Genomic DNA, 144,179 nt, shown 5'->3' with positions numbered 1-144,179 from the left:
GTCAAACATGTACACTATTTTTTGCCAAATGGCTTTTTGATTAATCTTGTGGTACATGAATGTCTGCTGTGTTCTTCATCAATAATGTATATGCATGTGTGTGTCAATATTATGGCAATATATCATGTATTTTAGTAAGTTTGGGACTTTGGGAAGAACAACATTTCAAACTAGTGTCTTGAGAAAACAATATTTTTGGTGAGCCTGTTATACCCACCTCAATATTACCTGACCCAATACAAAAGCCTGTATTTATAAAAGACATGATGATAAAATACATGATGATTAGCACAATCTGATTGGACAATTAGCAGATGACATTCTCTTCTAGTGCAATTTGTTTCAAAATGGTGATGCCAAACAAGCAAAATAATATTCATATTTTTTTCGGAACTGTATTTATATTGAACTCACCCAACCTTAACACAGCGAGGCACAAAAGTGAACAGGTTTTGTGGAGTTCAGGTTTTATGCAACCTACAGAGTTCATGCTGATGGCACTGAGAAAGTCCGGTAAACAGTCCTGCCAATGACCCGTCCCCCCCTTGTGATGCAAATATACTACTGTACACTGAAGTAAAGTAGTAAATGACATGGAGAATGTGTACTCTGGGTACATGTTGTTGCAAATAATCAATAATCGTCAATACAGAGACACAAATCATCCTGAGCTTACAGATTACTTTGCTGGCTGTAAAACCAGACCAATCGGCATATGGGTGTCATGCTCTCACCTGGGGAGGTGGTTGAGAGGCAGGAGGTCACACGTGTATAATTTGTGTCGTTCTGCATAGGCAGTTGCATTGTGTGACTGAGGTTCGACAACCGTTGGTGGATGCAATCGAGAAGGTTCCACCTTGTAAAAATTGCTCAGCTTTGTGCGTTACATCCAGACGCTGGTTCAGTTGGCCAGTGGGTCATGTCAGCTGATTTACTCTGTAACAATCCTGCTGGTGTGATTAAAGGGGATGCGACAAAGGCGATGAAGGGGGCTTGGTTGTTGGTGGTGGTGGGGGCTCAGTGGCCAGCTGTCACACAGAGGGACCATAATGACCACAGCAAATCCCACCGCCGTCTGAGCCCGAGTTCTTCTTTGACTCAGGCCTCCTGCTAACAGACCAGTCATCCCTTTTGTTAAGCTGTCAAGGAGCTGCTTGACAAGATGAGTTAGACAGCACATTGTTGTCACAATCAAAGGTTTAGTCTGGATTGATGCGTTGTTTGGGTAGGTCACTGAATACATGCTCGCTTTAAGTTGCATCCACTGATGAGTTTTGCCCATACTTGTTAGGGGTGATGGACTTACATTCTAGGGATACTAGAATATTCTGCTGCGATGGCTCCAAATTGAAAAATGTATAGGCAGATAGTAGACTATACAAAGCTTGCACTGAGATATGCGGTGTCTAAATTTATGTCTCCATATGTTGCACAAGTAGCAATGCTTCTCATTGTTGCTATGTATTTACACCACTGCCCTACTGTTTACTGTGTGCACCTGCCAATGACTACATGGGTGGCTTCTGGATAGAACTAATTCTGTGCGTGCTTACGCTTTCAATTGAGGCCGAGGCCTGTTTGCTAATAATTAATGATTTCTTGTTGACAGTTTTGCCTTCCAGGTCGACTTAAAGCGTTGCACATCCAAACAATTTAGTGGGCCATTGCTTTACTGTGAAACATTATAATTGCTCTTGACACAAAACTTTTGAAAATGTGTGAATTTTTAAGGACGTATTTAGGGGTGATGGACTAAGATGTGGCCATTTGTACTTTGATATTGTTCGGTTTAACATTGTACTTTAATGACTCTGGAAGTTATGATGAAAGGCTGCAAAGCCTCTAAATCTAAACATTTATTGTGACTGTACAAAACTTGCATTGATATACAGTATTATACAAATAATTATTGTGCTGCATCTATCCATACGAATGCATTTGAATTGATGTCTCCATTTGATGTGCACAGTTCACAGATTTGCCCTGACTACTATTTCCTGCATGCACCTGCCAATGACTACATGGGTGGCTGCGCTACAGATTTATCCTATAGAATTGCGGACATCCAACTCCCTCACACCAGCAGTAGCTGATGCTCTCTGTGCTCCTCCAGAGCAGGAGCAGTAGGTAATGACTCCTGCCTGCTGCTCGCCTGCCACGGTGGAACTTAATTTGTTATTGTAGCGGAGCAGCTGTGCAGCATGCTGCCGAGAGCAGGTGGCGGCCTGGCAGGAGGAGGGGAGGCAGGGAGGGAGTGACGGATAGGAGAGCATGGGGGAGGACGAGAGCGTGTGGCATATGTGGGTGGCTGTAGGAAAAGGGGGAGGATGATGATGATGATGGTGAGGGTGTGTGTCCTTGAGATGGGGGGTGTATAACTCACAGCTCTGTCAGCCAGCATCCAAATATTTTGCCTGTGAAGAGGGCTAATGCGAGAGATTCTGGATGGAGTCCAGAGAGACACTTTATGTGTCGGGAGAGTTGTGGCTCTGTGTCAACGTGGTTCAACAGTTGATGCATTGAATATTCAACGTTCTGCTGTGATTTCATGTGTTTATAATGCTCTTTTGTTAAATTTACCACACAAATCATTCAATTATTCTCAAGCGCAATCTGGTTGTTTAGTTTGATAATCTCCTTTCAGTTCAGTTGCAGTAGTGCCAACTTCAGACTTTAGCAGTAAGGAACACAACTTTATAGGAAGCTTAAGCGGCTCCCACTCTACTAATCTACTGTCCCTTTTACGATGCCTGTAAAAGCCGCCATTTTTCCATCTTTGTGCATGTCACTATGCTGTATTAACAGCACAGACACTTTTCAATTTACAGTGTTATGCCTTTGGAGGTGGTACAGTGGAACCTCGGTTAGCACTACTAATCCGTTCCAGAAGTTCCAACTCAGACCGAAATGTACGCTGACCAAATGCATTTTTGCCATAAGAAATCATGCAAATCCAATGAATCCATTCCAGACTTTTATAGTTTTACCATTATAGTTTTACATTCAGAAAACAAAGGGATACATGAACATTTAATGTCACCTTTTACCTTGATTGAAGACGTGATTGGTTGAAAAAGACAACTATGAGGCAGTGGCGAGGGACGAGCAGGGTTGGACACCCCCTGCGAGTTATTTCTTGAATTCTGCAGTGTTTCTCACCTTTATCAAAATGCTGGCACTTGCTACTTTTTTTGGCTCCTTTGTTTTGGCTTCTTTGTGCGTTATTTTGCAGCCGTGATCAATAAGAAAAGCAGAGACTTGTGTAACTGTGTTAGCACAGAACTGCTGGGTCAACTACTGATGATGTCATAGATGGGAGACGGAGATGAGGGACATTGAATTCCGGTTCCAGTTTTCCGTTCAGAGCATGTTAACAGGCTGCTAACAGGGACGTTGTGTGATAAAAAATATGTTATACATATACCACGACACGACGCGTGGCATGTTGTACGCTAAACGGGAAATGTACGTGAACCGAGGCATAATTTTTGCATACATTTGTGATGTAAACCAAAAAAATACGCTAACCGTGAAAGGTATTCCGCAATGCTGTGCACGGGTTGTGAAGTCTACAATTCCCGAGATTCTCCCCGCCCTGTAGTGTTGAAAGCAATTCTTCCTCATGTCCGACAAGAATTTTATACATCTCTCCAGCCGTCACACATTATGCAATTGTGTGATGTCTTGTCGCTGTGTGAAAGCACACACAGTTGCGGTAATATGTCCACTTCTGTGTAAACAGCAAAAACAGATATATACTGTATGGGGTTACTGTAATGGCTTTAATGCGACTTTGTTGTGTGAAAGAGACTTTCGTATGAAGAAATGACTGGTTCTGATAAACTGCCGCTATGTTTGCCTCCATGCTAACCCCTCCAAGGGGAGCCTCTTGTAGTGATCTTGCAAAATAGCCACAACAGCATACAGAACCCATCAAGCGGGATATTTTTATACTTTTTCACGACACAGAATCCTAAATCCCGGTTCCAATATTGCAGACTAACCAATGATGACACAGGCTGCGTCTTATACTACCTCCAAATATGGTGTATTGCTGGGTCAACTTCGCCTCACCATTTCATTTTGCTGCCGTTATACAGAATAGCAGCACAGAAAACAAGCCTTAAAAATGCCTTCATTTTTGTAGTGTTGGCCTCACAAGCACTTTATACAGCGTTTCTCTTTGATTTGATGCCCTTGTACTTTATTTAACTCACAACAATCATGTTTCTACAGGTGTGAAGACGACAGCGGTACACTCTGACCCATAACAAATGGCTTGCATGTCCTTGGTCCCCTTTTATGTTTTTACATAGATACCAAGCATTAAAAAGGGCAATGAAAACCCTTTAATGTGTTGCAAACAAAAATCAATAACCAGAGTATTCTTGTTATATGCTTGAATGCGTCATAAACAGGAAAAAACCCATCATCATTTATGTCTTTTGAGAATTATGCCCATTAAGCTCCATTAAAGAGTGAGAAGCTATGCATAACATATACTCAGTTGAGTGCATTATCCCATATGTAGCCCCCCTCCTCAAGACAACTATTAGGCTCCCATTTGTTTGAGTAACAGCTTTCAGTCTATGTGTCTATTCAGACCAGGATTTGGAAACCTTAATCCACCAAGCAAAGTTTTTTTTTTTTTTTTCACCATCTGGAGTTTAAAGCTTTTCAACACCATGCAGGCAGTGAGAAACCAAGCTGGAGCTTCTGCTTGATGCAAGGACGATTCTCCGGGGGGTTTGTTTATGCATGCTTTCATATCAGGCTTCAGTAGTACGGTCCTGCAAAAGCAACTGGGTCACTTTAGCCCAAGGGCATGACTCCAAGGCTCCCCTTGTGTCACTGTGACCCCCACCGAGGACATCAGTCAGTCTTTGTTGAGTAGAAGACATGATGAATATAGTGGTGCTGTTGGCGATGTGAATACAGTGACCACCAGGGTGCAGCAAAGAGTGCAATGCAGTCAAATTCTAAGTGATCAAGTGGTTCCAGTTGTATGACTTCTTTCTTTGGTGATAAATGCATTCATGGTGAAAGCAGGGCTACAAAAAGGTGCTGAAGAATTCAATGGAATGTTTTGCTTAACTATATTCATGGTTGTGCGTGTGATAATGAGAATTAGCTAGAAACAGAAGGTGCAAACTTTTTCCATATACAAACAATAAACATTTAGAGTTGTCACACACACATGCAACCTAAGGTAGATTAAAAAAAAAAATATTTTCAAATGAATGTAATATACAGTGGAGCCTTGGTTAGCATCTGCCCCGGTGAACATGTTTTTGGTTAACATAGAAAATGTATGCCACAATTTTGCCTCAGTTTGCGTACATTCTCCGGTTAGCGTACAATATGGCACGCATCTTCTTGTGTTGTTAATATACTGCGTGAGTCTGCTAGCTAAACAAAATGGCAACTGGAACCGGAAGTTAGCTACGTTACGTCGTCTGTCTATGATGTTATCAGAAGATGACTCTCAAGTTTTAATAGGTTTACAATTATAGTTTTACATGCATAAAACACTTCTAAATGCATATAAATGATGGATAAAAGAGGTAAAGTGATTTTTTTAGGTTACTTTTTCCTTCATTGAAGACATGGCTGTTCCCAAGGAAATGATGTGGCACGAGATTTTTAGTCCTGTAAATAATCAAGTCTTCAATGAAGGTAGAGGTAACCTTAAATATTCATTCATCCCCTTCATTCATCATTTCTATGTATTTATTTGCATTTCAAATTGTTTTCTGCATGTAAAACTATAATTGTAAAACTATAAAAACGAGTTTTGTGTTAACAATTTTGGCTTTCTGGAGCAGATTAATTGGATTTACATGGTTTCTTATGGGAAAAATTGAGTCGATTAATGATCGTTTTGGTTAGAGTCGGACCTTCTGGAACACATTAATGACGCTAACCAAGGTTCCACGCTATACACATTTAAAACCCAAAGAAAAAAATACAATGCCTTTTAAACGGCTCCAAATGATATAATTTTATTATTTTATAATTATTTTAATGACTAATCACTTATTTTAATCACACTACACATCTTTTTAAATGTATTGGTTTCTATTATTATACATTTTAGAAATGGCTTTTTTTTAAATAAATGTATTTTAATGTTATTTTCATTAGCCCTTTGGGCCCTATATATAAAACATAATATAAACATATTCTCAGTTTTTTTATATGTTCCCTGTTAAAGCATAACCTGCACTTATGCTCTTTTCCAGATTATTGGCATTCATTTCTTTAAATTTCCTGTTAATTCCCATGGAGTTTAAAATTCTCTGAATTTGGCAACAATATGTCCTGCACACGCATGTATCAACCGCACATAACGCCAATATGTGTTGACTTGACACAACCCCCCCAATTTGACGCTATAGTGGGCCCGTGGGAAAAGTCTATTGGGCAAAATATGAAGGCACGTCATCTTTCACACTCGTCAATCATTTCCATATATACCCGCTTGATTCAATTAGACCCTCTTGAAAACATGTGGATCATTTGGAAGACCACCGAACCCCCATCATTTTTCCCTTTTGCCTTCTATTCTTTGGGCTGAGTCGGATTCCAATCCTCTGACATTTAAAAAGGGAAATAAACGAAAAGAGGCCCTGCAGGTTTCCATTAAATTTCTAATTGGTTTTGGCTTAGCTGGGCGGTCAGCTCCTGCTGCCAGAAGTCGGCCTTTTGTGTTTTGCCATGTGGAAGAATGTGCTGGAGGTAGACAGCAATACCTGAAGTCATCCCTCCAAGCTCTGTCAGTTGTTTTTCTTTGAGAATGTGTTGCTTGTTGCCAGTATTTGCTTGACTGTGCGTCATGCATGTGGTTGCTTGTGTTTTGGTCGAAATGCATGTGCCTGGATGTGTGTTTGTGAGCACTCTCACTCCCTCTGGTCGCTGCGTGGGTCCTCTGGGACCGCCACCTGTTAATGTTTTACTCCAGGCCCCGAGGCTAGACCAGCTCCAGAACCTTCCACATTTGCTCATCGGGACCATCAGATTGGCTCTCTTACCTCAAATCTGGCTCACATTTACTATCACAGGACCAATCTGGGTTGAATTTTGAACATCGACTGAGTCAAGATGGGGAACCGAGAAAACGCAAGGTTTGATTAATGACTCGCCGGCAACAATTTTGTTTTGGGCAAGCTTGTCCTGCTGGATCCTGGGTTCTTGTGAAAATAGAGAGAATTTATGGGGTCACAGTTTGTAGCCCAGGCCTCCACATGAGATCACCACAACAAAGAATCTGGCAAGTTCTGTTTGAACAATAAAGCGGCTGAACAGCAAATTAGCCAGAACTTGAATTTGACACAAATACAGTGCTACTTGGAAGGCTGACCGCAATCTGTTTTGTGTTGCTGGTTGACCTCCAATTTGGTTACTTTCAAAACTAAATTTCCCACTGAGATCAATTATTTTTGGAATACAGTATTCCCTCGTTTATCGCAGGGGATAGGTTCCCAAAATAGCCCACAATAAGTGAAATCTGTGAAGTAGCCAACTGATACATGTTTTAAGGCAGTAAAACCCCGCCATACACTTTTCTCAGACAGGCATTAACATTTTCTCACATTTATCTCTTGTTTAAACACTCGCAAAGTTCAGATTTCGCTTGAATTTTACTGATCACCTACTAGGTTGGACACAAGAAATTATTAAGTGACTCATGTGTATTTCACTCCTATGACCGTGCTTCCTCGTCCTGGCACCTTTCGGCTCTAGCGTTTTTGTATCCTTCTTCTTCTTAGCGTCTTCTGTTTGTTCGACTTTTTACAGTATTGGCTGTTAGCAAGCAGCTCACGCGGTTAGCTAGTTTGGTAGCCATGACCACAACAAGAGAAGGCCCGAAGGACAAAGGTCCACAGCCAATCAGGACGCAGAAGACAATCGGCGGTGCAGACAGAAGAGAAGAATAGCAAGAGACACCGCTGCCTGTGCTAAAGCACAGAACTACAACACTCAACTTCCCACAGTGCAATTCTTCCAGGCCTGGCTCGGCCTGAAAAAAAGAACCACTAAAATTGCACAAAAAAATCAAATCAAAAATCGCCAAAATTAGCGAGTCCATGAAAGATGAATCGAGATGAAGCGAGGGAACACTAATTTATTCCAGAGTCAATTTAAAATTAACTGTGCAGTCAATGTTTTAGGTAACGTTTTAACATATTTAACTGTCATACAAGTATAGTATATAGTATATCATCTACGTATTCACTCTTCTTGTCAAACAGCACAAGTTAAACTCAAAAGCACAACACCTCAGGATCAGAAGATCCAAATCATAGCTCTTTGCTGACAAAAAAAAACACTTTAGAGTCCTTTCAGACCAAAGGGAATGGGAACTAAAACAGAAGTAGAGACCTTCCTAAATGAAGGCATTAGCAGCTCTAAACATCGTTTCACTCACTGTTAGAAGGACGGGACCCACAGAAGATCCAAGTCAAAGTCCTTTCCTCACAAAAAGCTGCTTCAGAGTCCTATCAAGCCAACGGCAATGGGAAACACTGGACAAAAGTACTTGGACACTGTCTGGACGGTTTGATGTCCAAATTTGTACATGTATGATATTAAAATATCATCATATGTTTCCCCGAAATGTTGGTTTAATTTCAAATGAACTTAAAGGTGTTTGACTTTCTGGGGAGCACTGTGTCTTGTATGGGGGTTTTTCATGCACTTTGGTAAAAGCACAAAAACAAAGAAAATATGATGTTTATCTCTGCAGACTATCGTGGAACTCCCTGGTGTTCGCAAAACATTGTTGGCCTTGTCAACCCGATAGGAAATGTCGAGTTCTGTGTTTCGTGAGACCTTCTGCACTCTCCCCACCAATGTCTGTTTCTAATTGAGCGCCCTGTCTTCCCCTGTCGATTACTACAGACTCGAAGCAGCGTTTAAAAGCGAGGAAGAGAGGAGTGACCGAGCAGTTAAAAGTGGTGGGGGGGAAGAGGAAGAAAAAAAATCGGTGAGAGAAACGAGTCGAAAGGGATTAGCTGTCAGGGAGAATGTGAGGCTAATTGAAGCCAGTTTTTGCACAGCTGCTTCTTGTTGCCGCGCGGCACTGCAATGGAGCGGCGGCGAGGATGGGATCCAGATGTGGTCCTGCGCTGAGGATGGCCCGCCAACAACAATCCTCAGAAATACCAGCCTTACAGGAGTCGAGGGCTCGCCTTTAGCTATAACTCCTTCCCCCACTTGTGGATGAGAACCCCCCATACTTGATTGTGGGTCCTGGTTCTGCTTGGAGTGCTGTTAACACTGTCATTTTGTTATAGAGCTAGCCACTGCCATGACCCCCGGCATTCAACTGTCACAAAGTGGTGTAAACATCGCCTTGACACATTTGTCCATTCCAAAAAGGTGGCTTGCAGCACTGGAGGGCCGTTTAGCATATTTTCACATGGCTTTTGAAACATTAAGCCTTAAAGGGGATTAAGCGTTCCTTTTGTGTGTTCATCTGTTTTAAAGTGTTTCTTTCAAATCGTCATGGACAAAAAGAAACTTGTACCCTCAATCGGACGTCTTGGTACAGGGAGCATGGTAGTATGCGGCATGTAGGGTCTCCTCCAGCGAAGTGGAGGGACAAAAGGGTCCCAGGCACTTCAGAGTGAATCTGAGCGGTCAAGTGAAAGGAACTTATCACCGCATTATGCTTTTATTCCTTCCCTCTCGTCCCCCGTGTTCCCTGTCCTCATGGTTTTCACTCCCGTCCATCATTTCAAAGTAGGCCCAGACAAAGAACGGCCTTGTGCCCGTCATCAATCCCAAATTGTTCTTGCTACTTCCTTCCCTTTACGTATTTTTGGTTCGATTCCTACTTCCCCCAAACTTCCCAGAGGAAAATCTTAACCTCTTCTTCCTTTAGATGCTGTTGTTAATGTAAATGTTCCCGATTGTGGGACAATATGGTAAAATACGCAGCAATACTATATATATATATTCTTTGCGCACTTTCATCCAGCACTTAAAAAAATGTCAACATTACGGTGCAAAGTGGGGAGAAGTCAAGTATTGATTTGTAAATAAGAGCATGTATAAGTTCAGATGATATGGCAAACAAAATGGTTTTAGTGTAAATGTAAAAGAATAAATATTGTGTTGAAACTACTGCTTTTGTACAGAGCCACCAAGGGGGCATGGAGAAAAAAAAATTGATGGGTAAAAAAACTTATTTTTGCAAGCTCTTGCAAAACTTTTGTGAGATAACGCAATACTTTTGCTAGATCTCAGGATTTTGAGCAAAACTGTTTACATTAAGAGCATTGTACTTCCACTACTTGTGTTCTGTGTACTGTGTACTGTGTTCAGAGCAGATGTTTGCGTTGAAACTTCAAATTAACAGCAGCACATCCGTTGAGTTTTTGATATGACTGTTATACAGGACAAGCAGCTTATAGCACAAAAGGGAAATTATCTGATGTATGGCTAATCAATGTTACTTTTGAGTACCGGCACGCAAAGAGATGTGTTTCCAGCAGCACCAGCTCGGACCGGATGTTAGCATTTTATTTTCAAAAGACGAGCCAAATAACCATCACGGAATTGAAAACTTGTACCTATAGTTAGAGTATCACTTTATACCTCTACATTTGTGCACAAAAGATGCATTTCCACCATATTTTTGCTATGTGGAAGCAAGCTATAATCGGAAGTGTGTCCTGTAGCTTCACATATTTTGCGAGGTCTCGCTAAACAGTTTAGTGAGATCTCGCAAAAGTTTTACGTTATCTCGCAATAGTCTTTTTTTTTAAACCCTTTTTTTTCCTCCATGTCCCCTCGTGGGCACTGTACTCTTGAGATTTTCATCTTCCATATTACTGTAATTGTAATGATTCAGGAATAGGGAGAATATTCTGCCAACTGATTTGCTGTATTCTACTTCATATTTACAGGTACAGTACAATTATCACAGGCTTGGCAAATGGCAGCAAGTGCCACATTTTAGACATAAAATACAGTGACTATTATTAAACATGTATTTCTGCATGGTGTTGTATGTGTTCTATCAACAAAGATAGAATGGCGGCATCGGGGCATCATATAGACTCGTGCATGTTTCCACTGTCCTCAACATCATCCATCAAGTGGGTCTGCAAGGATGATCTACACTGCCATATCACTAATACTTTTCAGAGAAAATACTCTTTCTCAATTACCCATTCATTTTCTATGCCGCTTATCCTCATTAGTGTCATGGGGGTATGGTGGAGCCTATCCAGAGGTGGGGTACACTCTGCCAATAGCAGGGCACATATAGACAATCATTCACACTCACATTCATTCCTATGGACAATTTAGAGGAGCCAATTAACTTAACTTGCATGTTGGAGTACCCGGAGACAACCCACGCACGCACAGGGAGAACATGCAAACTTCACACAGAGATGCCCAAGCTGAGATTCAAATCCAGTTCTTCCTGATCCCCTGTGTGGCAACCATGCTAATCCTGTGTGGTTTTGATTGGAGTGCTTTTTTGTCTGAACAGACAGGGTCTACTTTATTTTCTTTTTGGTTAAGATTTTTATTTAAGTGTAATTTTTGCTAAACAAAGTTTATTTTTTTGGGTTTTTTTTGTCTTGTTTTGTTTAATTTATTATGTAGTTTATTTTATTTAAAAAGGTCTTGACATTCCAATTACAATGTTAAATACTCTTGAGAAATTAAAGTTTATTGCTTTTGATATGGTGTACTTGCATTATTATGCCATATATATTACATTCATGAAAAAATGGTCTCAAAATAATGTTGACAATATTGTTCATCGGCAATTTGTGCGCCAAATAACGTCCAATAAAATGTTTTATCTTGTCAGGCTCAGTCAAAGTACATGTTTTGGATGCAGAAAAAAGTATTTGGTATTTTATATTATTTATTTCATCATCTTTGTGACATACTTTCGCATGTCCCAAAATGGCGACGGACAAACAGGCTGAAATTTACATCAGGTTGTGTTTTATACACAATAGACACAAAGAGTGTATTCAACACAGTTTCCCCTGTTTATTCAATGTGTTTGCAGTATATTTTTATTTGTTTAGGGATCCAAATCACTGTAGTCTGTGCCTCATGCCCCTCGAAATGACGTCACCCTCCCCAGTACCCCTTTCAGGAGAATAACCCATATAATTTAGTTATTATTCACTTTTTCATTTAGAAATGTTTCATTATTATCATTACTTTTCTGCACTATATACATTTTTAAATCTTGATATATCTGTGCTTTAATTAGATGGTTGTGCAAAACGAAACACACCAAAGCTATAATTTGCATATCGCATATCAGCTACATTGGAAAGGCAAAATACTAACAGCTTCTGGCGTGATGCAGCGCAGTTGTACATTGTTAAATTGGCTGTATCATCTTGGAAAGGAAGATTATCTCATAGAGCTCTTATATTGGATCTCATTGTGTTGTGCAGTGGTACCCGATAAAGTGTCTCGTGTCTTATCACTTATCTGTCCTCATCCATTCTCTTCCTTGGCCATCATGGAGAATACTAGCAGGGACTTTGCTGTCTGATTGAAAGGTCCAGCATGATAACTTGACAGAGTCTTTCACCTCTGAGGCTCGGAAACATGCTGCTCGCTTTCAGCCAGTGTTTTATGGCTTCACTGCTTGTCAAAGCGGCTATTTATCAGCAGAAACACGTGTTCAACTTGTAGCTATCTTCCACTGGGAAGCACATGCATATAAGCATCTCTAAGAAAATCTTGATGAGATAATAACCAAGATGACACGTAAGCTCATCAAACATGTTCAACCATGAACCTCAGAGACGCTCTATCAACGTTATACTACTTCCCAGCTTGCCCCCCACTCCCTTCTCTAGTGAGCCTGCTAGGAGATTTATGACTTTAGTCAAGTTCACCTCATCTGTCGTGCCTCTGACTTCACTCCTGCTGGGATTGTGGGCCTGTCACAAAGTTGCTCTGTGGCTCAGACCCGCATGATCCTTCCTCCCACAGTGGAATGCATTCTGGCCGCTATTGTTTATGACTCTTGTCAGCTTGTGCCTCTGTTTTTTGTCCTTGCTTTGGGGGTCCTTGTCGAATTCTGCAGCAAGATGTCATCAACAGCCCAGCGGGGGCTGCCACAGTACGCTGGAGACATCTGTGCAGTTTTGCTGTGCAAAACCCAAGTCATGTTATGGGTTCTCAGGGGGAAAACAGAGCAAGTCAAACAGTAAATATAGCCTGTGATTCTCCACTTGCATACACAAGAGGATTGGATTGCAACTCTGACAAGTCCAAACATCCCCGAGGCTCAACCTTGGGAAATACCAACACCTTGTGTGTGCGTGTGTGTGTGTGTGTGTGTGTGTGTGAGCACAAAGCTAAGCCAGACGTTATCTTCCCCAAGCTTTAATTGAGCCCTTCAGAAAATCCCCCCCACCACTACCACCACCCGAAACTATTGCGAGCGCATGCAAACACCCTGGCAGAGCAAAAGCCTGAAGGCTCTATCTCTTGCCGGGCCAGGTGTTCCCTGCTTGGCTGCCAGATGAGCCACCTGCACATCACAGGTGTGACGGCCGCCAGGGAAGTGAACACAGCTGCTGCTTCAGTGGCCTCAGGGACAAAACCAGAGATGGAAACTTTATCTAGAAAGGTAGCAGGAAGTGTCAGGATAGAACACATTTTGAAGGTGGTGTTTCCTGCCTCTCAGCACAACTTTCCCTCTTCGCTGCATGGCAAAACCACAGAAAGTGTGTGTGTGTTGTGGTTTTGACGAGGGCGTTACGACTCTTGATGCTGCATGTAAGTACATTCGTGACTGTTATTAGATGGATACTTGTGAAGAGTGTGATACCGATGATTTGGATTTACTCTGCCTTCTTCTCTTTTTTGTAGAAGGTTATCTGATGGAAACTGTTCCTTATCTCCTCAAGGGATGCTGATTGGTGCGATCACTTATTTGACCTGCCATAATCATACTGCTTAAACCTTGGCGAGATGCATTTTACAAAGCCTGCATTTTCCCAGCTTTTTCCAGTGTCGGTTTTCTGTGCGAATGGTAATTTTCCACCTTTGGGGCTGGTAACAGTGGCAAGACGCCACCTGTATGCAAGGGTATTCTACATAGCTGCGTGTGATTTGACAGTTAAGTTTCCCGCCCTATTGTATTGAAAGTAACTGTTGCTGTCCAACATTGTCACGCATCAAATGATCTCATAGCAGGATGCAGTGTTGCTGTGTGAAAGTGCACACAGTTACTGCAACATCCAGCTAAGACACACAAATGGCAGATGAGAATGCACTTTTGACTGTAGTCCTTTCTGCAGCCAAAAATTATGAAAATTTGTGTTTTTTTTGCTTTCAGAACATGTTTTGTTATGGCAAAGTAAATGACGTAGTGCGATAACAGACATGCTCATCTGACTACTTCTTATACTCGTCTTGCAGCTGCATTCTCAGCACGCCGTCCCTTCAAACGCCGCCATAAACCTTTGTAAGGTCTTTAACGGGGCTGAGCGCTAGCAAGTGCAGTGCAATTTTCCGCCAAAATGCTAGGGGCGGTATTATTATCCACAACACTAGTTAGCTTCTTAGTGTTCTGTGTAGCTAGTGAAGATGAGCAACAAAAGAGACGTAAAGTGTTATTGGAGCTGGAACTAATCGATGAGTCACGTTTATTGCAAATGATCCAAAATGGGAAGAGAATGCATTCACGTAGGTGGGCTGTAGACCTTTTGAGCAAGCCGTATAGACACCGGAAATCATGTATTAAAAGCTAAACAATCACACACCTTATTGTCTGCATCGCCGCAACGCAAGGTTGGATTTTGTTTAGATGCAGGATCATAAACCAACCTTCAGATGTCAATGCTAACCACTATAAATACAATAATTACATTTTGAGTACAACCACCATTGAAATTTGTATGGTTTGCCGATAAACCCTACATCGCTTCATCCCTGGTTGTGGGAGGCTTTAGGACGTGATGTTGACGAAGGACTCTCCCTGTTAACCCCATAATGGAAAATATCCCGACACAAGCTTACATAAAAGTCTAAATTACAGTTTCACAAAACAGCTGTCACATAAAGAGAACAACCTCAGAGGCAGAGGTGAGTTGATTGGATTTACTCACTGTATGTGTTATATCTGTGTGTGGGCTCGTCCCCGCGTTTGAGAGCCCACGCTCGTTTAGCACCCACACCGCTCCCAAACATGGACTTGTTTATAGGAGCGTCCATGTTTACGTCCCGATGCAGGCCATGACGCCAGCAGCATGTTCTGGTATCATTTCCCAATTAGCAAGTGCCTCGCATGGACGTCCACAACAGCGCATGAGTTTCGGACAAGAAAGCAAGAGTTGTATATCGTTTAAGGGAGTTATTGAAAGATGGAGGGGTTTGGCGTCACACTTGGCCTCCCTGTTTGGAAACTTTCGGGAAGATACGGCCAAGAGAGCGTGTGACCCCGACGCTCATAAAACTGAAGAACACATGCAGCCACTCTCTCGCTCCATCTGTCCCACAAACACTTTCACACTCACTTTCCCCCCCACCCCCTCATAAACATACACACTCCCAAAAAATACCTGCACCTCCATATATTAACCCATCTCTGCGCCTGACCTGGCTGTTCACGCACGGGCACGTTGCAGCCGCCATGCATGCTGCGTGTCGCCCCCCTCCCCCCAACCCCCTCCTCTGACTGTAATAGGAGATCTGAGGGTTTTCCGTGGGTGAGTAGGTGGGTCAGGCCTTACTTAAACTAATGGCTCCCAGCAGTGTTGAATAGCCAGACACACTGGAGCCGAGGCCTGAGGTTTTGGAATGCCACTGCAGGCTCAATGCCTGCCTTTCATCGGCAAAGCAAAGCCAGCGCAAGACAGAGAGAGAGAGAGAGAGAGAGAGAGAAAGTGGGGGATACGGGACCCATTTGTTATGGGTGATATGGGAGTGCCTGAAAAGCAGGACACAATGAGGAGGGGGGGTTTGTGCAGAGATACAGGAGGGGAGAGGCATGATAGGGCTAGTAGCATGTCAGGAGGGCGTAAAGTACCAGTGGTTGTTTTGTGACAGAGCCCCCAATGACCAGCCACTCATTTGTTTTTAATGTCTTTTGGATGGGTGGCGAATGAGTCTCAAGGGATTTTCACCTTAAATGGAGGCCATCTTGGAATTAATGTGCAACATTTATTTTCCATCCAAATCCTCTTTTTAACAATGATCTCTAAAATGAGAAAAGGAGAGACGGCTATTGTTTGTGATTCTGTCACTTAGTTGACAGTGATCCTTCGTAAAGGAACATAACACTAATTGCCGCTAACTGCTTTTCCTTCAGCTTCTAACCCGGAATGATCTTTTAAATCCCTGCCACTTGCGTATGTATGGGTTTAGAATATAATAATGTAACTACGAGTGGCTTTATGAGCAAAAACTGTGCTGTAGTCCGCCATTGTTGTTTTGGTTGGGACATATATTCCCAAACTAAAGTCTTCACAAGCATGCTAGGTTCTCCATTTTTACAAAAGATAAATATAAATACAGTGGAACCAAGGTTGGCGTTCGCCCCTTTTTGTCAATGTCGAAAACTTATGCCACAACTTTGCATCAGTTTGCGTGCATTCTCCGATTAGCGTACAATATGGCACGCAACTTGTCATGTTATACACTGCATGAGTCCAACTGTGTTTTTAATGTATTTGTTTTAATCACAACACATCCTTCCTTGTTGGCATCCTATCAGCTAGCTAAACAAAATGGGAACCAAAACTGAACGTTAGCTACGTTACATCACCCGCCTATGATGTCATCAATGGTTGACTCTCAAAAATAACACAAAACACAGTTTTACAATTTTATAATTATAGTTTTACATGGATAAAACAATTCTAAATGTGACAAATTATGAATGAAGGGGCTAAATGAATATTTAAGGTTACTTTTACCTTCACTGAAGACATGACAGTTCCCAAAGACACAGTGTGGCACCGAGACACAACACAGACACTATCATCCTGTTTTGTCGAGTTATTTGTTGAATTCAATGGTGTTTCTCACCTTCTTTATCAAAATGCTGGCACTTGCAACTTCCTTTGGCACCATTTTTGCAGTGAGACATACTATTGAATTTCAGAAACAACTCATGTCAAAACAGGAAGGTGGCGGTAGTTGAGCTCACTGCCACATCGTGTCTTTGGGGACAGTCGTCAAGAATCACGTCTTCAATGATGGTAAAAGTAACCTTAAATGTTGATGTATCCTTTTCATTCATCATTTCTATGTATTTATATACATTTCTAATTGTTTTCTGCATGTAAAACTATAATTGTAAAAGTCTAAAAACATTGTTTTGTATTAATATTTTTGGCTTTCTGGAACAGATTAATTGGATTTACATTATTTCTTACGGGAAAAATTGATTCGGTTAGTGTGGTTTTCGGTTACAGTCAGGCCATTTGGAAGAAATTAATGACATTGGCAATGGTAATGATTTAATTTTATTTGAACATGCATACAAGTTACAAAGGAATACATCACGCAGTTCAATTTGCAGTTCCACTTGTCCAAAAGGAGTAGGAAGAAGCAAAGAATATTTAATCCTACCCCTCGTCCAATTTAAAACAAAGCAATACATCTATTCACTTCCTGTACTCCGATGTAGTCTTTACCAGTTGATACAGTACATGGGAAAATGATACAATAGAAAATGATAGGTAATCTAACAGTGTAGTAATGTAATTGTCAGGGTTTTTTCTTCAATCATAATAAATAACAATCACCTAATTAGTATTATAGTAAATAAATAATCAGTTTAAAGACAACTGAACTTAGCAGTAATAGGTGAGTACTGACAATGAACTCACAAGGATGAAGAGTAATGAGTGTTGTAGCATTTTGTACAAAAGTCTTGTTCCTTGTATTCTGCAAACATCAACTGTTTGTATTGTTTCTTGAAATCGCTCATCTTGTTGCTTGTTTCAGTTCCTTACTCAATCCGTTCCATAATTTCATGCTGCGGGTTTTTAGCGTTGCTCTCGCATGTAAGTGTTTTAAGTTTAGTTTTTTTTCCCTGAGAAACGTGAACCAAGGTTCCACTCTGTGTTCACTTTGAGTTTACCATTGTCGTGAAAAAGAACGACAACAACAAGACAAATTTCATCTATTGATTTTAATAACAGTGGTGGGCCAGCCCGATTGTTTCTCCGGACGAAATTGTGCTATTGTGAGTTCCGTGCAATGCTCATATCAACATTTTTGCGCACCAAAATGATCAGACACTGGTTATTTTAAGACATATTGCTACACAAAGTAGTTCTGTTAACGTTTAGCATTTGCATTTATTGGCTTGTTCTGCATGTCCACAAATACAAGTCTAGTGCCCTTGAATCTAAATACACTTCTCAACCGTTAGGAGTCTTTCAGCAAAAAAAAAGACAATTATTCAATTAAAAAATAGTTTGCATTTCTGACAGCAGTAAGGAAAACTCAGCCTGAATTTGTGTTAAAGACATTAAATGTGCATGACCTCTGAAGGCAGCATCATGTGGTCATGACTGGTAATGTGTTCCACGGAAGCAATGCTGCCGATGGCAACTTAATTTAGGATCCGTTTCCCAGCACAACGTCACACAATTGGCAGAAATGATAATGATCGAATTAGGCGCAAGGCGAACCAGACTCAACTGCTTTGACACATCATTAAACACTGAGATGGGAATTATACTTCAAAAAGCGGCGCTGGCGGATAGTCCATTCAAATACAACAGTAAACATGACGGCCTCATTACATTTCCTAAACAACATCGGCCTGTTTTCAGTGTTGGATCAAAACTTTCTCTTGGGATGTCTGAGTATACAGCAAAAAGCATCCATCCTGACTTTTTTCAAGCCATTGTTTCTTTTTTTGCCACAAAGTGTTGTCATGCCAGTATAATGATCATAGAAAGTTCAATGGGTTGTGGTCACTTCACATATTTCACTGAGGTTACGCTTTTTCATACCATTAACTTTTACTTGAATATCCACGCCTGGGTGGTACATTATCTCATCTCCAACCTCCCTCCATTGTATTACTAACTTCAGACGCAGCTGTACTATTACATCATATGTGCACAAAATAGTCATCATAGGTTTCTTGTTTTATGTTCTACAATTCACAGATCTGGGGTCGTTTATGTTCAAAAAGCAAAGTGCTTGCTGATTTCAAATATTATGTACTGCATTCTATACATTTTCACTGTAACCTAAAGGTCAATTCAGCACTTTTACAGATCAGTAACAACTTTCAACCAGAGTTCTGGACACAGCTAAGGTCTTTGTGTTTTTGTCCTGTAGTCCTTAGTCACACAATTCGTATATACAATACAAGAATGCAAATAGACTGGAATTGGAAATACTCAGTTTGTAATCAGGCCTTTTTCCAAACGTCGTTGAAAATCACATATGAATCGATGCAAGTCTGATACCTATGATTGAGACACTCATGGTGAATAAAAAAAAACTCAGGTAAATCAAAACTCCAACATATAGCATTAAATGTGGTCTAAATATGGTACATTAGAGGTGCATAAACTGTTAAAATGCTACAATGATGCTGTATAATTCTTTTTCTGTGGACCCATACAACAACATCACATTTGTTTGTCGCATTACACAACTGTTGGTGCATTCACGTACGCACATAATGTAAACATGTGACTGAGGTGGTAGAGTAATGATATCTAGATCTTTGGACCTCACAATTGGCTATGACCATGGTTTTCAACCAATCATCTCTAAATATTTAAAGAATATCCATTTTTACACTAAAATGGGCATGATTTTTAATAGTACCTAACACAATGTAGCTTTAAGAATAGACGAAAAGGAGAATTACGACACTTTTGCTCGCCAAGCTAAGAAAAGTCGTCTACATCATCAGGCATGTTTGTGAATCCGTTCTTACCAGAACCAATTTGTGGCTTCTCAACTGCTGTTTAACTAAAAGTGCAGGAGGAAGAATAGATTTAAATGAGCGTGTTTATTTCTGGGAAGCGCATTCCTTCCAGTGCCAGCACCGACATGTACAATAAAGTCTGTTTTCAGCCATTCAGCCATCACTTTATCCGTAATGATTACCCCACCCCCCACCCCACCCCCCCAAAAAATCCTCGTATTTGATCTCCTACTGAGTTTTCAGTCTTACAGTAAATGGACCTCCCTCTGAGGACAATTATGGGTTGAAAGTGACGTGTCCCTATGAGATAAAGACACTGTGAAGGATGTAATGGATAAATATGTGCAAGATCAGGCAGGGAAATCTATGGCTACATCAGATTAGACAAGATTGGGAGCGTGAATCGGGATGATATGGGGCGTAAAGGGAAAGGGCCCGGCTGGTAAGATGGTTAGAGAGTCAAAGGAGGGAAATAATGAAAAGGTTTGATGGGAAAATGGCAACAATGTGATGAATCAAAGAAAATATAGCCTGAAAGAACCGGAAAAATAGACTACCAGAAACATTTTATGATCCTACGCATTTACTGACAACCACTGTTGGATGCCGGCTTTCTTCGTCTTTGAACCCTAAAAAAGTAGGCTCTAATTTGACAGGTTTGTTGCCTTAAGCTGCTCTGTATTAAGCATGAATTCCGGTTATTTTTTTGTCAAGTTCTTGAGGACTAATGCCAGCCTGCACTTGAAAAGGCAGAGAAGAGAAGAAGCAGAGGACGCTTTATCAATTCAATTCCAGTAGATGTATTATTAGTTTATTAGTTTTATTTCACATTTCAGCTATTTACAGAAGCTCGGGTTAGGTTGATAACCTCTGAAACAAAGAGGAAAGAGCATCAAATTACTCCTCAAAACTAAACAAAGTCGTAACTTAGGAACAACAATATTGTTACATATCGGTGGTCTCTTTGGCCTTCTCTCATTACAATAATTTGAATAGTTGTGACATTTGAATAGTCTTTAGAGTGATTTTCAAGCAGCACCTTCTGTTGTCTACTAAAATTACCAATTATTTACTTTGTACAACCACCTAGTATCATATAATGCATGTCATAGTTATGTCACAGATGTAACAAGTCAATTTGCTGTCATAACTTGTATCAGGGATTTGAAAGACATGCACTTGTAGCATCATACCCTTCATAAGAATTGTCATACCCTTTTGATGAATACACAAACGGTCATGTACAATCATGTGATGCTTATTTTTAACAATATATTCTCAAATAAGACAAATTTGACCAAACACCTGCCACTTGACCTCCTGGTTCTTGAACCCAAGGAGGTCAAACCAGTTTTTTACGGGTTTTCCAACCTTCAAATTGCCTGGCTTTCTTCTGGCTTGCCCTAGTAGAATGTGCGAAGTTGTCACCATAAGGAGAAATTTGATTTCTTTCCAAATCAAAAGTCCATTTCCTTCAATATTGGTGAGGGTTTGTTTTCCTTTTTGGACTCTGGTCACCTCGGTTGCTCCAATCCAGAGGAGTGAGAATGTACGGTTGATGCTCCAAGATCCTGCTGATTTCTGTTTGAATGAATCGGTTCCATTCCTGGTATCTTCTTCTTCTTCAACGTTGGATGTGCTGAGCGCTTTTTTAAACTTTAAAGTAAAGTTTTTCAAGGGCATGTTTGGCTTCTCTAATATTCGTTCCTGTGCTTGACCACAGTTTAGATGAATTGGACGGTGATTTAAATCTTTTGTTGGCTGAATGATTAATTTGTGCTGCATTTGGGCCTTTGTCAAATGAATGGGCTTTGACCCCAGACATCTTCATCTTGGTAGACAACTAACCCATTGAAGGTTGCTTTCGGAATACCTGTTTTGTCTTGGGAAGAACAGAAGGGGTCTCCCAGAGCATTTTCTCATTCTTGCACTGGTGGTTTGACACTTTTTGGCCATTTCTTTTAGAGAAATTGATGCTTTGGTCAAATGCATATTTGTTTGTCGTTTGTTTTGGGCCACTCTTTCACTGCAAATCCATTTCGCTATCCAGTTTGGTCAGTGCATACTCTTGTGAATATGTTAGCAATGTGTAAATATCCTTAAAAAGCTTCCTGAACAGTCTGAATAACTCCCTTCTGATCTGGTGGTGTTAAGTTGGCTCTTGATTTAAGGTGCAGGACAGTTCCACGGGTTTTGTCACTGCCGTTGGAGAATGTGATTACATTCGGTCTTCCTTGCTAGTCTGGTACTGTGAAACTTGTGTGGAGTTTGATTTGTGCAAGCTGCACATATTTATCAGTTTCTTTCCTGAAAGCTTTGTCATCTTGGTTTGGAAGAACAAAGATTTCCTTAGCTTTCGGAGCTTTGGTGTACCTGTTCCTTCATACTTTTGAAAAGCAGAGATTAATTGTGAGCTGTAATTAATTGATCTAAGTAATCTATTTTTAATCTTGCTTAAAAATTGCTGAGAATAGCCCTCACCTTTAGATATTTTCATTTAAATTCATTTACTTTAATTTCATAAATTAATTTCATCACATTATTGTGTATCAGATCAAAATATTGATATTGATGTGGTAGGCTAAACTTCGGTGACAAGCAAACTCCTTACGAAGACGGCATATCACTCTACCTTTATAAACTCCGTTGGGGAGTTTTGAAATCTAAATTTTCCATTCATTGGCCCAACAGCTCTCACATGCACCTCCATTTTCACAGCTTCTCACTGCTACTCACCTTGCCATCCCTACCACAATGGCAGCCTATCAGCCTAAACACAATGACAGCCAATCATTGTCCACTTCAGGGTGTGACTGACCTTTGTTTTCCACTCCAACAAATCAAGCACAAGAAGCCCAACGGCAACTTGCATACAGAAACAATGAAGTTAAAGATACAAAATTTGATTAACACGATTAAAAAAAATACAAAATTTGACTGTAAATATGACTGTAATTAATTAATCACAATTAATGCTTTAATTTGACACCCCTAGCTATTTTATCAGTGTATTTACTATATTACTTTGTATGCAGCTTTGTTTCTCGTAATATCCACTTTTTAAAATATTTTTGTTTAAATGAAATGAAAAATCCAGCTAATTCCCAATAATTCTCATTAAATCCCATAATAAGTGTATTAAATATTACTGTATTTACAAAATTTCTCAGCTAAACATGCCATGAAATATTTTCAGGAATTTACCAAAAATGTTTAATCTATGTACAACCCTTGTGCTGTGTCTTGTTAGGTTAGCTCTTGCAAGCTAACAAGCTAATGCTATCTCGCTGCATGTTTGTGGCAAGCAACTAGCTAAGCTGATTCAGGAGCTGACTGAGAGATTAATTATTTTGTCACATGTACGATGCACAGTGACATTTGTCTCTGTATTTAATCCATCCTATTGAGGAGTAGCGGGAAGCCATCGTGCGACGCCTGGGGACCGGATTCGGGTTGTAGATCTTGGTCAGTGAAGCATCCATGTCTGGGCGGCCCTGGGGGCAAGGTGGGTGTAGAGTATCTTTGCCCAAGGACACAACAGAAGTGACTGGAATGGAGGAAGCGGGACTTCAGCCGGTAACGCCGCCCTGTGTTTAGTTAGTATATCGTTGACATAATACGAAACGCTGAGTTAGAAAAACTAAAAATTGATCCAGACAGTGTGGGAAGCTTGGGAAAACTACAGGAAACAGTGGTTGGAAGAAGGATCAAAAATGGCACCGTAGCAGCTTTTCTTTAGCTTGTAAAGATCTCTGTCATCATTTTGAAGTGATTTGGCTGCGACTTTAACTGTTAAATCCTATTTCTCAGACTGCTCTCGAAGGAAAATCCACTCCTCATATTTTTGTATTGGAAGCAAAGACAGACACTTTCCACTACAGTATTGTACTTTCATTTATTCACTAATATCTGTGTCAACAGTTTTCTTCTCAAATCAGTAAGAAATGTGGCCAGCTGTACAAGTGACAATTAGGGACGGATGTAACCTTTGACCTTAGCTGCTATGATCATGATGTGGCAGACGTTCAAAATCAGCAGGAGTCTTGCTTTGACACGGCCTAAAGTTTGAAGAAGATAGGTTGAATTTTGGCCTGGCAGGGGTCTGACAAGGAACATGGGGCCTTTGACCTCGGGTTCCTCAAGTACTGGCAATCACTTGGGGAGGGGGTATCTGCAATCGCTGATGAATAGATACAATACACGGATATTGCCTCTTTTTACATTTCAAACTAGTGTTAGAACTTTACTGCGACATATTGACATCATCTGTGTTTATGTGTGCTTGTGTGTGCATTTTAAACCTAAAATCGGCCTGATTTCACCGCAATCCATGATGAGTCACTGAGTGAAAACATCAGGTTTGCATTTAGTGCGGCAGCAAGGATGGTTTACTAATATGTTTACTGGCTCAAATTCGGCAACTTAATCATCAGCACTTTTACTCTTTGTGTGTGTGTGTGTGTGTGTGTGTCAGATTGCGATCCTCGAACAGAAAGTTCCGCCAAAATGACACGTGTTTTCTCTCTCAGCATCCAGCCGAGCTGACAAAGCCCGCAAGAGACTTTTTATGAGACGTTATGTTGCATTCCTCAGCTTCTCAGCCCCACTGTTGATTAAATTAGTAACCGCTAATGGAGATGTCAATGCGTGGGAATAAAAATGGGAATAACATTTAAAAAAAAAGAGGGAGCGGGAGTCTTTCAAAAGAGTTCAGTAGTGAGTAGACATCTGCTACTAGAGTGGTGCCTCGGCAGTGCCTTTTGTCAACACTGTAAACAGTATCCCCTTTCACACTGCACATAAAAGACTTCTTTTTCACTATTGTTTTCTTGTTGCTGTTCTGTGTGATAAGTAGGAATTTTCCAGCATCTGGTTTGGTTTCAAAACCGTAACAGAGGCAGGACAACACCTGTGTGAAAGCGTACACAGTAATGCTGGGCCTTACTGTGAGGTTTAACACCCTTGAAACTTAAGCTTGCTGCTGTGGTGAAGCAATTGCTGCTGTTCGATTTATACATCACACACTAATTATCTGGGTGTGGGATTGCGTGTCACTGTTTGAAGACGTACACAATTATGGCAATGTCTGATTTCACTGCGTTCTGTGTGAAATGCACAGAGGAATAAATGCAGGATCTATTGTGACATTTCTGATTTTGGGGGGGATTTATGTGTGAAAGGGGCAACACAGAAGTGCTGCATTGGAGCCATCCATGATCTGGCATTTGTCCTCCTGTGCCTTTCATACAAAACCCCGAAAAATGTGATATTTACGGAACTGCGTTTACTTTTACTAGTTAAAAGTCACACCTCACTCTCCTCCAGCACTCCCTTTTGCACAGGCACTGTCCTACCTTTGTTAATACCGGCTGTAACACTACTACAGTATACCTTCAGTTGCCATACGTTATTGACATCCGTATGTTGGTGTCTTTTATACAGAACAGCAACACCATAAAATGGTGGAACATACATGTTAGGTTGATCTTGCAAGGAAAATTGCATTGTGACATTCCCTTTGACACAGGCATCTTCCCACCTTTGTTATGGCTCTGATACTACCACCAAAACAAAAAATTGTCCGGAAATGTTGATGGTGTTTATGCAGAACAGAGACCTGTAAAAAGGCGTAAAAATACCAGCTTTTAGGTTCACCTTGCAAGGAAAATTGCATGTAATTTGATTTTTTTTCATTCTATTAGCTCATTAAACATTAATATGAACAACTGTTGTGTCCATGTGTAAACATAACAAAACACATCACTGTCTCAGGAATTTGGTTACATTCTCACCACTCTTCTCTGCCATTCCATTTTCATGATAATGACTTGAGAGACTCAAGGCACAATCTAATGACTCATGAGCGTAAAGAATGAGTTAAAGGAGAATGGATGAGGCTGCTTGTTAGTATGCGCACGACTCCTACAGTATGTTTGGAGGGGATGTCATTGAAAAAAATCAAAAGCACAATGTGAAATGCCTTAAAAGGTGCAAGTGGGACACACATTTACAGTACAAAGAACCACATTTGTAAGAAGGAAGGTATAGAAATACAAAATGTACACAATAAAATTAATGTCTATAGAAGGATATTTGTTTTTTCAGGTTGTTTTAGAAGACGTTTTGCCTCTCAACTGAGCAGGCTTCAGCAGTTCATGCTCAAAGACTGGAGAGGAAAGCCAGTCTCGCCTGACTAGATAGGACAGCAACCTTAACAGTCCTGTTGCGATTGATTGAACGCCCTGAGAATACAATGACTTGAATGAGAATATTCACAGGCAGAAGCACTCCAAATGGGTCAAAATGCGAGGGCATTTATTGTGCATGGCTTCCTTTCGTTGAAATGTACAGGTTTACAATTTAATCGTTTTCCCCATTTAACAGAAAAACTATGTTTACTGTCTGTATCCACTGTATTTCTATCGTGACAATTTTATTAGATCCCAAACTGCCTCTTTTTTCTGCCTGTGCTCACTCTGCCTTTTTGTGGCAAAAAAATGCTGTTTACGTTTTCTAAAAGTGGAAAATTGGAGAGGGAGCGTGTGAACTGAAACAGATGCTGCACACTCTTGTTCTGTCTTCATCTCTCTCACACATGTACACACAATGGCAAACAGCTGCGCAAAGCTGTGCGGCACCAGCAAGGCAGAGCGGCGGGACTTGCATGATGGCTCCGGTTTTCTTGCTATTTTTGCTACCCCTGTACATTTTACCTGCTGTGCTAAAATGTATACATGCAAGTTTAGCTGTTTATGCTAAAACAGACGCTTAGACAAAAAGAAATTATGTCGTTTTTCCTTCATCCATCAACAGCTAACAGTAGCTTTATGTTCTATACTAGCCTCACATAGAAGACCTGCATCGTTTCTGTATCTTTGCCACCTCCCCACTCCTCCTCCTCCTCTTGTAGCCACCTGGCACTGCCTCTGAGCCTGCTGGCTGACCAGATGCACCCTGAATAGAGGCGGCCAGCAAGGAGACAGGAGGGGAGAGAGAGCTTCTTATTATGGCTAATTTATTCACCCATATCTGTAGTGTCTGTGTAATACAGTACATACAGTCGTGAAAAAAATCAGTACACCGGTTTGTGATGCCCCCCTGCCCCATGGGCTTTGCTTAAAATGCTTTGGAAGGATATTTATAATACAGATATCCTCAAGGTTTTATAATCATTAGAGAAATGTCCAGTGTCTTACGGACTATTACTTGCTCAATCCCACCCATGCCTCTGCAAAGATGTTTTGCTCGGCCATGTTTTTCCAATCTTGCTCAAATGTTATAAATGTGTGCCTGTCAGTGCCATGAAGAAGTGTGCCGAATTTTGCGCCCATTTGCCTAAATACCCTACAGTTACAGTGGGTGTTTTGTACAGCAATTTTAAGGTGTGTGAGAAATTTCAAATCAACCAGATTTATGGGGGTCAAACTTTGGGGTTTAATAATAGCACCACAGTGTGGTGCATTTGTCAGAACCACACAGTAATTACACAGGCAACAGAATAGGGGTTTGTGTGAAGACACATTTTTGCCTTTTTGTGTGCAGCAGTTCAGTACTGAGCTTCCACAAACAAATACACTCACAAAAAAGTGTATATACCACAGACTACAAGGTACTTCAGAGGTACTTTACTTTTACTTTACACAGGTACTGTACTTTCTTTCTAGTTAGCCGGGGTTTGGGAATACACGACTAATTCAACTCATTTGAAGAACTGGAATTTGAATTGAATGGGCTCCACCCCACAGGATGTTGAATTGAAATTACAGGAAGTGGAATTAAATGAATTGCAATTCACAAAAATTCCTTATAGCCAAGTAACAGGAAGAATTTGTCACGTTTAACAAAGGTTTTCTTAAATCAAATTCAATGATCTATGAACAAAAAATTAAAAGAACCTAGGTTGGGAAATTAAACATACTTTAGGAAATAAAAAAAGATAAATACAAGTAATCATATACAAGGAAAAACTATGCATATTTAAATAGGCATACAAATGTAGTGCAAACATGCATATGAAGTTAGTATCTGTATAAATATATAGGGTGTGTAGTTGTGTGTCCTTATGGCCCTGCTAGGGGAAGAAACTGTTTGTTCGCCTGCTTGTGTGGGACTTGATTGACTTGAAGCGCCTTCCATGAACATGACGTTCATAGTAATAATATTTGTATGACATATGGAAAACACCCATACATCACATCCATCTTCTTCCGTAGATCCAAGGTCGGGTCGCAGGGGCAACAGCCTAAGCAGGGAAGCCCAGACTTCCCTCTCCCCAGCTACTTCGTCCATCTCCTCCCGGTGGATCCCGAGGCGTTCCCAGGCCAGTTGACAGACATCATCTCGCCTACGTGTCCCCGGGGTCTTCCCCGAGGCCTCCTACCGGTCAAATGTGCCCTGAACACCTCCCCAGGGAGGCATCCGGGAGGCATCCTAACCAGATGCCCAAGCCACCTCATCTGACTCCTCTCAGGTCTTGTCCACACGGAAACGTTCATGGGATTTTTTTTTTGGAGGATTGAAAAAAAAATTGCATCCACACTGTGCTGGATTAGTAAATAGTTGCATTCAGATGGGAACGGGTCACTTGGTGAGAAAGATGTAATACACAAGGCACACATAAGCGTGGCGCTGCGAACACATATGCAGACGCAACCACGTGACATACCAGCAACTATAGAAGAAGAAAGAACGCATGCGCATAAGGCTCGTCTACACTTACAACAAAGTGTAATTACTTCTGCTTGATTTTCAGACAACAAAATATCAGGAGAATGTCGACTGGGGTGAGTCATGCCGTAATATTCAGATAATATGTTGGCTCATCGTCAAAGCTTACTTCTGATCACGTTATGACGACGGATCGGTGACGTTATCGTTTTCAGAAAGAAGGGGGTTGCCCGTCTACACAGAAACGACAAGCCGGCATTTTCAGATTTTCATGGCTTTAGTATTACGGCTTAAGTATTAAAAAATAGAAGCACTGTAGAATTAAACAATCGAAGCACTATTGCTTTAACTTTGTAGAGACAGATTGCTTGACAAGCTTATCTGCTTGCTGCAGCTTGCTTCACGTAGAAGACACACACACACACATACCCTACTGACACAAGCTGGAACCAGTTAGGGGCAGACACACAACCACACAACTGATACACATAGGGGAGCAGTCCCACCCCTGTGAGGGGGGAACCTGAGAATTGAATATAGAGTAGTTACTTTCTAGTTTGAGGCTTCTTCCTCCGACTCTTACAGTGGATGGACTGAGGCCCCAGCACTGAGTTTTGTGATATATGTTATGCTTCCAATTGTTGTAATTGAGCAGACGTGTGACTGTCTGTGTGGCTGGCTGCTATATGTATACTTTTTGTTGATATTGTTGTTGTTTTTAAATGCGTATTTTGTTTGTGGCTGAATTTTTTTGGGGGAAAAAAGGGGCAGAGATAATAAGACTTGTTTTCTTTCTGCTCCCTTTCATACTGTTTTGAGTGTTTGTGTTTATTATATGTTTTTTTCTTGAATGAAATAAATCTTTTTAAATAAATTAAATAACATCTTCCAGACAATTGCTTAACTAAAGATTGAACAAATAAAAAAGTGTGTCCGACTGATCTCTTCTTTGGATAAACGAACTTGAACGTTTCGAAACTCTGGAAGCCGTTTTCAAAAAACAACATTTCACCCAGAACGCTGTTTCCGTGTACATGAAAGGCTGAAACGATAAAATACTTTGCTGTTTTGACCTGAAAACGTTTCCGTGTGGATCGCCCCTTAATGTGGAGTAGCGGCAGTTTTACTCCGAGTTTGTCCTGGATTACAGTGCTACTCAACTTAACTCTAAAGGAGAGCCCGGGCTCTCTATAGATAAAACCCATTTCGGCCGTTTATACCGATCTTGTCCTTTCGGTCACTACTCAAAGCTCATGACCATAGGTGAGGGTAGGAATGTAGATCGACCGGTAATTTCCATATGGAAAACAGTCATATATGACTGGAATTCATAGAACTGAATTGGAATTTGGGAGACATTCTCAATTCATTTCGGTATTTTACACAAACCTGGTTAACATGTCAGCCGATGCGTTCAATGCAGCTCGGTTTTTGCAGCAGGTTCCTGTAAATCAATCACCACATACTTGGTAGTGGAAATGTTTTCCCGGGTTTTTAACCATCATTACCAAACTTTAGCAAACGTTCCATTTCCCCGTTCTATGGTTATCGTATGTCCTCTTTGCCATTACTAGTATAAACACACAAAACTACAAAGAAAACACAAAACTGAGTCAATTTCCAAAGCTTAGGGCATTCGAACTGAGCTAGCATATTGCTCTGTGGAAAATCCTTGATTGATTAATCATTTGATGAAGCAGCCTACAAGAGTGTATCTGATGACTGCAAAATTGAGTAGTTAAGACTCCCTCCAGTTGTGCAATCAAAACACGGCCATGCCCTATCAGCTGCAGACACTCAATGGCATTGACTAAAAATAAAGCGGGCTCCTCAATGGCTGCCATTTATCGTCACCTGCATTGTCTTGCTTGTCTGCACGAGGCGGGCACATAAATTATGTGGTGATTTAAGTTTAACTTGAGATAAGAGGCTCCTCAAGTGTCCCCCCCCCTTTATCACTGCATTAAGGAGCTGAGACAATAGAGTATCAATGAAAAACACAAAGGTGGAGGGGGGATGGGGGTGCAACATTCGGGGGACTCTCCTTCCCCCTGCCTTACATTCATGCAGATGCACACACTTTTGTCACCCTCTGGCATGGCCTCTTGTTTAGCCTTTACGTGCCAAAGCAATTAGTTATGTTAATTGCAGGCTCCCATCTCATTGAATGCACAGTGAATGGAAGGCAGGGCAGCGCCACTGGATGCTTGGCCGGGAGCCATACTGTGAACCACGGTGACGTCACTCAAACAGGGGGTCCAATCATAAAGCACAGAAGGGCTTGTGGGAAAATATGGGCGGGGCTTAAGGCGAGAGTCAAGTTCTGAGACAGTGTACGGCTGCAGAGTCTGCGAGTGCGCACACGGAGGAGGACGCACACTGAGAGACTGGAGACACATTGAGGACATAATACCAACCACAGAGGACACGAGGGGAAGAAGAAAAGGGGAGACAACGTGTGTGCACCGCAGTTTTAGATGCGTGCGTGTGTCGATCTAAAGTCGTCGTTATCTCCATCTGGCTGCCATCTGGCCTCCCGTTTGTGGGAATGCGGACACATGCGTGACATATGAGGGAGAGACAAAACGCAGAGGATAAGGACCGCTAAAGAACTGCAGCTTGACTTTCTCACAAGACTTTGACGTGTGGACTCTACTAGAGTGGAGGTAGGACATAAACAGCTTTGCAAACATGTTAGTGTGTGCGTGTGTGTGTATGCTTTAATTCCCTGTGCCCCTGCACTGTGCAGATGGTGCCTCATCCTGTCCTCTTTATCCCTCCATCCTTGTCGTCTGAGCTAATGAGGAATTAATGTACAGTGCAAGACAAACTGCTCAAGGACGCTCGGATTTGTGTGTATTTGGAAACAAGGGAAGTAAGGGAAATAGAAATATCAGTATCAGTTCCGGGGGCACGGAACTGATACCATCATTAAACCGTCATTCACTTTTTAAGGTATCATTTTAGCATCATTAACTGTCATGCAAGTGTAAAAATAAGCTGTGCAATAGAGCTAAATCAAATAAAATGAAGTGTGTTGGACACGTTGACTATACTGTAGGGGAATGAAGCGGAGCAGTGTGTGTTATGTTTTCTTTACATTCTTTTTTTTTACACTTGTATGACTGTTAATCGTACAATAGAGGTAAATACGACTCATAAAACTGAAGCTTCTCTGACGATGGACATTGAATATCAAGAATATGTTGCGCGATATGTCTTTATTTTAACATCATCAACTTATTTTTACACTTGTATGATTAACAGCTCTACAATAGAATTAAATAAAACTAAAATAAAACTACTCACCCCTTGATGACGAGATGTCATGTTGAGTTACAGGGAAGTAAAGAGAGGTAGTGTTGCATGTATTTATAAAAATATTCATCACTTAGTTTTGCACTTGTTTGGCTCTTAACAACTGTAGAACTAAGTAAAACTAAAATAGAATAAAACTACTCACCCTTTGATGACATGTTCAGTTATCGGGAAGTAAAAAAAGGGAGTTTGTGTGTTGTGTTGTTTTTTTTTTTTTAACCATTTTTAACCTGTATGGTTTTTAACAGCTGTGCAATACAACAAAATAAAACAAAAGTTAAAAAAAAAACTGCTTACTCCTATGACACGCATAATGAATATAGATAAGTTAAAATGGACTTTGCGTGTTATCTTTTTTTTTAAACAGAAAGAAACAATATGCTGCAACTTCCATTCTTCTTTTTTTTAATATTGATGCCACTTTTGTGTTGTCCTACATTGCAATCCATCCATTTTCTATGCCATCCATCCATCCATTTTCTATGCCGCTTCTCCTAATTAGGGTCGCGGGGGCATGGTGGAGCCGATCCCAGCTGACTTTGGGCGACAGGCGGGGTACACCCTGGACTGGTGGCCAGCCAGTCGCAGGGCACATATAGACAAACAAGCATTCACACTCACATTCATACCTATGGACAATTTAGAGTCTCCAATTAACCTAACATGCATGTTTTTGGAATGTTGGAGGAAACCGGAGTACCCGGAGAAAACCCACACACGCACGGGGAGAACATGCAAACTCCACACAGAAATGACCAAGGGAGAGTCGAACCCAGGTCTTCCCGATCTTCCAGACTGTGACTGTGTGGCCAACACCTACATTGCAATGGAATGCAAAATTCACATTTTTGGTTCATTTTCTGCTCCTTGCCAACACTGGGAACCTTCTGCAGTGACATCATACAACACATACAAGTCCAAGAATATAAGCAGCGCTTTAATTAATCCTTGCTCACTGTGCTGAAGTCCTGCATGCATGCATGAAGGTGATGCATCCTCTTAGTTCAGTACGACTTTCGAGGCAATTTTACAGAAAATCTTCATCCAATTTCCTAATGTATGATGTTAAGGCCAAAGGAATTTAGAGAGCCTGTTTTTTCCCTTTCAGACTTTAACGCTTACAACCCTGGCGTGATTTGAAAAAATCCAATTGCAGCTTTGTTTTGCATCTCTCCCCACTCTGCGCACTTTCCCCTTCTTCCCAAAGTGACCATCAAACACCCAAGAAAAGCACTTCAGCTGTCACTTCCTCCAATAGCACATCGCTTTTATTTTCCCACATGGCAAGGAGAGCAGAAGAAACTAGCGAAGGAAAAAAAAAAGACATGTGCATCTGTTGTACAGACATATGGACACGAGGCGGGCACGGAATCTGCTTTTGTGTGTCTCTCATGGTGTTACACAACAACACTTGAATTCAAGAAGAGCGTGCAAATGTTTTCTTCTTTTGCATGATGTATGATTTGTGCATTTGAGATTGTTTTTCTGCACATGGATTGGAGGTGGTGTGTGTAAGGAGAGGGGTTAGAGAGAGAAAACACAACCGAGACCTGGCTAGTGTCACACCCGGTCTGTTCATCAGGGAGATAGGAGCGACGAACTGTCGGCTGAACCAGAGACCCCCGTCTGGTCTGCTGGCCAACATCACGCACCTGACAGCACCAGTCTGTGATGCCGCATGGAACGGGGGCTCTGGGAGGGAGGGAGGGCTACATCACACTATATACAGCATGACATGTTAAAATATTAAGTCAACTGTCAGTCAACTGTACACCCTCCTATTCTATTATAGTCTCTGAATGTTCGGAATTCCTGTTTCATGGTTTTATTGTACAAAATTTGATAAACCCTGATCAGAATGGTGCAGAATTTATCCTTGTAAATACATTTTTGAAATGCATCTTTCTATTGGAGTATGAAGGTGTTTTGTCTGTTGCACTTTGCTTGCCATCAGCTTTTTTCTTTCATTCCCTGCTGCAAGGTCCCCCACCAAAAAAACAGCAGACCACAATGAACTTCTCCCCGCTATTATCTAAAGAGTTGATGTAGTAGGCATTAAACCCTCCCATCCTTGTTTTGTTGCTAACATAGGCGCATGCACGCAGCATGTAGCAGCAGCAGCAGCTGCTTTAAAAGCTGGATGCAGGAAGTTCTCTATTAGTTCCAGTGGCAAGGGCTGTGATATCTGACCCCAGGGGGTAGGAGCTGGAATGGGGGTCTTTGGTGTACGCTCGCTTGTTTTGTGCGTGACATGAAAACACATTTATCATCTATGTCCGAAAAATGGCTTCATCACATTTCCTGAGTGAGCATGCAATAAGGCTGCACAAAAAATCACAACAAATCTTACTAATATACAGTACAAATGGCTGATTAAAAAAAAAAATACTTACAACCTTCATCAAAAACAAATGCTGCCATTTTACTGAAGGACTTATGCTACACTGTTATTAGCATGATGACCGACACGGCCGATGGGTCGTTTTGGGTGGCGAGGAGCGCTGGCTGTCATTCAGTAGCTTGCAGGAGAATCTATCGTATTACTTGACTTTTTAAAGTTGACTTTATCATATGCATCCATTCACCTTGGAGTGAGTGAGCAAGCATGCTGTTCTTTTTGACTTGATGGATTCTTTGTCTCAAAGAAAGTAGTACGTCAGATGTCCTCACGGGACGTCCCATGAAGAACAACAGAAAGTTTCATTAAAGTATCACAAAATAAAGACTATAATAATAATTTAAATTTTAAATTTTCTTTGAAAAACATAAACTAGTGGCCCTGAACATGGTGTGTGTGCGTGTGACATTTTCATGCAGTCCCAGCATCCAACCACCTTGCCTTTGCAAACTCCCTGACTGCATGCACGAGACCCTCTCCTTGTGTGAGTCAGAGGTCTCTCCCTCACAGGGGTGACCAGTGACCCTTAGCTGGCCTATGACCACCACTTGATGACCCAGGAAGTTGCTCTTCACTGCACTGTTGTTTGGAGCTTTTTTCTTGTTCAGTCATGACATCCACACATAAACTTCCCCCTCTGGCTTACGGCCTTATTTTCATATTAGATCATGTCTGCTGATTGCTTTTTATATTAGTCGTTTATCAAGAGTAGTTCCAGACCCTCCAAAAGACTACTAGCCATCAACCATAATAAAGACGCTTCTAATTAGCTCTGCTCTGGTCCAAACCTCTTAAAAAAAAAAAGGATTTTTTCATCAGCCTTATTTTGTTAAACTCTTAACCCCTTTCTGTTGCAAATACACCCAACTTTCAACTGAGGCAATTGATGCATTTGGGGTTGTACGATCTTAAAAAAGTGGTTGATTAACCTGCCAGAAAGTGTCTGGAAAAGGGCCGGCATTTTCTAATACAGTATACTGTATCTTGGAAGGTGACTAGATGAATGTAGTAGTCCAGGTTCTTTTACACAGAGATCCCAGAGCCTGAACAGAAGTATCCCCCTTATCCCTTTGACCCAGCGAAGACAGGATATTGCCTCAGCTATAGCGGCTTTCAGACAGAGATGCTGCAAACAGTATACCCCGAGATTTATTCACACTGAACCCAGCAAAGACATTCCAGTCTATGGACTGTTTACAAAGCATTGCGGCTGTCCCGCCTCTGTTACACCTCTGATGCTAATTTAGAAGCCAGGAAATTCGGGGTCGACTTAAACTGTACATTCTGTTTCTGTGCTTTTCTCTTTGACCACTGGCACGGAAAAAAGTAATAAAATCCCATCTTGTGTGAAAAGGGCTTATGTACACTTTCACACAGCCACATGGCATTCTGTGATAAGACATAAGCATCTTGTGTGACATTTAAAGTACTTGTCAGACAGCAATAAGTGCTTTCACGAAGGTAGGCAGTAATAAGTGTCCGGTGTCAAATTTCGTACCCCTGTCCCGGCGTTATGGCATGAACGCACAGGCACTGTCCTGTCTCTTGTTACTGTTCATGCTACCTCCAGAGGTGGAATATTGCCGGGATGACCTTGTCACCTGCGTTCTGTATCTGTGTCTTTTTATACAGAACAGTGACACAGCGACAAGGAGGAAAAATGTTGTCTTTTAGTGGCTGTGTAAAAGGGACCATTGTCCATTCGGGCTTTTGGTGGAAGTCGGTCACTTCACACATGATTTACAGTACTGATAAAACCGCTGCTCTGTTAGCAACCGTGCCAATCTCCTGTGAGGGCGTCATTGTTGTTACAACCGCCTCTCACTTTTACAATATCAAAAGCACGCCCCCTTAGCCTCAAAGGATTCCAGCCATAATCACCTTGAGTGGATTAGTGCGATTTACACACCTGTACTCTCACTAATCCATCTGTCTTGCAAGGATAGAACTTGTTAGGCAATGTGTGTGTGAGTTGCAGGACCACTCTGAAGTCTGTCAAAGTCATTATGTCTCAAAATCACCTTGTTTTCCTTTCCAGAAAGAGTGGACTCAAAAGCCGTCTTATTGGCGGCCTGGAAGTCAAACAAATACAGCGTATTGTCAAACAGAATGTGCAGCAAAATGCATAGATAACACACTCCCACGCTCATCCTCCGGAGCACAGCTGGCCTCTTTGTTTTACTTATCTGTCTTTCCCAGTGGCGTACAGCTGGGCTCAGCGCGCCCACCCGTCTACTTGCCGGAGTCCACGGACTACGTTACCTAAAGCTCAGCTTTTAATTCCCAGCGTCCTCCAAGCAGGAAGTCCAGAGTTGTTGGAGGTCATGTGATTGTGTGAACTTGGAAGCTGTTCCTCCCCACTTGGGTCAGAAAAGTTTGGCTAAACATTTCCAGAATGACCCGTGGTGATAGCCACATCTGCTTGGACCTGATACTAGAACTGTGTAGTCCCCCTGACACTTGGTTTGAACTAGGTCAGTCCTAATCTTTGCAAAATTTTCTCCTGTAGAGTACCTATATGTGTGTGCTTGGACTTGGACTTCAAAAGGTATGGCTCCATTCATTTTTCCATCTTGGGGATCTCCATAGGGGCTTAGAAATGGCAATTTTCAGGCAGGATAACCAATTAGTTTTGGAGAGGTGAGAAGGGTTGTAACCAGATAGGCAGTTAATCCATTAACCTCAGAGTCTGTAATGATTGACAGCTTAGAATTGTCCCTGTTATGTTACATTTGTTATTTGTGTGGGTGTGCAGGCCACTTCACAGGTGTGTGTGTGTGTATGTGTGGGGGGGGGGCAGATGGGGACTCGCGGTAGAATGGGGAAACACACAGAACAGAACTCGAAAGAACAGAAGCAGAACTCAACTTAAAACTGGAAATCTAGTTATTATTCAGTTTTCAACGACAGTATGTCCATTGACAAAACATTGTGATAGATCTCTAAAATAGTTTCACCCAAAGCCATTGATGATGTGCTGACTTGACCACTATCCCAAAGGTCCCAAAACGAAGAGTAAAGAATGTGAAAATGTTAAGAAATGGCAATGGTGATCAGAAAACAAATATGCTCCAGAAAACCAGTTTGTCAGGGAGTAGAGGAGGACCCAGCTGCATTAGGATCCCTGGGATGAGGCTCATTGTTCCACCTTTTTAAAACCCTTGCTGTAGTTGATTTGACTCAATTAATTTTGAACTGGTGAATTTCTTTCATCGTCTAATCACCTGGTAGACACGAGTCTCTGGAGCTTCAGAAGCTGTAAATAACTTTAAGACTGTTTGGTCTTCATTAACTGTAACTTGACTCTGGATGATCGAGTTGTCTTACTTCGGCGTGTTTTCAGTATAAGTTTGCTGCACAATGTCTGTTTTAAATTGTACAAAGTAATAAAAGAACCAATGTTATACCAATGGTTCTGAACTGCTTTGACTGCAGGACCCACCATGACCCGTTAGTGACAAGTTGTGACCCAAATTGTGTAAAATTTTTTCAAAACAAACTTTTAAAATATCTTATTTAATGGGAGCGAGCTGCAGCAGTGACAAAGTCACCCATAAACATCGCATGCAAAACAGCAGGCAAAACCCCGCGATCTACTGTAAACGGCTCTGTGACCCACTCTTGGGTCAAGACCCACCAGTTGAGAATCACTGATCTATACCATACCCATGTTGTCATAATCCATTAGGGTGCCCACATAAACGGTCATATTAGCACCAGAACTGTATCACTTGGTGAAAACGTGCCTAACCCGGCCTCCACCAGCTCTGATCTCGTCAACACTGTGCGAACTGCTTCCAGAACGACATCACTGTGCCTCTTTTACTCAGTTTTTTTTATGGAGAGCGTCTGTCTCCCTCACCCTTTGCTGCCACTAAGTACAATTCCATCCCCTCGGTTCCCTCTTTTCTTTCCACAATACGCAGCACGCTGCATTACAGCTGTGTTTTTCTAATCATCCCACTGAGTGAGGAGGTTACGCGAGGGCTTCTCGCTCCAGGAACACATCTGTGCTTTGTCACATGGAAGTCGCATCAGCTTTTCCTCATTGTCCTTCTTCAGCTCAGTTCGTCTCTATCGTCCCACCACTCCTGATTCTTTATCCTGCGGTAAACATTCCTCACCTTTAACTATCTCTTTCCGTCAGCCGTAGCGCATTGCCGCCCTTTACCCCTCCTCAGCCCGAGCAAAGAGAGCCGTGTTGACGTTGGGTGTAGGCCAAATATGTAGTCGATGGCGCAGGAAGGTGGTTGCTGGAGCCAAGAAAAACAGCCTGGCGTGGAGTCTGACAGCCATGCTTGTCTTTCTGATGAAACCAAATGAAAACAGTATTTTCTAGCCTTGTTCCTCCCTCCACCACCAGCTACCCCCCCGCCATGTCGTCCATCTGCCTCTCCCTCAGCCCTCTGCCTCCTCTCATTCCTAAAACTAGTCTTAATCGGTGCTTGTTTAGCAATCCTGCACTTATACACAAGGTCCGCCTTTGTAGGTATGATGAAGACTTTCTGACCTACAGAAATAAATCTCCACGACTTGACTGTTCATGCTGTACGTTCAGATCTGTACTCTTGCACGCAAGCCCTGTTGGTGGCAGAAATACACATTTCAAACTGCTTATCAACTGTCAAACCAGTCAAGAAGAAGCTTTCGTATTGCTGACAACAAAGCAACACGCTTCCTCAAACATTTGTACTACGATATGTGCGCAAAAATCCGAATATATGTCCCTATGATTTCCACGTTAATGGAATTTCAGGCGGAATCGCAGAATTGGACAATAAAAACGGAATCTACTGTTAAACGCGGAATCTCACGGAATTGACATAATGTAAATGAAATGCTGTCATTGTGAGGAGAATTGGTGTGGGGAAGTATTTCATCGCCGGACCGCTCAGTTGTGGCCGAGTCTCGCCACCAACACTCCCCAACTAAAATGTCAAAACAGTGACCTTAAACACCGTCAAAGGTTGTCAAAAAACATTGAAACTCCTCTCTTACGGCGCGTGATTGGAAGCTAGCGGGGTTATCTTTGTTTAGCAGAGCATGCTAGTGCGGCTGTGTGTTTGCGACTCTGGCTGTATGAGTGTGTTTTACCGCTTCTTAATGCAAACGTTGACATCGCTGACATCGTGCAAGTTCTGGGTGAAATAAGGACATTTATTCTTGCGCCAAAAACAAACAGAATTAAAAAAAAATACATGAATTTCATAGGACCCTATTAACATATGTCAACGCAGCATCATTGACATCACAAAAGCCCATTTTGCTCTGCCAGTTTTTTTCCGGGTTGCTGTACAAAAAACACAGACACAGAATAGGAGCATATGAGCAGAATATGAGGTCTTAACGGCAATATTCCACCTTCTGAGGTAGTATCACAGGTACAATAAAAGCCTCGTTCACACAAAGATCCTTCAAAATGGCTGTATCAAAATCATAGCAAGAGAGAAAATAGCGATATCACCGCAACTGTAAGACGGTATCCCGCAATCAGATAACAGATACTGTATGTATGATAGCAGTAGTGTCTGGTGTGATGCAAAAAATAATTGTGGGACACATAGGACACCCATGTGGTGACTGTCCTGATACTACCTCCAAAACCTTTGCATTACCAGATTGTCCCCCGATTCTGTCTGTGCCGTTTACACTGAACACAGAACAGTGACATGCAAAAAAAGGGGCAAAAGACCAGTTCGAAATGGGCTAAAGTGCTGTTCAACACACACCAAACCAAAGCCTGTAATTTGCATAATTGGCCATGACGCTTGTATGTCATGTTTATGGATGCATGGGGTGACAAAAAGGGAGCAATAAAACATGAAAGGCAGAACAAATCTGTTTAGAAATCCAAATGAACTTTCTTCTGTCGATTCTTTTTGTGTTTTTTTTTTTTATGTCACAAGCAAGACGGAGCTCTGTCAGTGCTTTTAGATGGGGGACACAGCAGCACCCGCTGCTCATTGAGAAGAACCACACGTGCTTTTGTGTCAGAGTCTCCAAAAGTGGCCAATAATACCAGAAAAAGTTGCTAGATTTGATTTATTTGAAAAATAGACTCCAAAGGGTTCTGAATACTTGCTAAATATATGTTGACAACAATGTTTTTTCCTGCTACATCTTCTTATTCTCTCTCAGACCAGGTGCGAATGAAGTGTGTTAGGAAGCAGAGTTACAGTTGCAGTCTACTGTACGGTGTTGGAAAGACAAGCTACATTCATTCATTCATTTTCTATGCCGCTTAATACTCTTTAGGGTCGTGGGCGTATGCTGGAGCCTATCCCAGCTGACTTTGGGCAAGAGGCATGGTACAACCTGGACTGGTCGCCAGCCAATCCATTCACAGACTGTCCCATTATAAAGTGTTTATGAGGAAGGGCAAACGGGTACTGTATCTGTTAGTGGCGGGCTACCACAAATAAATGAATATATCGGAAACACTGGTATACCGCCTTCAGTAGGTTCTGTGTAAAAGGCTAAGGGGGCCGAATGCCTGGATCGTATGTTATGGCTCTTGTTTAGCTGTTTTGCATCATCTTTGTGCAAAAGGGGCTATACTGTAGAAGTCACATTAACTGTACAAGAAATGTCCAGTATTTTAAACATCCATGTTTTCCCTATGGCCATTCTGGAACAATCTCCTGTCCAAAATTGGAAAGCAGGCTGATTTGCAGCTGAAAAGTTCCATAGTTCTTTTTTTTTTTGGGGTAGAACTTGAATGGTGTGTTTGGGTTGCAAAGAAGTGAAAAGCCTGCAGTCAACAAACAATGAGTCCCGGGCCCCCAGGAGGCCAATCATCTAAATTAATTAGCTTGAAAGAAGCAGAGGGGACACGTGTCTCCTTTTTAGAAATGTGACACCAAACACACCCAAAAGCCTTTTTAAACAGCGTGGTCAGCGAACCTGTTGAGTAGTGGCGGAGGTTACGATGTCAACCCGACACCCAGAAGACAGACCACGCGCTGCTGAGTGGAAGTGCTTGTTGTGTTGGCAACACGTGTGTGTGCGTGTGTGTGTGTGTGTGTGTGTGGAGGTCAAGAGGGAGCGCACGACAGAGGAACAGATGTGCTCTATATTGTGGTTGTGTGTGCGGACGGACGGGGACCAGGTGCAGCCTTTGTCTGCTTGGCATTTAAGTCCGCTCGCTCGCATTCAGTCGTCCTCGTGCCTCACAGCATCCCCTTCACCCCTCCCCACCTCCCTCTCCATGTGCTCACAATCGCTCAGTAAGGGGGAGGGAGTGGAGAGCGCTTTGGCTTCTCACAGGTGACTGTTGGAGGTCCCAGCTGGCCTCAGCTTTTCACCCATTACATCCGAATTGTGCAGTCGAACCGTGATGATTGACAGGTTGATTCCTCTTGTTCCAGTTTAGCGCTTAGCCTCAACATTTAACATACAGTAGGTTTTACTGTATAGACAGTATATTGATCTAGCTGATGCTCCATCTAGCTCAGTCGCGAAAGCCTGGAAAAAATGTACCTCAATAAATCACTCCATCTTTCTTTCTAAATGTATTTGTTCTTTTAATTTTGACAGAAAAAATGTGCTGCAAGCAAAGAAATTGTAATAAAATAAAAATGCAAATAATAAAATGCATGGGCAATTGTATCATATCAACATATACAGTTACATATATACATGTATAGTCATACTTTTATGTTTACTTATATACAGTACCTCTTGAGGGTAGCCATGACTGTGATGTGGCGCTCAATGAAAATGAGTTCGACATCCCCGATCCAGCTCTATCTTGCTTTTGAATATATGAGGGTTATTTTCTAAAATTATTTAAACAATAATAACCATTCATAAGCCCTTTTTCATTTGCATTGATAACATATTGATAACATATATCAAATGTATTGAAATATTCATAATTTCATTTCCAGTTTTTTTTTTCTCATCAAAATAAATTTTTCTCATTTTTTCAAATCAGATTTTTACTTTTGTAGCGAGAGCCTGAGCATAACATTTTCAAGAAGTTTGGGACATGAAAATGGTTATTAAATGCTGCTTTCAGATAAAAATAATTACATTCAATAGATAGATAGATATAGTAGATACTTTATTGATCTCCAAGAGAAATTCGCATTTCCAGCAGCTCTGCACAGATGTCATAAAGAACTTAATCACTTAAATGACAAAATAAAATAAAACAACCAAGTCAAGACATGAGAAATAAGAAATAGAATAAGAAGAATCAATAAACCAATAAATATGGGACAGATCACGTCAAATTTGTACTGCAATAATGAATAATAATACTACATCATAATAATAATACACCACAATAGTAATGCATCATAATTTAATACTGTAAGTCCAGTCCTGTGTGTGTTTTTACCACTCACCCTCTGCTGTGTTGAAAGGCCACATGGTGTTGGGGAGGAATGATCTGCTTAGTCTTTTGGTGGAGCAGGACAGTGATAGTAATCTGCCACTGAAGCTGCTCTTCTGTTGGATTAGTGATGTTGTACATTGGATGATGCTGGTTGTCCATGATGGAAAGGAGCCTCCTCAGTGTCCTTTGCTCTGCCACAGATGTCAGGCTGTCGAGCTCACTGCCAATGACAGAGCCTGCATTCCTCACCAGTTTGTCCAGGCGTGTGGCGTCCTTCTTCTTGGGGCTGCTCCCTCAGCACACTACTGCATACAGGAGGGTACTAGCTACCACTGAGGTGAGAAGCTTTGTCATCTGGGAGAAACCCAGAGTAGAATCACTGCTCCTCGGCATTGAGAGGAACCAGATGAGGTGGCTCAGGCATCTGGTCAGGATGGCTCCCGTACGAGGTGAACAGGGCACATCCGACCAGTGGGAGGCCTCGGGGAAGTCCCAGGACACGTTGGAGAGACTATGTCTCTCAACTGGCCTGGAAACGCCCTGGAATCTGCCGGAAGGAGCTGGACGAAGTAACTGGGGAGAGGGAAGTCTGGGCTTCCCTGCTGAGGCTGCTGTCCCCGAGATCCAACCTTGGATAAGCGTAAGAAGATGGATGGATGGAAGCACTATATCCAAAATGTGCTGTTTTGCACATTTAACACTGTCTGGACATGACATCTCTTTCTGCCGTACTAAGTTGTGGGATCGTGATGCTGCGAATTGGCGCTGTAGCTGATAAATGAGTCGGGCCTGCGTTGCATCTCTTTTCACCTCATCTGCAAGACAGCGGAGAGAGATAGCAACAAACACACTTTGGGACTCACAGCTGTCAACCTTTTCAACTTTAGAGTTAAACCACGCTCCGTTTTATTTACACGTCATGTGATGTGTCATTCATGTGATATGAGCCAGAGACTCCTCACTTTCTTGAAATGTTCCCTGGGCTTTTGCTAAAATGGAGCGCTGTCAGTGCGTCATCCTCATCATCATCAGCTGTTGAGGCAATGGGATGTTTTAATGCAAACAAGCGTCACCTGAAGCTGAACAAACAAGGAGCACCTGGCTAGCAACAAGGGGTTCAGATGCATGCTCCGTGTAGGTTGCTGTGGAAACCATCATTGCACAGAGGAAATACATAGGAATATCTTGGTATAAGACAACAGGAAGACAGGCAGCGACTCTTGTATTGTAAATATGCTGTAAAGAAGGACTGTGTGTGCTTGTGTGCTTCTCCAGATATTCACCTGAGTCAACATTGTGGCGTGTTTTTGAAATTAATGGTGTCCTTAACAGCCGCATCCAACTGTCAGGTGCTCGCAGGCCAGATGAAGTCATGCGGCAATGCACGCCTGTCTAATCGACAAGCAGAGGCAACACACAACACACCTGAGGCCCATTCCTTCTAGTGCAAACTAACAACGCAGCATCTTGAAGACGTGCATGAGCACAGCTGTCTGACTTCGTCACGTTTGGGGATGCCAGAACCTCAGCTCATGTGTGTGTAAATGTGGTAACTGTGTTGACATTAAGGCCATATGCTCCATTGATTGTGTTATTGAGATGTCAGTCTAATTTCCTGACCATACGGACAGAGTAGTGTGTGAGTGTGTGTGTGTGTGTGTGTGTGTGCGTGTGTGTGTGTGTGCGTGTGTGAGCGCGCTGCAAGCTTCATCCCGCTGTGCACTGGCACTGTTTGTGTGTGTCGGGTATGATGGTCCAAATAATGTCAGCAGGGGTCCCTCCTTCCTGCACCCTGTGTTGGTGAACAGGTGGAGCGATGGCAGCCATCCACAGTGTCGCTAGCAGAAGAAGGTTCATCCCTCTTCAGTCAAAGATGCAGCTCACACGACAGATGGGCTACACGGGGCAGAAATATGGTTACTAAACGCTTGCGTGCATTTGTATAGAAGCATAGATACAATATGTGGATGGTTTATTGTGTTTAATGTTTTGCAGGGTAATTTAATAGTAATTATTTTATATTAACATGCTATTCATTATTTTAATGTGTATGTATGTATAATGTATAAGTTAATAAGAGAGCAGGCATTATCAGAGAGAAGTGCTCTAATACTAATATAAAAGATTTCCAGTGTATACGGCACTACTCTTTTCTTAAACTTCCAATCCTGCGTCTTATTCAGCGGTGCGGCTGATTAATGATACATTTTTTTCAAGCTTGTGGCAGACCACCAGAGGGAGCTCATGAGCTCACAGGGAGTTAATGAGCTCCCTCTGGTGGCCCGGCACCTGACAGCATGCAACCTTTGGCCAATGAACGTCTCTGCTTGCAGTAATGCATTGTGGGTAGAAGTTAAAATAGCTTTTCTTTGATATTTTTAATTTAATAACTGATTGTTATTTTAATTTCTGTGTGGAGTTTGCATGTTCTCCCCGTGCAGGCGTGGGTTTTCTCCGGGTACTCCGGTTTCCTCCCACATTCCAAAAACATGCATGTTAGGTTAATTGGTGACTCTAAATTGTCCATAGGTATGAATGTGAGTGTGAATGGTTGTTTGTCTATATGTGCCCTGTGATTGGCTGGTGACCAGTCCAGGGTGTACCCGAAGTCAGCTGGGATAGGCTCCAGCATACCCCCGCGACCCTAATGAGGAGAAGCGGCATAGAAAATGGATGGATGGATGTTATTTTAATGTTATTATTTTAATGTTATATTTATGTTATTTTGAGTGTTAGTTGCTGTATGATTATTGGAGCTTTCTTTGTAAGTTGACACCGTGAGTCAGACTGGTATATTGAGTAATGACCTCCTGCGGTTTCCAATAGCTTGACAGGTTCTTTGTGAGTTTTCACAACGTTTGTAATTGACTCCTCAGATAAAGAACTACCGAACTTGGTTGTCATGCACTTGTGTATGCTGCAACATGTCTACTTGTGATGTATACATACGTATGGGGATTATAGTCCGGTGTGTTTTATATAAAAACATATCAGATTTTTTCTCTGCGATTGGCTGGCGACCAGTCCGGGGTGTACCCTGTCTTTCGCCCGAAGTCAGCTGGGATAGGCTCTAGCATACCCCCATAACCCTAGTGAGGATAAGCAGCATAGAAAACGCATGGATGGATATCTGATTTTCTCTCTAAATTTGGTGGGTGCAGCTTAAACACAGGAAATGATGGTACTCTCCATCCATCTTCTATGCCACTTATCCTCACTAGGGTCTTGGGTATCCTGGAGCCTATCCCAGCTGACCTCGGGACACCCTGGACTGGTCGCCAGCCAATGGCAGGACACATATAGACAAACAACCACACTCACATTCATACCTATGGACAATTTAGAGTCTCCAATTAACCTCAAATGCATGTTTTTGGAATGTGGGAGGAAACCGGACTACCCGGAGAAAACCCACGCACACACGGGGAGAACTCCCTATTAAAAACTTGAAATATTAATTTATTAACAAGTACAGTATATGTACAAACAGCTGTATGAGTTGCTGGAACCAGCAGCGTTCAAACAGACCTGCCAAGGACACAAACAGACCTGCCAATCTTGAGTAGTATCATTTTATGAGGTTAGTCCCCTTGCCCGCTCTCATGCCACACCAACATATAACCACTACCCCCCCTTGAATATTATTTAATTAAATTATTTTTAATTTCTTAACTAAACTGTATAACAAATATATTTGTATGTATGTGTGTGTGTATATATATATATATATATATATATATATATATATATATACATGTATGTGTGTGTGTATTATACATATATACATGAAAATATTTTAGTTTTTTATTTTAATTAAATTTTTTTTATTTTTTGAAGTTATAATGTCTAATTTTTTTTGTATAAATTTTGATATATATGTGATATATACAGGTATATATATATATATATATTGTATATATATATATATGTATATATATATACTGTATATATATATATATGTACCTGTATATATACAGTATGTATATAATTGTGATAATATCTAAAATAATCAAAAAAATATTTTTAAATCACTATTGTAACTGTTAATTATTCTAATTTGTTTAACAAAATTATTATGAAATGTTAAATGTTAATGTAAAAAAAAATAGAAAAGGGAAGTTTTTGTTTTTACAATAATGGGAAAATTATTTTTTGCTGTTTTTTTTAATAATTAGTAGTATTCATATTTTCTTTTTCTTTTTTAAATTTTCTTGCTGTTAATATCGCCACAATACCTTATCATAACATTTTAAAATGGCATCAATATCAAACCAATACTTTTTTGGGGATTTTAGGGATCTTGTCTGCTATTCAGTCATCAACAAGGTGGCTTGCAGTGTGTTTTTATTCTACTTAACCCATCATGAGCAAAGCATTGTGTTATCATTAGCTTCTCGTCCTTCTCATCCTACAAATGCCCTCATGAGATCCTAAATCTTGTTTTTTGTTCCGAGTATGATCCAACCATTGTTATTTGTCTCCCATTCACATCTGAAAGCTTCTATCTCAGGCTCTTTATAAACTTGGGAACCTGTTGCATGAGGCCGTGCAGAGTTCATCGCCGTGAAAGAGACATAAAGGGCGCCATTGAAGGCGAGGCCGCGCGGAAAACCATGAAAGCGCATTTAAAAGGGCTTCTCCCGGCTGACCTTTGACCCTGGAGGCTGTGCATTTCTATTAATCGTCCTTTTTCTTCAAGCACTTAGAAAAGTCTGATCCACTCCAAATGGAGATGGCGGTGAGGGTATAGAGGGGTGGACCGCCTTCATAAGGCTGCAGGAAACAAAGGAGTCTCCTTATCCAGCATCCCCCCCACGACCTCGCTCCCCCATCATTGCCATGCCCCCTTATCTGGTGGTCTCATTCAGCAGCAATAGCATATTGAAAAGTTGCGTTTAACAGTCACAAGCTTTGACGATCTTGTTAGTAAAGCGTGAAATAGCCCTGGCCCCTTTCTGTCTTTTCTTTCTTGCAAACAAACCCCCCCCCGCACACACTCCCACTCTACCACTTCGCCTCCCACCCACCCCCGGCCCCATCTCCTCAATGGAGGGGCATTCTTCTAGTGCACAATAGCATTCTTTAACATTTCTTCTTTTAGTGATCTGAATAGTTGGGAGTGAGAGGCTAAACTTTAGACATCTGGCTCTTTAAGCGGGGTTGGGGGGGTAAATGGCCGACTGTATGACGTGAACGTGTTGTTTTTTCAAACCCAAACACATATCATGTGCCTTTTTTAACGATTGCGTAAATCAGTAAAGCGATTCTTGCCCTCCTCCTCTTTTGCAGACAGTAAAGAGAAGAAGAGCCCTGCCATGCCCGGTTCTCCTGTGGATGCTAAGACTCATTCCAGATCAGCTCCCAGCAGCAGCATCGCCGCCATGCCTCCCCTGCCCTCCATCAACCCCAGCGGCCCACGCCTGGCCTCCTTCTCCACCACAGCACGTATGTGACGCCTTACAATATGTTACTATGCCAAACTATTGGGTTAGCATGACTGGAACCAAACTTTTTAGTTGCATCGTAAACGCTTAAGTGGGTGCCTGGAAAATGCTGTTAGAAGTGCGTTTCTGTTTAATTCTATTATGCAAATTCAGCGGGTATCATTAAATGCTGAAATGAGGAGAGGCGGCATTGATTGGCAGACGCGTCCACACTGTTTTCCATGCATTCATTATTTGCGGTGGGCTGCCATAAATACATTTGGAAAGCTACAAATAGATTCGGCGCTACCTGTTCGCCCTCGCTCATTAATACATTACAATGGGACTGTCCGTGAATGTAGCTTGTTGTTTCAACGCAGTACAGTACACTCTGCTTCTTAACAAAGAATTAGACTTAGCAGGAGAGATCAGAGCAGACCCTTTTATCAGCTGTTTTACAAATGCGAGTAGCGACAAATCAGTTTTGGAGACTAACATGAAAGCATGTATCGCTCTTCTCAACGAGCAGCAGGTGCTGATGTGAGCCCTGGTATCCATCTCAAAGCAGTCACAGGCAGCGCCATCTTGTTTGATGATATAAAATATATGATATACAGTGTGATATAAAAAAAATAAAAACGGCAAAAATAATCAACAGTAGAACGTTAATTTGTAGCTCTAAACATATTTGTTTTGTTTTTTATGTTTTTTACTCACACTCACGTTATTTCTCTCTCCTACAATTCATGCACATGCACCATGGCCATCCATCCATCCATTTTCTATGCCGCTTCTCTTCATTAGGGTCGCGGGGGCATCCTGGAGCCTATCCCAGCTGACTTCGGGCGACAGGCGGGGTACACCCTGGACTGGTCACCAGCCAATCGCAGGGCACATATAGACAAACAATCATTCGCACTCACATTCATACCTATGGACAATTTAGAGTCATCAATTAACCTAACATGCATGTGGGAGGAAACCGGACTACCCGGAGAAAACCCACGCACGCACGGGATGAATCGATGGAGAATCGAACCCAGGTCTTCTCCAGATTGTGACTGTGTGGCTAACATGCTAACCACTAGACCACCGTGCGGCCCGCATCATGGCGAATATAATGCAATCAGATGACCCACCACCACAAATAGATTGCAGTCCTGTGGGAAACACTGTGCCCAGTATGGGTGTTCATGCGTGTGCTTGTGTGTGAGCAAGTATGTCGGGCCCAGGCCTACCTCTCCACAGCTGTGGGACTGCCCAAATTTGTGTTTATCATGCTAGTTATGGTTTACATATTGTTTTCAGTGAGTAGGTGGGATGGCTGCCATATTGTGACATCGTAGCATACCAGCGAGACAATGTTTGTTTCTTTGTCAAAAATGGGCAATTCTCTGCCGACCAGTCAATGAGCAACAGTGTTTCCACCTTCCACAAACGTACCAAAGCGTACCACTACAACTGGCACCCCAACAAAGTGGATATTATGGGATGAATTTGTGTGGAAACATCATATAATGGGCACCGCTTAGTTGAAACAAGGCTTAAGAGGCTGTAAACCTGCATAGCACCATCGATGGGTTGTGGCTTCACCCAATTTAGCAGAAGTTTAATTAGTGTGACGAAACCAAAAGGTTTCACAGTCCAGTGTACCGGAGCATACCACTATCACTGGCACTCCAATAAAGTGGTACTAAAACGTGGGACAGTTTGGTTTGGATATTTTGGGATGCTTTGCAATGGGGAAACACTAAAATACCCACTGAAGTGGGGAAAAAAGCCCCAAAACATGTTCATAACATGTAGAGATAAATATTATATATCCCGCCTAACAACTGTATCAATTCGACTGTCTCCCCAGTGACCAACGGGAACCACCATTCCCCACCCACCCTCAACGCGGTGCCGTCACCACCACAGCGCTACAGCAACGGGCCCTCGTCGTCGTCGTCGTCGTCACTGGCCAACCAGCAGCTGCCGGCCACCTGCGGCGCACGTCAGCTGAGCAAGCTCAAGCGCTTCCTGACCACACTGCAGCAGTTCGGCAACGACATCTCCCCGGAGATCGGAGACAGCGTCAGGAGCTTAGTGCTGGCCCTTGTGGTACGCCTTTATTGCGCTCGTAAAGATGAGCTCCTCTTCTGCCACCTCCTCAAAAAAACAACATCTTATCTCTTTTTCTGCCTCTAGAATTCAACGGTGACCATTGAGGAGTTTCACTCCCGGCTTCAGGAGGCCACCAACTTTCCCTTAAGGCCGTTTGTTATTCCCTTTCTTAAGGTAAACATTACGTTCATCTGTCTCACGCACAAGTTTGCTTTGGTCGCCTTCGTTCTTATTTTTGCAGCACTATTTTTACTTCCTTGCCATTTTCGGTCATTTTAAAACACAAGTGCAGGCCAGCAGGGTCATCTGGGCCTTCTCTGTGCTTAGTAGTCGACAACGTCACGCACATATAAGGGAATGAATTCAATTGTGGCACAATTCAATTTAATTCATTTTTTTTGTAATTATTTAGTTATTGAATTATTTAATTATTTTTGATTATATAAGCCAGTTATTAATTTAATCTGATTTAAATAATGCATAGTAAATCTGAAAGTATTACTTAAAAAATATGTTTATTATTATATGGTTGTAAAACTGCACCGCATCATACTTACGGCTGCTTCTAATATTTTGGGTCCGTAAAGCAGCGACCTGCACTTCATCCATCATACTGTATATCTCAGGTGTACCTAATGAAGTGTCCGCTGTCATTAGTGACAGCACTCGAGCCAAATTTCGACAGCAGCGAAGCAAATGTAGTGGATCCCATGACGGGTTTAATTGAGCAAATGGTTTAACCATCAGCATTCGCCTGATGTGCAACAGATGAGGGTGCGTGTTTAACGGCCCCCTCGAGCACTCTTAGTAACCAGGAGAAGTCTGCCGAGTGTATACTTTTCGTTTTAGGAGCTCCTCTCACTAAAAAAAAGAAAAAAAGTAGCCCGTAAATCTTCCAGTCGGCACTCCAAAGCGTCTCTTTTTCTTTCCGCATTTACCTCTCACTCACCTCCATCTGTCTGTCTTGAGACAAGAAACCTCTGTGTTTTTTTTTTTTTTTTTTGCTAGTTCATTTCAAAGGAGGGTGTGCGGCGCTCACAAGAGAGAAAAGGGAGGCCTGTCGGCAGATGGGGCAGGAGGGAGGGGGAAAACTGGAAAGTCGGAAGTGTGAAACATGCCTATAAAGTGTTGCCTTCCCCTTATTTTACGGGCTCCAGTGCTCCCATGTGGAGCCGCTGTCCCACGAAGAGCGTGAGGCGGCGCCGCCAATCTAGTATCCATCTCTTCTCGAATAGCGTAACGCAATCTGTTCACAAATGCTGCTTGACTTCCAAGTTGTTGTCATTTCAGAGCATTTTGGGCAAACATTCTTAACTATTGTAAGTTAAATACGGTATACTAAAAGTACAACAAAGTAAAACTACTCACTCACATTCAAAAATGTGACATTTTGTCTCATAGGATTAAACGTTTCCATTCTAATTGGATAAACAACAATATATACAAAATAAAATAAAATAAATATGACTTTAAAATGTTTTTTTAAAGGCTTTTTATGACTTTTTTTCCTCGAAAAAAAATATTCTCGTAGTTTGAAAACTTTTTTTAAAGAGACATTTTTAACTTGTAGTGTTACCACATTTTTCCAGATAAAAATATATTTTCTCAAAGGGTATGACTTCCCCCCCTAAAAAATATGATTCAAAAGACGGCTTTTTTCTAAAACAACGACAACAAAAAAACACTGCTTTTTCTTGTAGGAGTACATCCTAAAAAATACTTTATTTTCCTGTAAGATTAGGACTTTTTACTTGAAAAACATTTTTCTCGTTGAATCCAACTTTTTTTCTCATAATATTACTACCTGTGAAGGTGCAACAGAAAAAAAATAAATGACGAAAATAAAATGCATCTAATAAAAGCATTAAAAAATTAAAATAATAAAAAAGAAAGTGCAGTGGAGAAGGAAATGGAAAGTGTTTTCAGAATGATACTGTTACCTATTGGCATTTTCTAGTGTTTTATTCTATTTTTATTTCTGGTTCTGTGGTTATCACCACACTTTTTCCCTTTGCTATCACTATATGCTTCTGTGGTGGCATCACAGAACACACAAAAAACAAATAGCTGGGCTTTTGAGGCATATTTTTCTTGAGAATCTTCATATTGTACCACTTTTGGTGCCTGAAGCTATGGGGGTGCCACTGTACTTGTGTCCATACAGTCAAGCAGGAGAAATCCAAGGATTGGTTGGCTTAAAATGCTTCACAAAAATACAAAAAAAAACTGTTGGGTTATTTACTCAAGAAGAGCTCCAGAGAGAGGAAGTGGTCTAATTGCAAGCACACATCGGGTCTGCTCCTAATTAAGGACACGCAAGGAAGGGAAAAAAAGAGAAATGTGAGGACAGGATGGAGACAGAGAAAAAGAAAAAAACGGTAGGGGGAAAAGAGTTTGTTGTAAAATGTTTCCAAGATTGTGTGTCAACGTGCGTGTCTTTGCTGTGACTCAGCGCTTAAAGCGGTATGTGTGCGAGGACTTAACCAATAATGGAAGAAACTTGTCTTGCCACAGTGCTGCTTGGTGTTTGGGAATGAAATGATGGCGATGGTTTTTCCGCTGTTGTTTAAAAGTGGGCTATTCTTTGTTGCTAGGCGAACCTCCCCCTGCTGCAGAGAGAGCTGCTCCACTGTGCACGTGCAGCCAAGCAAACCCCCGCCCAGTACCTGTCCCAGCATGAGCACCTCCTGCTCAGCACCACCATGGCGTCCTCGCCCGACTCTTCTGAGCTGCTGATGGAACCCGCCGAAGCCGCGGCCAAGAGGCCCAGCCCGAGCAGGTGAGCTCACGTGACGATGACCTCCATTAGCCACCCGATGAAGAAGCATGAAGCTCACTGGAACAACCGTCCTCGTCCTCAGGGTCAAGGAGAACGGCTTCCACGAACGTCCGCCCGTAGCCTTGGAGCCTGCCGCCAAGCGCATTTGCACCATCAGCCCCGCTCCCCGCCACAGCCCCGCCCACCCGCTGCCACTCAATGCCCAGCTGCACCCGACCCCTCCGCCTCTGCAGCACTACGCGCTGGATGACATCGCGGCACCGCACATCCTACACCGTGAGCACAGCCAACGGATGCTGGAGATCAGAGAGCTCAAAGACAGACCGAGGCTGCCTGGTAATTGACACTTGCTCACGCATAGACACCGATCCTAAACTGTCACATGACACGATGTATACAATGACAATGACAGAAAGACATGATAGAGTGAAAAAAAGTTCTCCCCCCATCTGTGTGGAAGTGGTAAACTTTTGGCTTCTTACTTTGTCCTTCTTCCTCACTCTGTTTGAAACCCTTTCTTGAGTTTTGAATAAATAAATTGGAGGCCAACTAGTTAGGTCGCTATCATGTTATGCTTAAAGCCGTGGCCGTTCTCTTCTGTCCCTGCAGTTGTCCCGTAGCTTGCGCATCAGCAATGTGGTGTACACAAAGAATAACAGTGTAAAAGTGACTAAAGGGATGTTATTTTATTTAACAAACATATTTAGAAAGTCATAAATAAGTTTTCTATGCTCTATGAAAATATTCCATTTATTAATACTGAATCCGACTTCGCGGACATTCACATTGCGTTCGGGTTTGGAACCAATTAACCTCGATAAATGAGGGACGACTGTACAGTCTTTTTTTTCCCGTATCGGTTGATACGGATGTAGGCAATTATCTTTATTTTTTTTACTAGAAAGATGTTTCTTTTTATAGGATTACAACTTCTTTCTTGAAAAAAGTGCCACAACTAATACAACTTAAAAGTATGACGACATTGTTCTTGGAAAAAAAAATGGACTTTTTTTGAACTAGTACTACTTTTTTTCTTGTGGGGTTCCAGCCTTTTTCATAAACAACGGCCTTTATTTCTCACAGGATCGCAACCTTTTGCTTGAAAAATGTCAACTTTTTTTTTCTTCTAGGGGTACAACTTAAAAAAAAAAAAAAAAATTCATAGGATTTGACCAGATTTAAACATTTTTCTTGTTTGTATTTTTCTGTTGGATTATTATAAAAACAAGTTGCAAAAATATTACATTTTAATTGAAAAAATAGGACTTTTCCCTCCAATTTTTGGGGTCCTGATTTTAAGAAAATCTTTTTATTGCTTTTTAAAAAAAAAAAAAATGTAAAAAATGTTTATATTAGGTCCCAAATACACCTTCACAGAACAACAAATTCGACATTCCGAATGATACTTGACTTTAAAATCTTAAAAAAAGCTGCGGGTCTGAGAGTGTTGCGTTTAGAGTTGTGTGGGAATTTTGACATTCACTTAATAAAGTACGATTTCAGACATTTTTTTTCCCTCAAATCTCTCTTTGGAATATGACCTTTTTTGTATTTAAAAAGTTTACTGTCCCATAAAGTTTGTCAAAAGTCTTTCCATAAGAAGTACAAGTCTCTACATTTTCACTTCCTTTTGTCCGTGTAGTTGTATCGGGTGACGCCCCCCCTCCCTTGGAGGTTCTTTGACGCCTGTCGCAATTAAAGCCGGCCTCTTGTGTTTGTATAGCGGCTGCCTTATGAATTACGACTCAGTGTGTGCTTGTAAACAGAGCTGTGCTGTTGGATCTACACTGGTGTATATCTATCTGCCTTCCATTTCAAGCTTGTCAGCTCTCTCTATAACACACACGTACACCTTGATATGTTCTTGTGGAGGTGCTGTGTTTATGAGCTCCTAGTCCCTTGTCTCACTGCCTCCCGCCCGCCTGCCGCCACTTAACTGGACGCACGCGCACACGCACGCGCACGCGCATGGCTTTGAACTGATGAGTGCTGATGAGAAGCAGGAGGCCTTCTTCATTCGTCATTCTTCTCCTCAGCAACCTTAATGTGCATGCGGCTTCTTGTTGGCTGTTTGTTTCTCAATTTAACAAGATTGTCTTTGTTGTGTGCGTGTGTAATGTGTGTGTGTGTGTGTGCGTGTGTTTTTATGATGGCAACAGTCGGCGGTGACTGCGGAGAGCGGCTGGTTGTGTTTAAAAATGGGAGCCACTGCATTCAGCCTGAGTGTCTCCCTACTGGAATGCTGGGAGCTGCAGAAGGGGAGGGTGCAAATAAAGGAGACATTTGGAGTGTGTGTGTGTGTGTGTGTGTGTGTGTGTGTGTGTGTGTGTGTGTGTGTGTGTGTGTGTGTGTGTGTGTGGTTGACAGCTGACTTCCAGATGTGCTCAGGCTCCGGGTGCCGAAAGTCTGCTTTGCATCACGTTCTTCGCCTTTCCTCTTTTTTTCACGCCAACCTTCATGGCTTTTGTTTTTCCTCTCTCTCTCTTTTTTTTTTTTGTACCTCCACTAAATGCTTGTGTAGAATAATAATTGTCTTACCAAATAATGTTTTTCACTCTTGTGGCTTCTCACTGATAATTATGGGTCGTCTTTTCGTGTGTTTTTAATCAGGCACTAACGGGGGCTTCCGTGAGGAGCCGGTGGACCATAGGCTGACGGATAGGGAGTGGGCTGATGAATGGAGGCATCTGGACCACGTAAGTCACCAGAGTCCTAGTTTCACCTTCTGGCAGCCTTGATGGAGGCTCTTTACGTCTTCTCTGATTGGCTACGAGTGGGCGTCACAATCTAGAAGATAAGAAGCGTGTTTTTTCTTTCTAATGTTGTGTTTAAAACAGCATACATCTCATAATCCTAACAGTTTTTAATCATCGTTTCCATCCTGTTGTTACTGAAAACAGCCTAGTTAGCGGGCATAGCTAAGATACGTTTTTTTCACTGGCCAATGGGACAGTTCTGCCCTGTGAACAAGTGCCTATGCAACAAACAGGACCAGCAGACTATTATTACTATGCCCATTCCGAATTGGAAGTCAAAAAAGCACGACTGCAGTGAAATAATGCATGCAAATAGAAACAAGGCAAAATCCGAGAATGTGCATCATTGCTAAGGTCAGCGTCGTTGTGTGCTCCTGCGCCAGGTGTTGAACTCCATCGTGGACATGGTGGAAAAGACACGGAGGTCGGTGAGCGTCCTGCGGCGGTGTCAGGAGTCGGACCGCGAGGAGCTCAATTACTGGAGGCGGCGCTCCAGCGAGCAGGAGGACGCTCGCAAAGGAGGCTCTGCGCCCTTCTCCAAAACGCACAGCCCCCACTCTGCAGAGTCGGGTGGGTACACACTCTTTTATTTACGACATATAATACTACTAATGATTTCAATTTATTAATTTTGCAAGCACGCACTTGAAAAGGCCCCAAAACTAATCAAGACTGCAGTTTAAGACTGACATTACCCTCTAGTGGAAGCTAATAGTACTACATCTCATGTCCCCTGCTAGTCCATCGTATTGTCACAGACAGGTGCCAGGACTGGCCTGGGCCATATCGGCCACAGAAGGGCTGTCCTGCAGGCTCAGAGAAGCAGAGCTGGCCAACATGTGCCATGAGTGCCATCTGGGTCTCTCCCCACCTGCTGGGAAGCCCGCCTGTCCACGGCAGAGACGGGATTGTTAGTCTTGTTTTGGAGGCCTCTCTGACAGTAAAAATGAGCATTATTACTGTTATAAAGCCTCGTTTTCGTCATTACACGGTGCAGGTGTACCTAATGTTGTGGCCTGTGAGTGTAAATGAGAGGAAAGAGGCAGCGACCCGCCACGAATCGCATTTAAGAGGGGACAGAATGTTGACACAGCTTGAGGGACCGCCTTCTCATTCAAGCCAAACACGCATTCCTCTCTCGGAGGCTGTCAGATCTCACATCAGACGGCGACAAACAACAATTCTGTTGCTTTTCTGGCCCAGATACGAGAGCCTGTTTGTTATCGCAGACGCAGAGAAGCTCTCAGCGCCTGCACGCTCAAACATGGTCGCAAACCTGGGATAGCATGCTTTACCGTACAGTTTGTGCATAAACATAACAAAGATCCTTAATAAAAGGAATTATTTGGGCAAAATGGAGGACTCACTACAAAATAACTTGGACTTTTGTTCCTTAAAGGCTTACAAATAACATAATAAGTGGTTGTTTGACATCTAAATTGATTATGTTTCATAAAAATACCACTTAAAATGAGCTACAAGAGCGCTAACAGGCAACTGGGCTGCTAACAGAGGAGCAGAGATGCTAGCGCCATCTACCCGTGGATGCAATGCATTGTGGGACTTGTAGTTTTTGCAGTGGCTAAAAAAATCTTTTAGAGTTAATTTTTTTTTTAAGTATAATATATTTTTTAAAATCAATTAATAATAATGAAAAATGGTTTGAATATAATACTACTAATAATAATATAGCATTCCCACTGTTATACTGGTTGGTTTAGACATTAATAATATTTTAAGAGTTAAATAACAAGAAAAACACAAAATATAAACATGTATGATCATTAGTTCAGCAAAATAAATGAATAATTAAAATAAATATGTCGAATATTATTAGTAATAATAAATTCTACTGTTATTCGTACAGTTTTACTATTACTGCTTGTCACTCCCGTAGTTGCAGCAATGAGTACTCACATGGCAACAATGTTTCCCTTACAGAGTCCCAGCGCGACTTTGCCCCACGACCCGGCTCAGCGTACGTCACAGACGAGATCTGGAGGAAAGCCGGTGAGAGGTCACACAGCAATCGCGCATTGACCGCCCTGTATTTCTGTGCGTCCTAACCTAATGCCGTCTGCTTCCACGTGCAGAGGAGGCGGTGAACGAGGTGAAGCGTCAAGCCATGGACGAGGTGCAGAAGGCAGTGGCGGAGGCTGAGCAGAAGGCCTTCGAGATGATCGCCGCCGAGAGGGCCAAGATGGAGAAAACGCTGGCCGAGGCCAAAAGGAAGGCTCAAGAGGACGCCATCATGGTCATCAACGAGCAAGAGGATTCCAGCGAGGTGAGCGTGGGACTTAAGTGTCTTGTCTACACTTAAAAGTTGTCAATAGTTGAATGAAATGACACAACAAAGTGACAAAAGACTGTTACGATGTCATCTGAAAAATTTTAATTAAAATCTTAAAATTAAAATGATTTCAACAATTTATTATTAATGAAAAAATGTGCTGATTTTGTTGAAAAACGTATTATGTTTTTATTTCTTCTATTATATATATACATATATATATATATATATATATATATATATATATATATAATATTAATATTTTTGGATCCTGGTAATGTCTAACATAATAAAACAATACAATTTATAAAGTATAGAAATATAAACATTTAAATTAAAGATATTTAAAATGAATGCTGGAAAACAAGAAAAATTTATGGGAAAAAAACATATCACCGTATGATAACTAGTCTTTGGATGATTAAATTTCTTAAATTCGTAATTCAAACATTTTTGTTTTTTTTGTATGCAAAATAAAACAATAGAACTATAATTACAAATCTGGAAAAATGTGTACTCTGTTTGTGTTGCCTGTCAACCTTTAATGTGTTTGATTTTTAAATGCATTTCGCCGCATATAAATAATTAAAATACATATTTTCTGTATCTGCAGCTCTCTGAATGTTCTGAGCTCCTCTTTCCATACCATTGATTAGAATAAAGGTGACTGGAGTTGTGCCACGATGCGGATGTAGCTCAACTTGTCATACTTTCCATGAAAACTAGTTGAGACTGAATCAACAGCGCCGCTGCAGCCAAGTAGTGCACACTATAAACGTTCCTCCTCTTCTTCTTCTTCTCCTCGACAGTGTTGTTGGAATTGCGGCCGCAAAGCCAGCGAAACGTGCAGCGGCTGCAACGCAGCGCGCTACTGCGGCTCCTTCTGCCAGCACAAAGACTGGGAGAGGCACCACCTCATCTGCAGCCCGGGACTTCAGGCTCAGCCCAAACCCGTTTCCGCCATCGCTGCCGCCAGGGTGGCCGCCGGGGTGTCCCCTGCGGGCTTGGCCGGGATCAAAGCCCCCGACAGCGTGCCCTCGGTGTCCAGTCCCGGCGGAGAGAAGGTGGCATCTCGCTCGTCCACCCCTTCTACCCCGGCCTCGGCGCCTGAGACCAACGGACATTAAAGAGTTTGCCTCCTTGCTGAACTATTTGTGGGTCACGTCAGGGCAACACGTCTTTGGCGGATAGAGAGGACGTTCATCGGACCAACATCTGATGACCCATCTCAGATTATAGAGATTAAAAAGATGTACAAAGACGCCTTCCTCTGAAGCAGCTTTTCTTTCCACTTCTTTTGTGTATAAATGTAGATGAGGAGGAGGAGGATGTCATGTGTCATAAAAGCAGTTTTATTCTGTAGATTTAATCACAAAACACCTTGTTTCGCCAAATTCCAGTCAGGTTGTGTGTGAATGTGTCAACCGATGTCTCCAAATGTTTTTTCGCAAGGCAATATCAACACAAAGCATTCAGGTATTATGTCACCAAAGTTACGAGTATATCCGCATAAAACACACAAAAAAGACGTTTCCACCAAACGGTACTGTTCGGTTCGGAACCTTAAACCTTGATCTGACTAACAATGGAGAGCATTTCTGTGATCTTTTGCTTTGTTTCTGAAAACCAATGAGTGTAGAAAAGCACCACCCTGATGGTACCGTTACCCCTGCTGTAGTGTGTACCACTCAGTCTTGGCATGCATTGGATTTATCGCAGTTGGGAAACAGACCAGTTTACTTTTTGTGATCTTTCATTTTATTTATGAAGACCAAACAGTGCGGAAAACCACCACTCTCTTGGTACTCGTGCAGAAGGTGCCAAAAAGTGGTAGAGTACCGACCAGATATGGTATGCAAGCGCTGCCCTTCAGCTGGCGGGATACATTCAGGTGGTCTACAACCATGCATTTCTACTCTACTCTCCGCATCTTGCACCATGTTCAACCAAACTCTACTACTTTGGTGGAAACGGAGCTTTTGAAAATGATGGCAAATGGTTGTTTTCTTGTTTTTGTTTCATTTTTTGTTTTATTTTAGCACTTGATCAGAGTGGTAGCAAATGGACGTCAAAAGGCGGCGAGACCTCAGGAGATTTTGTTTTCGTTTTCTTTGCAGCTTAAGTGAGCTTTTCTTATGAGCTAAACACACTTGTCGTCTTTTGTTGCAAGAAAGAGTCTATTTTCCTTTGCCCTGTTTGTCCTTTCAACACGTTTTTGGTACGAGTCACATCCACGAGAGGTTTTCATGACGTAAAGTACAAAATAAAGATAATAGAGTTACTGTAATCCATTTCTTTGTGTTTTTGTCGTTGATTCCACTTAAACTACTGCGATTTTTCAATAGAAAAAATTTAACTTGCCAAAAAGTTAATGTTCTTATTTGTTGAAAAAAAAAACATAGTTGGCGATGAAATAACTAAAAAACGCAATGAAATTTGTTGGTTACGCGTCGGTTAAAAGTCTTTAAAAACACAATTGCAAGTGTATTGAAGCAGCGATATGGTCCTAACAAAAAAAAAAACAGGAGGTGTAGTTGGAAAATTAACCACAAGGTGGCAGTATATCAACACAGCTTCCACAGGCTCCCACAACAGCAAGAAAAGCAGAACAAAACAAGCAGGAAGTGGCCAAAAATGAATGAACCGATGACTAATAGATTATCCAATTAATCGACAACTGTCTGGCTATTCAGTTAGTCATTTTTTTTTATTGAAAAATGTAAATATGCTCTGATTATCAGCCTCGCTTTTTAGTTTCCTTAGTCATCCACGACAGACATATTAGCTTTGTGATGTAGGCAAGATATTCAACAAGATATTCACACACAACAGTTTTGACTTTGGAAAACAGTGATAGACATTTTTGCCTCTTTTCTGATATGTTGTGGACCAAACCTTTAACAGTTTGTGTTTGGTTCATATTGATTTGGTCTGTCTTAGGGACAAAGTGATTGCTTAATTAGTCTAAATAACAAGCTTCAGATTAATCGACTAAGAAAATAATTGTTAGTTACAGCCCTAATTCTAATGAAACATTTGACACCTACGAAAAGGGCGAATACACAACCAAGGAATGTAAACCAGACATTTTCTTAGATACATAAGTCTAGATGTTGACTTTGGGTAACCTCTGTCTGTAGATGGAAAAAAATATATAATAATAACAATAGATGTCATTTTTGGGCCCCCTTTATCCTCCTACAAAAGATATAATTGATATGTGGACCAAACGAGGGAATAAAATATACTTGTATTTCTGGATGCTTCAAAATTCTGTCCTCTGTCATATACTATAGTCTCTGCAATAACACAAGACAGTAAAACTATAAAAGAAATCATTTAGAGGCACTCACGTGTCCCAAAACAGTTTTTAATTACGTCTATTCAACAACCTATGGAGCTTGCATACAGTTTTTGGCCTAATCACACACCGAAAACACAACAGAACCATTCTTATGTGACTCGTCTCTCTGTGGGCCATTGCTAAAATGATTTATTAACATAGGCTAGTCTTTTAAGTGGCTCGCACATGCATTTTTAGAAGGAACAAAGGATGTATTTGAGAAGAATAACCACTAGTCTAACACTAGATAGACCAAGCTGTACTTACCCAAACAAAAATGGGGCGTAACGCATACTTTCTCCAGTATAATGTACAACGGTAATGGTAATATGATAATACTCTTTTGAATGCATCTTGTTTTGGGAAGCAAAACGCTTAACTTAAGAGACCCCAGCAACTAGCCAGGAGTACTTTCCTCCACAACAAAAAACGACCAGAACACGGCTCACGGGACAAAGTGGGGGAAAAGTCACTGTTGATGCACTACATAGTTGATGGGGATGTCATTCAACTTCATGCCAAAAAAAATCCAAACTACCCCTTTAAGTAGGTTAAAGCATTGCCCTACACTTAATAAAAGCTTAAGGATGGCCACCTGGAACAGATCATTTCTATTCTCTATAAACAGTATTTCCTGTGGGGATCCATTGATCTGAAATGCAAACAAACCAGAGGTTAAAGGACTGTGTTTGACTTTAGAGCGCCACTGTATCATATTAGAGTAACCCCAGTACAGTACACTGTACATGCAACTACGCCCCCTAGTGGGTAGTGAGCAGCAATGTGATTGGATGGTCACTATGGTAGAGTGACAGGATGAATGCTTTTACACATGAAAACACTAATACTGTCATCATGCATGCTTGTTTGGAGGCAGAAGGTCTCGCTGACTCGACGTAACTATGCAATTTACAAACACTATTTTGCATGATATATATATACTGTAGCTATTCATTGGGTACCGTCTAAAAACACAGTAATGAGCAGCTGGAGACGACAAGCTGCTGGAGCAGGCAGGATGACGACACAGCCTTCAAACCCTTTTGAATCCTCCTCCTCCTGTGTGTGTGTGTGTGTGTGTGTGTCCATGCAGGTGGGTGGGCTGCCAGCGTCCATGTGACAGTGTAGGCAGTGGATGTGACATTCCGGATTCAATTGTTAGTCATAATCCACCAGGAAGCTGCAGGGAAAACACACATACTGTTCATCAATGTATGTATTTTACTCACGGAATTTTGTAGATTGTATTATTTGAGGATGAAGAAGAGAAGCGGTATAGAAAATGGATGGATGGATGGATGGATGGATGGATGGATGGATGGATGACACATCCCTCAGTATGACAGTAAGATGCAGTGTCATCCTACGGCATTGCAGACAACAATCAGATGTAAATTTCTATTATTTATTCCAGACTGTGCACCTCATCATTGCCAATTCCTTGCAATCAGCGTACGGTAGCCTCGCCTGACTTTAGAATCGCATCAGGCAAGAAAAATATCAGCAAATAACCATACAATTATGCAAATGAGTGTCATATATCAGTCACATAACCTGATTAATTTTCTGTGGTTACTGTATATGATTTTTGTTATGTTATGTATACACCCCTGATCAAAATTTTAAGACCAGTTGAAAAACTGCTAGAACTTACATTTTGCACTGTTGGATCTAAGTAGAGCTTCAAAATGCAAAAAGAAGAAAAGGGAGCGAGACAAAAACCATTTTGAGGAAGCAATTTATTGCAAACAAGCATTAAAGTGAAATAGGCTGAAATTTTAAGAACACAGCCTTTAAAAGCCAAAGACTTGGCAAAAATGTGGACTCAATGTCATTTTCTGTCAGGTACTCACACTGTCATGATCTCTTGATGGCAAAGGCAAAAAAGCTTTCTCTCTTTGAACGTGGTCGGATTGTTGAGCTGCATAAGCAAGGCCTCTCACAGCGCACCATTGCTGCTGAGGTTGGACGCAGTAAAACAGTCATCTTAAACTTCTTTAAAAATCCTGAGGGTTATGGAACAAAAAAGTCAAGTGGTAGACCCAAAAAACTGTAAATGTAGGTTGTAACTGGTGCCGAGTGCAGTCCAATAACCATCAGATGGCATGTTCGAGAAAAGGCTTTTAAGAACAAATAACAAAGGCCTTGTTTCCTTCAACACAAGAAAATTGCCTGTTGGGAATTTGAACGAGAGCACCAATAGTGGGACATTGAAAGGTGGAAGAAAGTTGTATTCTCTGATGAGAAAAAATGTAACCTGATGGCTTCCAACATTACTGGCATGACAAGGAGATCCCACCTGAGATGTTTTCCTGACGGCACAGTGGACGGGGCGCCATCATGATATGGGGTGCTTCCTTCAACGGAACAATGGAGCTTCAGGTTGTGCAGGGGCGTCAAACGACAGATGGCTATGTGGAGAAATTGCAGGAGGCATCCTTCATGACTGTGTGGTAATGACTGGGTTTTTCAACAGAACAACGCTGCAGTTCACAATGCCTGCTTGACAAAGGACTTCTTCCAGAAGAATCATGACACTCTTTCGGGCCATCCTGCGTGTTCCCCTGATCTAAATCCAATTGGGAACATTTAGGGATGGATGGCAAGGGAAGTTTACAAAATGGACATCAGTTCCAGACAGTGGATTCCCTCCGTGAAGCCATCTTCACCACCATCTCACTTGCCTCAAACAATGGCCTCAAGCATGCCCAAACCAATTTTTGAGGTAATTAACAAGAATGACTACTCATTACTGAGTCCTTCTTGGAAAATTGTATTTCTACTCTAGGGGGGGGTGGCTTTTTTTTGAGCTGCTGTCTTACACTTTTGATCAGCTGATGAACAGCCTGTTTCACTTTAATGGTTGTTTGCAACAAATTGCTTCCTCAAATTTGTTTTTTGTCTCTCTCCCGTTTTTTCTTTTTGCATTTTGAAGCTCTACATAGAAGCTGCTTAAGATCCAAATGTCCTTATTAAGACCCGTTTCAATACGGTATAATATCATGTTGTTAAATTCATCATTTATTGCTGTAAAAAGCAAAGAAACACAGTTTTTCATTGTTATATTGCTCAATTTTTTTCATGCTTTTCAGAAGACAGTGACCTTTCTGTTCTTCGGTTGAGTTTTTCTTCCATTTTCCTATTTTTACTTTATGTGGGAGGAGGGAATGACATCACAGCAAGAAATGTAGTCAATGTCACATCACCGAGGGGCTGAAGATTCTCATTAAAGTCTAACATTTTTGGCACAGCTCTTGTATTAGCTCTCATTACTGTAGCTTGAGCAGGTGTAATGTTGCGGCCAGTGAGTGCATCTGTCCAAATACCCACCTGGTAGAAACATAGTTGATACCACCTCAGAAACTTCCAGCATGTCGATGATGCAGCGCTGGAAGTCTTTGCTGTCGTTAGACTGCAGGTAGCTGAGAATTGCAAACAAAAGGCAGTTAAGTGATGCATTAATTTGGGGAATTTAATATTTACGAGTGCCCACTCAGCTCCGACGCTGACCTCATCCAGGAGACACGGTCTGGCCAGAACTCGTAAATCACGTAAGCGGACTTTTCCGGCAGCTTCTGAGCGGAGATGCTGCAAAAAGAGACACTGAATTGTAGGCTGCGTTCAAAATGAAAAAAAAAAAAAGACACAGTGGATCCCTGCACATTTGTGATATATTTATTTTTGTTTTTGCAATTTTTTCCTGCAGAAAGCACATTTCATTGACCATAAGTCAGTAATAATCTATTATTTTTTTAAACGAAAAAAGCAAAATACTGACTGCAGGTTGTCCGAGTGGGCCGACGTGGCACTGACGTAGCTTTTAAGAACATTCCTGAAGTCGTCCGTGTCATCATCTCTCACAGCCATCTGCCTCTGGACCAGCAGGATGTTCTGTTATCAGCAAGAAGAAGAGACATTAAGCTAACTTGTGGCCTTGAACTAACATCCTTTCTTGTTCATGTTCCTGCAAATCCAGCCAGGCTGACGCAAACTGAGTCATGCTGTAACATTCTGAACATTTGAAGCTCCCAGCCAGAATCAAACAATGCCAAAAAAGGCACTTGTCCATTTCTCCTTTGATTACTTGAATGTAAGTGTCGCCATGGTTACCTCTGACAGTGACTTCACTTCTGATCTGTGGCTCTTTTCTAAATATCGCCTCTGAAGCAGACTGGAGCCTCCGAATTCGTTCCAAATAAACTTCAAATGTACTCAAAACGGCAACATTGGACTACCTGACCAAATGACTTTCATCATGGAAGAAAAAAAATTCCAATATGCAAAACGGTCCTATTACTCCGGTTTCCTCCCACATTCCAAAAACTTGCATGTTAGGTTAATTGGTGACTCTAAATTGTCCATAGGTATGAATGTGAGGGTGAATGATTGTCTATATGTGCCTTGTGATTGGCTGGCGACCAGTCCAGGCTGTACCCTGACTCTCGGCCAAAGTTAGCTGGGATAGGCTCCAGCGTACACGTGTGACCCTAGTGAGGATAAGCGGCATACAAAATGGATGGATGGAAAACGGTCCTATTGTGAAAGCGCCTTTAAAGAGAAACCTTCAAAAATTAAAAACCTTTAAAAATTAGTATATTTCAGGCTGAAGTAGTTTTACTTGTTGAGAGTGGCAAAAATACATGAATATACAATATGATAATGTGACAGCAGTATTTGGGAAGCTGACAGTTTTCGTCATTAGGGACAAATGACACGATCGTCGGCTGGACTTCATTAGCCCTGAGAAGAGAGCAACATTGCTTACTCTTTATTCATAAATTACCCGCCTATTTAACACATTTACTACCTTTTAAGTTATTCACTCACTCCACGAGTGCTCAAAATCCCTTACTTCTTAATATCCCACATGTTAGGACTGAGGTTGGAAAAGTTGCTTTTGAGTATTTTGCACCTTTTTAATGGAATAAACTTCTCACACAACGGCGCATGGATCCCTTGGTTCCTTTTCATTATTTTAAATATTGCATTATGGACTTCATGCATTCTGAACACACATGTTGCTTTTAAATTGTGGTTTAATTGTTTTAATTGCTTTATGTTTACATTTACTATATTGTTATTGATTTGTTTGTATCAGGGCGACGTTGGAAAAGAGAGCGTGCTCTCAACTGGCCTTCCCTGAATAAATAAAGCTTGAATGAATCAATGAAATTTCCCACATGTACTAAAACACAACAGTCTGAGACAAGCAGCCACTCACTTGGCATTTATTAATTAGCTATTATTATTGAGTATTGAGCTATTATTATTCACCACTTCACTCGAATTATGGGCTTCGGTTACACTTAAAAAATATATATATATTTATTTATATATTCTATACTATTCTTTAAATATTTAAGATTTATATCTCTCCTAGAACAGAGATTTGGTGTAATATACATTCATAATATATTATTTCTGTCTCTCTCTATGTAATTTTAGAAAATCTAAACCAGTGAGACTTTATTGTATTGATAACCGATTTGTATACCGTGAATATTATGATCAATTCTTATTTTTGCAGCTAAAGGCTCAATAGTTAAATTCAATAATAATCCAGTCATAGGACATCCCTGTTTTGTTCCTCTCTTTAAAATAAATGGTTCTGAGATCAGATTATTGGTTTGAATTGATGCCATAGACTTTGTACGGAGCATCTTAATCCATTTGACAAAATTTGTTCCAAATCCAAATTTCTGCAGTGTAAACCTAAATGACCAATTTATGCGGTCGAAAACCTTCTCCATATCGAGAGTACAAACTGTTCTGGCATGGTGTATGACATTAAATCATGTCCTTGTATTATTGAATGAATGTCGGTCTGCACAAGTTTGATTTATGTCTTAAATGGTTTATTTACTCTTATTATGTCTACTGCGGTACATTGGGTAATACAAGCGTAAGGGTGACTACAGGGGTGTTAGCTCGCGTCTAAAGGGCTCTAATGTTAAAAAACTCATTTAGAAGGTCGTAAACAGGAATCCTATGCTGTAACTGTGAAAATATTCCACTTATAAATAATAACTGAAACCTTGTCTCGTGGACCCGATCTCGTGCGTCACCTCGTCTCGTCTCGTGAGTTGAGTGTCTCATGACACCCCTAATAAATAACGAATCCTACTTTGCGGAAATTTGGTGGTCACGGTTGGGTCTGGAACCAATTAACTGCGATAAACGAGGGATTACTCTATTTGTAAAAGACCCAGTGGAAAAGGGATACATGTAATAGTAGTACTAGTATATAAGTAGCTCTCTATCTAGTTTGACTTACAGATGTGCATGTGATGTTAGAAGTGTCCTCCTTCAGGGGCTCCAACTTTGGACTCTAAAAACGGAGAATAACAAAAACTGTACCAAAGATATCAGACTTCGTTGGATAACCACAAACATGAAGTGGATGTTTCATGTCAAACGAGGTGTAACGTAAAATTTACCCGCCGATGTGATTGCTTCATACCTGACAGTCCAGTTTATCCAGCAGCTGCTGCAGCCTCGTGATTTGAGATCCCCACTCGTCTCCGCCCTCATCTGGAGATAGACAGCACCCAGCTAAAATGACTGTAGAGACATCATCCACCTAGCGGCCATTCTGTACGCCTGCTTCCATTAAATCTTGTTGGATTGTCCGGCTAACATATTTGCAATGAAATCTTTGCTTCACTGCTGCAAAGGTAGGTCATCCTTTCACGTCCAGTTTTGCAAGTTTGACCTATGAACTCTGCTGCCGGCGTTCTGCTGTGTCCTTGTCCAAGTCACTGAAGCTCGAGTGCGAGTTCCTCCCTCATTCTCCCATTAAAGGGTGTGAAGAGGAACAACTTTAAAACACTTTAAGGGTACACTAACATAAGAAACAACTAAGTAAAAACAGTAACTTTCTGCAGTGACCAGGCCTGTACACTATGCACACGCACATGCCGACCAACTGTCCTCCCGAATCTTATCTGAAACTGTCAATCACTGCCATAAAAATTATAAACTGCTCAGACATGAGTCACGTTATATCATTCTTAGTTGTCAAGTATACAGCGAAGTTAAACACTGTGCAATAAAACTAAAATAAAGTACAACTACTCATCCTTTGATGCCTGAGAAATGCTTTAAGGATGTGCAAATATTATTGCTTTTTTCTTGTAAAATTACTTTTTTTTTTACCCGTGAAATTATGACTTTTACTTTAGACAAAAACTGGACTTGATTCCCTTAACTGTAGAACTTTTTTCATAATTTAAAATAGTTTTCCCCTTGTTTTCTTATATTAGCAATATTACCACTTTATTCTTATAAAATCTTATTTCACAATATTAACGCTTATTTTTGTCTATACAGGCAACGTTTTAGGTGACATTTTAACATTTTTAACGGCCAAGTCTTAAGATAATTTTGCCAATGTGCAACAAAACGAAATACATCTAAAATAAAGTAAAACTATACCCTTTCAGGTTGCCTGAGGGAGGCGACGGACACATCCGCAACACTCATTATTCACACTCCTACCGTCAGGCAGACGCTACAGGAGTTTGAAGTCCAGGACCACAAGGCTGGCAAACAACTTTTACCCACAGGCCATCAGGCTTCTCAACGAAGCACTCACACACGCCGCACGCAACACACGCACACATTCATAGCACTTTGTTATTTATTTATTTATTCATTCATTGGTATTCATGTCTCTTCTGTTGTTGTTGCTTAATTTATTGGTATTAATGTTTTTAATTTACTTGTTAATGTTATGTTCTTATTCATTTTCTTGTGTTTTCTTTCTTTTTTGGGAGAATGAACAGAATAAGAATTTCATTGCATAGCAGAACTACCTGTTTTACTGTGCATATGACAATAAAACTCTTGAATCTAATTGAATACTGTCACTAACTGACTATTTATAGGTATAAGTTTTGCGTTTGAGGCATATTTTTCTCATACAGTTTTGTTTTAACTCCAAATTGTTATATATTTTGCCACTGTCAAGTGCTCTTACTTGTGTTTTGGCAGATTGAAGGGACATTATCAAGGACTCTGCGACCACAGTGGCGCCCACTCGGCAGCACTGTTGTTTCCTCTCCCCTGTTAGAATGGAAGGAAAAAGAGAGTAAGACAATAACATAAACACCATAGATAGTGGTTGTTCTTGCAGGGAGATGAGGCAAATGAGAAGATACGACTGATTGAAATGGAGAAACTGGTGGAAGTATGTGAAAGAAACACAAAAAAGACCCAGTTTTTAGCAGCACTAACCTGTCAACTGTGTGAATTCATAGGTCCTGTCTATGCATACTTTACAGAAAACACCAAGCGAGGAAAACAACCCAAGCTGACAGTGTTATATGTGTTGTGATGAATGCCCTTGAGAAATTATTCTAAAAGTGTGCTGAGCTTTTTAAAGAGCTGTTCAAATTTAAAGTGCAGCAAGAAATGAGTCATAGCAGAGATCTTTATGTCCTATTTACATTTGAAAAACAGCCTATAAGAAAATCCAGGCTATAGTGGCCGGGCCTATTAGTCAGATAGCGGTTTGAACTGGAATTCTGCACATTGGGCGATTCCGGGCGACATAACTTGAAAGAAAAGCAGTCGGAGGTGGAACTCATTAGCTGAGGTTCCTCACAGGCTTCTGCACCATCACATCTACTGACGTCTTTTGCTATAATAGCAGGGGTTGATGTCTTTTCTCTTCGTGTTTGCCATCGTAGACACATTTTTCATTATTTTATACTGCTTTATCCATCCATCCATCCATTTTCTATACCGCTTCATCCTCATTAGGGTCATGGGGGCAGGGCACATAAAGACAAACAACCATTCACACTCACAGTCATACCTATGGACAATTTAGAGTCGCCAATTAACCTCACCTGCATGTTTTTGGGAATGTGGGAGGAAGCCGGAGTGCCCGGGGAAAACCCACACGCACACGGGGAAAACATGCAAACTCCACACAGTTTGTGAGAATCAAACTCAGGTGTTCCCGATCTTCAGGCTGTTCCTGTATTGGCCAACGTGCTAACCACTAGACCACCATGCGGCTTATACTGCTTTATTTGGCATTTGAAATGGCTGTCGTCAACTGTTGACATTGTTGTTAATAACTTGGCTCATGAGTGCTTGTTTATTTGTACTCCTCGCTGCAGTTTTTAAGTATGCATGGGTATTTTTTTAGGATGGGGAGGTTTTCCAGAAAAGATGTAATCAGGCCTGAAAAAAACTCAATCGTATCCATAGCACTACAGAAACAACGTTGTTCCTTTATACTCATTAATATGACTTTATTCCGGTAAAATTGGGATTTTTTTTTTCCAAACATTTTTTTTTCAGGATGTCCGATATTGGCTTTTTTGCTGATAACCTGTATGCCGATATTGTCCAACCAATATCAACCAATACCGATACCGATATGTGTAACATCACATATCTTTTTCTTGAGTAAAATTGTTGTGAAGTAACAACACTCTTAAATGAGCAGTTGTTTTGTAGGCTACTCCACCCATCTCTGAGTGGGTAATTAATATATTACATATTTTATGTGAGAATACATTTGTGTTTCTTGTGCCTTGATTTATGTTATTTTTGGAATTCATTATAAAATTTATTAAAAATGTAATTTATTTTTAGTTAAAGGGGTATTGTTTAAAATACATAAATTTGCTGATTATTATTTTGATTGTTAACTTTCATGTTCTTATTTTATATTTTTATTTTATTGCATTAAATCAATAAAGTTCATTAATACAAAGCGTCTTCACGAACACATGAACGCACCGGCGACAGTGCGCAGGGATATGGCTGGAGACAAATATAATGCAGAGTGTTTTGTGAGGTCTGATTTTTTTGAGAAGGCATTTTTGTGATGCAAAAGTATTAATCTTTTGAACACATATTGTTTTGAGAAGCCAAACTCGTTACTTAATTGTCCCCATCAACTAAGCGGAACTACGTTCTTCATCACAGAAATCTGACCAGAACTGGACTTAGGAGACCAAGTGGGGGGTACGTTTCTGTTGATGGACTACAACTTTAAGACTTTTGAAGTCAGCTGGGATAGGCTCCAGCATGCCCCCGTGACCCTAATGAAGAGAAGCAGTATAGAAAATGGATGGATAATCTATATATATTTTTGCCATTGTTTTCTTATGCCAGTAATATTATGAGTTAGTTTGTTTTTTTTAATTTGTGAGATTTTGTTGTCATAATATTAAGATTTTTAAAAAGGTTTCATGATGTTAAAACTTTTTTGTAAATTGACTTTACATTTGACAACTTTTTCCTCAGAATTTTCTTTTTTAATTTTCTTTTTAAAAATAACACTATGACTTTATTCTTCTCAAACAAACTTTTTCAAAGAAAAAAAAAATGACTTTTTTCATCCCCCCCCCCCCCCATATTTAAATATTACAGCTTTATTCTTGTAAAGTTTGTCATAATTGCTTTCTGATAAGGACTGATAAGGATTTTTATGGTAAAATGGTTTGAATTTTTTCTAATCAGACTTAGACTTTATTATTCTGGTAACTTTAAGAGGATTTTCCTTACAATTTTTCTTTTTTTTCCAATGTAACTCATGTTTAGTATTCTTCTGAAGGGCGTTCACAATATATACAGTATTAGCGATGTCGTCACGGCGATACTAAAACATCATGTACGGATGACGATATACTTGTAGTGTGAGTGCTGGTGTGAGTACTGACTGAAAGGGGCTGCTCTCCTGGTCCACAGCCTCCATGGCGCACTGCAGCGACCTCTGCAGGGACAGGAGCTGACCGGATGTCTCTCGCAGCAGGAGGCGGGTCACAAACTGGCCGAGAACACTGGAGTCCTGGTACTCCTGCCAGTAAGGCACAGTGATGGGCAATCAGCAATAGGAACTTCATGAATAGCACAAACATTTAAATCTCCGAGCACATCAATAATTCATAAATGAATTACTTTTAACAGCAGTTGTAATTGCTGCTCCTGTCGTTCAACGTGATTGCACCCTCTCCAAGGAGTCCTTGTCACATGTTGTGCTAATGGAACAACAGCGCAGTGGCTGGTTGTCAAAACTCAACACTTAAGCGGTTGGCAGCGGAGTGCAGCAGCTAACCGAGCGATATTCACAACCCTCCGAAGACTTTCAGGCTGCTTTTAAAGAGGAGGACGCTAATTAAGACAGGTCGCACATACAGTATTCTCCCTATGCTTCTTTCCTCTAATGAGCTGGCCATGTTGTGAGCTTAAATCTGTCTTGAGGTAATTGTACAATATTGTGGCTGGCTTTTTATGTATTTCGTCATTTATTGCGAAGTACTTTTTTAAAATGCTGCAACATTTCGAGTGCTTTCATTGCTGTTTATTAATTTGTTAACATGATTGGGTAAAAACAACAAAACTGGGCATAGGCAAATTTTACTAAGGTGCTGATTTTGGATGTTTTCTTGTTTTTTTTTTTACTTTTGGTACCATCACAAGAAAGAACATTTGTTCACATTTGTCTTTCTTTATTTTTTGGTGTGTGAATCGTGGCTCTTTATAGGAAGAATATTTCTCCGGGTACTCCGGTTTCCTTCCACATTCCAAAAACATGCATGTTAGCTTAATTGGTGACTCTAAATTGTCCATAGGTATGAATGTGAGCGTGAATGGTTGTTTGTTTATATGTGCCCTGCGATTGGCTGGCAACCGGGGTGTAACCCGCCTCTCGCCCGAAGTCAGCTGTGATAGGCTCCAGCATACCCCTGCAACCCTAATGAGGATAAGCGGCATGAATGGATGGATGGACATTTTAAAGACTTTTCCTTCCACAACAACAATAACTAAATGAAATTGCATTTAATACACTCCTGATCAAAATTTACATTTTGCACTGTTAAATCTTAAGTTCTAAGTAGAGCTTCGAAATGCAAAAAAAAGAAAGAAATGGGAGTGAGACAAAGTAAGCAACTGACTGCAAACAACCATAAAAACTGAAATAAACTGTTCATTTGCTGATCAAAAGTTTAAGCCCATAGCTCAAAAAACCCCGAAACCCCCCCCAAAATAGAAATTACACAAATTTTCAAAAAAGGTCTCAGTTATGAGTAGTGGCACCATTCTTGTTAAAATTGATTTGGACATGCTTGATGCCAGTGTTTCCAGGACACTAGTGGGAATGTTGCTAACAACAGTGAAGATGGCTTCACGGAGGGCTGAGGGTCGTCCTGTGCCTTGACAGACAACCAATCGGATCCTCCGGCTTAAGACCGGTGACCTTTTTTTGGGCCTACCACTTGACCGTTTTGTTCCATAACCCTCAGGATCTTTGAAGACGTTTAAAATGACTGTCCTACTGCATCCAACCTTATACAGCTCAACTATCCGACCGCGTTCAAAGAGAGAAAGCTGTTTTGCTTTTGCCATCAAGAAACCTTGACAGTGTGAATACCTGACAGAAAATGACATTGAATCCACATTTCTGCCAAGACTTTGTGGTCTTAAACTATTGATCAGCTTCTGAACAGCCTATTTCACTGCCGTTTGCTTTTTTGTCCCACTCCCATTTCTTCTTTTTGCCTTTTGAAGCGCTAGGTAGAACCTCCTTAAAAATGTAAATGCTTGCACTCTTTCAACTAGTTTTAATTTCGATCAGGAGTGTATGTAAAAAACATATTGCATGTAATGATAATAAACTGTATGCAGTTACATACTGTGGTAAACATTTACACACACTCATGAATGTTAATTAATTTAATTAATAATAAAATCAATCAGCAGTTGTTTAGAAATGGTATGGTGTGCAAATTCTCAGATCTTCACTGAGGTCCTTTGAGTTTCCCATAGTTCCGAGTATTGGTCCATTCAAAGACTGCTGCCAAAGAGAAACTATCACCTGCAGTGAGTCATTGTCACTATGGAGAGGTTAATATGACTTGGCCTTGTCAAGTTAAAAGACATTCTGGAACTTTCAGCACCACTAAGATTTAGGCAACTGTATGTTTATATGTCACCCTGTATGTATGATTTTGACCCTTTATGTATTAGAGAATATTCCAAATGAATTTAAACTTGTGGACCCAATAATTGTTTTTAAAATGTACGTTGTATAACCATTTCACCCTGGAAAAAACTGTTGAAATGAATAACGAAGCGTCCAAAATGAGTCTGACATTCATGCCTATCGCTCGGCAAAAATTCCAAGACAATTCCAGTAATGGCCCCAACATGGCGTCTATTAGAGCGGACGCCTCTATTTGAGGAAATAAAGTACAATGCTAAATAACAACAATTCGTGTTGCTGCAGTTTTTGGTGCAACAATGGCCGTGTTTCACCATCATGAATCAGCGCTTCACAGTTGGTGCTAAAGTGAGCCGGACCCAAAAGGAACGGAATCTTACCTCTTTAGTTTTATACATGGCCTTCAAAATGGCCACATTGAGCTTCTCAAGAGCCGAGAGGACATTCAGATATTCCCCGAGGTGCTGAGAAAAATAATCTGCGGGACAGGAAAACGACCTGTCAGTGTCACAATGTCAGGACAATCACGTCTTTTTACATCAGCTTGCTTCCATGACACACTCTTAAAAAGTCAGAGGGGGCTCCTAACAGGTTAGAAATACACTTACTGGACACAACAGCTAAATTAGATTCTACATTATTTCAAACTACAAGAACAACGATAATCCACATCATTTCAAGCATTTCAAACATCAGCTTTTCAAACTACAAGAATAATCAAACCATTGATAATACTGAATAGTTATTGTATACTTGTGAAGGCAGAATTGTTGCAATTGTTCTAATGTAGCTAATGCTGTAGTGACTGGAATGTAACCTACAAGGATGAAACTTAAGTCTTTATCCAAAGTTAATGGATAAGAAAACATCTTTGGACACATTTAATGGCATTTTCTCTGTTTAACACTGACAACAAGTTGAACACAAATACAGATAGTAAACAATCACAGTAAACAGTCAACATCTGTGTGACGTCAAATGGAAGCGTTGTCGTTCCCGTTCAATAAATAATGCAGCCGTTTTATTCTGGGTACGACGGATATTTACAAGCCCGTGTCCTATTTTATCCTGCTTTATCCAGGCCGTCGAAGGCGCACACAAGGAAGTAGGCCAAAACTACTGTATGTGTGGTGAATAGTGATGATGGACGAGCTTTGCACTAACCTGACAGCTTGTCAGTGTCCAGATTGCTGCAGAGATAAACAGAGATCAGGTACAGAAACAAATGGCACAACGGCATCGATTTAAATGGGGTGCTCACTATTCCGCATGGCTAATGTAGATTTTGTGTTTTCGTAACAGTTACTGAGATCTCAACATGGACCAAAAATCATCATTATCAATGATAACTTATGTAACTTTTTTGGTCATCGGTTTGATCAAACCACCTTATTCACAAGGTAGAGCAACTACACACTAAAGGGGAATGCATGAGAAAATCCAGCAGGATCCAGACCTATTATTATTATTATTATTGACCTGAATATAAAATGACGTGCTCTCTTAAAACTAGCATCATAACTCCACCTTCTGTTGTTTGCTACTTTTCTAATAACCTTTGTGACACTTTTTTCCACCGGTTCTCTGTGATCACCGGTGTATGTTGTGAGCGATATGAAGAAAAGCTCTGACTTGGTTGAGTAGAGAAGCCGTTTGGCGCCACCATGTATACATTTTCTTTTTCTGATTTTTGAGAACAAGAGAATACATTTTCTTGGACAGGACCTCTTAGAATTTATGTTGAGCACCCCATGGCTTTACTGTTTGGAAATTTTTAGCACTAAAACTGGCTGCGTTTACAATACAGTGGTACCTCGGTTAACGTCCGCCTCGGTTAGCACATTTTTCAGTTAACATCCAAACTTTTTGCTGAAAATTTGACTTGCCTTGCGTTTGCTCACATGTTTAGCATCCAAAATACCGATCCGGTTTGTTTATCTTGGATCACGCCCCATGATGAAATCTCACGATACTTGCATGCGATCGTGCAATGCACTGTGGGCTGCGGACACCATTTTAGGACAACAGCGTTTGTTTATATCAGAGTTGTAGTGAGATACACGACGTAACAAATACATGGACCGTACCGAGACAAGGGTGCAAGATCTCCAAATTTTAGGGCTTAAAGAGAAGACCGTCATCATTTCAGAGGTATGTAAAACTAGGTAAAAGTGATGTTAAATGCTCAGTTGTCCATTCATTTGTCATTTGTAATTATTTTTGCCTCATTTTCTGCATGTAAAACTATAACTAGTGTCTATAAAATGTGGATTTATTGGATTATTTTCTATAGGAAAATTTGCTTTGATTTGAGTTTGTTTTGGTTTGAGTCAGACCAACTGACAGTAACAAAGGCACCCCTGTACCTAATAAGCCATGACACTTTTCCAATGGAAGCTAAGTTAAACTCACTTATTCTGTCTTCCGTCAATGGAGTAGAAAAGCTCCTGCAGCTGCACCGTCGTCAGGATACCGTCGGCAAAGTAAGCGTTGAACTCTTCGAAGGACAGCTTACCGTCATCTGACAACACAAAGCAATTTGAGAAACTGGTTGGAGACCACATACGTTGTCAATTAAAGACATCCGAGATGACTGTTATCCATGAAATACTCAGTAAAATGCAGCTTCCAATTACTTAGTGACAGTCAATCAGTTGTTTGATCATCTATAATAAGCAGCAGAAGCCAGACGCAAGCCTGTAGCGGAATTTATGGAGAAGTATTTAAAAATCTTTATTGCCGAATGTAGGCAGAATTGGCTCCACACCCTGGTTCTCCCCGCTGACGGCCGATGCCACCGTTGGCATCTATCATTCATCAGCTTGCGGGGGAGAGACCGCATTAATAAACTGATGGTTTACGATTTCTATTTACTTGTTTTTATTACGTACAGAAATGTAGTCCAATATGTATATATATACTGTTACAATATGTAATAGGTTACAATATGTATATGGCTAAAATATTGTAATCGGGTACGAGAACTTCACGAGTTTGCCATGAGGTCTTTTGAATTTCTCACATCACAACTTTAGGAAGTTCATGTATGACAACTTGTAGCAATCAGCGCCCGCTGCTCAGTATTACCTTCTCTTTAAAATGCAGCCAGAAAGTGTTTTTATTTAGATGTAAGAATTGTGTATCTAACCCAGAGTGATGTAATGTCCCATTTCCCACACTGTACATATTTCAAGTGAGGATGAAAGTATAGGAGGATAGATACAGTAGTGGAGATCACAGGCGACAACAGCCGCGCCGCCCCGCCAGTGTGTATCACTGATGCGCTGAGGTCCCCCTGCCGGCGATGCTTCCGCACAACTCCCGCTTGCCTGTCCGGCAAATACTTTACCAAATGCATGACACAAGAAACACTTCCTATCTTTCACTTTTAATGCCTACTCGCTAAATTGTCAACACGGATCTCTTTGATGCATGAGGTGTGTTGTGAAACAGACACCCTTTTAACCCTTTATCATCCAGCACATCCTCCCTGGTATGCTGATACAACTTTCATTTCCGCTACTAACTTGGAGCATTAGTAATTAACTTCCACCGGTGATCACCGGTGCTTGTGAAGTTGGAGCTCAGCCAACTATAACGAGTGTAAATAGAAGGGCTTGGTGATTAAGGGCGTACACAAGTCAAGATTTCCACACTACAACATCATTCGGAGCAGTTCTGAATCAATATTTACCTAATAACATGAAAAAAAACATTCCATTCCATTCCATTCCATTTTCCTCCGCTTATCCGGGTCCGGGTCGCGGGGGCAGCAGTCTCAGTAGGGAAGCCCAGACTTCCCGGTCCCCGACCACCTCCTCCAGCTCCACCGGGAGGACACCGAGGCGTTCCCAGGCCAGCTGTGAGACATAATCCCTCCAGCTTGTCCTAGGTCTTCCCCGGGGCCTTCTCCCGGCTGGGCATGCCCGAAACACCTCACCAGGGAGGCGTCCGGGAGGCATCCGGACTAGATGCCCGAACCACCTCAGCTGGCTCCTCTCGATGTGAAGGAGCAGCGGCTCTACTCTGAGCTCCTCTCGGATAACCGAGCTCCTCACCCTGTCTCTTAGGGTGAGTCCCGCTACCCTACGAAGAAAACTCATTTCAGCCACTTGTATCCGCGATCTCGTTCTTTCGGTCATGACCCAAAGCTCATGACCATAGGTGAGGGTGGGAACATAGATCGATCGGTAAATTGAGAGCTTTGCCTTCCGGCTCAGCTCTCTCTTCACCATGACGATCCGGTACAGCGACCGTATTACTGCAGACGCTGCGCCGATCCGCCTATCGACCTCACGCTCCAACCTTCCCTCACTCGTGAACAAGACCCCGAGATACTTGAACTCCTCCACCTGGGGCAGGACCTCATTCCCAACCCGGGAATGAGGTCCTGAAACATAAAACATTTAAATAAAATATATCTACTCATCAGAGATGTCAATTTCCTCCTCAGTCAGCCATTGTGGGCGTGACTTAGCTTGTTGAACAGTTTTGCTCTGATCAACCAATCAGAGGATGGAAAAGTTCTGCTGTCACTGTGCACCACTCCTGATTCTGAAACCCTGGGCTGATTACATTGATATGGCAGCACATAGAAGCTGAAATATGATTGGACAAACATATCTAACATACACATACACTACTGGAAGCAGCGCAGCCAAGAAACACACTACTAAAGGACAAAAATAGACTGTTGGGAATAAATTAATTAGGGCTGTCGAAATTAGCACATTAATTGTGGTAACTAATTTATTTCATTAATGATGTTAACATTTTTAGTGTAATAAACGCATGCGCATCATGTGACTGAGTCACAATAGCGTTCTCACAGAGTCACACAGAGTCTGACGCTCTTTTATAACTTTATTCTGATCTGAACACGCCAACAGCAGTGCAATTCCAACACCATACATGTATCTCCAACTCACAAACACGTCTCTAATCCTACACGTTCTCATTGTCACTGGACTACAGCAAGAGGCATTCATGAACACGCCGAACATCACAACAACGTCTTTATTGTATGTGTATGTGTAGTCTAAATAAACAGAAAGACAAAGAAAAACAGTAAGCAAATATTCTCTAACGTAACTCTTACTGCGGAAGTGCAATTTGCTGCCTTTAAGTATGCTCGGAAAACCCAGAAAATACATGTACACTCAAAACATACTGTATGAATTCAACTTAAATTATGTGGTGTCTTTGAACGCCATCATGACTCTCACGACAAATATACATACTGTAATACTGTCCTGTCATTTATCTTTCTATATATGAACTACAGTAAAAAATGTGTATATTTCACACATAATTGCAAATGGTGATTAATCATGATTAATTCATTGAAAACTGTGATTCATTTGATCAATTTTTTACTGATTTGACAGGCCAAAAATTAATATAATTTCAGAGAAGTTGTAAATGTAGGTCAGTGCTTCTGGTAGTGGTTAGGCCAGCAGAGAAGACTTTGCTGGCCCTGACTGCATACCACTGTAGTATGCCTCCTTGTGGCTGTTATCAGCCTAAGTGAAGACATCCAAATAAAGACAATGAATGCTCAGTAGCTATCATGATCTTGTGACCATGCCATTATACCACTGCCACATGATGCCACATGCTTCATTGATTTTCTTTCCAAAATCTCCAGTCAGCTTTTTGTTCAGAATGTCTCATATTTTTCCAAGTTTTTGCAACAAATATCTAGGTGTTTTTTGTTTTGCAGCAGGAAATTTCCTCATTAGCCACTTGTCAGGCTCAACTGTGACGGAACAAGACGAAACATCAGCAGTAAAAGATAAATAGCTCGTGTTGTCATCTGCAAAGACGTGTTCGGAACCCATCAATCTGTCGTCTGGCACAAATATTGGTCCGCAGATGAGACGACCAGCTTGGATCTTAAAACTAAAAACTATTTGAGGCGATGTCATTAGCCTTTAGCGATACAGCATGGGTGTAAAAACAAACAAACCTAAGTATTATTTATATAAATCAGACATGCAAACTAACAAGCGAACGCAAAGCACATTTTAAGGGGAATATCTACGGTACCACTGCTGGTTTAACTGGATGTCTGTCCTAATAACGACCCTGTCATGAAGTTCCACTCGACTGACTCAGCGAGGCAGAAGACTCAAGGGCAAGCACGAGTGCCATCTGTTCAGCCGCAGCCGCATTGACAACAACGTGTAATTACCTCAACCCAGAGGGGATGCTTGGACCGCTCGCACCACTTTTGGCCCTTTTGTTTCCTCTAAATCAGTACATCTCATTTTGTGCTGTCTCTCCTACTGAAGTAATAATAGTAGGCTTCCTACACTACCAGTATCAAGCATATGGAGGAAGTTAAGTGTTCCACTGGAACAGACACAACACTTGACAGTTGTGTGCTCACCATGTGACCTGTATAGGTCGCCAACCAGCAGCGTGCACTTGCCTCAGTTGCTCTTCAGTCTAGTATGTGACGCACACAACAGCATCCCCCTTGCATTGCCATAGTCACAAACATGCGCTACCAAAAATCTCATACTGTGCGGCCCCCAAAGACTAAAATGTGGAACAATTAGGACTTCAAACTAATATGCCTCAAAAGTCATACAAAACTACCATCAGTAAAAGGAAAATGCGATGAGAACCATATAACCACAAATGTCACATGGAAAGGGTCTGGCTGTTAATTAATTAAATAGATATTATATAAACATATTCCGCGTTATGTTTACTAGTTACGAACACGGTCCCATAAATTAATTAAAAACGTAATTTTGGTCTGTGTGTGCCTGTGCAGCGACAGAGGAAAAGTAGTATTGCTTATTTCAATTTTGCATTTCTTTACATCCCAAGTGGCAGTGCGCCAAAGAAAAGGAAAGCCACTATTGAAGTGAAAATGAACATCATTCAAATCTCCGAGAGAGGAGAAACACCCCCCAATATTGGCTGCTCTTTTGTGGCTGTCATTAAGGATAAACTGAATGCTAATGAATGCTAGAAGGGTCATGGAGTCCATGCACTGTTACAAGGAGATCTGGGAGGAGAAGAGGAGGTTATCTTTCCAGACTAGCCTGGGACAATACAGTATCTTAGGACAACCACAGGGATAAAAGTAAGGAGTTGTTCCTTTTTATTGTTGTATTTACTTTTTTGATTAATGTATTTTATATGTCCTTCATGTGTTCTGTGTACAGTGTGAGTGACTTAGGATTTAATTTAAGTATCATTTAGGTATAAGTTGAGACGTATACTAAAACTCCACTTACATCACAGTCTAAGAATGTTACTTGTACGTGACACGAGGACCATTTTAGTTCAGTTAACTTGTTTTTTACACTTGTATGACTTTTACTGACATGATGGCCACAGTTAGACCCTGGGACAGATAAATTCACTTTCCATTATTTTCTATTTCTTATATGCAACCTGTGAGCGAGAAACAGATTATCTGCTTGCTTGAGGGTGAATAACAATGCACTGGCTGTGAAGGGCCTTGGACAAAAGGTGCTGGCACATGTACATTTTAATGAGATCCAATACAAGAGTTGTGTTTCCCTCTTTAAAAAAAACAAAAGCTATAAAAGCATTGTGGACGACCCTAATGTATTCCACATAGTGTTATTGATTTATTAATTGAGTTATGGATTGATTCTTTATTTCGAGCCATACAAAATAAATATACATTATACAATTCTTTATACATTGTACCCACACTGAGTGGAGCAAACAAAAAATATACATATATACATACATATACAGTAGATATACGGAACACAAATACACACATATAATATAATATAAATACACATATACAACACATATAAACAGAAAAGAATTTGGCTCCAAAAGGATTGGGAAGAAGACAAGCTTATTTATTCCCATCCATCAATTATATTGTTGCTACTATAACTTAAATATAATTCTTCATTGCTGTTTATAAATTTGTAGCGCTATATAGACACTTACATTAATAAAATATGCAATATGTTATACATTATAATACATAGATAAATAACACATAAATACAATATTCCTACATATATATGCAATATGTATTATATATGTTATTATTCCCTGTTATACACTATACATCTTGGCCATATACTATACATATGTCATTACTCATTATTGTATCATCATCATATGTCAATATATCAATCATGTATTATGACCATTTCTTGCAGTTATATGTAACCTTTATGCTTCCATGAGAATTGTATTTAAAATTGAGTAGTTAGTATTTAGTTTAGTGTCAATCACATACAACAGTGATTCTCAACTGGTGGGTCGTGGCCTAAAAGTGGATCATGAAGCCATTTTCAGTGGCTTGTGGTGCCAAAAAAAGTACTGCAATGACCCGCTTTGATATTCGGTTGCTATGCTACCACGAGGCGTATGCCATGTTTATGGACGGATTGAGCGGGAGGAGAAGGACATAGAGTGCGGACTTAAGGTACAATCCATCCGACACTCAGCTAGATATCTACTGGAGAAGAGCCCGGCATAAAGTCAAAGCTCACGATGTGTTGCATGGGGAAATTCCGCCCACAATGAAAACTACCAGGTATAAGTGTATATATATATATATATATATATATATATATATATATATATATACTGTATATATATATACTGTATATATATATATATACTGAATACTTTATATATATGTATATATATATATATATATATACATTTACATATATACAGTATACAGAACATCCTGATATATATATATGTCTAGAAAAATACATTTATATATATTATTTATATATTTATTTATTTATTTATTTATTTTGTAGAAAGTAAAGTAAAAAGTGATACATATTTAAAGCTTTGTCTTTGTGTTGGTGTCAACATTTCAGCTTTTTCTCATTGTGTCTTTTGTTCTATTTGTACAATTTTTGTTGGGTTTTTTTTAATATTATTTTGTTTCTGCAGTGACGCAATGACAAATAAGCCACGGTCCGCGGATGGCCCCCGAGCTGCACTATGGCCACCCCTACTTTTGGCTCAATGTCGTGGGCGAGCGATGGTGAAGAGAGAGAGACTGGTCAACGAAGAAAACGGTCATCCCATTGTTAATAAACTTACCCACTGAGTGTTGAATCAGAACAACTGCACTTGATGTCTTGATGTCAAACTTCTGGTTTAATTTCTCATCCAGGTCCATGTGCAAATGCTCTGATCCAACTCCCCAGATATAACATATACTGAAAGCCTTTACACACACTTTTTTTCAAATACTTTTTGAATTTGTGGATGAAAACGTATCGTTGTTGAACTGATCATGAAACTTGTTTTATGCTGGCACACACTATCTCAAATTCAAACTGCACTTCAATGAACTTTCATTAAAGGGACTGTTTACAGCTGTCTCAAAATGACACCGCCAGCACTTAGCAAAGGTTCCTGTGCATGTGTGCGTCACCTTGGGTGCAGCTTACATGCTCGAAGCAGGAAGAGGGTGGGATAAAACGCTTGCAACACGTTCAACAGTTAGCGACCTCTAGGCAGCCACGTAATTGTTGCAAACAGTTTTACATTTAAAATTCAAATAACTAAATGTAATTGATTAAATAAATACAATATTTGAGAAGTTTATGTTAAAAAATGTCCGCAATTTGGGTCACCGCTTGTTATTGTGAAGGAGGATGGTGGGTTCTGCAGCTAAACCAGCTGAGAACCACTAATATACATGTTGGATGCCAAAACAAAATGACAGAAGAAAGTAGGTGACTAATATCACCCTGTAGTCTAACCTATCTTTATACTGCCAGTCGCTGATATGAAGAGGATATTGTGCAATATAACACAAGACAGCACCTCTATGGAATTTACTTCCAAACACAAAAAGAAAAACATCAACTGCTGCTCTTCCTTAGCTTGTCCTCGCAGCCCATCTGTCAGACTACTTTAGAGGCAACATTTAAATGTGCCGTGAGATTACGGTCTACAAAATAGCATGCTAGTGTGAATGAATAAATGAGCAGACATACAATGTCATCACGTCAGTGCTTGTTGTTTTTTGTTTTGTCTTGTTTTGTTTTTCCACTATAGATGAGGATTTCCTCCATTGAATAGAAACGACTTGCTTGGCTGGTTTGGGAGTCCATCTACGTATGTTGAATTCCTATCACCTATGACCACATGATTTGGGCAGGGTACAGTGGAACCTGGCAGGTACAGTGGTCAACCACAAACAATTTCTGGACGCAGGCCGATTTGTTCAACAATTTTTTCCATATTAATGGAAAGTGAATTAAGAGTTAACATGCCATCATCATACAGTAAACCCGCAATAACTGCACAGGCAACATTTTAAGTGTAAAAGGAAGTTAACCACTGTAGAACATTAAAAAACAATTCTCGGGTACAAGAGACATGTTCATTTCAACAGCTGTATAAGTCAAAAAGTGCGTCATGAAGAGGAAAAAAAAATGTATATAAGACCCACTGGAATTTAAGTCGTATTTATTTAGAAATTTCATCCAAGTTATTCAACTACACAATAGCACACTGAACAACAAGCTGAACAGGTGTTCGGCATGTTCATGTAACACATTAGCAGTTATTCAGCTACACTATAGCATAAGGAACATACTTGGGAGGCTGTAAAGGCTAAATTAACATACCAATCCAGCGAGTCTAAAAAGCAAGTTACCGAGAAGCAATTTCACCGAGCTCCTGATCTCATTCCATATCACTGAATCCATTGCATTCTTCAACGTCGGTTGTCACACGCCTAGAGCGCACTCTCGTGGCTGTCGATGGTAATGTTGACTCCTTGGTTTGTGTCACTCAATATAAATTAACATTTTAAAACATGTTATAGTATAAATACAGTATATACAGTACATATTGATATAGCCAAACTATAAAAAAGTGTAACTTATAGTCCAGAAAATATGGTAGCAATGAGCGAGTCAAGCTGCGGCTAGTGCTATAACAGCTACCATTAGCGTTTGACTGCACCACCTTGTTTTCTCATGTTTGGCTTCTCTTATCACCCCGTTTTGACACTTATTTAGCAATAAACTTAATTAATGAATCCTTTGATGCTCAGTGAACTAAGATCTTGCAGGATTTGTGAGTTTGTTTCGCACTCCAAAAGCATTTTCTTCCAGAAGAGTTTGACTTAATTCTGAGTTCTACGACATTGAGTGTATTCCAAATTTAGGAGTGCCACTGTATTTCATTCCATGATGTGTAGGTGTAGGTAATAACAAACGTACAGTGGAACCTCGCTTCTTGCACACACACAGTTTTTGAAGAGACGGTTTTCGACACAAATTATTGCCAATAATATGTCTCAATTTTCGTACGTTGTTTGTACGGCCAAACAGTGCAACTAACAAGTCTAGAAGTCTCAACTAGCCTGTTTGCCGACGTCTAGTCTTGATATGCAGTTAAGTGGATGGATGGATGGATGGATGGATGGATGGATGGATGGATGGATGGATGGATGGATGGATAGATGGATAGATAGATAGATAGATAGATAGATAGATAGATAGATAGATAGATAGATAGATAGATAGATAGATAGATAGATAGATAGATAGATAGATAGATAGATAGATAGATAGATAGCATGAGAAAGTCTGTCCAAACTTTTGACTGGTACTGTTTAACACAAGGACTTGTGGAATAAAACAAAAAATGTTTTCCTTATGCAGCCATGCCGCTCTTAATCCTGCAGGATCCTTTGACTGACGCTGCCAGATGGCATGAAAAGATGGCAGAGTAAGCAGAAGCAACATTCAGATCCACGGCCAGGTGGAGGATTAGCTGTTTGTTCGTGACTGACTCACACGTCTCCATTGCATCGCTGATATGCTGTACGGCTCTTTGGGACAACATAGACGGAAAAATGTATCGCTTTTTTCCCACTTCAGGTTGGGGTTATTATTGTCCTTCCACAGCTCTTTTATTCCTTGACAACAAATAATAACCTGAGCTCATTTAGAACGCAGAGAGCAAGGCGCTGCCGCAAACCATCTTTGCAATAATCAGAAAAAGTGGGCAAATAAGAATGGCTGGATGATGAAGACCAGAGCCCCATAAATCTTCTCCATTACGCTAAAAAAAAGTAAAAAATAATCCACAAAGTTTGCAGAGAAGCAACATAATAAACAAGAGCCAAATGATTACGCTTCAATATAGGACACAATGTAGGCCACGTGCTTTGTCTCTGTAAAAGGTTATTCCCTTTGCAGCTTTCCCTGAATTGTTTCTTCTTAGTTCATTCCTATGGTCATTTATAGTGTGTATATTTTTCCACTATTTTAGAACAGAAGTTAAGCAAGTGCACAGTGAAGCTCTTTTGGGAAATTAGAGCCTGGGCAAGCTACAATGATTAGTTTAAGGTATCATATTATACATAAAGAGTGCCCTGGTCATGGCACAGGTTCGATTCCCGGCCAGGGCCCCAACACCAGTCATTGGAGATGACCAGTGCTGGTCCCAAGCCAGGTTAAAATGGAGGGTTGAATGGCCATGCGCACCGAAACTCCACCATCGTCATATTTGCTGTCGACACCACCCTTGTAGGACTGATCAGGAACAATGTCAAGTCAGTCTAGAGGACGAACGTCCAACATCTCCGGCAACAGTGTAAAAACAACAACTTGGACCTGAATACAGCCAAGACAAAAGAGATGGTCATGGACTTCAGAAACTCTAGGAGCACGGAGCCCTGTACGTCGATGAAGAGGCGGTAGAGAGGGCGGAAATCTTCAAGTTCCTCCGAGTCTACATCTCAGCAGACCTCACCTGGTCCATCAACATCTCTCATCAGGTGAGGAAAGCACGTCAAAGACTGTATCAGCACCTGCTGATAAACTTCACCTCTTGACCTCTTGCTGTACAGTTTGGCTCAGCAGCTGTACTGCAGCGGGTGGTGAAAGCAGCAGAGCGGGTGTTTGGATCCACCCTAAACCCCCCTCAGAGATATTTACACTGGCACACTTCAGCCAAGAAAGCCAGTGGAATTATCGAGCACCCATCTCCGGAAGATGTTACAGGACATTAAAGACAGGCCACCAGGCTTAAAAACAGCTTTTACCTCCAAGCTGTGAAATGCATAACCCCCTCCCCTGACATTTATTTTATATTATTTATATTATAAACACCTTTGAAGTTTCGCACGATTTGCTTTTCCCAGCAACTTTTAGGTGAGAACAAAAAAGGAGGTTAATTAGATCAATTAACTAAATAAGAATAAAATAATTAATCTCTCAATTTTTTTAATCTTTGACAGAATTCAGTATAATTTGCACAGAATGAAGGAGCTCACTTCACATAGATTTAAAGCATATTAACAAGGCAAGAACACAAGGAATGGTTATTCATTTAACATCAACTTACCATTTTTATCTGCTCGGCGAAATATCTGAAAGAGAGCGAGAGAGGATACATGGTGGCATTAATGATTGAATTTTTTTAGCACAACATATTCCTGAGTCAAAATGGCAAACACAGAACTGAATGGCGTGGTTTTTATTTGTGAATGTACGGGTGGCGTTCGGGTTACATGCAAGTTTTGTTCCTTGACTGTGATGTAAATTGAGTCTTGGTGTAAGTCGGCTCTTATACCAAAATTACAGCTAAATTAACTCGGAAGTCACGTACACTGTACACAGAACATGCAAAATACATACAATACAGTCATAACATACTAACTAAATCATTAAATGACACAGCAATAAAAATAAAAGCAAATGCACTTGCAACTTTTCCATATCACTCATAAGACCACTACACTGTGTGGTTATTACTGTCGCTCTTAGGGTATCAGTGACCTAGCATGTAGGTGTACTGTCGTGTTAAAGTCGATGTACGTGAGATATATGTGTGCGTGTGTGTGTGAGGGCTGAGGAGTACGGCTTCGTGCAGAGGACAGTTTGCTGATGTTTTTGCGTGGTTGCGGCCGACAGTAGCCTGTTTTGTTTTTGCAATAAAGAGACTGTTGAACAACCACCTCCTCATCATTCTTACAATGTCTAGCTAGATGTTACAATTAGCTCTGTCAAATGAGTAAATAGTAAAAGTGATACACAAACATGATTACTTTCTATCCCTTTCTGTCTTTGATGGTTCTATTCAGCTGTTGTGTATGAACAGCACCAAGACAGAATGCGAGGGATGGAGTTGATCATTTAATCAAGTTGATAATTTTGTAGCTTGAGAGGCAGCAAAGGTACTTCTGTGTGAGTCAGAGCTTTTCTTAAATTTTAAGAGAATGGTTATCAGTGAAGCGGCCGTCTTATATTTGCGTCTTATAAAGTATCCTATATGTCACTGTGTACAAAGAGAATATACACATGCAGCAATATCCCATATTTATTGGGTTCTGTGTAAAAAAAAAACAACAACAGCTTGCTGTACCATCAATCTTCTCTCTTAGATAGATGGAAGATGTCACGGCTGTCAGGTTATTAATAATACTCCTGCTTTCATTCTCAATATGTCAGCAATGTCAAGGTCTGCCCTTTGCCCTCTATCTGCTGACAGCTTCATTCACTAGCTACAGCATTGGATGCTGTTGCAGCGTTGTGCAATAAATCTACGGCATTCCTTTGAATCTTTCTGATTGAAGTAGAGAGTAGTTAGAGATTGTGCTAAACAAGCTTATTGTTGCCATCTATATGCAGCTTCTACAGGCTCTTCTGTGTCAGAGGATGATATTGCATTCTTTCTTTCTTGTACAGCGAGCCGTGAAAAGGTCAGAGCCGCTTCCCAAGAGAGAGTTGCATGCCCTCATGTCACGGTGGCAGATGTTAAGTTAGTGGGCGCTCTCGTTTCTCCGCCAGGCTTCTCCTCTTGTCTTCTAGGATACTATGAATAACATGTTGTATGTCGGAAATCATATTTGGTTACTTGAGACTCACAATTTCGCTTTTTTTGTGGCTTTTTGTGTTTGAGATTGCGCCACAGAATGGTACACGTGATGGAAACATGTAAAGGTGACCATGGAAACAGAAATGGAACTTACTGCAGCATACACACTGGTGTCAATTACATACACATTTTTTCCTAATGTGAACAGCACATAGCATGACGCTGAAAGCATAACCAAGTACCACCTCAACAACGTTTTGCTTGAACTCGCAGGTGATTGGCTTGTGGCACGTGAAGTGGGTTACATTAATTACAATACAATTTCAGCAAATCGTTAGTTAATACATTTGTATATGTCAGATTATTATATATGTACAGTTGTCCCTGGCCACTGTGCAGTTAAAATTTTGCGGCTTCACTCTATCACGGTTTTTCAAAAATATATTAATTAATAAATCATGTTGTTTCGTGGTTGAGTACGGCCTATTACTAGTCAAACAATATGCATAATGAAGCAAATGCTACATAACTTTTGCCTAAATAAAATATTTTCAAGCATAAAAATGGCTAAATTAACTAAAATACAAATTTAAGGCATTCATAAGATGCAAAGACGATGTCAATATGTAGTATTCTACACTGGTCACTAGGTGTTAGTAATGTTACTGTAATGTTCAGTGAGACACACACCAGACTTGATCGGAACAACAGGCTTTTATTGCAGGTTTGAATTATCTCACAACAGGTACAATAATCTCTAATAGAAATCCCTACTAAAAACACGAGCTACTGTTGTGACTGTAGCCCACGCCAAGCTAAAACTCAACTATGAACCCTGACGTCACTTCCTGTCCGCTCGCCACTCCGCTCCGCTACAGAGCACATTTATAGCGACACACACAAGTCTTATTTATGTCTCAAATGGCTTATTTACTCTTATTATGTATACTTTATTGGGTAATAAGTATAAAGGTGACTATATTGGTGTTATTACATGTCTAGAGAGCTCTAATAATGTTAAAACCTGTATTTACAAAGTCGTAAACTGGTTTTCTAAGCTTAACTATGAAGATATTCAATTTCTAAATAAGGAATCCTACCTCACAGAAATTCCCTTACCAATTAACCACGATAAACGAGGGATTACTGTGTATGACCCTAATATATATATATATGTATATATAAAGAGTACTACTAGATGGCGCCTGTGTACCACCAGTGGCACTCCTACCAGAGTTTGAGAACAGGCAATAATGCACTTCAAAGAATGGGCAGTTTAACTTTTTGTACTTGATAACCGTTAACAATGTCACTTAATACTGTACATCACCAGAGCAGTGTAAATGTTATCTTATTAAGAGGGACAAAATATTAGACAATCTCCATAGGATGTAGTGCAGTTTTACACCACTGCTAACTAAAGATCACAATCATCATCATATTGTTAAATCAATATCTCTCTTGACAGTGTCCAACAAAGTTAAGCATTATTTTTTTCACGCAAGAACCGCTAGACACATAATTTTAGTCTTCACTAAGTCTTCATTAAGGCCGTGAAGGTCTTAAATACAACTCAGCATAAGCACAAGTCACCTAGTTTTCTCCATCCTTATAGGAGAAAAACTGCAATGCAAGAATTAAGATGTACTCACATCATGAAGGATGCTGAGCCCTCTTCCGCTGCTTTGCTTCTGCTGCTGCAGCTGTTGCGGCTGCTTGTGCTTGGCCGACTGCAGACACATGGTGATCATCTCCGTGCAAAACATGTTTTTCTTTCCGCTGCTTCCCTTTAAAATAGGCACCTCTTTTAGGGCTGTCGACGTGAAGCGCAGTGAGGTCGGTGTTTGGGGTGTGTGTGCACAAGATGCCTGGTGCACTGCACTTGCAGGCTGAGATTAACTTTTATGGCGATTTGGTGACAACGGGAGCGCCCCCTGCTGGAGACAAGGGGAACCGGCTCATTTGAGCCATTCACTCATAGTTATTGTTACTTTAAAAAACTAAATTCCACACCCTTAAACATCAGTGATATATTTAATGATAACGACTAAGAACACAAAAAACAGATGTACAGTACAATATGCGTTCACATGAGCTGTGAAACCCACTGGACCAACCTTTGTGAAACACTGCTACCTGCTGGTCGGACTCAGTAACAGCGTCAGCGCATCCTTGACAGTTAAGTCCGCCTTGATGTAACTGTCCCAACAAGTTAACCGTAAGTAATGACTCTTAAAATGTGATTAGCTATCCATGCGTACGCTCATTTAAGTTGTGGACACATGCCGAATACACGTTAGAACTACTGTGTCAGATGGTGGTCTTATGAAACTACCCTGCGATCATAAAAGCAACAATTTTGTACGTGGGCCTTCATAAAATACCAATTTGGGCCTTAACAGTCACCACATGACATTGCCAGAGACATAACCAAATGTAATTGTGAATTCGGCTGCGTTAAAACCGAGTAAAAGTATTTGCAGCGAGAGACACGGCGATTATTAAAACAGCCTCAAAATTGGCTAGCTGTTTTGCTAGCTTCTCGTTTGGTGTTCATTGCAGGCGTAAACTCCAAGCTCAATCACAGAATTTTTTTTAATTTCTTCGAATCGAACCCATTTTACTGTCAATTCTTTCATAAGACGAGGAAGGTGGCAAATAATCGTCTTGTTGGATTAATTAATACGTTGTTGTTTCAATGTAATTTTTAAATGTATTGCAATATTTGTAACTTGTGTGTTTGGGCCTTTAAGGGGCGGGCCTTGGGAAGTGACGGCGTGACGTCACAAGCAACAGTGCTGGACAAGGAGGTGGTAGCTCCGTGTTAAGGGGAGCTGGAAGTCATTCGACCCATGCTGGCGTGGGTTGTGGCCTACAGCAGACCTCGTGTGACTGTGCATTGTTCTCCGCTATTAATAAATTGAAGTGCATCGGCGACGCGAGTCTCTCCTCTACAACCAGGGGTATAACACTATATTATCAACGATTGACTACCTTGCAAATGTCCCATGTCACCTGAATGTAACAGTGGGTCTATTTTGGGTCTCTCTTGTGTGACGCTGGTTCTGTTTTTAATTGTTCCAGATGAGCCATACAATAAACACCGATTTCCGCTTAAAGGCTTTATTATAGCATTCTCTTGTACAACTTTACAACATTTGTAGGACAGTTTTTTTTATTAAAACTAAACAGAAAAAAGGCTGAAAAATTAGTGCAATGGGAGCCACCGAATATCCTTGTCAAGTAAAAGCCAGTTAAAAATGTTTTTTTTTTTCATTTTAGTCTCCAATCAACCAATTCAACATTTTCATTAATCATTTACCAGCTCAACCAGTGTTCTTGACTTTGAACTTGCAATCAAATGCCAGCCTTACATGAAAATGTTCAAACAATTGACTTATTACGTGTCCAGGCTCACCTCCAAAAAAGCTGCACAATCCTGCAAATAACTAAGAGAAGCAAAACCCCTCACTTCCACAATGTGAAACCACATTAAAAATCTTACATATGGAGAAAATCAAGTGAACTTCAGCATCAACTGTTATGCAAACATGTACGCTTTCCAGTCAAAAGTGCTTATGAATAAATGCAAAGGTTGACCTTAAAACAGTGAATTATTGTGAATACCGTGTATAAATGACATTTTAACATCCACGTCAGTCTCTTCAGGAACACAGGGACGTATAACCTATAAGGTGCGGGAGAACCTGCCTTTTGTGCTGAAACAATCATAGCTAATTCAACCGATATGGAGGAATGTCAAAAGGTGGCAAGTGCTAACAACTAGAAAAGAAAACATTGATTACGAGGCAGGTGCTTTAAATTTGCATTACATGTATCTGTGTGCCATTTCTATACATCTTATCGCGTGTAGAAAACGACTAACTGTAGTCAATAGAAGAAGATTCTACCAATCCTCCATTTGGTCTCAAATATGAAATATCTCATAAATATATACGCACACTGAAAACAAGCGTCTAATTAACAGCAGTTACAAATGCCTTTAGTCCACAAGTTTGGTTTTTTTTCCTCCCATAAATTCCTATAAGAATAGCTGAGATGTTGCTATCACCAAGTAGAAATGACACAAATAACAGGAAGTAGACTAAGAAAGTCTTCTCATTTTAGAGTAGTCTTCATGGAGTGGGTTCAGAGGCGAGGTAACTGGTGTTGTGAAAGAGCCACGCTCAGTGAAGAACTGTGCCACTGGAGTGTACTACTTCAGTTCAAGGAAAGAGGTCCAGTTTAGGGGCCCACTCCAGCGCACTGTTGACGACAGCGAGGGCCGCTGCACCTAAAGCCACCGTCAGGCCCATAACAGCCAAACGGACAAAACGGCGCGCCACAGACGGTTGGGCCACCGTAGAGCCTGCCACTGAGTGCTCCAGCGCTGCCTGTTTCTGTTTACGCCGGCGGAGGAGAACGGAGTCGGGCCGCTGTTGGGTCGAGGCAAGGTCGAAGTCCTTAAAGGTGGTGGTGGCCATGCTGGGGAGGTAGAGAGAGGCAAATAAAAGTGTAGTGCTGCAGATAACATGAATGCATGAAACGTTACGTACCAGTCGTGTGAGGCGGCCTCTCTCGCTAGCTCAGAGGGGGGGAACTGGACAAAAAGGTCTCCCGCTCGGCTGATGAGAGTCTCGTAGGGCAGATCCTGAGGAATCTGAGACAGCAGGTGATGGACCATCGCCATGTCGCACTCACACTCCAGCACTTCCTCTTCTCTGTGAAGTACGATCTGCAGCAGCACACAAAACAACACGACTTGAGAGGATCTATAGAGGATCTTTGGCTTGTGTCAACGTATTCCTTCTGTTTTACTTATGACATAAACTTTTGTCACCTGTCAAATGACTATAAATGAGCAGGTAAAGTTTCTGGAGTCTACAATATAGAATTCATCATAGAAATCACCAGAAAATGGCTGCCGCTTCAAACAAACACAAACCTCCTAATGCATCAGGGCTTATTCGTTACTCCTCATCAATAAAAGAGTAGCACATATCGATTCTGCAGTGCTTTGGGTTGGGTTGGTGTCACGGCGGCAGAAAGAGAACTCACCACAGCTGCAAAGTAGATGGGCATCAGTGGATGGCAGGCAAGGAAGAAATCATACAACCGTACGACGTGGCGGAAATCTGACAGGACATGGCCGAACCAGGTGATCAGCCAACTGAGAGCAAAGACAGTGCCCACCTCTGCCCTGGTAGTCAAATATCATAGCATGCGTCAGTACTAGTGTTGTCAAATTATTAAACATGTTCAATCAAATGTATCAGTTTTAAAATTAATCATGGTTAATCATCATTTGCCACTATGTGTGAAATATGCCCATTTTTGCTGTATTTTATGAACAGAAAAATTAAATGACAGGACACTTATATATATTTGTATGCATTAACTGCTCCAAATGAACCAAAAATTTAAATCAAGCTAAAAGATACCACACGTCTGAAAATGTATTTGCCTTACGCTAGTCTCTTTAATAGTAGCAGAACATTTGAACCATACTTTAACTGCCTTCTTATGAGTCATGAAGGGTTGCGTTCAAAGACATCACATAACTTAAGTTGAATTCACATTTTGAATGTAGATGTATTTTCAGGGATTTCCGAGCATATGTACATTAAATGCAGCAATGCAATTGTACTTTGGCAATAAGAGTTATGTTTGTGATAAGAATATCCACTTGCTGTTTTTCTTTGTCTTTGTGTTTATTGCGACCAGACATACAAGCATTATAAAGACGTGGTTTTCGGAGTGTCAGTGAATGCACCTGACTGTTGTCTATAGTGACAATGAGGAAGTGCTGTTCCCAGGACGAGATGACTAGAATGTTTTTGCGAGTTGGAAATACATATAAGGTGTTGGAATTGCACTGCTGTTGATGTGTTCAGGTCAGAATAAATTTATTAAAGAGCGGCAAACTCTATGTACCCTGTGGGGACGCTATTGTGGCTCCGTCTGCAGTCATTACAAAGAGATGTGGCTTGACATGATGCGAGTGCGTTACTGACGCTAAAAAAATGGTATGTAATTAATGAAATAAATTAGTTACCACCGTTACTGCTATTTTTGACAGCCCTATAGTCATTACATAAGCTTAATGTGTGAAATGTTTGTGGATTTGCAAGAATGTCATTAACTAGTAACTATGGCGGGGTGAGGCAATGACTGGCAGGAGCAATGCTTTACAAGTCTTTATTGCATATGCACTCTTTTTAGACTGACTGTTTATTTGTATGATGCAAGGTGGTTATCATTAATAAGAGGCTTTATATCATTAATCGTAGGACATGTGCAGGTTGCAAAGATTTTAGGTTGCCCTTACTGTTGCATGAAATCATGCACCTCAGGGTTGACCCTCTCAATGATGGGCATCAGGTAGTTGAGTATGTGTTTTGTGTTGTCCATGGTGGGATCCATGAAGTCCCTGACAAAGAGAATAAAATTCAGAGCACCTTAAAAAGAACCTTAACCTTAAAAGGCGGCGAGGCAAGAGGGAAAGGAGTACGGCGCAAACGTACCTGAGGTGATGCGTGGAGAGCTTTTCCACAAGAGCTGTCGCCAAGCGCTCGCCCACGACCAGTAGGAAGGTGACGACTATATCATGGTATCCTTGGTAATAGTGAAGCTGAGGATTATGTTTCAGAACTCTGAGGATAATGTCAATGAGCTCCTCCTGGAGACCCTCCCTCTGCTCATCTGGCATACCTGGATGAGCGCACCCAAAACCCTTATTACTCTCAACATAATAAAATCCAGAGATGTTTCATCAATACTTGCCAGGTGGGAACCTTCGTAGAGAACGTTGAACATCCAGTAGCACCTGGTTGTAGTCCTTGTTATTATCCCGCTCTACTGTTTCTGCAGAGGTAACATGAGCTATGCGTAAGTGATATGCATTTGCCATTACATATACAGTGATGTGAAAAAGTGTTTCCCCCTTCCTGATTTCTTATTTTTTGCATGTTTGTCACACTTAATGTTTCAGATCATCAAACTAATCTAAATATTAGTCAACAACAACGCAACTGAACACAAAATGCAGTTTTTAAATGAAACTTTCTTACTAAGGGAGAAAAAAAATCCAAACGTACATGGCCCTGTGTGAAGAGGTGATTGCCACCCGGTTAAAACATAACTAAGCTTTGTCATTCTGGAAAAAGGTTATAAAGCCATTTCCAAATGGCAAAAACATGGAACAGTGATGAACCTTCCCAGGAGTGGCCAGCCAACCAAAATGAGCACAGCGACGACTCAGCCAAGAGGTCACAAAAGACCTCACAACAACATTCAAAAAACTGCAGGGCCCCACTTGCCTCAGTTAAGGTCAGTTAAGGTTCAACTCCACCATAAGAAAGACACTGGGCAAAAAGGGCCTGCATAGCAGAGTTCCAAGACGAAAACCACTGCTGAACAAAAAAAAACCCATTAAAGCTCTTCTCAATTTTGCCAGAAAACATCTTAATGATCCGCAAGACCTTTGGGAAAATACTCTGTGGTCTGACTAGACAAAAGTTTAACTTTTGGAAGGTGTGTGTCCCATTACATCTGGCGTAACAGTAAGATCGCATTTCAGAAAAAGAACATCATACCAACAGTAAAATACAGTGGTGGTAGTGTGATGGTCTGGGGCTGTTTTGCTGCTTCAGGACCTGCAAGACTTGCTGTGATAATTGGAACCATGAATTCTGCTGTCAACTGAAATCCTGAAGGAGAATGTTCGTGACCACAAGCTAAAACGAACTTGGGTTCTGCAGCAGGACAATGATCCAAAACACACTAGCAAGTCCACCTCTGAAGAAGAAAAAAAAAAAAAAAAAAGGAAGAAGATAGTTCTGACCTGAATCCTATTAAGATGCTGCGGCATGACCTTAAAAAGGAGGTTCAATGTCCAATGTAGCTGAATTACAACAATTATGCAAAGAGACCAAAATGCCGCACGGTGGTCTAGTGGTTAGCATGTTGGCCACACAGTCACAATCAGGAGATCGGGAAGACCGTTGGGCATTTCTGTGTGGAGTTTGCATGTTCTCCCCGTGCGTGGGTGGGTTTTCTCCGGGTACTCCGGTTTCCTCCCACATTCCAAAATCATGCACGTTAGATTAATTGGCAACTCTAAATTGTCCATAGGCATGAATGTGAGTGTTTGTTTATATGTGCCCTGTGATTGGCTGGCGACCAGTCAAGGGTGTACACCGCCTGTCGCCTAAAGTCAGCTGGGATAGGCTCCAGCATACCCCCGTGGCTCTGATGAGGAGAAGCGACATAGAAAATGGATGGATGATTTTTTCTCCCTTAATAATAAAAACATTCATTCATTTAAGAACTGCATTTTATGTTCAATTGTGTTGTCATTGACTAATATTTAAATTAGTTTGATGATCTGAAACATTTAAGTGTAACAAACATGCAAAAACGTACAAAATCAGGAAGGGGGCAAACACTTTTTCACACCACTGTACTTCATGTACACTCACCCGGATCCTGATCCAAAATGTGGGGCGGGACATTCAGAAGGCGAGGCCACACTTGACAGCGGATCTCATCCGTCAGCAAGCCGCCCTCGCTGATGGCCATCCTCCTGAGAGCCGCCACATCCACTGGACTTGCTTGGAGGGCCTGAGCAATGTCGGCCATCTTCTTCTGCCACCTGCTGTCCCAGTCTGATAGACAACACATGCAATCATCATCATCATCATCATCATCATCTACTGTGGAACCTTTCACATCCACACACACTTGAGTGCGATCAAGTCAACTAGCACTGAAAGGGTTAACCCCCGAAAGCTGTGGTTTGCACTTAGGCTAGGGTACCTGTCCACCCTCCTTCATAAATACATTATAGCTGCTGAGGAGACTGAGGTCCTTTGGTGTGTGCAGGACTCTCTTACGGACCTTCTATGACTCTGTGGTGGCCTCAGCCATCTTCTATGCTGTGGGCTGCTGGAGAGGGGGCACGGACAGGGACAGGAGCAGGATCAATAGACTGATCAGGAGAGCGAGCTCTGTCCTGGACGGTCCTCTGGACTCCGTGGAGGAAGTGGGGGAGGAAGGATGTTGGCTAAGCTGACATCCATCATGGACAACACCTCTCACCCGCTACATGACACTGTGGGTTCCCTTAGCAGCTCCTTCAGCAGCAGACTGTTACACCCTTCGGTGTAAGAAGGAGAGGTTCCGCAGGTCCTTCATACCGACCGCTATCAGGCTCTACAACACCTGAACCATTTTGTATTCACTATGTCACTATTTATTCTTTACTTGTGTATCTTACTTGCTGCTGTAACAAGTGAATTTCCCTGCTGTGGGATTAATAAAGTACTACTACTACTACTACTACTACTATAGAGGAACTGTGACAGTGTACATCCTAACTGCTTAACACACCTCATACACACTTGGTCTGCTACACTATAAGAAGACACAGCACGAGGGATCAGTGTTACCGATTTAGCGACTGTGTCGCAATATTTAGCGAGAAGGGTACGCATTGAAACTGCTCGGTGATCAAATACAAGCAGTAACGAAAGTAAAGTACCTCCACATGCAAGGGGAGTGTGCATTGAAGCGAGGTGTGGAAGCATGCAGGAAACCTACAAGCGTGCCGCAAGTGCCTGTGTTAGGTGTGTAACGATTCCTTCACGACACCGATGCATCGATACATACTCCTACCGATTCAACTACATCGATCTGTTTAGTAAGTTTTTCATTCTAGACGGCATATATCGATCTAACATCGTTTAAAAAGGTAATAAATCGACTGAATCGATACTAGGAAATAAAGCATTGGATTTAAGCACGGCAGGCTTTATATGGATGTAGGATGGAGGTTTTTTTTAGCACTTTTAATGACAGAGACTCGATAAAGACGATAAAGACATTCAGTCTGTGTCTGTGACGTCATCATCTTCCGGGCATGTGGTCGTCATGGGAGTTGTAGTGGACCTGTGAAATACTGTACAGTTGATTTGCTTTTTCTTCTTAATTCACTTCATTTAGTATTCATATTTAAATCACCTGTCTTTATTTGAAACTCCTTTTCAGTGACATTTATGGGGACAATATGCAAAGTATGGACGTTTTGTACACCTCTGGACAGTACGGTCCAGGAGCAGTGACGCTCAGTGACATCATCATCCAGCGCAGCGTGTCCAGGTCAAAAACGTATGTAGGAATGTTACAAATACAATCCCCGTATTTTAGCGATGCAAAAATCGAACACTGTGCGTGTGCGCTCTATAAGGAGAGTCCGTGGGGACGTCCCTAAAAATGCAATTTTTTCATATGATATCAGGTGTATTTTTATTCGTACACGGAAAAGTTATATCCAAATTTAAGCCTTTCAAACTCATGGATTGGAGCTTCAGGACAAGATAAGAGGTATGTAGGATAGAAATTCACTTTAATGTCTATCTGCAGATGAAATTTCCTTAAAATCTGTTGGTGCCAAGTATGTTAATTTTACCCCGGAACTACTGTGTACATGCAATTAGTAGTGTGGCGTGGAAACCAATACAGCGTACTAGTGGAACATTATTACACTTGATTTTCTTCCCTGCACTTTTTGATGATCAAAAAATGTAAATGGCTACTCTGTTGACTTTTAATACAAATGTCACAGCCCAAGTTAGGATAGATTTTATAGTACGGTTGTACTTGCCAAGGTCCGTGGCTCGATCACAGCTTTTGTCATGACTCAATGTTAAAGCAATGGGAACCAAAGGCACTATTTTCCGCTATGAAAACTTCTTAATACTTGGGGTAGAGAATTGAATGAGGTATCAAATTAAAGTTCAAGTCATGTTTTATCAGAAGAATTAATCACAGATTTGATTTTACACATTTCAAAATGTTGTAACATTCCTAATAAATGTCAGTAGTATTAATAATTTATACCTGATTCCTTTACAAGAAAAAACAACGGGAATCTAGGAAAATCCACCTGCACTGTCCAGTATGCAACTATTTATCGCACAGTCACACTGGTTGAATTTTTGACGAAAAAGTTAATGAATCGATTTAAAGTTACTGAATCGTTTCATTTTATATGAACCAATAAAGTCCTTGAATCGTATTGGTAACAGCGAATCGTGATACAAATCGAATCATATTAAAAGGAATTGTTACAGTACAGTGAGAGCTCATTTTAACCTAAGTCAAACTCCTTGTACGGGTACTTGGCCAATAAAGCTGATTCTAATTCTGAACTGTGAATGAGTTCAGTTTCATCTTTATGTAGCGCTTTGAGTATGCATCTTCTTATTCATGTCCTGCTAGTAACAGAGGTTAACTTCTTGTTATGTTTGTACGAACGTTAAAATTGTCTGTAAAGTTAATAAATGGGAATTTCTCTAAATTTCCCGAAAATCTCCGCATATTTTCAAATACAAATGTTGACAGTTATGCTACAAACAAATGGAACATTATTGCTTCCAGAGCAGATCACTACTGAAAGTTGTCATGAGGTGAGAAGCTTGTTCTGGAACGATCAAGATCATGCACATACGTAAATACAAAATATATCATTAAGAAAACAATAACATCAACAGCACACCCCACGACTGGCGCCAGCTAACGGGGCTCACCAGCGTCCCGCTTACCGTTACCTTGCTGCCCATTCACCGGTGCCGAGGCGGTGACCGTACTGGACGTCTTCATGTTTCCTCCTCTTGTTTGTGATGGCCCTCTCTTTCCACCTTTTCAGCTGGACATACTGTTGACTTTTGCTGCAGACTACTTAATCTTTCGTGGCTGCCATCTGCTTAGTTAGCTCTGCAAGCCTATTAGGCTAACATGGCCCTGCTAGTTCGTTAGCTACGCCGCTATATTAGCTCAAGCTAACTCTGCTCTGCAGCCGGCTCTGACATCAATACTTCTTCAGTCCCAACGCGGTCCTCATGACTCGGACAGCTAGACTGCTGCAGTGCTTGAAGGAAGTGTTTACATGTTTGTTTTGGCTAGGGCGACCTATGCGCGACGTCACCACAATTTAGTCTTTGCGCGTGCGCAGAGCCGACTGCGTGATGAGGTATTGTCAAATGATGTCACGTCCGTGAGAGGGCGTGTCCGCAATGAACAACAAGCGTGACCCTGACGTGAAGTGTGAGTCAGTGGTAGAAACCAAGGACTCCAAATGAAAAGGCTGGTTCATTATTTGCAAATGCTTGGAACACTGTAATATGCCAGGGAGCGGAACGTCCGCCATGAAGGTGCTACACTTTGATGGAATAAATGAAAGTTATTGACTGAACAGAATAAATATATGTATTAGGGGTGCTCCGATCAGGTTTTTGTGCTGCCGATTCCGATACAAATCAACCAGGACTGAAATCGGCCGATACTGATCACATGGATTAAACTTATTTATGATGAGTGCTATTGGCCAGGGATGCCATATAAAGGAGAAACATCAGGGAAATTCCAAGTTCCCATGACTGCCTGGGGGGTCCAAAAAATAGGTAATTACTAATAAAATTGACTTTGCCACTGTCCTGTTTATTTTTCAACAATCAGTGTTATAAATGTACAATGTTTTTATGACACATACCTGTCTTTATTTGCCTGAAAAATGACAAATCTGGTCTTTTAGATCGTCTGAGCAGTATGCCGAGGACATGTTCACAATGCAATGTTTGTGGATGCTGCTTGCCATCATGGCGGACAAACCTGCGCAGGGCGTACTAGCAAACCAATCCTTTTCATTTAAAGTCTTTGGTCCAAACGTTGACCATGGAAAATAAATCACATGACTATGTGCATCATTTTTACAGATTTTACAATATACTAATTTAGATTATTAATTCAGTTTACATCTTTAATCCAAAGTGAGATTATGAATAGAAAAGCAATGTGACAATCGCATCACTTTCGTCCGAGTCCTGTACAACGTCTTTTTCAACAAGCAACCCAGTAAGCAGCTGATACTGTGCCGGTGTCACCGCGCAATAAGTACCCGGAACGCAATCGGTTCAACTGGGTTCTATCCATGTGCAGAACGCGTTAAATTTAAAGCAATTCTGCAATTGCTTTATATCTGAAAATGATCATGACTCTAAACCAGGGGTCAGCAACCTTTTTGGCTTAGAGCCATGAAAGACAAAAATTTAAAAAAATAAAATGTTTGTCTGTGAGAGCCATGTAGTATTTTGTTAACATGAAATACAAGTAAATGTGTGCATTTTCAAGCAAGACCAAGAATTTTAGAATATAAGTTTCAGAATGTATTCTTTTTAATAACATTGTTATACTGAAGCTAACCAATAATAATTAAAATACTTCCTGCCATTCATGCGACTTCTGGTGCTGCGTGGATTAGCACGGTACTCCTTATCTTCAAAAGGGTTTGCTCTGCAGAATAAGCAAGCTGATTATTCGATCAAAAGAGGGAAGTTTACTTTTTGACCTCTCAATGACCCGAGTAGGCTACCGCATTATTCAGTAATAATCGAGTTTTGGTGTCTGACCTGGAAAATATGGGAAGGACAGCTGGCATTGGCCAATTATATTTTGAAGGTTATTTTTAACACTGTGATTTCTGTACGTACTTTAAAATGTCAGCTATATATATTTATTTTATTTTTAATTATGTTAAATGTCTGACAGCCAGACGCAGTCATCAAAAAAGCCACAGCTGGCTCCCGAGCCATAGGTTCCCTACACCTGCCCTAAACTGTACACTTGTACCAACTGTCCATGCTTTCATAAAAGTCTACCATTCATCTCTAATTTGACAAAGTATCTGGACTAAACTGTGTTTTTCTTTCATTTTGTGTTGCATACATTAATTTGCTGCGGATGTTTGGTGGTGCTGTACGCAAATGTCATGTCGCAAAGCAAGTGATGGACGTGGACATCAAACATGTCATCAGATGGTTCAACTTTCTGACCATGGAGGTGCCCGTCGGGATGGGGAGAGCAGGTAATGGTAATGGTGCACCCAGTTACCATTAGTAAATGGAACTTTAATAAAATACTAAAAGTCTTGTCATTATTTCTTTTAATAGACAAATAATAGTTTATAGTCGTCACAGACATTTGCTGATGTAGCCCTGTTTGTTTCTGTTGTTCTGTTATTGTTGTCACAATTGTTGTTGCTGCTGTTGTCCCTGTCGCTGTCTTTATTGTCCACCTCTTATCCCCGCACCCTCACCTCTGTTCTCCTTTCTCTTCTTTTCTGTCCCCTACTGCTCCGGTCCGGCCGCTCCAAATTTGCATAATAACAAAACATCAAAGTCAAATAAATTCTGTATGACAGGGGAAGTGTATCTCACACTTTTCCCTGGCAGAGTAAATCTGTTGAGCACGTGAGGACATTTAGATCAACAATTCTATCTGCCTTAAAGGCTGGACAGGACAGAGGGGAAACAAAATTGACAAATAATTTGCCATTGAGACACATTGATACAGTATATGATATGTTTTAGTAGTGAAGTTTTGGTCCAAATCTGGACCACATCTGGTACAGAGCTGATCCAAATGATTTTGAGTACCGCATGCGTGCCTTATTTGGACCGTATATGAACTTGTTTTTGCTGATCTGGACCAGTTCTGGACCAAAGCTGTTGCAGAGCTGGCAAATGAGTCAGATTTGGCCCATTGTGCAAAAAGACAATGGACCGGATGAACTTAACCAATGTGGGACGAAATTTTTAGTACATCTGGCCCATATCCAGTCCAGTTATATTTTGCTGTCTGGGAAGGGGAAGTAGACCTACGGCAAAATGAAAGTAAAACTCTGTATGCCTGCACGACACTAAAACCTTTTTTACCTGGCAATATGTGGAGTAAAACCACGTAAAGGACTTCTTGTTTTTATCTAACGGGATACATTTGGTGACCCTTGTGGGTTCATCACCTTGCTAGCACAAGACTTAGAATTTTTTCTTTGTTTCTTTTTCGTGCACAAATAAAGGACTGCATGTCAAGGGCTTCATACCTATTTTCCATTACGACACCAGATATGGGGCCGCACGGTGGCCTAGTGGTTAGCATGTTGGCCACACATCTAGAGGATCTGGGTTTGAATCTCCCTTTGGCCATCCCAGTGTGAAGTTTGCATGCTCTCCCGGTAGTCTGGTTTCCTCCCATATTCAAAAAAGACACTGAATTGGTATGAATGTGAGTGGGAATGGTTGTTTGTTTTTTTGCTAAGGTTGAGGTGGAAACTGGTCCCAGAGCATCCCCCCCGCAAATTCGGACCCATAAACAATCCCACTTCTGATACTAAATTGTTAGGGAAAATCTCTCTCGGCACAAGTGGTTTGGTTGTTGTTTCATTCTGCAGGAGGCGGTCGACACAAACTCACAGTGGTCTGATACGAGTCTCCCACTGAAGGACGAAACAGAGGCACAGTTATACAAACATTATCAGGAGGGAGGAACAGGTTGAAGGCCGTGTGAAAGCTTATTTGTAGTTACAAACTTATTTGTTTTGCTTTTCATGTTTTTTGCTAGTTTGCTAACTTTTTGTCTCCCACAGCGCCTTTAAAATGTATCTGCACGTGTCATGGCCAATTATGCAAGGCGTCATCCCGCTTCTAACACTCGAAACTGGTGATGTAATGTCCCTTACAAATCCATATTACAGCAGTATAACATTTATTGGCAAGATGCAGTGTCAACTAAACTAAAGTGCTTATTTTTGTTATGACAACATCCATGGATAAAGCTGTATAAGAAAACAGTAGGTCAGTGAATCATTAGCATGTTGCGATTGTCCAATAGGTCATTCTTGATCGTGTGTATATGTTCACTTTATATACTTGAATTTACTAATCATTAATGGGAATTACAGAGCATATTTTTTATGTGCTCCACCCACCCCCAGTCAGTTTAATTTAAAATAAACAGAAAAAAACTAAACGTCCCTGATGTAGAGAAAACGAAAGTAAAAAGCAGGAAACTGAAACTCAACGCTCCTCTATAAAAGGGCAGACAGGCGAGCCTGACTCAGTGATACCAGCAGAGCTTCAAGCTGATGGATGTCACCCCATGTAAGTCATTTCTTCATTATCCATTGTATTGCGAGATGGATAACGCATTCTGTCATTGTCATTTCAGTGTTCTGGTTGTAACAAAAATGTCATTCCAGTATTCTGGTTAAAAAAAAAGTCATTTCTGTATAAATACGTTTTTATACTAGTATTTTTTAAATACACGCTTTGTCGATGCTTACATTTGTCTTTGGGAATTCATAAAGTGTCGATCTATATACTGTATATATTCATCTCACGCACATTACACTGATCTGTTTTGGATGCGGAAATCGCCTTGAAACATAATATGTATGCACGCAGTAAATAATACTGTCAAGTAGAGTGGCTGTGCTGTTGTGTTATCATTGAGAAGTGTTACTGAAGTCGTTTCGGCTAAATAAAAAGGGTTTTTATTGCGAAATTGTACTTACGTCCTGTTGGTGGATATCACGTTGCGTTTCTGATGAAAGGAAACTGACGGCCACATGCACTTCCCTCGATCAGCCACCAGAGGGCGCCTTGTTTGAGGTAGTCCTACCGAAACGGCTTCATAGCAGATACACTACTCACAAAAAGTGGTCTTATCTCTCCATTAAAAGATAGAGGGAGAAAATAACTTAGTTTTCTCTTCCTTTGTTTTTCTGCTGCAGCGACGATGCGCTTCCTCTTCTCATCAGAACTGTCCTGAGAGATCTGAACAGTCTCAAAATAGGTTTTGGAGCAGGCTGCAGAGGAAAAGGTTCAGTTAATAATACAATTAAGCACCTACAGTAGAACAGCTCAAGATATGAGCAAGAAATACTTATGTTCATTCCAAGATAGTTTTAGGTTGCTCACCCACTATAGTCTCCGGATCCACATTTGTGTCAGCCAATGAGCACGGAAGGTCGTTACCTGTGTATAGTGAGTGAAGATACACTGGAGAACAAAGGAAGTCAGATATTAGAAGGGTGAAATGGCCTGCAGCCTGGCATATGCTGGAAGTAGTTTACAATTCAATATTACCCACAAACAAAAAATGTTGTCTCACCTTGTTTGTGCATCATATTTGTTATAAAAAGTGTCAAATTCTGAACATGTAATAAAGTTGCTTAGGTAATTTAAGAGTAACCATAGATGTATGTACTTACTGAAATAGTGCAGGTTTTCCCGCATATTTTCCCCTACCAAATGCAAACGTTTCTCCCTCCACTCTTCGTGAAATGACTGGATGGCGGACCAAACTAAGTGATTCCTCAATTCTCTGGAGGGTGGCGAGAACCGTGTTTGTGGTTATTTGTGACGCGGGAGTGACGCTGGCAACGGATTCCCAGCACCAATCCTTCCTTCTGCACGGTTTTCCTGAAGGACTGGTCTCCAGCCTTCATTTCCTGCCAGAAAATCCAAAGTTTTAAAAAGAGCAGGACAGTTTGTCACTCAAATGCGCTTTAATCAAAATTTAGGCGATACCTTCCAATATTTCAGGCATTTTACTTACAACACTTTATTTCTATATTTTCTCTAATTGCAAGTGTTTTTCAACACTTCTACAAGAGTCATGGGAAATCCTATTTTCACTAGCCACTAACATTTTTTCACAAATCATGAATTACTTTGCACCATGTTTGTACAAATAATAAATCATGTAAAACATTGCCAACACTCTTCTTACCAATGTAGCTGCCCCCAGTTGAATACCACAGAGTGGAGAATACATCCGTTCCATATTTCTCGTCTTCAAGTACAGTTTTAGCAATTAGCATCATTGCTTCTTTGACAACCTCCCCCGTGACAACCTCCCGGCCAATCAGCATATTATGTTGTAACAGATGCTGCAGGAAAAAAATTCTTCCATCGCATGTTCCGACACACTGACAGGTAAGTGACTGAGTCCGAATAAGGCTTGAGTGTAATGAGTACTAATTTAATGAAGATTTAGAAACGTTTTAGATCCCACTCTGTAAAACTGGGTGACATCCACTCTGGTGGCATCGCGCCTCGCAAATGCGTGATTCATGGACGCATAGAGCTTCATTTTGCTCTCAGTGTGCCGCGGATGCTGACACTGACGGCGTGCGACTGCTTTGGGGCAGGGTGGACCTCTCAACAGCGCCCCCCGCTGCTCAGTGAGAACAAACTGCACAATAATACGTGCTTTCCCCTTTAAGTCCCCATAATGCCAGAAAACTCTTCAACAACGCCAGAAAAAGTCGCTAGATTTGTCGCTAGTCGCTTTTGAGAAAATATGTCATCAAGAGGGTTTGGAAGGTCACCAAGTTGGCAACACTGATAAAGTGCCTTCTACGATCTTCTCACCCTTTTCAAGTGCAGGGTCGCCTAAGTCCAAAAGAACTTAACAGTTGATAACCATCCAGCTATAACAATCCAGCTCGAAGGACCAAGTGGTTGTTGCTCCTGGTGGTGAAGATGGCTTTATGGAGGGCATCCACTGTCTGGAACTGATGTCTGTTTTTGTAAACTTCCCTTGCCATCCATCCCCAAATGTTCTCAGTTGGATTTAGATCAGGGGAACACACTGGGTGAGGCTATTCCTCTGGAAGACGTCCTTTGTCAGGCGGGCATCGTGAACTGTTGAAAAAGCCAGTCATTACCACACAGACGAGGGCCTTCAGTCATGAAGGGTGCCCCCTGCAACATCTCTACATAGCCACCTGCCGTTTGACGCCCCTGCACAACCTGAAGCTCCATTGTTCCATTGAAGGAAAAAGTACCCCAAATCATGATGGCACCCCCTCCACTGTGTCGTGTGGAAAACATCTCACGTAGGATCTCCTTGTCATGCCAGTAATGCTGGAACCCATCAGGACCGTCAAGGTCTTCTCATCAGAAAATAAAACTTTGTTCCACCTTTCGATGTTCCATGTTTGGTCTCATACAAATTCCAAATGGACAATTTTGTGGTGTTGAAGGAGACGTGGCCTTGGAAGACTTTTTCTTCTTAAAAGCCTTCTCTTGCAGATGCCATCCGATGATTATTGGACTGCACTTGACACCAGCAACAACCTTCATATGGGCTGAGGCATATGGACTGAGGGCGGACTTTTTTGTTCCATAACCCTCAGGATCTTTGAAGAAGTTTCAGAGAGATATGCCAAACTGTCTTGCTGCGTCCAAACCTCAGCAAATGGCTCTGTTGGAGATTAAATTCTCCGCAACCTACGAAAGGAGCACTTTAGAAAATTAATTAAGCCAATTTCACCTCCCCCTTACGTTTTCTTTCTTCTCCAATTATGAGAATGAATAAGACTCACAAACTGGTATTAGATTTAAAAAATGAATTGAAAAATAAGTCAGAATAATTTGCAGTTTCAAAGCTCCGGACTGTGCCTCTTCCCATGGACGCCTGCAGACTCCTCGCCGAAGGAAGAGAGACAGGTCCCGATCGATAGTCCCCTCTGCCTTTTTATAATTGTTTTCCTCAGACCTGTGGCGCCAGTGTCTCCCAGATAACTGTGCCCCGGATTCTTTGACGAAGTTGCATGACGCCAGCAGGTGATAGTCGGAGCTTTCGCTGACTTGTTGATACTTTTCTTGCACTAACAGCGCATACTTTGCCCAGCTGTCTCAAGGCCTACCGACTTGTTTTTGTTCTCATATGTGGGTGCTGGTCCCGGCTGGCCTTCGCTCATTGTACATGTGTTAGCTTGCACTATTCTGTTTGACCTTTGACATACTTAAACAGTTGTCCTTCTACTCAGCTAATTGTTTAATAAAGCATTATTTCTATAAACTACTTGTAATCACTCACTCAGTTAATCACAAAACAGTTATATTCATAGTGGACTTATAGTAAGGCTCTCAGTTAATAATTCAATCAATAAACATCAATGCAAACAGTTATTCTAAAATCTACTTGTAAGAAATATCTGCTCACTCAGCGAACAAGTTAATAAAACAATATTATCCCGCGGCGCGCTGCGAGAGGCCTTGCTTATGCAGTTCAACAATCCGACCGCGTTCACAGAGAAAGCTTTTTTGCCTTTGCCATCAAGAAATCATTACAGTGTGAATACCTGACAGAAAATCACACGGAATCCACATTTTTGGCAAGATTTTGGCTTTTATTAAACTTTTGACAGGTGATGAGCAGCTTATTTCACTTTAATGCTTGTTTGCAATAAGTTGCTTACTCAAAATTTTTTTTTGTCTCACTCTTCTTTTTGCATTCTGAAGCTCTACTTAGATCCTCCTTAAGATCCAACAGTGCAAAATGTAAATTCTTGCCATTTTTTCAACCGGTGTTAAGATTTTGATACAGAGTGTATTTTCATCTCATTTTTAGTGATTTGGGAATAATCAGTGGTCCAAAACTGAACAAGCAGTAAAAGTACAAGACCTTGGAAATGGAGAAGAAAGGACCAAAAATTGGTATTTCCACAAGTAAGACACAAAAAAAATATTTCAGTGTAGATTTTTAAGGTTTCCTCACATGTTGTGTTCCTCCACATGTTCAGATACGGGACTCAGCGCTCACAGGTACAGAAGGGGCTGGCGTGACAACAGTAGAGGAGCAGCAGAGGATGGGAGACGATCGCAAAGCCAGGGGAGGAGACAAGAGGCAGATGGAAGAGGAAGTCGTGGTGGAGCAGCAGGGGATTCGTTGAGAGGAGGAGCGGTTGGAGGGAAAGGCGGGTGGAATCGGGGAGGATGGGGAGGATGGGGAGGATGGGGAGGATGGGGAGGGGAGAGAGGGAGCGGTTGGAGAGAACATATAGCAGGTGAGAGAAGACATGGCTCAGGCGAAAGGCAAAATAGGAGCAGAGATAGCTCCTCAAGCAGAGAGGGAGCACGACAGGGTCCTCGACTGGGCTTCAAATCCCTGCAGGAACTTTCTGACAAAGATCCATCGACGGTGGCCATCACCCTTTCCTCGCATACCGCCCTGCCCGATTTTCTGCAGTGTACCGACATGAAGCAGGACCTGGTGGAGCTCCTGTGCTTGGTGCTCAGTAAAGCCTTCAAGTCAAAAAACAACAGAGGCACCCTGCAGCACCTGGCCTGCCTCTTAAAAGATTCAGGCTTCTTTCGCACCACCCTGCCCCACTACTTGGCCGGCATGAGGTCAGAGTTCAAGCCGGCCCGCAGAGAACAGTACCCACAACAGCTGGAAAACATTGTGCTGATTCTCACGCAGGTAAATTCAGCTTCAGGATCAAGTTTGTGGGAGGCGGGTTGGGTTGCGGTCAGAATGCTTTGGAAGCCCTGCTTGTATACATGTAATACCGATATCCTCAAAGTTGTATCACCATTAGAAAAACGCTCAGTGACAATTTGTTGCCAAGCCACACCCACGGCTCTGCAAAGACAGTTTCCTTGACGACAGCCATGTTCTTCAACCACTCTTGCTCAAATTTGACACACACGTGCTTGTCAGTCCCCTAAACGTGTGCGCCAAATTTCATAGTGATTCAACATAACATTCTAAAGTTAGAGTGGGTGTTTTTGTAGAGCGCGTCGAGCTGTGTGAGAAATTTGATGTCAGTCCAGCTTGGGGGTTTCACGGCAGCGCCACCATGTGGTGTATTTGTTAGAAAGGTAATTGCACAGGCAACACAATCGAGGTGCACGTTTTGGCAAATGTCACCCTTTTGTGTTTCAGCGGTTCAGGAGTAGAAGAGTTATTATGAATCATATTTTTTCACATGACGATACACTGTATGAATTTGAAATCAAAGAATGGATGAAAAAGACGAGATACAGTTAGGGGGTGTTAAAAATTCCAAATAATAGTAATACCTTAATATGTTTTCTGAAATAAAGTGCAAATTAAAATACGGCCTTCTAATGTGCAAATTTAAAACTTTCTTCAGCAGTTTTTATTTTTGCACATCAGAGCCATAAATATGTGAAAAATGAACAATAACAACTTAATGTTGTTACCTGTTACAACTATGTTCACCTATTCACAAGCACCCATAACTTCTGCTCCAGACTTGCAGTTGTCTTCTGCCTATTTGAACTTGTACTCCAGGGGTACCAAACTCAATCGCGTAGGGGTCCAAAACTCAAAGCCCACTTTAGGTCACAGGCCGAACAGGAGCGATTACAGTACTTCTCTATACAACGATGGTTGTTCGTTTCCATAAAGTGATTGTTTGTCAACCACCTCCTCGTCATTCTCTCAACGTGCAGCCAAAAGCCACAGTATTTTATATCAACACAAAAACATCACAATCCCCGAGATGTGTAACCAGGAAGAGTTTGCAGCTGTAGAATGGAGGGGACGTAGGAGACGTTGCCCAGCATGCTTTGTTGTAGTTGATATCACTTTTGAAAGTCTTGTACCTTTTTAAGGTGTTATTTTGTACAAACGGGGTGAAATAGTTTACCCGATGACACAAGTGTTGAGAAAGCAGTGTTTGTGGCCCTCACAGCCCACTGTAATTAAGATGTTTTTTTGGCGGTGGTCTAGGGGGCGCTCATTAACAATCACTTTGCTAGGGAACCTGAGAGAGGCGGACAGGAAGTAACGTCGTTTCAGCTTTGCATGGGTAAAGGGCGCAAAAGTAGCCTGTGTTTTCATGAGGGATTTTTGATATACGGTGTTCCCTCGTTTAATGCGGGGGTTAGGTTCCAAAAATTACCCGTGTTAAGTGAAATCTGTGTAGTAGAAGTTGATTTTTTTTTTCGTTTTTTATGTTTTTTCGTTCATAATATATTTTTTCGTTTACACAGGATGTTTTTTCATGCACAGGATATGTTTTTTCATTTATTATGTTTTTTTTCTTTCACAGTGCATGTTTTTTTGTTTATTATATATGTTTTTTTCAATTATAGTATATGTTTTTTAGTTTATTGGATATGTTTTTTGTTTATTATATATGTTTTTTGTTTATTATATATGTTTTAAGGCTGTAAAACCCCTCACCACACACTTTGTACACTTTTCTCAGAGAGGCATGAACATTTTCTCACATTCCTCTCATTTAAGCACTCTCAAGTTTAAAACCTTTGTAGATTAAAAAAAATAAATAAGTACACTACTGTATTATAGAATGAAACCAAAGATCAAAACCTGTTTTAGATGAATTACGAACTGTAATTATTACCATGAAGAATAGTTGAAATTAAATAATCACAATAAATTGCTGCTAAATTCCAACTTTTTATCTCCAACACATCCTGTATCTCCCCAAAATGTGGCAAAATATGGGCGCGCTAATATCAGAATCGATACCAGTATCTGAAACCTTGTTATCTGTATTTTGGTGTCACCACTTTTCAAATTCCAGCTCACTGCTTGCCTCCGATGCGTGATCTTTAGGTCCTCACCATGTTCCCTGCAAGCTCTGTGGAAGCGGTGGGTTTGCTCCTGACGCTGCTCCAAGCCTCCATGGACAGACTGAAGACAGCAGGAGTTGAGTCCTCGCCTCAGGCGCTACAGGGCTTGGAAAGGCTTGAGGGCCTGGTGAAGCACCTCCAGGAAAGGTCTTGGGAAGGAACTCTCCACCCTCGCAGGGACACCTATGGTCTCCTACTCTTTGATTTTCCTGGTAATGGAGATTTATATGTTATTTTCTGAGCATTTTGTCAAAAGCTGCGCCTGAAAGTCCTGTGCGCTCTTATCCTAGGTGAAGAGGACGAGCGGCCGGTTTTCAGGACCATGTCTATCTACCCAACTCCTGAGGAGTTTCAGCAGGACCACAGGCCCTATCTGAGACCCAACATCACCTCGCAGCGGTACACCAACACCCTCATCTACCTGGACACGCACTTCAGACTCATGAGGGAGGACTTGGTGCGGAGCCTACGTGAAGGGATCCAGCAGTTGCGTCAGAACCAGATGGAACTGGACAATGCAGAGCTAAAGAAAAAGCACTTTGACAACATCCTTGTGTATTTTGATGTCAAACTGGGGTCGCCCAAGTGCATGCGGACTAGTCTTGCCTACACTGTCCAGTTTGATGTCCAGCCACTTAAGGTTAGCTCCACCCACGCCATCCAATGATATCACTGAAACGGATGCACGGTTGTTTTAAATGTCAAAGTGTGATCAATCATTGCTCTTCTCTCATCAGTTTGTGCGCTGGGAGAACTCAAAGAGATTGTTGTATGGGTCTCTGGTCTGCCTGTCCTGTGATAATTTTGAGAGCTTCCTGTATGCCACAGTGGCAGATCGGGAGGTCAAGAATCTTAAGAATGGCAAGATCCAGCTTACTTTCACTGACGAGAGCAGATTCAACCTGGCAAGAATGGAGGTAGGAGAACACACTGGTGATATCAAGCTAGTAGTGAAATATACACTGCCTGGACAAAAACAAAATATATATATATATATATATATATATATATACTGTATATATATATATATATACACATATATATACATACATACATACATACATACAGGTATTTACAGTATATATATATAAAACGTGAAAACAGACAGGAAGAAAAGTTTACGCACTTAGGAGCTGTCATTTTTAGCTATTCTGATTGGTCATAATTCCCTGACGTCATATTAATATCACATCAGGTTCAGACACATCCCTTATAGTTAAAGGTTGGACGTGGCCTTCTGTGCGCTACTATCAAATGTTGTGAAGTGCGGCCCCAGCCTCTCCTGATTGTTGAAGAAGAGTCATTGTTGAAAAAGAGTCAAGTACTGTACCGCGGTCATCCTTCGTCTTCTCTTTGTGATAAGACACATACACACACATTTTCTGAGTAGCCCAGAGCCCCTCATTCAGCAGAAGTCACACAATTGTAAAATGATATTCTTGCCATAGCCATTTATGGTCAACGCTCTCTCATATATCTATGCACATCTTCGCCTTCTGCTGTACAAAAAGGGGTACTGACTAAGTCAGCCACTGAGGAGTCATATTGAGGTCAACACTCCAGTTTCTGAGGCTACTTGAGGTCATAATTCAATTATTGTCTCTACTGGAATCAAACGTTTTTAAATAAATTACAGTATTTCAGAAGGTTACTCATAAAGGTGGTCTAGTGGTTAGCACGTTGGCCAACACAGTAACAGTCTGGAGATCGGGAAGACGTGGGTTCGATTCTCCCTTGGGCATTTCTGTGTGGAGTTTGCATGTTCTCCCCGTGTGTGCGTGGGTTTTCTCCGGGTACTCCGGCTTCCTCCCACATTCCAAAAACATGCATGTTTTTTTTTAAATTGTCCATAGGTATGAATGTGAGTGTGAATGGTTGTTTGTCTATATGTGCCCTGCGATTGGCTGGCCACCAGTCCAGGGTGTACCCCGCCTGTCGCCCGAAGTCAGCTGGGATAGGCTCCAGCATGCCCCCGTGACCCTAATGAGTAGAAGCGGTATAGAAAATGGATGGATTCATAAAGGTTATAATGCTGATATTTTAAAGAAGGATAAAAAGAATGTTTCTTTTGCATTAAAAAATGAAACAACGCATCCATGAAAGCATCTTTGTGTTTTAGACAAAAGAAGATATTCACACCCATCAGCTTTGACTATGGAAAACAATGATAGACGTTTTTGCCTCTTTTCTGATATGTTGTGGACCAAACCGCTAACTGTTTGTGCTTGCTTCATATTGATTTGGTCCATCCAATTACTCGATTAATCGAAACAAGCTTTAGATTAATTGACTAAGAAAGTAACCACTAGGGCAGCCCTTGTTTGCACCTTAGCGGTATTACAGCATTGGTTCTGTGGCTGCTGTGTGACCATATAATCAAAGAGAGCTGCCTTTTCCATTCCACTTCCTCATGCACACAAATAATTGTTAAAGTAACAAACTAAGTTATTATATATAACGAGTTTTCACATTTCGGAAATATCGGCCTCTCTCCAATTATTGCCTGCTTCCCATTAACACTGCATCCTCTGTGGTTTTGGTCAGTAAACGCCCCGGCTATAATTGCAACATTTACTGTACTTGAAAATGTATTCGGCAAAGGATATCTGGTGAAAAAGACCAAGAACTAAACCTGTGTGGTCTCTCAGAAAGAACAGGTGTTTATGATGGTTGAGACCCCCGCCTACTTTGAGGCCTACCGGTATGTTCTTGAGGGCCTGCAAGAACAAGATGAGGAGGACATGCCCTTCCAGAGGTATGCAACATTGCTTTAGTGCATTCTGATATTATTTCCTGTTATTCACTACAGTATGTATTAGTTGGATTGGCCACGTTTGGCCAATACCACTACATTTTACCTGTCATCCTTACACTTGCAGGTATATTGTGGAGTGTGACACAGATGTGCATCAGCCAGCGTATTTGCAAAGAAACGACCTTTATGACCTGGCATCCATTGCCGAATGTAAGCAGAAGAATTCAGTGCGACCATTTCACAGTCTGCAGGAAAACGCCTGGCCGAAGAAGGAGGTGCTCGGCTTGGATGAGTCTCAGATGCGAGCACTCCAGCTGGCCCTCACCAAGGAGCTGGCAATCATACAAGGACCCCCCGGCACTGGTAACGCCAAATTGACAAGCCATTGACTGTAGACATCAAAATTTAATGTCCTTAATATTCACAATTTCATACTAATGATAAAAACTCTCAGCTTCTCAAAAACTACTGTAAAAGTTTAATGTATTATTATTTGTTTGAGTCAGTATTTTAAAACTACTTCAGCCTGAAATATACATATCAAATATGAATTATATTTTGTAGATTTTAATTCTTTTAAGGCCAGTATGTTTACATAACAAAAGTTTTTTGTAATCGGTAAATCAGTAAAATTTAAAAAAAATCAGTAAAATAAATTTCAAGGCATATTGTTATTATTATTATTATTATTACACCCTGTACACCTTATTTTTGACACAATCAAGCCTGGGCTATGCTGCTGTGTTGATGCAATGCTGTACACAATATCAATTTATACCCCTACTCACACAACACAAACCACCAGGAGGCAATCAACCCAAATTCCTACCTCACTCATGGTGCAACCCGCAAGGCATGCTGGGTAACTTCCTGTTGAGGAAGTGTGTGCGTGGGCTTCCCAGCATGCCTTGTGGGTTGTAATAGCTAGCATGTATAGTAGTGTGTAAACGTATGTTGTACTGTATTTGTGAGGATTCACTGCAGTCCAATTGTGTGGGACATTTTTTTTGTCAAAAGGAACAAATATGCCCGTTTTTGCCGAAGTGGGGAAGGATTCGCTTTGCTTCTTGATATTCCTTCCTGGACATGTGGAATTGTGAATTGTAAAATGTGATCTAGTCCAATATAATGACATGTATGCATGTTCAAAATGAAATTAAACAAAAATAAATTAATTAATACCCAATACCCCAAAAAATATCTTAAGGAGTCCTCATCCTCATATTTATTTTTGTTTTCAAGGAAAAACTCACGTTGGTTTAAAGATAGCACACGCTCTTCTGGACAATCAAAGACTTTGGGCAGAAGACAGGAATTCCCAGATGCTGGTGGTGTGTTACACTAACCATGCATTGGACCAGTTCCTCGAGGGTAAGCAATCCTGTTATGCCACAACAGTATTGTGTATGTTTATTAAGACTTTGTTTACCTCTGCACTAAAGGGATCCTGACGTTTTTTACGAAGGGCATTGTGCGAGTGGGGGGCCGCAGCAACAGCGAGCTTCTGAAGAAATTCAATCTGAGAGAGCTGGCCGCTTCGCCCTTGCTCAGACAGCGTCAGCCGGCATACCTGCGGAACGCATTCCGAGATGTAAGCATGGATCGTTGAGTAAATTCCTCTTAAATCACCATCTAATCACTCCATTCATGGCAACAGATATACTCTGAGCTGCATGAGCTGGAGAGAGTGATCGAAGACCACAGCCGCAGACTTGAGTGTTCTCTGCAGGGTATCCTGCGTGAATCCATCCTTGAGAACGTCATTTCCAGAAAGCACTGGGACAGTCTGCACCGACCCATTGTGAGTATATTGTTTAAATATATAACATGTAAGCAGATGAAATATTTATGTATTTGTGTCTATGCAGGACCTTGGGATATGGAATCCCAAGTCCAGTTTGATAATGGAGTGGTTGGGTTGGTGTTCCACCGGCATCCTGCAGAGGGAGACAGAGGACACAGTGAGAGATGCATGTGAGTTATAAAATGCCTCACAACTACAGAACATATATTGTTGCAATACCGTCAATTTTCAGAACAATTTTTATTTAAAATCTATTTCTATTAATAGCGCAGACATTTCGGTATATTATCTCTAAAGGCAGACCATGTGCAGAGCATCGTTAAGGTGAGGGCTTCTTGGATTTGCCGAAGAATAACAAAATATTCAAATTTTCAGTTCCCATGTTTGCAGCTGACGGATAGTTGGAAGAGCTCCAGGCTAGGATGTGTAGCGAAGCCTGTTTTTATTTTCTACAAAGTCCGAAGCATACCCACGGCCCGTCTAGCGTTGGGTAATAAGCGGTCTCATGTCAATGAGGAAGCAAGTTTTTCCATCAAAACAGACCATTTGAGTCCACTTCCTCAAAAGTGCACCAAAGACGCAGGGAAGATTTTGGTCACTTTTGGAGCTCATAAAAAGGGACACACGTTACTGTTACAACACCATTAAAAAGCTGTGTGAATCCAGTCTTAGATGCGGCAACAGAGGGAGCAATGGAGCCGCAGCAGGCGGACCTCATCCATATCACAGAAGAGGCCGAAATGATTCAGGCCGACCGCTTCATTGACGACAACACTGACATCAAACCCAAAAAAGATGAGAAAATGGAGGCCAATTCCATCAAAATTCTGCAGGAATCGATGCTGGCGATGAACCTGGATGCGGACGAAAAAAAGCCTGAGCAGTCTGAGGGAGAATGGATGGTAAACTTTTAATTTATGTTGCACAATGGTGGAACCTCCAAAGTCGAGCACAGTCTGTTGTTCCAATCCTAAATTATTCCAATTTCAGACACTTTGAAGTAACATTTTAACATTCTTAATACTTATACAAGTGTAAAAATAAGCTAAAACAAAGTAAAACTACTCAATCTTGGATGATGCCAACAAACACAAAGTGAAATTGGGATAGTGTTTTAAAGGTATCACTGTCGCTACCATTTGTGGGGTGCTTGGCTTTGGACATTCCACTGTCTTAGTAAGCAAACTAAGGGACTGAGGTTAAAAAGTTGGTGTGTGTCCTGGGTCCTCATCTCCACAGTTTCAACGGGAACAGATACGGAAGATGAAGAACAAAATCAAGAGAGAGCTGGCTATGACAATGGCTATGAGCGCAGAGGAGGAAGAGAACGTTCAGGATATTTGGGCCCTCAGTATGCCAGACCGATGGAGACTCTATCGGTCAGTCTGCACTGTACTGTCCCTGTTGCGGGTGGAGCTAATATTTAACCCCATCACTTTTCATTCTATCTTCTAATACAAGGCCATTAGAGAAAGACTATTCCCACTATGTCCAATTAAGTCAACAAACTAGTTGGTAAAAATGATCCCAGAGGGTCCTATTACCTTATCGAGCCAAGACAATTTCCTAATGCCGTTTAACCTCGTCATGTTTAAACGATCATTATCAGTAAAATGAACGCATCACGGCAGTTTACTTCCAAAATAAACCATATCTCACAGCCTGTTTATCTATTGTTTATTTTATTATTATTCATGACATAAAACTACAGTTACACTTTGGTCCCAAAACTGACCCTCTCATTAAAATTTTATTTAAAAAAAAAAAAACAGTTTTCTCTATCCTTGCATCAAATCTTTTTAACAACTTAAGACTTAAGCATAGATAACATTTTTATTAGCATTTATATTTAGTTTTTATCCCCTGTTTTGTCATAAGGGCTATTTTTTGTTCAATGGGAAAAGACAATATACAATATTTTCAAAAAATGAGGTTATTACATTGCGACATTAATTGCGATGCATTATTTTTGGCGCAATGAAAGTTTATAAAACATACACTTTTAAGGTATACTGTATTTTTTTATTATACAGATTTTTTTATTGGGTCTCATTAGATTGTATTTTGTTCTAAAAAAAACATATTTTTCAATAATTTCAAAGCCTCCGGCGGGTTTGGGTAGGGGCATATTATTGACAAAAAGCTCAATAATAATAACAATGACAGTAATCACCATTTTCTACTAATTAGAGGACATTGCATGAAATCCTACTAAGCTACATATTTGCCACCTTTGATCTAAGTCTTTTCTCCATATAGCTTAAAACTGTTGAATGTTTGCTCATGTGTCTGCAGGTTATGGATGGCGCGCTACAGAGCTGATATCCGTACCGCAACTGCAGAGTATGAAGTGAAATACCAACAGGCGGCGGACAGATACACAGAAATCAAACGAGACGAGACCCTCTTCATCCTCCAGACGACCAAGGTACATACCACCATGATGGTCGTCATGATCCTTCCAGGTGTTTCCCTGATTAAGAGGGTGCATTGTGTGCTCAGTAACACACAGTTGAACTCTGAGAAATTTCACATTTGGCAGCGGTAAACCATTCTTTGAGGCAAGGGGAGGCTGTTGTTGCTAGGCAGATTTTGAGAAGCACAATCATTTGTTGCCCAAGAGCCAATGAAAACAATGGGTGTGTACCAGCCACCTGTAGGCAAACTTCTGATGTAATATTTGATTAACTCCACAAGATGGCAGCAGCTGCATCTGAAGTATAATAAATGGTCATCATCCAGCAGCTTTATCTACCTTTACATGCAATTTAAAATGTCGGTTCAGCTGTATTAATGCTGGCTGAGCACTTTGCTCCTGATTGCTATTCTAACATTGCTGTTTTGTGCAATATAATATTGGATGAAGTGGCCAGTTATTTATCAGCAAACGCACCCCGTACCTCTCCGCTAGGTCATTGGCATGACCACAACAGGGGCTTCCAAGTTCCGCCATGTTCTTCAGGCTGTGCGCCCATGTGTGGTGATTGTTGAAGAGGCTGCGGAGGTTCTGGAAGCCCACATCATCACCACACTCAGTCAAGCATGCCAGCACCTCATCCTCATCGGAGACCACCAGCAGGTAAGAGGTCACGCAGCCAACAAATTAGATAGTCACCATCTCATTAAGTGTACGGGTGAGTGGAATATTAATGGCATGACTTTTAAGGACAGTGAAACAATCCAATAGCAGCTCATCACATAAGAAGTGTGCGTACAATAGCTGGCCTCTTGGAAAACTGCACTTTTTTGGGATTGGGAAAATACGTTAATGCTTAAAATGACCCAAATACAACAAAATACTGTAAGTATTACATGTTGTCATGAATCTGCCCGTCACTACATTGTCGCAGCATGTATATAAAATAATAAAACATTATTGGAGAGTTTTTAGAGGCGTTTTTAATAGAGGGCTCTATAGGTGTATTAGGTGAATCCCATTACATGTATTATTAGCTCCCTTCTGCTAGCAGTTTGTCAATATTGAGAACACACAGAAAAGAGAAAGACGTGTGTCCATGTTTCACATAAGGATTGTGGGTGATGGGCAAAATTCCAAAAAAGGTTTTCCTTTAAGATAAGAAAAGCCAGAGAATGGAGTTTCAAGTCCAGTTACCAGGCACAACATTGGCACACCTGCACATTCATTAATCTTATGGTGTAAGTAGGGCTGTCAAAAGATTAACATTTTTCATCAAATTAATCAGCTTCCAAATGAATTAATCGGGATTAATCACATTTGGCACTATGTTTTAAATATGACAGGACACAGGTATATATATTTGTATGCATTAACAGCTCCAAATGAACTGTACATTTAAATCAAGCTATAAGATATGACACCCGTGTTTGCCTAATGCTCATCTCTTTGAACGTTTGAATGAAGGGTTGCGTTCAAACACATCCCACTTAACCTAAATTGAATTCACATGTTTTGAGTGTACATGTATTTTCTGGGATTTCCAAGCATATTTAATGCAGCTAATTGTCCGTCCGCACTAAGAGTTATGCTAGTGAGAGATAAGAATATCCACTTACTGTTTTTCTTTGACTTTTTGTTTATTAAGACCACACAGACACGCATAATAAAGATGTGGCGCTTTTCGTCGTGTCCTCGAATCCAACTCGCTGTCGTCTAGTGACAATGAGGAAGTGTCGTTCCCAGGACGAGCGGACTAGAGATGTGTTTGTGAGTTGGAGATACATATATGGTGTTGGAATTGCACTGCTGTTGATGTGGTCAGCTCAGTATGAAGTTATAAAAGAGCGTCAGACTCTATGTCACTTTGGGGGGGACACTATTGTGGCTCCGTCTGCCGTCTTCGCTTGACATGAGGTGCATGCGTTAATGACGCTTAAAATGTTAACGTCAGTAACGAAACCGGCGTCAACGCACTATTTTTGACAGCCTTAGTTATAAGGTAATCAAATTACATCTACACCGGTTCAAACTGCATGTGCAATTACCAAAAAACATACAGTATTGTGGAATTGCATCACATTTATTCTAGAACCACTTGTGGATATATTGACTGTGTATAAAAATGCTGATTTTATAATTGCTTTATATCACTATTATTTTCTAATTATTATATTATCTAAAATTATTTTATATTTCAATAAAATTGTAATTATAATTATGAGCATTTCTGAGTATCTTAAAAAGAGGTATGAGTCCAAAACATTACCATTGTTATTACTATTGTTATATGTTATTGTAAGTATCCTGTCCCTGGTGCTGTAATGATATCAATTATAAAATAAAATAACAAAATGAAATAATCATAAAAAAATACAAATAAAAGTCATGTATTTTTAATGCATACTTTTATTCTGTTTAAGAAATTTTAATAGCTATTTTATTGATTATTGTCTATAGCACTTTCAGGTTTTCAAATCAAATGTGTATTACAAAAACAACCTTTTTGTTTGTATTATTTATTTTGTTTTCTTACTTTCGTTATTAGTAGTAGTAGTAATATGTCAATAGTTGTATTTGTTCATTTGATAACAACCAAACCAATGATAATATTTGAAATTGTAAAAAGTATATACACTTGTACTGCATCACTGAGTGTGTTTATTGGATCGGGTCACACGTTGCTGTTAAATTAAGCATTTTGGTGTCGTCCTGTTTAGTCATCATACCTTTGGTGTTAAATGGTGCGAAACACAATGGGTGTACTTTCTTCCTCCCACACGCTTTCATTGTAATCTTGCTTTGTCCCTGTGTTGCATCAGACATGAGTAATGTTGATGCTCCCATACAACGCTCTCAACAGTTTTGACCTGTGACCAAATTCTGGAAAGTAAAGTGAAAGCTCTAAAAAGCTTAAAAAAAATTTTTTTTCTTGCCCTTAAATAATCCAGGATTCATTGCTGTTGAAGGCAAACCAGCAGTAGATATGATCAATTAGCATAATAAAAAATGTGTGATTATTCTTTCCACAGCTGCGCCCCAGTTCCACAGAATATGACCTGGAGAAGAACTACAAAATGGGGGTGTCCATGTTTGAAAGGCTGGTGGGGATGGGACTTCCTTTTGTCCGACTCAACCAACAGGTTGGCATTAGTTGCACTTTTCATAGTAGAATTCTTATACCCTTGTAGACATTGCGGTGTATTTCTTCTATTCATTGTGTGTTGCATCCCGATTGGCCACGCGAGGAATGCGAGTCAAGGCTGCATCTATCCGGTATTCGTTGACTCCCACAGCTCTTCCCACTCGTTACAAGTGTTAATTTTTCTACACAAATCAAGTAATGGCAATTAAGAGACACTAGCACATTAAGCTTAGTAACACACAGTGTCTTACATAAATGAGGACAGCCCTCATTTTGGCAACCATTGTTATGACAGTTTAATCAAACGTCTTTGGGGTAATACATTTTCACATGTCCTCCGTGGCGGACATGGGGACTTTACTACTACTACTACTACTACTACTACTACTACTACAGAATGCCAAAACCAAGAAAAGTTCAAGTTCAAGTGATAGCTTTCAATGTTTTTCTTCATGTCCAATGTTATTACAGTGGAAGCTCAGCTAGCGTATGCCCCATTAGCATACTTAATGTTTTCTAGTTAGGCTTAGATACAATATTTAATAGTTACATCTTGTCGTGTTATTAATACACTGCGTGAGTCTAACTGTGTTCATAATGTATTTTTATCAGAAAAAGTCCCTGTTAGCATCGTGTTAGCATAGAAACCAGAACTGGGAACCAATGTCCCCCCGCGCCGTTGCCCATATATGACATCAACAGCGGTAACAGTTACACCTCAAGTCTCATTTAACGCAATTACATTTAAATCTATTTCTGTGTCTCAGGAGGTTAAAGTATGTCCAAGTATAATTTCCATAGTTTTGTCCCTTGACAAGCCATAATAATATGATTGCTCACGTCTGTGAGGTTGGCCACATTGCCAGGAGATCTGGGTTCGTATCCCCGTTTGGGCATCTCTTTGAGTTTGCATGTTCTCCCAGTGCGTGTGTGTTTTTTTTTTTGTGTACTCCGGCTTCATCTCACATCTAAAAAATATGCATGTTAGGTTAATTGGAGGCTGTAAATTGTCTATGGGTATGAATGTAAGTGTGAATGGTTGTTTATATCTTGTCTATATGTGCCCTGCGATTGGCTGGCGACCAGTCTAGTGTGTACCCTGCCTCTGGCCCAAAGTCAGCTGGGATAGGCTTTAGCATACCCCCTCGGCCCTAACAGGACAAGCGCCGTAGAGAATGAATGAATGACTTTTGTGAGATACTGTACATCGTGTGCTCCAGGTCTACTGTATGCATCATTGACCCGTGCTTTTCCTTGGCCTTTCAGCATCGCATGAGACCAGAGATTGCCCGCCTGCTGACTCCACACATTTATGCAGAGCTGGAAAACCATCCCTCTGTGTTGAAGTATGACAATATCAAGGTTGGTACCAGCGAATACCAGTTTGATTGATACAAAGAATGGCCTGTGACCTGTGAACTGGTGTGTTCTGCTTCTGGGTTTCTGTACTGTATTTTTTTTTTCATTTTGAGCAGTTTGATTTATTGCTAGTAGACGATAATAACATTAATTTGATTCAATTCTCTCTTGCAGGGCCTCAGTACCAATGTCTTCTTTGTGGAGCACAACAAACTGGAAACACAGTTCAAGGAGGGTAAAAGCCACCAGAACCTACACGAGGCCATGTTTGTAGTTGCTCTTTGTCGTTATCTTCTCCTCCAAGAGTACAAACCAGAACAGATTACCATTCTAACAACCTACACAGCCCAGCTCCACTGTCTGCACAGACTCATGCCTGCCAGCCAGTTCACAGGTGTGAGAGTCCACGTGGTGGACAAGTACCAAGGAGAAGAAAATGACATTGTCTTGTTGTCTTTGGTGCGCAGCAACATCCAGGGTAAAGTTGGCTTCTTGAACATTTCCAATCGCGTTTGCGTAGCTTTGTCCCGGGCTAAGAAAGGTCTCTACTGCATCGGCAACGGTGAGATGCTGGGCCAGGTGAAGCTGTGGAGCAACATATTCCAAACCTTGAGGGAGAAGGATCAGGTTGGGAGGGCGCTGACTCTGTGTTGTCAGAATCACCCAGAAACAAAGGTCCAAGCCGCTTGTGCTGATGATTTCAGCCAAGCTCCTGAGGGAGGCTGCACCAAACCTTGCGAGTTCCGTTTGGACTGCGGCCACGTGTGCGCAAGTGTCTGCCACCCTTACGACAAAGAGCACCAGAAATACAAGTGTGTCAAGAATTGTGAGAGAATCTTATGTCATTTGGGACATAAGTGCCCACTCATCTGCCATGCAACTTGTCCGGAAGCCTGTCCGATCAGGATTGAAAAGATCATACCCAAGTGCCAGCACAAGCAGATGGTTCCCTGTCACCAGGACCCTGCTGACTTTGTCTGCAAGATTCCTTGCCAGAAAACGCTCCCGTGTGGGCATTCGTGTGATTCATGGTGTGGCCTGCCCTGCACCACCATGTGCAAGGTCGACGAAATGCTACAACTGAAGTGTGGTCACAGCCAGAAAGGAGCTTGTTTCTACAAAAGATGTGACGATGAGCCCCCGTGTCGAAGTCCGTGCGGGCAGCAACTCAAATGCGACCATGCCTGTCAAGGAACTTGTGGCCAGTGTTACAATGGCCGCTTCCACTTTCCTTGTCTACATCAGTGTGAGCGTCTTCTGATATGTTCCCACAAGTGTGCCGAACCCTGCACCCGCAGCTGCCCCCCCTGTGATAAGCCATGTGAGAACTGCTGCATCCACAGCAAGTGCATGAAGAAGTGTGGACAGCTCTGTGCTCCGTGTAATGAGCCCTGCGCTTGGCAGTGCGTCCACCAAAGCTGCAGCAAGCTGTGCCACGAGCCGTGTGATCGCCCGCCATGCGACCAACCCTGCACCCTCACCCTGACTTGCGGCCACCCCTGCATCGGCCTGTGCGGGGACATATGTCCAAGCAAATGCCGTGTCTGCGATGAAGACGAGGTCACTGAGATTTTCTTTGGCATGGAGGATGACCCCGAGGCTCGCTTCATCCAGCTGGAAGACTGCGGTCACATCATTGAACACGTGTCCATGGATACATACATGGCGATGGATGACGCATCCCAAGCCAGTGAAGAAGGGCAGCTGGCTATAAAGCTAAAGGAATGTCCAAAGTGTCGGACTCCGATCCGCAAGAACTTACGGTATGGATCTCACGTCAACAAAAGTCTGGCAGCGATAGAGATGGTGAAGAACAAGATCATCGGAGATCAGGAGAACATACAGATGGGCAGAATGGAGCTTGAACTTCAATTAGAGAGACTACATTACCAATCTATAATTGACGAAGTAGAATACATGCATACGACAAGAATTCTGAAGAGCAAGCACCTCATGGCCAACGACTTATGGGTCATAGAGAACAAGCTGAACTTCATGGAGAGGATTGATAAACTATTGACGGCAGCCTTGAATAATGCCACGCCCACCGATGCCGACGAGTTCAAAAAGAAGACAGACCAATTCCTGCTCTGGATCAACAACTTTCAGCAGAAATTCACTGAGCAGCAGACGTTTGACTTGCAAAGGGAGCTGAAGAGACTCACGCTGTGGACCGAACTCATTGTCCTTAGCAGCATGGCGGAGAAAACAGGGCAACGTGGCGTCATCCAAAACAAGAAACAAATAGTGGAGGAGGGGCTGCGAAAGCATGGTCAGTTCACCGAGCAGGATGAGCTAAGACTCAAAGATGTCTTGGAGGAGATGAAGCAAAAGGTGCCTGTCAAGGGATTGGGGATCAGTGATGAGGAGAGAAAAATGATTGTCTCGGCAATGAAGCTGCAGTCGGGACATTGGTACAAATGCCCCAACGGCCACGTCTATGTTATCACTGAGTGCGGGGGCGCTATGGAGGCTCGAACATGCCCTGATTGCAATGCCACCATCGGTGGGGGCAACCACAGGCTGGCCACCGGCAACACGGTGGCATCGGAAATGGATGGGGCACAGCACGCTGCGTGGTCTGAGGCCAACAACCTCCTTAACTTTGAAAATCTTCACCTGTAGGCTAGTCTACATAGCAGGTACAATTCAGTGTCTTGGCATGCGCATGAGTCATTCTAAATGAGAATTTTGTTAAGCTTACACACGCCACAACAGATCAGTTTGCAAGGCAGAATTTGTGAAGACCAGTCCTGTGCCCTGGTGCCCCAAGGAATATGATGCCAGCGGCGCGTGCTTGGCTGTTTGAATGACAAACGAGAGGCTGATGACGCCGTGCCGCTAGACAGATACACAGTGAAAAAATGACTCCAAAAACAGCACTTACAAAAATACGTTTTTTAAGACGCGTTCATTCCGTAATTGAATCATCACACTTGGAACTGGTCACTCGTACTTCTAAGCACACACACACACATATTTATCTATACATACATATACACCCTGGACAGCCAATCGCCGGGCACTTATTTTCAATATACTGCATGCAAACAGTTTTTTTGGGGGGGAACTGGGGATACGATAAAGATATAAAAATACAATGCATGTATTAAGCTTTCATGGAAGCGAGTTCAAAAATTTCAGTTTAAATGAATTTGAATGTTCAATTGTTTTGTGTTTAACAGCGAGTATATAGCTCAGTGTATTTTAGACTGACAGTACAAAAGTGTTAAAAAAAGAACTGAAAGCGTGGAAAATGGCAAAAGGGTTAAATATAAAATCCAAAATGTTGTGAAGAGAGAACGGTAGAGTGTTTTCTTTTTGTCTTTCTGCTGTAGCCACTTCATTTCACACTTGTGAGAGCTATAATGGTGTTGTGCTTTTAAACTGCCGTCCTGAACTAGTATTTACAAGCATGACCTAATGTACGTCACTAACAGCATGTGTGCTATAGCGTGGCAAAATAAACAATCCTGAAATAGCGTTGTCCCTCACTGAGTCACATTTTTGCAGCACATGATGGATGTGCTCCTGTCATAAAAAAAAACAAAAACTGCTTGAATGCAAAATGTGGTATTTGCAGGAAAAGTGGGGGCAACAGAATGTGCTGTTAGGACAAGTGTTCAAATTGAGCAAACGTTAAAAGGGGGGTGCGTGTCACCCTCTCGCTATTTATAAGCTTTACGCAGAGGTTGCACCATTGAAGCCACCGTGGAAAAATGGCAATATCCTGCAAGGTGGATGGTCTCATCGATCATGCCAGATGCCCTTAAAGTATATTATTGCTGGACTTGCAGCAACACACACTGGTTTAGTGTCAGCAACAGAACTGAAGAGCAGAAATACAAAAAAATGCATAAAAATACATACACACAGTTATATAGGTCAAACGGAATACATTGCCCCACGTATACATCCACTACTTCAGAGAGGACAGCTTTGTACATAAAAAAAGCAGGTTTCGTGACATATCATAAAAGAAAAGAAAATGGGAGGTGTAAGTTTAATCATTCACCAAAATGTGAGTGGCATTTTATCACTTTAGCGCACCTAGCTATGCTAGTAACATTTGTGTCCTGTCCCACCACCACCCGCTAGCAGATGTTACCAATAGTGGCCAGATTGGACAAATACATGTCTATATTTGTTACAATTCAGTTATAAAAATTTTGTCCGAACGGCATAAAATGATTGGCGTTCACGGCTTTTGCTCACACAAGCTGCAATTTGGAGTCACTGTGTGGTTATGATAGCTGACGTTAGCAGCTAATCTTGCCAAATCGCTATTGTTTGCTGACAACAAACACGGCTCCTGTGTGTGTGTTGTTTGTAGGGCGTGGCTTGCAGCTTCAGAGTAGGAAGTGTGTGAAATACAGGTTTTAGCACGCAGTGCCTAACCAAGGCAGACGGCACCTTTAAAGGAATAGTTTGGATATTTTGACATGAAGTTGTATGACATCTCCATCAGCACTTGGTCCCGTGATCCCACTTCTGGTCGGATTTCTGTGATGAGAAAAGTAGTTCCTGTTTGTTGCTGGCGACGCTCGCTTGTTTCCGTATGTGCTCCACAGCGGATGAAGATGCGAGCCTCGCAGCCATCTTCAACACATACAAAAAACAATGGACAGGCAATAGCGTGCAGTGATACAACGGAAGAGACAATGTAACCAGGAGGCGTTTTTGTGATGCAAATGTATTATTCTTTTGAACGCACATTGTTTTGAGAAGCCAAACTCTTTAGTTAAGTAACCCCAGCAACTAACCAGAACTGGGCTCACGGGACCAAGTGGGGGGTAAGTCATTGTTGATGCACTACACTGCCGATGGGGATGTCATACAACTTCATGTCAAAAACCCGAACTATCTCGTTAATGTTAGGTTGTTTTATGTGATGTATGACATCTAATGTGTTGGACAAGTGCATAATATTATTACACAATAGTGCTACTTGGAGAGAGACAAACAGCTCATTTGTGTAAAAGCTAGACACACAAAAAGTGTGTTCCCATTAAGCACTTTTAAACTCAGCAATAAAGGTAACCCTAAAAATTTACAAAAATATAAAAAATAACAAATACTTTGGATAATTGTATTCATTTTGGGACACCGTTTGCCAAGCCAAATCTTTTTATTGGAGCGCTTTAATGGAAGTGTTTACGTCAGGCCACAAGAGGGCGGCATACTCCGTGTTACAGGAAAGGAACCTGGGCTGCCTATTTAACAGTACTTGAACGAATGGCAGGTATCTCCTTCAGATAGGTCGAGCCAGAAGGGATACATTGTGGTCATCTACAATAGTCTTCTATGTCCACAAAAGGCAGATTGAATATTGGATTTTTTTCCCCCATTCTGGTTGTACAGGTGTACCTAATTTTGTGGAAAACAGAGCAAGACATCTAGTTGATACTTAAAACAGCCAAAGCACCTTAATATTTAAAGGCAGCACTGAGAGCGGCTCCGTAGGAAATGGCTAAAACTTGGCAAGGGTGAATGCAGGCTTTTTGACAGCGTGGGGAAATCTAAAGCAATGCTGGCTAGACCAAGCTCAGGAATGAAGCAGGAATTCCCACCAGGAAGAAAGAAGACCTTACGGAAATTTTGCCAAGCCTTCCTATAAAAAAATGTTTTGTTTTTGTTTTGTTTTTTTTTGTTCCCGCAAGATCTGTTCTTGAAAGTCAGGATCATCACAGCTCACTTTACAGTCTGAATTGTTTCAAAAACTACAATAAACCGCATCATTTACTCATTTATTTCAACTGCTGAGACTAGCTAGTATTTTTTTTGGTGACAGGTCTGCAGGGGGCCTCTACAGTATGTGTCCAAATACATTTAAAAAATAATATTGGATAACAGGAATATGCCAAAGTATTTTCTAGTCACATTTCAAATCAATGTTACAAACGATACGATAAATATTCTAATTGTAGCCCTAAACGGCATTAAAAGCAGGCGATCGTTGGAGAGAGGCAAGTGTAACATGTATGCGTTTCACACCGACGGCTGAGCGGCATGGCCGCCATTTTAAAGCACATGCAGATTTAGATAAAGCCGCTGGATGCTGACCACTCATGATATTTCCAATGCAGCTACTGCCATCTGATGGAGTTACAGTCATTTAAAGAATACATCAGGAGGTTACTGTTTTGTGACCCAACGCTAATTAGAGACGTTTTTTTGTTGTTTTTTTTTACCATGACCCTGGTGACTACAGGAGACTTGTTGGTTAGTTAGTTGTAACTGATACGTTATTACGATAATAATACTAGAACGGAAACAATTATTTTTGTAGTCGATTCATCTGACGCTTGCTGTTCCGATTAATTAGCTAGACCCCAGACCGGAGTATCCTAAGTTTATTGGCCCTCGGCACATGCATAAAAATACAATTAAACAAGAAAATTTAAAAACAACTGTAAAAATGGGGAAAAAAAAAAAAAGAGCAGTAATTTTACAAGAATAAAGACAAAATATTAGGAGAGAAAGGTCATAATATTAAGGGAAAAAATTGCATGAAGTTGAAATATTAAAAAGTAAAATATGTAGTTTTTTTTAACGTCATAATATGAGAAACAAAACAAAGAATAAAGTTGGGATTTTAGGTTGGGTAAAAGTTATAATATTAGAATAATAAAGTTAAAATATGACAATGAAGAATGATACTGTGTACAAGAAGAAAGTTTGAATATTTGTAAAAATAATTTTGTAAAAGGAAAAACAAGCACAAGTGTAAGGTAAAGAGAAAATATCAAAAGTCTAAAAAACATGTTTGGATTTCTACATGGGTTTCACATTTTCCACGTGTAAAAGTGTCTCCTGCATCCTTTGATCTTTCAGTGTACGGCCCTCGGTGGAAAAAGTTTGGATACCCCAGCTGTAAACGGACCAAATCGATATGAACCACAAACAGTCGTGGTTTGATCCGCAACATATCAGAAAAGAGGCAAAATGTCCATCCGTGTTTTCTAAAGTCACAGCTGATGTGTGTGAATATCTTGTTTTGCCTAAAACACAAGACAATAGGTCTGCTTTTGTGGATGACTGAGGACATTTGAAAATATTCACATTTCAGAGGCTGAAATCGGAAGATATTTACATTTTAAATTAAAAAACGATGAATCGAATACAAAATAGTATTTTATAATTGATGAATCATCAATTCATTGATGCTGTAAATATTACTTTAAAGTGTTAGCGTGCGCTCACTATTGCGCATCTACAGTATTCTACTACTTTTTTATAATGTGTCAGAACTATCAGGAATAACTAAAATAATGAAAAACAATATATATATACAATATAATCACCGTTACATTATACTTTCCATTGATATTTTTCAGCTTTCACCTCTCATAGATGCGTCTCATGTAATCACTTTTTTTGCATTTTGGGCGCTTGACTCTGGGCTAATTTGAATAAATGTGTAAATGCTCGTTGGCAACGCCTCATTCCCATGAACACCTGCAACTGGATTAGCTGCTGACATTAAGTTGTTTTTCCACCTTCTGCTTTGTAACGTTAATACTACACCACGTGCGTTTTTATGCGTGAAGTGCAAAGCATTGCCTCGGAAGTTCACAGAGAACTGCAGTGAAATATGGCCAGCAAAGAGGCAAGTAAGGCTCAGACTAATCCATTTCACTCTCCCCTGCCTGGATGCTGTGACAAACGTGCTTTATTCCTGTTAGCATCAGTGTATGATTGTTTAATACATATATATTTGATATATATGTATATGTATATATGTATTTATTTATTTTTTAAAAAGCGTATGACAGCTTCTCTTCATCCAACAAAGACTGAGTGGCCTGTGGCACACTAAAAACTAACAGCTAAACACTCTGTCCTGTGTCTATGTCAGCCATTTTTTTCTTCATCTGCATGTCGCTAAACTCATTAATCCAAGGAATATCCGCCAGTTGAACGCCGAGTCTCAGCAGCCTTAATCAAATGACTGTCATCCTATCAGGTAGGGTGATGTCTGATGGGTAGCTAATTGCCCTTCATTTGATCAGTCAGTTTTTTTTATTTATATCATTTTTATTGTTTTTTATCCAGGGGATAATTATGTGTTCCCACAAGAAATTACTTAAAATATCCCTTAGCATTCAACACTATCATTTGACAAGAGCCCTTCATATATTGCGGGGCTACTCAAGGTGGGGTTTTATTAAGTTATGAAAACACTTGCTGTTCCCCTCCAGTCCTGTAGGTGGCAATAATGTGCAGTACAAAGAGGGTGCCAAATCCAGACATACAGCAAAGCTCCATCTGCTGGATCTGATGGGTCACTGCCCTCATTTTAGCCCAGAGGAAGGTAGGTTGACGCCCAAAAATAAGGACTCCATCTGCACCTAATCTAACGTAATCTAATCTAAATTGTAATGGGTTCTTCTTGAAAGCCCTTTTAAAGTGTAAAGCCCCTCATATTTTAACTGACCGACTAAGCAATTAAGCTAACTAAGATAATCAGCCTATTGAACAAATTAACCTAACTAGCCTATTCAACTAACCAACTGAGCAAAGCAAGCTAACAAAATAAGATGACAAACGTATTCACCAAACTAGCTTAGGAAAGTAAGCCAACTGAGGTAGCTAACCTATTAAAAACGTTCAGCAAAGGAATTTAACTCAGTGATGCAAGCTAACGAAGTTGATGTATTAGCTAAGCAAGCTAAATTAACTAAACTAACCTATCTACCTAACTAACTAAGGTAAACTAAGGTAACTAACCTATAAAACTGAGTAACTAACCAACAGAATCTAACTCAGCGACACAAGCCTTTAGCAAGCTAGGTTAACTAACCTATCTGCCGAAGCAACTTATCAAAGTAAGCAAACTAACCTATTCAATCAATCAACCAAACTAATGTATAGCGTCTGTTACATAGCGATCCAGCATTTATTCGCCTTCGCTTTTTACACAGAACTCGCTTGTACAATACATGTCAGACAGAGCGCGACAACTGCTTTCAACACAAACACGGTTGAAGAAGAGTGTCCGCTGTCAAACTTCACATCCCTGACCCAGTGTTACGGCATTCCCTTACACACAGGAGGTGTTCCACCTCTGTTACATCTCTGGTAGTACATCTGAAGGCGGAATATCGCCGGGTCAACTTCTGTATAAACGGCGCTGATGCATAAGGGGAACCTCCGAACTTCACCTCCCCAACCCGGCATTAAGGCATTCCCTTACACACATGCGCTTCTATCTATCGACCTATCTACAGTATCTATCCATCTGTCTTTGTGCTGACATTATCAATGAAGCATCAAAAAAAGAAAGAAAATACAAAGAAAATCCCGTGAACAGTCAGCGAGTGAGTGCAACTTTTTCATTTCATTTTTCATTTTCATTATCTGTCAGCTGAAAGTATAAATGCCAGAAGGATTAGAGAAATCAGAAATTACATGGGCTTTCAGCTTTCCCCCGGCCGGCCGCTTATCCTCTCCTCGGTTCATCTCTCCTTCTGCACCCTACCTTCTCCGACGAGTGCTGTTCACCCACCATATTTGCCCAGCATCTCTTTGCCCCGTTCCCTTTTTTCAGCTCCACCTATTTTTTATCATTTCTTGGTCCCCAACTCTCCCCCTCAGTCACATTGTTGCCTCTTCCCATTGTGCTAATGTCCAGGCGACCCGGATCAGCATGACTAGCGGCGCCGCACTAGTCTTCAGAGAAGGGAAGTGTCCCCAGAAGGGAGCCCTTAATCCCTTAAGATCCATTACAGATAGCAGAGCTGACCCGAACGACAGAGATTAGGAGGGCCGAGATACTGGAGACATTGATTGTCCCTGTCATGCTGCGGGGCCTGACCACTAGTTTGACATTCAACTAGTGGACCGTACCTCAAAATGCATGCTAAAGTGGATTTTAGTACCCCCGCTTCACTTCCCTATGGACATGTCTACATGGACACGACTATTTCAAATAAGAAGACATGAAAACTACATTAAGGTCTCAGTTCCGTTTGAAGTATCTCAAGGTATTTCCTCGCCTCTGTCACCAAAATGCTTGCCCTTGTGGCTTTTGATGAATGACGAGCGTTGTTCTAGAGCTGCTCTGTCGGTAAAGTCCTTTGAGATAATGTTTGTTGCGAATTAGCGGTTTAAAAAAAAATTGACTTGACATGAAAACACACTCCCAGGCTGTCAGGTGGCGCGATTGCCCCAAACCCCAAGATGTTTTAACTCAAAATTGAGCAAAAGGGGAAATAATACACATCACAGATAAGATGTGGATTTACAGTGGATTCCCACACATTTACAATTCAGTATGCATGCTCCAGCAAATTTGCAGACTTTGGGAAAAAAATGGCTGTTTTTTTCCTCAGAAAACATGTAATTCACCCTAACAGCAATCATTATAAATGTGTGATAATGCAGGTAAAATGTAAAGCATACAAGTATCACTGAAAGCCACCATTTTTACACGTCTATATCTTTATGCTAAGATAATTAAGGGTCTCACAAGACGGTGCATGAGATTGGATTCACGAGAACGAGATTTTACACACATTTTAAAAGGATAATGAAAAAATTCGACTGGACAAACTCAGTTTTTTAAATGAATCAAGTCAGAAAACAATAGGTGTGAGTTTTGAAATGTTTATTGTCCCACAAATTGATGCTAAATGAAATTATTGTCAACATTTTTGAGACCAAATAAACCACCGTTGTAATATATAATAATTATCATTATTGTTATTATTATTACATATTATAATGATAAAATATATAATAATGCAATATTTACTTTAATATGTCATCGTTCACTCAAAATTTCAAAGTTGCGGAGTTGACGTTTTTGACATGTATTTTCTCACAGGCAATTCTTACTGTCTGTCATATTAGTAATTACTATCAACATTTTAGCTTTTTCTAGCTAAATGATGTCTTTTTGCTCTGTTTTTCCACTTTTGCTGGGTTTTTGTTTATTTTATTTCTGCAATGAGCCATGTTCCACAGATCCAACTTGAACCACACTTCGGACACCCATGCATGTTTGGCAAGCCAAACTATCTTGTTTTCTTCAGGAAGGCGAGGTGTTGCCAGGCGACGGGGGAGTGCGTCCAAGCTCTGCCTCTGTCGTACCCATACTGGTTTAATATAGCGACCATGTTGCTAAATTGTCAACACAGAGTGTTATGAAGTGGAACTGGTGATCACCAGTGCTTGTAATGTTGGTGCTCAACCAAATGTAACAAGTGTAAATTGATCCGCTTGTTGACAAGTCCAAACATCTACATGTTTTGATCTGACAAGTCTTAAGTACCTTTGATCAAATGTATAATTACTACAGCCTCTGCTTGGCGACAGCTGTTCAGCTTCAATGAAAAAAACAGCCACACATCACTTGCTGATGCTGAGAACACCGAGGTAGGTTGGATTGCAAGGTCTATAGTGTGCGTAAAGCACTAAATGTGTGGTTCCAATAATGCCTTGCACACTGCATTGAAATTTCACACTTTGTTCGACAGTCCATGGACACACCATAGTTGCTCATACATTCATTAGTCGTGATTACCAATAGAATTTATACTTTAATTGTGTTTAATAAGTGTGTGAGGTATATAGAGGGATGTGGATAGCATTAAAACTGCAAAAACAGAAATATAAGCAAGATTAAATGTGTAAAATCAACATAAAAAAAATCATTTTTTTATTATCATATTTTCCATTCTACCGTAAATCCAATTAACTATAAAATTAACCACACAGTCTCCTATAGTCGCCGGGTGTATGGTTTACATAGCTTATAATGGCCAGGGTCTTAATTAGCTCCATGTTAAAAAACATTGGCATTACCAGCTGTGGCTGCAGGCAATCTCCTGATGTTTTTTTATTAACTTCATAAGATGGCAAATAGCTGCATTTGAAGTATCATGAGTGGTCAGCATCCAACAGCTTCCTCTACCTTTGCATGCACTTTAAAATGTTGGTTGCATCACTTGTGTTGCCCTTGTTGTACTGTTGTTAGTAATGCAATCATCATTAATGCTGGCTGAGCAGTTTGCTTCTTGCCACTATTACAACATTGGTTCTGTTGCTGCTGTATTTAATCCATCCATCCATCTTCTATGCCGCTTATCCTTATTAGGGTCGCGGAGGTATGCTGGGGCCTATCCCAGCTGACTTCAAGCGAGAGGCGGGGTACACCCTGGACTGGTTGCCAGCCACATATAGACAAACAATCATTCCCACGGACAATTTAGAGTCGCCGATTAAGCTAACATGCATGTTTTTGGAATGTGGGAGGAAACCGGAGTACCCGGAGAAAACCCACGAACGGGGAGAACATGCAAACTCCACACAGAGATGCCCAACGGACATTCGAACCCAGGTCTTCCCGATCTCCTGACTGTGTAGCCAACATGCTAATGACTCGGCCACCGTGTGGCCTGCTGTGTTTAATATTCTTGTTAATAAATGACTGTGTAGTCACAGAAAGCTACATTTTCTGGATATAATGATCGAATTGGCATGATCTTAAAAGTAGTATCATAACTCTTCTCCAGGTGACTGGTGTGTGTGTGAGTGACAGGAAGAAAAGATGTGACTCGCTTGGGCAGAAGAAGGCACTTGCATGTACTGTATAAATCGCTATATACCCTATCTAAGATGACCTGTCTTTATCAGACTTTTTTCTGAGGAAATAATATCTCTCTGCTGTGTCTCCTGGGTTTAGTTTGATTCAAAGGCTTGCCAACAACAGGCTGCAGCTCCAAGGCCTTTGCTAATCACACTATTGATCTTGTAATTCCACCCATTTGAAGCTCTATACCAGGGTGGGCGGTATCAATGAATACAGTCCAAGTCTGGGCTCCTTCTTCCTGCGTGTTTGCAGGGGAGGTGTGTGGCGTCCCCCCCGGGAGGGTGGAGGAGTGAAGGAGGCCGTCACCGCTTGGCTGCCTGGCTGGCTTTGTTTTTAGTATTCTCCTGCCGTCCACACAGCAGGAGTAGTTGGCCATGTCGGAGCAGTGACGGCGATGAAGAATGGCTCATGTAACCCCTACATGTACTGTGTGGAGAGCTTGTGTTGTATTGTTGATTTTGGTTTTTGTTTTTCAAATGAGATTCTGAAATGTCAGAACAGACGGTGACAAAAGACTTCTCCCCCAGCAGGTCAGAACTTTTCTTCCTGTCACTCACTCACAACAGTAACCTCGTTAAAAATGAACAGAATAAGATTTTCATTGCATGGTATAACTGCTGTTTTACCATGCACATGACAATAAAACTCTTGAATCTTGAATCTTGAAAAAGAACAAGATATAGTTTTCTTGCTGTGCCAGGACAATATGCTCATTTTTAGTAATACATAGTAAAACCATGGAATTACACAATCTATTTTCTTACCTTCTTCCGCTGAACCAACCACCTCGCAGCGGCTACTTTGTAATTCATGTGATCTCACAGCAGATGAGCACAGCAGAGGAGCTGTTGTGCTAAATTCCACAGCTCTACGGTCTTCTCTAAGCTTGACCTCCACCAAGGCTGGTTCCCCTGCACCCAGATAGCCCCTCACTGCCTTTGTGACCCATATGAAGGTCTTCCGATACACCCACATGAAGATTTAGGCCCTGTCCACATGATTACGGATATATTGAAAATGCATATATTTGTAGGCGTTTTGGCCACACGCATACGGAGGTTTTTGTCCTTAAAAACTGAGCTTTTGGAAAACTCCGGCCAGGGTGAAGATTTTTCAAAACTCCGACTTACTTAGCATATTTTAGACATATATTTTATGTAGGGTTGCCAAATGATTAAATATTTTAATCAGATTAATCCGTTTTTTTTTAAATGAATTAATCATGATTAATCACCATTAGCAACTATGTCTGAAATATGCCCATTTTTACTGTATTTAATTAACAGATGACAGGACAGGATTATATATATTTGTATGAACAGCTCCAAATGAACTGAATATGACAATCAAGCTAAAAGATACGACACAAGTCTAAAAATCAGTTTGATAAGAATATCCACTTCATGTTTTTCTTTATCTTCATGTTTATTTACACACGCACACACACATTATAAAGTCGTTTTTGTGATGTTCCGAGTATCCCTGAATGCATTGTTGGCGTAAAAATGAGAGCGTGTCTTTCCCAGGCTGAACGGAATAGAGACGTGTGTGAGTTGGAGATACATACAGTATATGGTGTTGGAATTGTACTGCTGTTGATGTGTTCAGGTCAGAATGGAGTTAGAAAAGAGCATCAGACTCTGTGTGACTGTGTGGGGACCCTCCTCTGTGCTTCCGTCTGCCGTCATAACAGAGGAGAACGTCAACGTCAACCTAGCAGAAGTACCGGTATATATGTAGGGTGGAGGACAATTCCAAGGGCCCATGACTGACTGGCCCCAGTAAATAGGTAAAGGATTTTGCTATCTGGTGGTGATTGTTACAAAAATATGTATATATACTCGAAAAATGATTAAAACAATCTCCTGCATTTGGGGACAGTTAAATATTTACATTGACCAAACATAATCTTCCATATTGACTGAGCACCCCGCATAGCTACATGAAATGGTTTGGTCCACTACTACGTTCACCGTGCTTAGTAGCTGCAGCGTGTTGCCTGTCAGTCTGCAGTTGCAGCAGAGCAGAGTGAAACAATGCTGATAGTGCCTAGTAAAAATGTCTGTAGTCCTGTCTCCCCATAACCGCTGTTGCCAACTCTTCGGTAAGAAAAGTAGCTATTAGCTGTCCTACAAGTCGCTAGATGACATTGGCTAAATGGCATATTATTTGCATATGTTGTAAGAGATGCTGTAGGAAAAAGCCTTACCTCGTAGGAGAGACAAAAAAGTAAGTAAAAACACCTAAATTATGTTTATTAAGACAAATAAACTTGATTGCTGGTTTCAAATTGGCCATCACTTTATCAAAAATAAATAAATAATTTTGATATTTTATCTCAGCCAGTGCCTCTCAAATTCTAGACAGTGTAATAATTACATCCGGACTCGCCTATAGCCTCCACCCTGTATCTTGCACTTAGGACTACTTGTTTAACTTATCACACATTGTTCTTCCATCAGACATTCTGATACACTGACACGTAAGTGACCGAGTCCCAATGAGGCTTGAGAGTAATGAGTAGTAATTTCATGAACATTAAGAAACATTTATGATTCAGATCTCGCTCTGTAAAACGGCAAGATCTACCCCGGCCACATTGCGCCTCCCTCATGCGTAATTCATGGATGCCTAGAGCTCCACTATGCTCTCAGTGTGCCGTGGAAGCTGACTGTGCACTGACGACTTGTGACTGCTTTGGGGTGGGCCGGACCTCTCAGGAGCACCCGCTGATGTTCAATGAGAGCAGAAACTGCAGGTCAATACATGCTAGATTTGTCACGAGTCGCTTTTGAGAAAATATGTCGCTAATGGTTTGCAATGCCACCAGATTTAGTCGGTTACAAAGTCGCCAAGTTGGCAACAGTGCTCATAACTTTAGCCATCGCTGTGTTCAAAGACATCATTGCAGGCAGCCGGGGTGAATTACAAAAAAAGAAAAAAATATTTTTGTGATGACAGAAAACAAAAATTATTTTTTCATATAATGATTCCATTTCAACTTTATTTTGTTGTTGGTAGATTATACTCACAATTCGAGTCCACACCTCCGCTACTACTACACAGGAAGCTAAATAGCTAATCAAAAAGACTTCTGTTTAGCCTTCTCAGGAAAACACTGTCCCCTAGCTTTTTAGTCAAGGTTGCTAGTCTAAAGATCAGCCTTTACAAAGCTAATCTTTTACAAATTTGAAGGTTTTTCAAAAGCCTTCACTGATGATATGTATTTGTCGTTCACGTTTCTTTGTATAATTTGTGAGCACAACACAACACCTCCTTGACAATAATTAAATTCAGCCATGACAGGCATGAACTTGGCAATCAGCGTCTAATTTACGACTAGGTGCAGATACAGCTGATTGTAGGTTTAATTATTATTCTCTGCACTTTGCGTCACATAATTGAGGAGCTTGAAGTCCTGGAGTCATATCTTAATGTTGTGTTTAATGAGACAAGCTGCATCACAGGAGTGAAGGAGGAACACAGGAGTGGAACATAACACAGTTATGTACTGTTCTTGCCTGATCTGTTGGACTTTTAGACTGTATTGTTGCTTCTTGGAATTCTTAGCGCTTATGTAAGAATAAATGCTGCCACATGCCATAACTTTACGACAGATAGCGGAACTACGTTGTTCATCACAGAAATCTGACCAGAACTGGACTTAGGAGACCAAGTGGGGGGTAAGTCGCTGTTATTGGACTACAATGCTGATGGGGATGTCATACAAATTCATGTCAAAAAATTCAAGCTATCCCTTTAATAATCATTGGTATTAACAGCTGTGGCTGTGGGTAGTCTTTTTTTGGTCCACAAGATGGCAGTAGCTGCATTTGCAGAATCAAGAGTGGTCAGCATCCAGCAGCGTTATCTAGCCCTGAATGTGCTTTAAAATGTATGTTATGCTGCTCAGTTGTAGGCTGGCTGAGCGTTTGCTTCTAGCTGGTATTACAACATTGGTTCTGTTGCTGCTGTGTGGTGCGGTATACTTGTTAATGAATGACCATGTGGCCAAAGAGAGCTACATTTTCCTTTACAATGCTCTCTCCAATCACCGAACGTCCTTTTTCTAGTTGAGGTGAATAAACGCCCCCGGTGATAATTAGAGCATTTATGCTGCTGTACACCATTTTACTACAACACTAGCCTAAGTATCTACACAGGCTTCCTAAAATGTTACGCGTAGCCACATTAATGAAAAACAAGGGCCCAAAGTTGTGAGTAATCTACATGTTAGGTAACATTTATCCTTTGCTGAGGTCACACCTGTTCTCCGAACGTCGTGAAAGTCAACACATTATTTTGTGTAACCAAATGGAACACCAGCTCCTGCTTATGCGATGGCGTGTGTTGTTGACAGATTTCCATGACTACATTTTACCAGCTTCTTTTTTGAAGTGATGTTCTGTTCTGCACTATTATCCTCACAAGTGCACATGGACCTCTCCAGTGATTGCTCCGGGTGACCAAACTAGTTGTGCGCTATTCCGACCCGCGTGTCATTGCCAAATGATGCTGTGTGGGCTGCAAGACCTTTTAAAAGCAACTGGCGCTAAACTGTCCACTCAGTTGTTTTTTTTTTGCTTTTTGTCTGTGGATTTGTGAAGCACTTTGGAGCTGCTTTGCAATTCTAAGGGCAGTGGCCTTTTGTGGGATGGCGTTTAGAGGAGATCATGTTTTGTTGCTGTAAAATTAGGATATGATCTAGTTAAAGGATAAAGCAGCATGTGGCATATAAAAGCCTAAGTCTGACTTGTTATAGTTAATCCTTTCTTCCCTGAAATACTTGTACTACATTAGCCAAGCCTTGACTTCAATACTGTAAGTTACTTTTCACAAATGGTTAGCGTTATATTTCAGTTGTACACCCTTCACCTTTCAGCAACTATTTTTATGACAGTTTATCTTCTCAAGGGAAAATACTAGTTATCACGAGATCTTGTCTCACAAGATCTCGCAAGATTAAAATGTGAATGCCTTGCGAGAACAGGGCAGCCAGAAGGCAATCAGACTGTGAACTATGGCATCGCTACTATGAAATGATAATACACGTGATATGGAAGTGGCAGTGTGTAAGGCATTATTGGAATTAAGTGCATTACACACTTTAAACATTGCAATTCTACCTACCTTGGTGTTCCCATTGTCAGTGAGGGACGGATGGGTGTTTTTTCCATCTGTGTTGAACAGCTGTGGCGCTGTTGTCCAAGCAGTAGCTGTACTAATTTTACATTGGATCAACGTTACTTAAGATTTGTCAGCTCTAAACACGTACATGTTCGGACTTGTCTGCACCTTTAATCACTGTTACCATTAATCACCATCAACATTACTAACGACCATTACTCCGCTTCATGACACACCTGCTCATTAAATGTGAAAGACAGGAAGTGTTTCTTGCGTCATGCAATTATTCGGTATTTAAATACAAGTGGTCAACAAACGTAAAGTAGCCACTGCACAGGTGGAGGCGGAGTGGAGAAGTATCACCATGCAATGCAGGTCTGAAAGCTGCATAAACCCTGCCACAATGCAAACCAACCCCCTCACCAGAACCAAGAAGGCAGAGCCTGGCAGCACCTCGACTTCCTGGTGAAACATGCATGGGTGTCCAAAGTGTGGCCCAGGGACCATCTCTGGAACGTGACTCATTGCAGAAATAAAATAAAAAATCCAAGTTGAAAAATAGATCAAAAAGGCATATGGCACCAACATGGTGCGATATGTTTACTGTATTCAGCATACAGTACGGATGGTCAGTAATTGAGCTAAATCAAAGATGTAAACAACATGACCACATGTGGACAGCACACCACATCAAACTTTATTAAACTTTTGTAACCTACTGTTGTCCCATCTATTTTTTTTACCATCACTCTATATTTGTTTTCAGCACAGTATTACTATACTACTATTGCTGTTATTACTGTATTTACAATGAGTTAATAGTTGTAGCCCATCATTCATGCATATGTGTCATTCCTGCAGAAGATGCTAAGCCAACTGAAGTCAGCTGCTCCAAAATACAGCACTGCAGGACCTTTCAAAAGCTACAATCCTAGTATGGAAAAGTCAAATACAACAAAGTGCAACTATAGACTTTCTTACGAAACAATCAGAGAGAACATCAACGACATGAGGAGAGTGAGGCCAAAACAGGGAGGTTTTTAAACCTTGAAATGATGCTTGATAATAGTAATATATATATATATATATATATATATCCATCCATCCATCCATCCATTTTCTATACCGCTTCATCCTCATTAGGGTCGCGGGGGCGATTCAAGTGGTGTCCCATTTCTTAGTGGTGTCCCATTTCCCCTTCTTCCCCTTGGCCCTAGGTTTTAAGGGGTAGGAGAAGGTGTAAGACAAGGGGTAAGACAAAGGGGAAGAGCGAAGGGGTAGAATTGGGATTCAGCCTGACACTCGCATTACCCAATATAATAGACATAATAAGAGTAAATAAGCCTTTTAAGACATAAATAAGACTCATGCTCATGTATGTTGCTATAAATGTGTTCTCTTAGGGACTCAGGTGAGTAGCGGGACAGACAGGATGTGACAACGTGGGTTCGGAGTTGTCATGTGTTACATAGTAAAAAACACAGCAGCCTGTGTTTTTATTAGGGATTATTGTGCCTGTTGTGAGATAATTCAAACCTGCAATAAAAGCCTGTTGTTCCCGTGATAAAGTCTGGTGCTTGTGTGTCTCACCGAACATTACAGTAGCATTACTGACATCACCTAGTGACCAGTGTAGAGTGCTACATATGTCCTCTGAATGCCTTATATTTATATTTTACTTAATTTCGCCGTTTTTACGCTTGAAAATGCTTAACCTTCTTCAATGCTTAATTCTCCTCAAATGTTACACACACACTTTACCCTTGGGGTCAATTTGACCACATGGATATTTTCTTCCAGAAAAAGATTTACAGAAAATTGTTTACTATGTTTTTGTGTCAGGCACTTTGTTTGTTTGTTGAGTATGTAAATAACAACATGGTTATTCAAAACATTGAGAAAATATTGTCATGATAATTTTATGCTCAGTCAATTGTAGCTAACAAATTAGGAAAAAAATATTTTTAATTATATGATGTATATGATTTTTTGTTATTTTTATATATGATATCCATATATAAATTTTAATATATATAAATATATATTTATATATGATATCCATTCATTTTCTATGCCGCTTATTCTCATTAGGATCGGGGGGATATGCTGGAGCCTATCCCAGCTGACATCGTCCGAGAGGCGGGGTACACCCTGGACTGGTCGCCAGCCAATCGCAGGGCACATATACAGTAGAAAAACAACCATTCAAGCTCACATTCATGAACCATGTGGAACTTTGGTTTGGCATTGGTATGGATGTGTCGGAGGGACCAGAATTTGGCTATAAATACGGGGAGAAATGGACCAGGAGCCCATTTGGAATAGCCGTTGAGTGCAGACCTCAGTTATATCGAATTTGCTCAAAGTGACAGTAAAACTGTACTACCATGGATGCTGAGAGACTTGCTATGATTGGTGCACTCGTCCAGCAGCAGAATCAGAACCTCCCCAGATTGCAACAGGCTGTTGACAGAAGGAGAAGAGAGAGAAGAAGGAGAGACAGAGTTGTGTGGGTCAGGCAGTGGATACTGAGAAGACCTGAACATGGACTGTACGACAAGCTGATGGTGAAGCTGAGGAATGAGGATCCACGA

The 144,179-nt window shown here is 41.1% G+C and overlaps 4 protein-coding genes across 10 annotated transcripts; 2 read left to right on the top strand and 2 right to left on the bottom strand.

Moving 5' to 3' along the window:
- Positions 1-30,893: 30,893 nt before the first annotated feature.
- On the top strand, positions 30,894-60,281 carry cbfa2t2 (CBFA2/RUNX1 partner transcriptional co-repressor 2). Its single transcript, XM_054784005.1, has 11 exons — positions 30,894-31,245; positions 47,926-48,081; positions 49,921-50,162; positions 50,250-50,339; positions 52,760-52,944; positions 53,027-53,280; positions 55,555-55,640; positions 56,084-56,270; positions 57,642-57,710; positions 57,794-57,984; positions 58,800-60,281. Exons 2-11 carry the CDS (start codon positions 47,952-47,954, stop codon positions 59,115-59,117), a joined length of 1,752 nt encoding a protein of 583 aa, XP_054639980.1. The 5' UTR covers positions 30,894-31,245; positions 47,926-47,951; the 3' UTR covers positions 59,118-60,281.
- Positions 58,352-91,278, bottom strand: necab3 (N-terminal EF-hand calcium binding protein 3). Its single transcript, XM_054784008.1, has 14 exons — positions 91,244-91,278; positions 90,779-91,063; positions 87,654-87,678; positions 76,710-76,818; positions 75,462-75,487; positions 74,678-74,775; positions 72,016-72,152; positions 69,312-69,397; positions 67,794-67,864; positions 67,608-67,661; positions 65,112-65,224; positions 64,844-64,921; positions 64,664-64,755; positions 58,352-62,513 (listed from the first exon to the last, which is right to left on the bottom strand). The coding sequence occupies exons 2-14, from the start codon at positions 90,890-90,892 to the stop codon at positions 62,485-62,487; spliced, it is 1,032 nt and encodes a 343-aa protein (XP_054639983.1). The 5' UTR covers positions 90,893-91,063; positions 91,244-91,278; the 3' UTR covers positions 58,352-62,484.
- Positions 91,279-92,235: 957 nt separating this feature from the next.
- tbc1d20 (TBC1 domain family, member 20) lies at positions 92,236-101,173 on the bottom strand. Of its 2 annotated transcripts, none has more exons than XM_054784006.1 (8): positions 100,730-101,173; positions 97,607-97,792; positions 95,910-95,990; positions 95,651-95,837; positions 95,455-95,556; positions 94,185-94,326; positions 93,683-93,861; positions 92,236-93,611 (listed from the first exon to the last, which is right to left on the bottom strand). In XM_054784006.1, the coding sequence occupies exons 1-8, from the start codon at positions 100,785-100,787 to the stop codon at positions 93,353-93,355; spliced, it is 1,194 nt and encodes a 397-aa protein (XP_054639981.1). In that variant the 5' UTR covers positions 100,788-101,173; the 3' UTR covers positions 92,236-93,352. The 2 variants fall into 2 exon arrangements, with proteins under 2 accessions (XP_054639981.1, XP_054639982.1); XM_054784007.1 differs by having other exon boundaries at positions 100,736-101,170.
- A 3,884-nt stretch (positions 101,174-105,057) lies between these two features.
- On the top strand, positions 105,058-127,345 carry znfx1 (zinc finger, NFX1-type containing 1). Of its 6 annotated transcripts, none has more exons than XM_054784661.1 (20): positions 105,066-105,121; positions 105,754-105,842; positions 109,386-109,471; positions 109,558-110,237; positions 112,368-112,596; positions 112,675-113,024; positions 113,122-113,301; positions 115,033-115,139; positions 115,264-115,502; positions 116,382-116,510; positions 116,582-116,730; positions 116,797-116,940; positions 117,008-117,113; positions 117,610-117,845; positions 118,183-118,322; positions 119,239-119,371; positions 119,855-120,022; positions 122,392-122,502; positions 123,771-123,866; positions 124,038-127,345. In XM_054784661.1, the coding sequence occupies exons 3-20, from the start codon at positions 109,447-109,449 to the stop codon at positions 126,486-126,488; spliced, it is 5,673 nt and encodes a 1,890-aa protein (XP_054640636.1). In that variant the 5' UTR covers positions 105,066-105,121; positions 105,754-105,842; positions 109,386-109,446; the 3' UTR covers positions 126,489-127,345. The 6 variants fall into 6 exon arrangements, with proteins under 6 accessions (XP_054640633.1, XP_054640636.1, XP_054640634.1 ...); XM_054784659.1 differs by having other exon boundaries at positions 109,386-109,483; XM_054784658.1 differs by lacking the exon at positions 105,754-105,842 and having other exon boundaries at positions 105,058-105,121; positions 109,386-109,483.
- The last annotated feature ends 16,834 nt before the right edge of the window (positions 127,346-144,179 follow it).

The sequence above is a fragment of the Dunckerocampus dactyliophorus genome, chromosome 8 (assembly GCF_027744805.1).
Source record: "Dunckerocampus dactyliophorus isolate RoL2022-P2 chromosome 8, RoL_Ddac_1.1, whole genome shotgun sequence".
NCBI classification, from domain to species: Eukaryota; Metazoa; Chordata; class Actinopteri; order Syngnathiformes; family Syngnathidae; genus Dunckerocampus; species Dunckerocampus dactyliophorus.
Note: the sequence above shows the minus strand (reverse complement) of the source record. Positions and strands in the feature narration are given on the sequence as shown.

Bases quoted from the DNA above. Each gene is read 5' to 3' on its own strand.
- znfx1 (XM_054784658.1), top strand. From the start codon at position 109,447: ATGGAGAAGAAAGGACCAAAAATTGGTATTTCCACAA. The intron at 117,114-117,609 runs GTGAGTTATAAA...GTGTGAATCCAG, and splicing joins GGACACAGTGAGAGATGCAT to TCTTAGATGCGGCAACAGAG. The intron at 123,867-124,037 runs GTTGGTACCAGC...TCTCTCTTGCAG, and splicing joins TGAAGTATGACAATATCAAG to GGCCTCAGTACCAATGTCTT.
- necab3 (XM_054784008.1), bottom strand. From the start codon at position 90,892: ATGTTTTGCACGGAGATGATCACCATGTGTCTGCAGTCGGCCAAGCAC. The intron at 67,865-69,311 runs GTAAGAGCACTT...GTCTATCTCCAG, and splicing joins TTCAATCTGCCAAAACACAA to ATGAGGGCGGAGACGAGTGG. The intron at 64,756-64,843 runs GTCAGCGTCGGA...TGCAATTCTCAG, and splicing joins GACCGTGTCTCCTGGATGAG to CTACCTGCAGTCTAACGACA.
- cbfa2t2 (XM_054784005.1), top strand. From the start codon at position 47,952: ATGCCCGGTTCTCCTGTGGATGCTAAGACTCATTCCAGATCAGCTCCC. The intron at 50,340-52,759 runs GTAAACATTACG...CTTTGTTGCTAG, and splicing joins TTGTTATTCCCTTTCTTAAG to GCGAACCTCCCCCTGCTGCA. The intron at 53,281-55,554 runs GTAATTGACACT...GTTTTTAATCAG, and splicing joins AGACAGACCGAGGCTGCCTG to GCACTAACGGGGGCTTCCGT.
- tbc1d20 (XM_054784006.1), bottom strand. From the start codon at position 100,787: ATGAAGACGTCCAGTACGGTCACCGCCTCGGCACCGGTGAATGGGCAG. The intron at 94,327-95,454 runs GTAAGGGCAACC...TTTGACTACCAG, and splicing joins GTGCATGATTTCATGCAACA to GGCAGAGGTGGGCACTGTCT. The intron at 93,862-94,184 runs GTGAGTTCTCTT...GTGCTGCTGCAG, and splicing joins CCATCTACTTTGCAGCTGTG to ATCGTACTTCACAGAGAAGA.